A 111,513-nucleotide genomic window follows, 5' to 3' on the forward strand; every position below is an offset into this window, starting at 1 on the left:
TGCCAAGTCGTGCATATCCTAAAGTGGTTATGATGCACGAGGCTTTTAGAGGCCATGGGTTTCACCAACTGCGTGTCTACAAGAAGAATAAGCAAACAAACCTGAGACAGGGATGATTACTAAGCAGACATGCATCATGGGAGCGTCTCGTCTCAACCTCCCGTGGGATTGGAAATGTTTCGAAGAGCAAAGACGAGAGCGAAAATTCACTGGGATCCAAAATAGTGAAACACGCGGTTCATTTTCGTATAAATATTTATTGCAGAGGAGGTATCTTTTATGTACATGCTATCACAATATAACACAATATAAATCTACCAAATATTCCCATATAGTGATGCTATAGGCTTGTCATAGAGCAATATTTATAACAAGCACATAATACAGTGGGTTAGGGACAGTACCACTCACTATACAACTTGTAACAGTCCATAAAAGATCCTTTTTTTTCTTCTTTTTTGTTCTATCAAGGGCAGTGAAACATCGGTCCTACTAATTTCTTGAATTCATGCAGAAGCCACAAGAGCAAGATTTACAACGTTACAGCATTGAATAGTAGTAGTAGCAAGAGTAGTAGTTGTGTTTGCCATCGGGTGACGGACGGACTCGGTTTGGTCACAAGAGGAGACGGAAGTCGGGGTTTGAGATGAAAGCAGCAACAGCCGACAGAACGCACCATGGCAACGATCCGATCGCTGGACGAAGAGCTACGGGACACGGGTGTCGTCTACGTCGACGTGTTACAAGGACAAACTGTCTGGATTTGTGGACGTGAAATGGCGGAGATTCAAACTTTTACTGATTCATTGATGAGTACGGCTAAAGTACAATGATACTCTCCAGAGAGACGGACAGTAGGACGCTGGTTATGTTTACACAGACGCTATGGACTGACTCAACTGAGGGATGCTACGGCTAGCATGCTACCTACACAACAGAGCAGATCGAATGCTATGCAAAACTGTGACATTATTCCTAGTATAATGGTGGGATATTGCACCGTAAAGGCTCATTTATGCTCAACGTTAGCTACGGAAATGACAACAGAGCCAGAGTTTTTTGTCCGTTTCATATATGGACTCCGCCCTCTAATTATGCACTTGCACTCCCTGACTATCAACAACGTCGAATAACTAAATTGAACGAAATAGCTTTTTAGCTAATTCATTTTTATGCTAACTTCCGGTGGCTCAAAGCCAAAGAAATGAATAAACTTCCACTTGCACACGGAGACAGAGCGGTGTTGAAACAAGGCGGTACCCTGCACTCGTATCGTCTGTATTCGTGCACATCTTCTGAAAGCTTACGGACGAAACAGATGAAACGGTGCAGTACCACTGGAAATCGTGGGGGGGCAGTGTAGCCAGTGGTGAGTGAGACGAACATAGAACTCGATAAAGACATTTCAACGATGTCGGAACTTAAAAAAGAATCGATAAGATGTTACTTCGCCTGGGCACAGTCACAAACAGCTGCTTGTGTGCTGCCCTCTAGTGGATGTTTCGCTCAACAACAATGCCAACGCAGAGGACGCATGAAAGTATGTGGGCAGTGACCGGTACATCATCACTTTTCATATGTAACAGCAGCATAAATGAGCCTTTAGTGTTCCTTCCTCTGTGCTCCATGTATCACTGATCTGTAAATCTCACGGGCAAAACCTGCAAAAGCTAAAACAATCAACACAAACCGATAAAAATGTTTTTTTCGACGACTTCTTTGCTTGAAAATGTTATAAAATATTGCTTGTACTTGCGCTTTTTCTCCCAAAATAAAATATATTGAATTTTACCCAAATCACAGCGGCTTCAGAGCTCAGTGTGAGGTCATGTGGAACACGACGTGACTATCAAGAAATAAACACATCCCCTCTTTTAAAATAGCTTTCCTACGAGGACAGAAAATATATACGGCATATTATTCATCACCCAGGGCAGTAAAATCTAATGCGGCAGTGATTGCAAAGACTGAAGAGTCGGTTTTAAAAAACAGAGAGGGGCTTTTGAAATGTTGCTGCTGTCACACAGGAGGTCAGGTAATCTCACGTAATAGGATCCTGCAGCCGCGACCACAGGGCACATGATGGACGACACGGAACATCTGGTTCATAAATATCATATAGATCCATCAGAGCATCACAATCAATCCCGACGTGGTGACAGCTCCTCTCAGACCTTGTTCCTAAAGTAGCTCATAAAGCAGAGGTGATGACAAACCCTGCGCTGAAAGGCAAACACTCCACATTTTAAATATCTCAGACAAGCCCCCACCCCACCCCAGGTCAATGACAGAGGTAATTTCTCAGTCGGCGGAGGCAGATATAAGACCCGACGTCTAAATCATGTTCATGGGGTTGAGCTGTGGAGTCGCGTCGGATGAGAACGGCTACAAATATTTGTCACTGGACTGTTTTCCGTTGGGATGAGCTACAGAAATTTAGCAGTTTACGAACCGTGTTTAATCGAATGAGGACTTCAAAGTAAAATTCTCACTGACAAGCACAGATTTTTTTTTCCTATCTCACAGTTAGTAAGGACTCTTACAGAGGTCGTATATCATGTCGAGAGGAATTTTGACAGCAATTACAGATAATTACACTCAGTGACGACATTCAGTGATACCATGTAATTCTCACAAGATACCATAAAGTACTGTAGATGCTATATTGATACTCACATTACTGCAAATATTTTCTCAGGTGTTTATTTTGAATATAAGTGGGAAATTTCTATATTTTTTTTCCACTGTGATCCCAGGATGGAGAGTGATGAATATTTAGACATTTTGATGCAAAACGAGGAAACAAATCAAAACCTTCAAAAGGTTTAGTCAAATGAAAAATTGAAAAACCACGTTGCTAAGTCTAATCTAAAGTTATTAGCGTAATTAATCGGTTGGGTTTTAGCCTACTTTGCATTAAACAGGGAGGAACATGCAAATATGCTACTTGTGAACTTTCAACACTGAACAATCATAATTATCCTTCAGTATCATTGGTCAAACAAAAGACATGTTTTATTTGTGTAAATGGCCATTGTTTCTGTCAGTTATCGTAATATTATACTAACCAAAGGATTTACTCGGGTCTGGAAACAAAGCGACAGTAATAATAGCTCATATAAACCATTTTATTCAGAGGTAATTTAGAGTAAATAGTTGTGGTGCTGTGGTTTCCCTTCTCCCGAGGTGGGATTACGAGCAGGGCCATTGTCTTCTGGTGCCAGAGCCGTATAAATAGCTTCATCCACAGAAAGTGGCAACAGAACAATGGCCACAGAAATGGGTGAAAACAGGGATGAGATCGACGCGGCTGTAAATCAATTAACGACTCATTAAACATGACTCATAACCTGAATTTGTTAGTAGAATGTTACTGATACTGACAGAAATCATGGCCAAGAGCTAAAAATAAAAGTTATAAAAAACCAGAATTACTTTTAAAGCAGTGATTCCCATCAGCTGTTTGTAAACTGAGTTGTGGCAAATTCAACCTTTGAGGAAAAAACAGGAGCTGTTAGGACTTGATCATGAATCAGACTCCAGAGAACAGACTGTAAATAAAGATGGACTCAACTTCCCCTCGTACAAACCTGAAGCTAAATTATTCCGGGTATACACACGGCCATCTTGAACTTGCAAGATCACTTGGAACCAGAGTCCGTGCAGTACCGAGGTCGGCCTATCGCAAATCAATCTCTGTTTTTATAGCATCAAATAACTAATTAAAACCTTAAATAAAAACTTGAACATACAGTACATCCGTGTGATAACCACTACCCAACTACCTGAGAAAAATTACTTTTTAATTTGGTCCATGTCCCATCCACTAACATGGAGGAGGCTGGGTTTATGACATATACTGCAGCCAGCCACCAGGGGGCAATCCAAACGATTAGGCTTAAATTTTGGGGAGTTGGAATGTCGTCCATCTTTATGTACAGGCTGTGTCCGAAATCACCCACTCATTCACGAACCCCTACTTTGCTATTAAGGGTCTATATAGTGAGCTCATCCAAAAAAACGATCTTGAACACTACCTGTCGCCAGTTACGTCATTGTTGCAGGATTACGACGTACAACAACGTAATTTTACATTAAGTATTAATACGTAAGTAAAAAACATGTTGAATGACCATCATTTAATGTAGAAATAAACTTTTTCTCAGTTTGTGCTGTGATGCTCTGCTCGTATTTTACATTTGTACGACAGGTCGACCTGTTCCTGCTGCTCACGCTCGTCTCTGCCCCGCGAGCGCAATGCATGATGGTATATATTGCTCAGTCAGTGACCATCACACTTTTTTTCACAATGCATTGTGGGAAACAATGAGTGCACAATATAGGATATTAAAAAATCCCTAAACAATCGGACAGCACTAGAAAATGGCGAACTCACTATATAGTGGACTATGTAGTAATTAGCGAGTGATTTAGGACCCAGCTACAGTCTACGCTCCGCAGGTTACTCGTTAAGGAAAGTAGTTTAACTTTATTAACTCTCATACAAACTCAAACACACACACACACTTGTTACAAGCCGACCTAAAGACAACCCATGCTGGATTTATAAACAAAGCTGGTGCGAATAATTTTTCTCCAGTTTCACACTCATAATTTCTCTGGCCCTACTTTTTACAGCATACATATGAGTCATGTTAACACACATTCATGTTTAGTGCTGCTCTCATATAATCTTCACCGACCTGAACGAGCTTTTGGAAAATAAAACAACAACATTATACACTTGTCAAGACATTAATTGCCTTGGTCGACAAACTGGTAGCATCCGACTACCCTCGATACCTGGCTGTGCATGCTGTTTCTATAAAGTCAACGTCACAAGATGAACCCATTCGCTTTACTTCAGACTAATACAAGACAATGCTAGTTGGTTAGGCACATACAGTACATCCCAGCAGACCTGGAAGCATTTTAATCTGCCGAGAACTACAATTAAATAGGTCTAAACAAAATAAACATGTCTAATTTTGGTCGTTGTGTGTATCATGCCATGAGCTTGAAAATACAAAGTGTACAAGAAGAACAAGAGTCCGACCTCAGTTCTTAATTAATGGGGTTGGCTAAAGTGCTATAGATTGATTTTCTCACTGAGTCCTTCCCTCTCTGCCAAGGTTTTGGACACAAACTAATAAATTAACTTGACCGCCTAAAGACCGACGTCCCTCCTTGCAAAATGTTCCCATTTTCTTTGGCGTTCACTTCTGCAGTTTCTTATCATACTTCAAACCTTAATTCACGTTCAATATTCTTTCTCCAAAACCATTATTTCATGTCCTTGCCCAAGAAGTAATGAAGTCAATGCACTAAAAACAAAACTTGAGTACAGAACATGATAAATGCAGATTTTCAACATTGCTCATGAAGTGAAAAGGCTGAATCAAAAGTTGCATAATTTGTCTACAATTTAACTTCAGGATGTTCCTGTAATAATCTGGAATGCTCGTCACGACGTTGTTTTTTTGTACATTTTACTTATTTTCAAAATAGGTAAAACAGGAACAAAACCTCGGAAAGGAAGGCAACTTGTGGAGTTTGATCTACTTTTCTTCCAAGTCACCAGACTAATAGTAAAAGGTAATATTTAACGATTTTCAAAGTGAAAAAAAGTGTACATCAATAACTATAATTTCAGAAGTCCGTTAAGGTTTTAGTGTCATGCCTGCTTGCTTGATGCGCTTTCCTCAAAGTCCCAGGGACAAACATCTGCCTTTTTAGCAGCAGTTTCGACGCCGCCTTTAGGGTTTGGATTGCTCTGTTTGACCACAGAAGCACTTTTGTCTGTACCTTTATTAGCTGACGTATCCTCAAACTCCCATGGACAGACTTCAGCCGGTTTTGGTTTGGCTGCTCCAACATTTGCGCTTTTCCTTTTTTCCACCAGCGGTACCTCCTGCTGACTCTCTACATCCCAGGGACAAACCTCGGCCAGTTTTTGCGGGCTTGCGTGTCTCTCTGACGATTTACTCTTGTCCTTAGATTTTGTTCTACTTTTCTCATCAATGTCTTTTGATTTCTCTTTGTCAAGTGTTCTTGTGGAAGGGGTAGCCTTCTTTTTTGAAAGGTCTTCCTTGGTTTTGGCAACTTGAGAGGGACTAGGCGTCGTCTCAGAATTTGGAGATACTGCGGTACTGTCATAGTCCCAGGGACACACATCAACTTTAGTTGGTGGCTGGAGTGAGCCTCCTACTTTGGATGGATCTGAAAGGATACTTTTCCCTCTACAGTCCACTGGAGATGTGCTCTTTTTCTGCTTTGTCGTATCTGATGAGCAAGACACTTCTGTTGTCGTTTGAGGCTCGTCAAAGTCCCAAGGACAAATGTCTACCCGAGCTGTTTTGGAGCTTTCCACTGCAGAATGAGGCTGCTGGGTTTTAGCAAATTGACTAGTCTGACTAGATAATTGTTGCTTTGACCCTTCCCCTTGACTAACGTTACTCTCACCTCCGTCCTCCCATGGACAAACCTCTGCCCGAACAGCAGTCGTCTTCTGAATCTCCTTTGAATTCCTGCCACTCGAGTGATCAGACGCTTTCTGCTTCTGCTGCTGAGATTTGCCTCCCTTGGTGCTCCCTCCGTGAACTGTCGTGGTTTCCTTTGGTGCGATAGATACGTGCTTTATGACTTTGTTTTCAGATGGAGTTGGGACATCTTCCACTTCCCAGGGGCAAACCTCTGAGAGATCGTAGAGGTCCTTTCCCTTGACTGGATCGGAACAGATTGTTGGCTCGCTACCGCTAACCGGCTGTTTCATGATCGTACCTTTTGCCACAGTCTGTTTGTACTCAACCGACTGGCTGATAATCATCTTAGACGGGCCTTCGTTTTCTGGCTCTGCACTGGCCCTTGTCTCTTTGCTCTTTGACTGACTCTTCTTATTGCTGTCCTCTGCTATCTGGGCCTTTCCTGTCAAACCCAAAGTCTTCTCTTTGGCACTGGCGATGACACTGAGTGACTTCTGCAGCATTGAAGCCTTCGGATGAATTGGTTTCTTGTCTGCGGTGAGGTTATGGGCGCTGGCAGACTTGCAGACCAAAGGGACACATTCTGTAGATTCGCTGGGGACACATACATTCTCACTAGATTTCTTCTTGACCAGTTTCTTGCCCATAAGGGTATCCAGGAGGGATCCTTCAGCCGGGGTCACCTCCATCTTGTCTGTTGTCGAGCTGTTGGAGTCTTCGTTCTGGTCGCGGACGTGGTCGTAGCTACTGTGGGACTTCTTCAGGGAGAAAACCTTGTTCTTCAGCGTCTCCTCCTTGGCTGGTTTTCCTGGGTGAGGCGGATCGAAAGGGTTCTTTTTCAACATGCAAATGCTGTTACGATTGCTCCCATGCTCCCCCGACTCCTTGTCGTCCCGGCTGCATTGACGGTGCACAGATTCAGGGATTTCGGTGATGCGCCTCATCAGCGAGCGACCCAGCCCTTTCTTGGAGCTGCGTTTCTTCTGGAGATGAGGATTGTTCGCCAGCATCTTCTTCCTCTTGTAAATCTCCAACTGGGAGTAGAGCTTCTTCAACTCCTCCTAAACATGGATGCCGGAATGATTGGAAAGACAAAAGAGAAGTGGTCAGTCTCTTGCTACAAGCAAATATATCGGTGTTCTTACGATCAAAACACTGTTATGAAAAAGCAGACACACTATTGCACAGAGAACATGCCGTACAAATCCATGACACGTGACTAACAAACAGTTGTTAAGTGATGCACTACGGAATATCACATGCAAGCTGAAAGAAAAAGCAAAGACAGGACAGTCCTGAACAGCTTTAAATAAGGAAACGGAGTGTGAATTGATGTTAGGTCTGAAACAGCCTCTAAGCTCAGGTCTTGAATTAATCATATATCTGTCACCATCCCGTATAATGAATGCTTTTGTCATCATGGTAACACCCTCTCTGATAATTGGATTGAGGTGCCCAGATCTTTTGGTAGAGAGACTTCTTCAGCGCTAACAGACAAACAGAAATCTCTGCTCACGTTGGTACGTTTTTCCCAATGACTGTCACAAGGCCTTACGCCACAGCCATTAATAGAACTGAGAGGGCCCATTTCGTCTGGTGTCTGCAATAAAGAACTGCCATGGCTCAGTATTTTTGGTAGGATTTAAAAAAAAGTTATAACCAGGTTATACATCGGAGGTGGAAAGGTAAACGGAAGCCACGTCTTACCCGAATGTCCTCAGGGTCCAAACTGTGTTCGCTCCATGCAGAGGTTATGCTGCTGTTTAGGTACGACCCAGATCGACCCATGTCCAGCTCGTCCTCGTAGGCCTCAGAGGCTATATCGTCTCTCATGTGGGCGCCAGCAAACAGGAACTAGTGGAGTGGCATAAAAAAGTCTCATACACCAGATCATACATATATTGTAGCGTGATTCAAATTTCTAAATAAACAAGATGTTCTTATACCAATGTCAACATCTGTAATGCCTCAAGTACTGCTGATAGTAGATTCATTTAAATGCAGCGGTATTGGATCGATGCTCTGTATTGTCTGTCATCAGAGTCAGTATCAGGATAGTAGAAAAGTGGTGTCGGAACAAATGCAAAGTCTCAAAAATAACAGCAATATTCTCCTTTTCTTGGGCATGTGGAGTAAACTTGATCACAAGTTGTAAACTTTACCTTAGGAATGAGAAGCAGACCCAGTGTCACTGTGACAGTCAGGTGGGTGTGGGTGAAGAACAGCAGCAGCATCCAGTCTGGATGGAGCTCAGGGGCAAGAGTGAACCTGTCAGGATGCAAAAAGAAGAAAAGTATAAAAGTAAAAAGAGTAGATGGAGAGAAAAGAGAGAGAATAAAATACAAGAAATTGAATCTACATAGTACAGATGCCTCCAGATGCTCTCACAATGAAAGTGCTGTTCATTACGCGTGTTAAAAAGCCTTATGATAGCTGATTGTCAAATTGAAAATGCTCACACGGTAGCTGCAGTGAAGCACGACTAAATTATGTTGTGACGTCCACACACTTTGCTCCGTCTGCAGTAAACCTCTGAGATACAGATGGAGCCGGGGGAGACAGACGCCTGCAGACTTAATGAGTTTTCAGCCAAAGTAGATTTACCCACTGTCTGTCCAGGCGTCAAGTCCACCGCCTCGGATAATGCTCCACTTGATCCCTGCTTCCAGCAAGGACACCATATTTCTCCTCATTCTTTCAATTGGATTCACAACAAAAAGGGGGAGTGACCTTGATCTGCTCACAAGATGCAGCCTATTAATGCACCAGACAGCAAAACACTGGGCCCGCTGTGGCACAGCAGTTGGTGGAATATGAGATAATTACCGGCAGAAACAATAGTGCGTGCGAGGAGTAGCTCAAGTCTTTCATTTAAAGTGAACTAACAGGCTTTTCAGCACAGTGAGACCTTGAGCACGCCGAGGATATGAAGGCATGTCCTGTCAGATGCTAATTCAACCACCGGAGAGCCTCTATCCAAGCGAATGTCATCTAGCAGCCCCATTACATTGTTGAAGTTGGCAAATGGCTAATTAACGAACAGTTACTGTCGTAATGGCTCAGAGGCATGAATGACGGCAAAGGTCCAGCACATGAAATGCCCCAAAGCACTGAAGTCTTCCCTCCTTCCTGTTTTATGGCGAGTTTCTGTGCAGATGAGGATTTAATAACCTTGGCATGCGGTCTCCCCCGCCATCCCTCTACACTCATTTTCTCTCCACATCCCATTCGCACCTGGACCTTTTACCAAAACATCACGACCACCACGGCAAAGGAAGGAGCTGTAACTGGCCACCGTGGGATCAAATAGCCGGTTCTGCGAGTAACACAAATGGACGCCCGTAACTAGCTCCAGTGCACGCCGTGGTCTCTGGTGGCAGCCCGTCAGTCAGAATCAAACCCGCCACACCAGGCAACTGTCCAATTTATCAGGGGGTCTCGTCTGGTCATTTTCTGCAGAGAACAGACTCACGACAAAGCGGAGTCACGCAGAACCAGACGTTCAGATATGTCCAAAACTCTGATTTCTCCAAGAAGCTATCAGGCGATAAGTCGATGATACATTGATGTTGTTTTACAAGTGCCAATAATTGTAGTTGTTTGTGTTTATGCTCTGATATGGTTCATTGTTTAATAATGTGATGGAGCTGAGCTCTCGTTTGGAGGGGGGACACCAGCTCGGAACGGCAATGTCAGCTGAAAGGTCTCATTTACAAACTGCACGCTGCAGCTCTTTGACATGTACACAGGAGGGAGAGGAGTGATTTCACTACAATGGAGATTAAAAACAGAAACAGCTCCCACATGAACAGAAGGGTTGAGCCTCATTCAGCCTATATGTGATGCAAATGAGACAATCTAGTGGAGGACATAAACGTCAAAATGACACCAGCCAGCAAACGCCATGATATTAAATATGGAGCCGGTAAATGTGGAAACATGTTGTAAATGGACGTGACAGCATCTGTACATGTTGAGGATGATGCGTTTGTTGGTAATTATGTTTTATTGTCCCCGGAGCAGATGCACGGACGTGACTGCACCAGGAGCGGAGATTTATTACAGATCTTCCTGTGATCGTCGAAGTTTAAAGGCTGAATTCTCACAAATAACACAAATTTGCATCAATACAACTTCCCTGTAAAGGCTTCTAGAGACAAGCAGATCATTTAAACCTTCTATCGAATATTATATTTGTAAGTATAGAGTTTTTTGTGAAATGACGATATGTTGTATGTATGTGGTGGATTTTCTGACTCTGTTTTTTAAGACACACTTGATGTGATGATGCTTTTTCTTTTGCTAATAACCCAATTATACACTTACCAACTTTTACAATGCAAAAATTACTTTCAAACAAAACATTATACTATTATCTCAACAGATCAAGTTGCTGAAAGGAGCCTTTCTTTGCTCGATATTTCTTTGTGACTGACATTAATGAGGCTGCTTGCTGACTTAATGTCTCTTTTCCTACTGGTGCTTCTGTTGAACAGCGGTTTATTGGAGAATAGGACTGAATAAGACTGTTTATAATGAGTCGTTAATATGACTTTAATGGAAATGCATTGTTCTCTATTTATTTTTTGATACTGGCTAGATATGGACATTATTGTTATAATTATGCTGCTGTGCATCTTATTTTATTTGACTTATTTCATATGTCAGTACATGTATTTATACAGTTTATATTAACATGTCCATTTTTGCTATGAGACCCCTTGAAGATTAGTTGTAATGTAAGATTAGCATCCAAATGTGAATGTAAAAGTTAATTTGGGAGGCGTTACCTGATCACATGGAATATCGCTGAGAGGACGAGCTCGTTGTGAACGGCGATGGCCATGTAGCGAGGCTCGTGGAACGCCGACGGCACCGTCCTCACGGCGTAGCACAGGTACACTGCCCACAGCAGGAAGAGGAACTCGGCTGTGAAGAATGAGAAAAGAGGAACACAATGAAGACACGGGGCAAAGAAATCATTTATATGCAGAGCACAGGACCAAAAAATAACTGTTCAACTGTTGTACAACACAGGTTTACATAAAAATATCCTGCTCACAACAGCTGTGAAACTCAGTTATAACAGCTGTGGTTGTTTTCTCTGGAGAATAAATGGATCCTTGTGCACCAACATGGCCGCCGCATGTAATGTTTCATATACAGGGAGCTCCACAATTAACATGGTGTTTTTTACATGAGAAATGCATCAGAAAACAATTTGATTAACCATTAATAGAGTAATAATCTATGCTCTTTATAGAATCTCCACTGTAGAAGACATAAAATCCTGGTTTGTGTTGAACAAACACTAAAACAAATGCTGCTGGTTTCCGCAACAACACAAGAGAAATATGCTTAAATCTGATGTAATATACAAGATTAATTATCCAACACATAATTGCATTGCTGAAACTGCACTTTGTTGTGCGTTTGCATGTTGTTTTTTGACGTCAGAGCTGACCTGCACATTCCTGTTTTTACCCCCGATGAACAGAAAGGAAATCTGTCCTCGGTCTACAGTATCGCAGCGTGTCGTCCCTGCTGGGGGTCCATTCGTTTTACCCAGAAGTCAAATAGGACCGCGTTTTTTTGCTCCCTCGTGAAGCCTGAGTCAGCAGGCGTGAAAAAAACAGGATGCAGATCTGCGGATGCGGATCCTCAGTGCGAGATGCAGGCCCCCCGCCGAGCGCCGTCGATGCCTCATCTGTCTTTATCTGCTGCTGGTTGTTCCCTCTCCTCCGAGCGAAAAAACACAGGAAAACACCCAAATGTGCATCACCAGTGGGGAGGATTAATGTCTTTCTTTTAGGAAACAGGAGAGCGCTGCCAAATGTAGATGGAGGCAAACTGTCTCCCTCATCCCACTTCTCCTCATCACTCACTCTTCCCTCATCTCTCGTACACTCTTTGAACTCCTAATGTATCGTGCCAGACAAATTACTTCTGGATTTCCCTGCCATGAATACCTCAAATAACCCATGTTTTCTCTCTGTGGTGCCCAAAAACAGAATGAAGCGTGTATTCATCTATGTAAACCCCCGATGGACGCGGAGGGGCAGCTCACCGACAGCCATCATGTAGTCCCAGCGGTCCAGCAGACACATGCTGAACTGCAGCCCGTCGGGCGTGTAGCCCACGTCGATGAGAGTGGACTTCCTGTCCGGGTTCTGACACACGGCAGATGTCCACGCCACCAGGAACCAGCAGACGATGAGGAGGATGATGCCCAGCAGACGCAGCACTCGCCAGCTGGTCATGTAGGGGATCCTCTGGGCTGTCCGGGAGAGGAACACCTTCAGCACCCTGTGAGGAAGAGGAGGAGGAGGAGGAGAGACCCTCAGAACAACATGTAAATACACTGTAGATTAATATATGTCAAACTGAGCATCTACGATGGGATGGATTGTTGTAGATTAAGGCCCATAAGAGTTTTAAGGATTTAACTTTTTATCGTACCTACTGTCCATGTGCATGCAGCTTAGTACGACCACGGACTAAAGCAGAAGAACATTTCAGCTGTAAGAGGCATCACGGTTTCCAGCAGTGAATCTTTCCTCTTCCATGTTTAATACATGAAGCCGTAAATACACCGAAACACAAAGACGGCGCAACAGGAATTAAATTCAGCTGGAACACGTGATCAGCCGTCGCTATTCTTAGGCTCTGCCCTTCACGCACATTGATGAAGTGTCCACTGCGCTCGCCACTAATGAGCCCCCCATCAAAAATTGATCTGTGCAATATGTTGACTCGCAGCTCTGAGGGTTTACTCGGCTCGCATTAGCCACATCCTCTTAATCATCGTCTTCACCGGGCCTTTTTGACACATCCACCTGACAGAAAGACCCACAGAAGAACAATTTCAAGTGCGTTGCTTTAAATACGGCGGAGCTGCTGTCTCATTACGGGTTATTCAGTGCTGGATATCCTCCCCTGTTCTCTCAGCCCTCTGGCACTTCTTTCCCTTCCTCTGCTCCCTCACACATTTGTCTCTTGGTCCGTCTTTTTCCAAACGATATATATGGAGATCCTTTGGGACCAGAGCACACTGTGCGGTCCTAAACCTGAAGTTTATGCCTGACGTTATTAAAAAACACCGCTCACACACTTCGCTAATCACCTGATAAGTAAAGACACATAAGCACTAAAGTAGCTCATCCATCCATCATCTGTACCGCTTCGACTTCGAGGGCCGCAGGAGGAGCTGGAGTTAATCCCTGCTGACATGAGGAGAGGGCCTGTGTGTGTGTGTGTGTGTGTGTGTGTGTGTGTGTGTGTGTGTGTGTGTGTGTGTGTGTGTGTTACCTGTACAACTTCAGAGTCAGAGTCCCGTAGACGGTGGCAAAACCCAGCAGTCGGACCCATCGCAGCAGGATGCATCGGAAAACACTCGGCTGGAAGTAAAGAATCCCGACCTGCAACACAGAAAGAGTCTGAATAACAAGGACTGAGCCATTGAGACGACTAATCCCAGCACATTAACTCACTAATGAAAACCATTCAATCTGTTTGGAAGCTCAGGACAGGTTGTGGGCGAATGGTCATTGAGTTTCCAGGCCTGGAAATGAACTTGGATGCGTTTGAGAAAAAAAGTGCTGAGGATAAAATGTTGAAGCTTCACAGATCCATCACTGAGCAGATTCACTCTGTCGATGAAGACTGTGTGATGTGTTTGAAAGCTCCAGAGAGAGCTGGTAAGTTGACCTTGAGTTTGGATAGTTTCCAGTCTGAGTAAAATCAACAGCAAAACCAACCCAGTCGTATTTAAGATGGCAGCGTGTGGTGTTTAAACTGCTGTTAAATATATATATCAATATTATTCCAAATATAGTCGGATAAAGTCATGTTTAAAAATGCAGTGGAGTTGAAATTCACCTGAACCCCACAACCTCAGACCGCAATCATTACATGAAACAACGTTTAAGCATCAGAAACTAATTATAATAATTATAATGAAGCAAAAGATAATGATTTCTACATTTACATAATTCTTCCCACACTGCTTCTATTTACTATAATTTAAAACATATGGGTATGGGCATTACCAGCACGACTCTGACTCTACAGCTGATAAGGTTCACCTCTATTTCTCAAGAAACTGTAAATGAAAAGTCAAAGAGGAAATGTCATGAATCACATCGACTTTAATAGTTAAAACACGATGTGACAGAAGCGCAGTGACATTTTACATCCCTCCCTGGCATTACTCATAACACGGCTGCATCTGACGCTAACATCACAGAGGAACTGCCCTTGAGACAGAGAACGAGGATCCACCCGCGTTTGCTGTAAAGACCGAGAATCGCACAGACATGGCGCCCATACAAAAAAATAAACCACACACACACACACTCATGATCTTCCAAAAAGCATCAATCCAAAACACACAAAACTAGAGAAAGACACAAACATCTGAGGCAACACAATTATCTGTCCGTTGCAGATGTGCAGCGATTTCCCCTGTGGGATTGTTAATGGTAATCGGATTAGCCGAGCCATTAATACGTTCCCTCAGGCAGCGGAGAAGACGCAGGCATGTGGATTTCTTCGCTCACTATTGGTCTGAGTCAGTTAAGGGACACGGAGGACCCCACAGGAGAGAGGGTGGGCCACGCCCTCCTGTGACACATGGTCGACCAGAAAAACTTCTGACATGACTCAGCTGTCTTACATTTGCAGCATGGAGCAGCCCCTGAAACTCACATGAAGAGGTTAAAGAAAGTAATATTGCAAAAACTAAGTCCTCAGTGGATTCCTGACGAAACGCAGAGCGGAGGCACAGGAGCCGATAAAGAGATATCAGGCCTCTCAGCCTCTCAGCAACTTGCTGACGCACGTTTGGCTCCGCAGGGACAGAAGGAGGGCACAGGACGAGCAGTTAAAAAAAACAAAAAAAACACACACTGGGGGAAAACACGGCTTCCGACTCCGTTTTCGATAAACTGCAAAATAGCAGCTGGATCTCGGTCACGTGCCACTTCGGGCCTGGTGTTGTTTGTGGTGAGACAGAAACTCGCAGCTGTTCCCCGGAGGCTCGGCTTTAAATGATGCGAGCGGGTCTCAGGAAAAAGTTTTTATCACATTTAGTTTGTGTTTAAAAGGTGAGATCACATCATTTTCACCCGTTGAAAACCACAATGGAAAAGTTTTATATTTAGTCGCTCAAGATTCACAGTTGACAACAACAACAAAAGACAGAGACGAAGTCAAAGAAGTCTTTTTTCAAATTTTCATCAAGCAGAAGTTTATTAAGTTCAAGCAGCTTTGCTCATAATTCACAAGAGTGGACTTTTAAACTATTAAAGAATATGCTGAATGTGAAACTTTAGCTCCAGCGTAATAAAAACCAACCACGTGTTCCCTCTGGACTCTCAGCTCTCCCCCAGTTCATCTGATACAATACGGTCAATTCTCCAATCGCCTCATCGCCAATACTCTAATTTTACTCTGAAAATAACCTCAGTCATCGTCCTCAAACATTTCCGTGACCCCTCATGACCACATGCTGCAGGAGCGATATTCATTACGTAAGCAGCTCGCTCCGCCGCTGCACTTCCCATCAGGAGGGTTTCTGGGAAGAGTCTGGCTGTGACCCTCGGGCAGTTTTCTCTTCACGTCAGCGAGCATAAAGAGCAAGATCGGTTTCTAGCCTCCTCCTCCTCCCTCCGTCCTCTTCTCTTTTCAAACTTTCCATTAATAATCGATGCTGAGTGCTGGGAATGCTGGATTCGGCGCTGTGAGAAAGGAGAGGGATCGGGTGATGTTCTGCAGCGTGTGTGTGTGTGTGTGTGTGTTCACGTGCAGCATAAGTGCGTGTGAAGGGATTGAGAGGATCAGGGGGTGTATACCTGTCTAATGGACGTCAATATGAAGGAGACAATTATCAACACTCTTTCTGCTCCTCAGCTCGCCTCTCGCTTACAGCCTGAGTATCTGGAAGTGCTGAGTGCTGCCAAACATCTTGCAGACGCCATTTATATATCGTGATTATTCTAAACTCTAAGAATATATGTAGAAGGAGAAATTCAGTTTTTGTCACAATTTAATAAACATATGCTGCTTTTTTTGTTTTTCTTTGCTCTCGTGTGTTATAGAGGTTTTTTGTGAATGTAAAAGTTCTGCAAAGGTCGACGGTTCTGATACACGCTTGAAGCAGTTGACCAATCACAACAGAGCGGACCAGCTGGCCAATCAGAGCAGACTAGAGGGGGGTCTTAAAGAGACAGGAGCTAAATCCATGCTTTTCAGACAGAGGCTGAATAGTGGAGCTGCAGCAGTGGACAGTCTGTGGATAGTGATGTGGCTTCTGAACATTCAAGCATGTAAACATTTTCAAATAATAACACAAATTAAAATTATGAGCCCGAACATCCTTTTAAGTATCTCTCCCTCCAAAGAGGACAGATTTCATGGACATTTATAGGAAATATCAGGAAATATTTTCTCCTGGTTTCCGGCAGGTGTCCCTGCTGAATGTCTCCCATCTGCCGACCTCTCCGTCTCCAGACTCCCCAGACACCTGATTTAACACAACCTGCTTCTGCATCAACCCTCCGAAGCAAATGCTGTCAGGTTGGAAACTGCCAAACAGAACAAAGTGCTCCAGAGATCTGAGAGGAAGACACTTTTTGAAGTACTGGATGTCTAACTTACTGACAGAAACACCATATCTTGTTTTTCCTTCGCAGACTGGCATCAGTTTTTGGTTGAATTGATTTGAATGAATTGTCCCTCATGGACATTCACACCTCTCACTGAGAAGCTGATCTCTAATCCAGATGTTTGAAGGAAATACATCTTTGCTAAGTATTGAAGACGCTCAACCTTTTAAAGAAATATCATATTTTTGCAGAAATATACTTTGATTGATCGCAATCACATCTTCACATCTTGCATCGGTGCATTAACATGTCACAGCCTGTTTAGCTTAGGTGGAAACAGCTAACGTGGTTCTGCCCTGAGGAAACTGTCAGCAGCTCTAAAGCTAAAACTAATGTAATCTAATCCATCATTTGTGATGCATTATGGACGAGGCAGTTGAGTCAGCATCTCTCCTACCACTCGTGTCTCTAATTATGCATCAGTTATTTGTGTTGTTGTTGTTTTGTTAGCGGTGCACATGGCCTGTTGTGCACATATTAACCTGACAGCAGATGTTATAACACATAACAGGTCTTCGCTCGTGCTCTAATGAAGAGCGACTCGTGGGACGGTGACTAACAAGGGTTTTGTTCTCGGACAATGACGGGACGTGTCGTCTGCTGATGGGAAACATCAGCAGTTGTTGTTGGTTTAAACATGTGACTGTGTAGATGAAGCTCAGCCTCCAACCATCGACTAAACATAACATATTCAAGATGAGAGAAAGAAAGTCTTTGCAACAAACTGCATTTTCCACTGAGATGTTGTTTCTTTGCTCTAATATTTAAATACTTATTGCTCTTGATAATAAAGTCATTATAATGACCTATTAATACAGATTTTCTGTATGTTAAGTTTGTATAATCTAATTTTGTGAAACTTTTACATTATTTAAGTCGAAGCCTCAAATAAGCCTGATTGCTTTTGTGGTATTTATGTATCTAATATTTCCAGAAATCTTGAGAACTGTTTTACACGTATTATCTGTGTTGTTATGAGACCAACAAAATGCAGTCTCGCTTTTTCTGTGCAATTTGGACACGTGATAAGTTCAATATTAACAAGCTTTGAATACACAGGCAACCAGCGCTCTGCAGCAGCAGGGATGGTGCAGCTCCAGGGTTCAGCAGCAGGTTCTTTATTTGCTGCGGCTCAATCACTGCAGGTCACTTTTACAGTTTCGGAAAAGAAAAGCTGCAACCAGCATCACCACAGTACGAACAACGGCCCATTCAATTAAACCGGTTTACAAAGGGCACTGCTAGTTTTAAACAAAAATCTAGATAAAAAGAAGCCTGGTGAAAACAAATATAAAGAAACAAGACACAAAATGAACAAGGGGGATATGAGAGAAACAGATAAAGGAAATGGGAAATATATATATTTGAATCTGTCTTCAGTCGACACATAAATGGTGTAACATTTAACACAGAAATGACTGAAGGACTGAGAACAGGGTTTCAGTGGGTTTACATGATTAACATTCATGATAAATAGATTCATCTCTCTTCACGTATCCGTTGGAATATTCAACAACGAGAGTGACGGGAGGCGAAAAGCACAGAGAGCAGCGAGATTCACACGCTCACCCACTCACTCATTCAATCAACGCTCGCTCACTTAATTTGCAGTTATCTTTCATTCCCGATCGCTCCCCATCTCAGCACCCACCAGCTGGCTCCACACACAGAGACTCAGTGGGCTGGTTGGTTACCCACTCGAGAGTGTCCCTTTTGATGCGCCGCTGACGACAGCCAGCCAGCTGTGGTGCGAGCGGCGGTGGCTTTCCAGGGAGCTGATCTGATGTTGGCTAACCTCGCGCTCACCAACGCTGGGTTGTTAATTTTGCTTTTGAGGTGAGTCCATTTTGAAAAAGAGCATGGACAGTGTCCTGGTTTTGTTGGTGAGTTTCCACAGAGGCGACGGAGAAGAGCAGCAGCCTGTTGCACCAGCTGAACTGAGGATTGAGTGGGAAATCAGTGATTATATCAAAACTAGTTCATTTCACACTGAACTGAGCAGTTTGTTCTGTGTCCTGGTTTTACGACAGATGATCCAGGTGGTTGCACCAGAACAAGCTCCCCACAAGTGAAGCCAAAGCATCTGGATCGCCCCCTGGTGGCTGGCTGCAGCTTAAGTCATTAACCTTGCATCCTGGGTAACTATGGGTGTGCACATGTGATGCAACTCTCAGCAGACATGGAAACGTGTGGTCAAACCAATAAGCCTGGAAGCAGCCGGATGCAAGTCGGAAAATAAATAAAATGTTTGATGATTAAGTAAATACACAACACACCAAACGCCTTTGGTAGAGTAACACTGAACGTAAACATAACTTTTGTTTGTTTACAGAAAGACTCTCGAGGGAACCTCTAAAGTTTCTCGGAGAAGAAGAATTCCCATCTGAGAAAAAGCAGCATCGAATCAAACACGAGTCTTTTCCACACAACGGTCGACCAACTGTTTCGGCTTCATGAGTCTTAGTGTGTCTGTCAGCTGCCTCGTAATTCACCGTATTCTCTATTTCAGTGTTTATTTTTTGACAAAGGCACTGTGAAGGTGAAGCTGCTGCTCGGAGAAGAGGATGGTAGCTTTCTGTAAATTCAGTTTCCAGATTTATTCATCGCAGCAGAACAAAATGTTGAAGGAGCTTGGACGCACTTCTCACATTCAGATCCTCCGGGAATAGAAGTTCAGTGCATGTCTGAAAGCAGGTTCCTGACTTGTGTTGTGTCCATTCATCACCAGGTGTGAAGACTTTTGCCTTCGGCCATGTGGACAAAACGCTGTCCGACCTGAGTTGATTAAAGGAAACTGAGACTTTAAATGTGACCTTAACTGGAGTACGACTAAATGTAAACACAGCCGGTGTCGGTGCCGAACTTTAATGTGATAAAAACACAAACTCTGGCACTTTAAAGTCCCCAAAGGCTCCATGTGAGGATGAAAATACGCCCACAACCAAATTACGACTCCCAAATGGATGCACCATAGAGCATACACAAATCATTTTGTGCTAGACTGCTTTGGATAATTAGCTCTCGCTCTGGGGCAAACAGGAGATATTCAACCAATAACACTTAAAAAATAAAAAAAAAGTGGGTGGATTCTTTTATTAGAATAATGCAGTTAGCAGAAGTGCACCGAAAATCAGCAGTGTGTAATTAACTTGTAATGTGCAGACAATAAAAATGTAAATGTGGTCGATGAAGAGGGTGAAAGCTTTTGGGGATTGATCCTCGTCCCTGTGAAGGTCAGAGACGCACAAGTTATCGATCAGAGCGTCGGACTCGTCTCTCGGTGGCATGAAATGAGTTTAGTCGATTTAGCAGACGGGAAAAATGTTTACTGTATATTCTATTTGTTACTCCGTCACTCTCAACAACTGAGCTTGATGCAAGGCGTTCTTCACGAGTATAATTTAACATTTGTTATGTATATATAGTATTTCAGTCTGCAGTCATTGACCCTGTCTGCAAACAATAGGCTGCAACTTGGTTGTGTGTAAATATAATTTCTGGCAGACTGAGGACGGGATGTTTGGTGCCAGTCATGAGCGCTAAGATTAGAAAGAACAAGTAGCTGTGGCCGTAAAACAAAAACACTGAGCTGGAAGCAACAAAAATGTCAATAAAACACCAGAGTTGTGTGTGTTTGTCCATCTGTTTATCCACCGTTGGTATAAAAACATATTGGAGACTCCTTGAAAAATTTGAGTGTTCAGACTTACGTAGATGTTTTAGAACTACGTGCGTAGATCGTGCAAATTGTGCAAATATGTCCTGTTTTTCGTGTTTAAATGTATAAATGAATGTGGTCAGGATTCAGAAAAGTTAATACACTGACCAAATGGTTTCAATGCCTGGAAACTGTGCCTCTGTTAGACCTGCAAAAATTCTAAGTGATGGTTTGAATGCTGAGTTATTACCGGGGTTCACAGCTATGACGGGTAGAGGAGCAGCCTCATGCTAATAGAGCACTTAGGGAAATGAAAATGGCAAAAGAAAATATCATATATTAGTCATCTGTACGTGATCCAGTGCAAAACACGTCAGTTCTTTGATTTGAAAGCAACTAAAGCCCAGAGCTGGAAACCGTTGGCCAGCATTAGTCAAAGGAACAGACGGAGCTGAATTTCAGGTTTTTGTTTTCACAGTTTCCAAAGATTCAGCTAAAGAGGAGAAAAATGACTTTCAGCCATTTAGTGTGTCCGTCTCCGTCTGAGTGGAGAACGAGATGGCGCCGCCTCGGGAATCGATCTGTCACAACAAAGCTCTCGCGCTACTTTGAATGTTTTGACAGGAAATCGCGGCAGCCTTCCGGTCCGCCCATGCCCCGCTTTTTCTGGTCATCGTCTCCGGCTCGTTCCTCGTCTCTTTGTCTTATTTTCTTTTTTATATATAAATCCACGAAACACCTTCGGTATGAGAGAGTAGGAGGAGGGGGGGGGGCACTGGTGGGAGCAAGGGAGAGGTGGAGTGTTGTAATAGCAATGGATCCATTTTTATATGAAAGCTGACACTCACTGCCACGTGGGAAGGGCAGCTTTCTGGAGGGAGGTAATGGTTTCTTCTCCTGCCGCTGCTCCCTGAGGTGGGCCGAGTGTAAATTGCATCCAGCTCGGCCTCTGCACAGTCAAGGCCGGGGCTGGCTGGCGCTCGCCTTCCCTCCTCAACACCAGTTACATCCTCAGAGATATTCCCACCTCGCCGGGTCTCAAAGGGACGTATCAGAGAGGGAATAACACGCCTACATGCAACCGTGCTATCTTTCTTTTTCCGGTCTCTCACACCCTCCATCTCTCTGCTCGTATGGATAGAAAGAACACTCCAGGTGCAGTGTTCTGTGCATCTTCAGCACCGTGCAGATGGAGGAAAAGGAAGCGCGGGTATGAAGGGAGGGCTGGGGATGCACAGAAACCCTCCAGATCCACTTAAGTCAGATTGAAAGTGTCAGAACAGCTTGGATGGGAGGTAGAGCTGAGCAGGGGAGAGAGAGCGCTGGCAGACTGTGTGTCAAGGCCTGTCAGGTCAGGAGACATCATCCCCCGGCCACACGGCTTCTCATTAGCCCCCTGATGCGCTGGGAGGCCCGGCCCGCCTGCCATGCACAGCGACGCACAAGCCGGGGTGAAGTGGCACCTTGGCTTAAAAGTGAAAGTGGACAGGTGGAAAGACACTGAATCAGGGACGGAGGAGGATTAACGCTCCAGACCACTGGTTTGAAAACTGCAAAGGTTTTTCTCGAACAGGAAGCGACAGACGCCCCAAGTGGGCTGAAAAGATGCTGCACAAACGGTGGCAACTAAAATCTAAAAACACAAAACTCGCAGATACACGTTAACATCTATGAATGCATTCGAGGCAGAGCAGGAGGCGTGACACGTCTCGGAGGGGAGAGAAGAACAACCCCAGTCTCTGGGGCGGACTGCGCTGGTGCACGGCACAGATGGGCTGGGACACTGGGAGGGGAAGATCAGTCTCATATGGTCTGTTTACACGCATTTAAGCAGCCTGGTTGTTACTGGCTCACTGCAGCGCCTGGAGTTTTCAAACGTCAGGTAGATGACAGAGATGGTTTCCTTGACGAGGGGGAGAGAGCGACAGAGAACAGCTCATCAGACGAGCTTTCTTGGTCATGTTTATTCTTTCCTGTAGTTGTGTTTTTCTTGAACTAGAAACTGAAACCTGGCGGCTTCCGGCCCTAAAATCTTGTTCCTCGATTCTGTTCATAGAGAATAGCTAACCTCTAACCTTAATAATGATAAGAATTACTTTATTTATCGAGAACTTTTTTTTGTAATAACAATAATAATAGAGATAAAAGACCAAAATAGTGTTTCAGCACAAGTAAGTTCAGGAATATATATTTTAGCTGAGATTTAAGACCCAACACGAGGTAATAAAGAAGATCGTTGTCGCAGCTTTGTGTTTCCTACGGATAATCACTCCCTTAAATCCAAGCCCAAAATAAAGAGAGGAGGGGTGAGGAGTAAAAAAATTGTCGCCAGAACGCCGAGTGACAAAAAGCACAGAGTGACTGAGCTGTGGAAAGAGAGAAACTGTGATGAAAAGGCAAAGTGAATGTGGAAAAGAGGAAGATTTCATTGTTCTCTAAGTGGCGTTGTCTCCTCTGCAAGCTGTCGTGTGACACATGAGCTGCAGTGTGGACAATGCACCGCTAAGAATATTGTTATGACAAGTGAAATAATGTGTACTCCATCCCCCCCCCTTTTCTTTGCATTTTCCCGAGCACCTATCAGAGTCGTCGTTTGACAGGTTGATACCAGGTGGCAGCACGAGGCGACGCCTCCGATTCATTACTGAATGTTCCCCCGGCTCCACTGTGGGAGCTGGTGGCATCTGAGAAATAAAAACAAGTAGCGATGGCAATCCAAACTCTGTCACTGTACTCCCATCTAAGCCTCCCCAGCAGCGTCAATAAGAAGCTGCAAAGAGACAAACGCGAGGCTGGCAAGCTAATCCCGGGATCACATTGTGAATCACAAAGTCCGCTCTCCCTCTCTCATCTCCACAGCCAGACGGAAATAGCCGGCTTTGGCACTGCCATAATTTTGCCTCTTCTCCTCCTGCACTGCTTGTTCCTTCTTCCCTCCGCCTTTAATTTCAGAGCTGGGGAGGGAGGGAGCTGAAGTTATTGCATGTGACACGCTCGGCAGAGAAAAGCACAGGGGGGGGGAGAACATGGTTTTCCTCCACAGAGCAGGAGGAGATGCATCTCCTTCTGCCCTAATAACAGTGGAATTATTTAAAATAGAAGCAGCAGCGGCGGTGGAATATTTCTGAATCTATATTTAGATTGGGAGTGATGCGTCTCACCCTCGCAGCCTCGGCTCGTGTGGGACTCGCAGGGGAGACATGGAAATGCATCAGGGCGGGGATCAATCTAGCGTGCCGCCGTTTTCACATGATCGAGCCGAGATGTTTTATCAAAACAAGACGAGTCGTGGTTTCACTCTGACCGTTTCTGCATGACGGTACAGAACAGTCCGTTGATTTGTCTTCTCCAAACAAGGCTGGATTTACAGAGCAACCTACAAAGTGAAGTTCCCTTTGTACAGCCTGTTAACAAGCGGCCTATTTTTAGCATTCAGCAAGATACAGGAACATCATCTGCAATTCATTCACTCACTCACCGATAACCTGCCGCGCTGGTTTACTTTCACTCTGCAGATTTCAAAACATTATTACTTTTCAGGACCTTGTCGCAGCAAATTGCATTGATCAGCCGGCTCTGAATCAATTGGCTTTAATTACATTCCCCCTGCATTGCTTTGCTAAGCATATAGCTCCACATGATTGCAGCTAAATCGCAATTAGTCCGTGCCCCGGGCGCCCGGGAGGGAGAGGTAATGGTGGATTCATGTAAATCAATGTCGGTATCTTTTTTAACTGATGCTCGGGAATCACTCTGAATGATTTGTATTGATCACAGTTGCAGGTTACATGAGGTCACAACAATTAGTTATGGTTTCCACATGGTTGAACTCTATCACACTCAGTTATCATCCATTTCTGGTTCATGACAAGGAGCCATGTTCAGTTGTTGTTGGACTTAAATACTATTTTATTCCTTATTGGCAGAATTTAAAAGTCATATGGAAATTATAAAAAACAAGCACTTCCACTGTTATTCCTCCAGGACAATGTACAACTTCTACAATATATACAAATGAGTATGTGCAGTAATAGATTCTTTTTTGATAACTAATAAATTATAGTTTAGTGTAATAGTTCAAATTGATTTGTCGTCAATTAATCAATGATTTGTTCCAGCTCTGAATACAAATTTAAAGTTTTACTAGATCAACCATCACCATTTATAGGGTGGTTCGATTAAAATCTATTTCTATATAGTGTTTTTATTTACAATCAAACTTAATTTTAATATATTTCTTTCTGGATATTGTTGGAGTTGCACTTAATATTGATCCTTTTGTGTTTGCAGGACAGTCCCACATATCTTTGATATAAAGGGGTCCTTCATTCAAAGGACGTGGTCGACATGGTGAAAGTTACAACATCGTTTATCTACAAATAAATCTAAACCTAATTTCATTAAAGTGAAAGTCCCTTGAGGTTTGAGTTTTGGTTGAAAACACTTAATACTGAAAGGTGAAGGTCAGACGAATGTATTTCCCGTGCAGGTCTGAACGAGCGCAGAGTGTGTGAGGCAGCACGAGTGGCTGGTCAACAGATGGCGGAGCTGACGGGCTGCTGGGTTCATTGGCCGACGCTGTGTACAGTTAGCAGGGGGTCACCAACGAGCCCTGGGATGTTTGTCTCTGCCAGTCCCGTTTTATCTCACACACCTCGGCTGTGAAACCCTGCTTATCCACGCTACATGCAGCTGTCACACAGAACAACAAGATCCAAACAGGATGATTTATGAACCGAGGGGTTTCACGATCTGACACGTCCAACAATCCTGCTCCGCGCCGCCGCCGCCGCCGCCGCGGACACGAAACTTTGTTCTGAGCTCTGATACAGTTTCGGATGAATGAGACACAGAGTGAACTGAAGGTCAGACTGAATGCCAACCTTCAGTCAGGGAGAAGATTTCTGTGTTCGGCTCAATATACGAGCACGTCATGAGCAGTATCAGCACATACGTCAAAAACAAGCACATGAAAGGATGCACACACACGCACACACACACGCACTCACTCACCGGGAAGTAGAGAAGCAGGGCTCCACACAGGATGGCCTCCAGCAGGACGAGACCAGACGCTCTGATACTCTGACAGAAAAAACAAAGATGCAACAAGTATTAAACCTCTAATTTATCAATTAATGGGTTTTTATCGATAATTGTTGAGGCTGCAAACACAACGCTGACATAAAATCGCCTTAAAAAGTTGCTATTTACAAAACACCTGAAAACAGCTGAGGGGGGAAATGCAAAGTCGCCGTAAGTGAGCGAATCTAAAATGCTGTTTAAAGCCGCTTTAATTTTCATCTTCAGTTATGTATAAGATATCGTTACAAAATCTCCAGTGGAAAAAAGTATAAAAGAGTTTCATGGTCTTTTCTTGCACCAAAAATAAATTCCCAAAGTCTTTATATTATAAAAGAATAATGTTTGATTTCTGCTCAATGGATATAAATGTGTATATTGAATATATCTCCTAACATGCCCTTCATATTGCAGCAGGTTTAAACACATCTGAAACAAGAGGATGTCATTGTGGATATCTGACTTTCTTCTTCTCTGTTGGTTGAAAGAGAACAAAGTGCAATGGAAGCTCGTGTCTCGAGGACTTTTTATAGAAGTGTTGAACATTTCTGTTCGCTGAGATATTTAACGTATCATCCTCTAATTGACAAGATGCTTGAGGGGCGGTTTTCAGAGAGCAGCAGACAGCTGTGCAGCCCATTTAAAAATACACTCAAACCAGCAGCTATAGCCACGGAGACCAGATGTCTATCTCATTTAAAATATTTCAAAATATGTAAATCTGCAAGAAGAATTTATTGAAAATTTGTCTTGAAAAATGTTTTAAAATTGATCAGAGAGTCTGTGAAAGAGCTTTTAAACTGATCAGATGATCAGGGAGTTTAAGGTGAGAGCGCCTCTCTATGGACCAAACTCAGTTTTGGTTTTGTCGTGAGCGTGTTACCTTATTCCTGCGGAAGTAGTAGACGAGCACCATGCTAATGAAGACGATCAGCATGCAGAGGCACTGGAAGGAGACCACGGCCATGCGCAGGGCGCCGTCCTCTCGGGCCACGCAGGGGGTGTCGTCCTTGCAGAAGGCGCAGCCCTGCTGGCACGGCAGACAGTCGCTGGAGGACGCCTCGTCCGCGTTGGGACCGCTGTCTGCTGCTTTCCCCTTCTTCCCCGTCCCTGTCAAAGTCAAGATGAATGGAGTCAACGAGGTGTTTGATTTCAAATATTCATTTCTTTCAGGGGTATTGATCAAACAAGTTCATTTAGATTGAGATTTCTCGTATTTTTTGCAGTTGCCAGGGTAACAGGGACATAAAAACCTTGAGTTTAAACCATAGTTTGTATAGAAAGATGGACGACGTGACACCACCTCCTCCATGTTAGTATATGGGACACAAGATGGTTTCTGTTATTTTTGCTATAGTTCTAATAGAGAACTAATTTCTCTTGTATGTTTGGTTTTATTTAGTTATTTGCTATAAACTCAGACTCTAAATTACCTCAAAATAACAAGATGGCAGTGGCCGCATGCTTGATATTTTGGTTTAATTTCTGATGGAACTAGTTACAGGTGCGTCGTCCATCTTTCTTTACAGTATTCCTCATGTTTTCAGAGTTACGAAGCAGCTTGAGCAGCAACAAGTGTCACACTAAGGGCCCCTCGATGTTGACTTTGACTGTGGCCCTGCTGAGACCAGTATTAAAAGATAAAGGAGGAGATGGAAGTTCTTCTCTGGCCGACTGAAGCTTCCAGAATATAGTCTTGTACCTCGCTGACCTTACAAGGATTCATCGACTTTGTGTCAACACGAGGGAGATGGATCTATATGTGTGAACATGAAAAGTCAACACTGCTGCACCTTGTTCACTCACTGGCATAACATACAGGGCTGATGACTGCGGCTTCCCGGGGATAAAGTCCACAGAGTCCTGCCGGCACTTGGTTATTTTGCGCTGACAAGGACGGAGACATTTGTGTAACGAGCTGATTGAATGTGAAAATCATTAAAAATAGGGTTATGTTCTGGGTGGGGAAATATTGGTCCATGTGCAATTTCATGAATTTCATTTCAATTTGGGAGATTATTCATGCTGTTATTTTCAAAATGTCCATTATTCGACTCCGAGGCTTCTCTCATTGGTCAGCTGATTAGAGCATGGGTCACATGATTCCTGATCAGATGTAACCACTGCTGTAGCCATGGTAACGATGGCGCCAGACCTGTCTGACCAATTCAAGCCAAACTAGCATCTAACGTTTGCTAACGCGCAGACTGTGGCTACAAATTTGAGAGATAGCGGCGTTCATATCCGGTGTGTTTTGGCTTGATTTCTGGATAGCAGGAGGAAGTGAAGACATGTCCATCTTTATAAGCGGTCTATGGCTCGCAAGTGGGAATGTGACATGGTGTTTAGTGTTGCAGACACTTCACGTAAAAAAAAGATCGGAAGTTCAAACGAGGCATTTCAGGCTCTGAAGGAAAGACGGACCTAAAAACCTAAAACACTGGCACATATTTAAGTGCTAAACCGAACCCTAAACTACTTATTGCAAAGTTACAGTTAAACTTCTCGTGAAAATATGCCGCTGGTTATTAAGGACAAGCCTCCTGGGCCATTAAAAAGAAAAACCCTGCCTCCGTAAATTAAGGTAAAAACCAAACAGACCCAGGGGACAGCGGGTGCTGTTGTTATTGGTTTGTGCAGAAATCCCCTGAGAGATGGCCATATGGTTGGACAGATAAAGAATGGGCGAAGCTATATAGAGCTTTTATGGAGGCTTTATTGGAAACAGCCATTGTCTCAGAGATTTGCAGGGATTTTTCCTTTAAAAAGGAACTGGCCTATTTTTCAAAGCTATGACTCTGCACATCATTGATCCCTTCAAAGGGACTACTTATCTCCGTCGCTGTGAGTCACATCCTTCAGCTCCTTCTCGTCGGTTTGTTGCACCAACAGCTGAGTGGCAGACGGAGCGAGCTCAGCCACACTAACTTCTTTGTCCCACATTTATGTGCGAGATCCACAGTGGAAGATCACTGGGAGACAAAGGGAAGTGAGTTGTACTGGCTTTTCTCTGCAAAGGAGTGTCAAGGATGTCCCCTTGTGGATTAACAGGCTTGTTATTGGCCCCATGGTGGGCCAGACTGCAGCAGTACGCCTCGTTAACGGGCTTGCCTCTCCTCTCTATTATTGTGTTCTCTCACACGCACACACACACACACACACATACGCACACACACGAAACACGAGAGCTGGTGTAGAAACAGCACAGCCATCAACTCGTTTCAAAATAAACTGCAGCCTCTCTGCACATGAAGGGGAATATCTGAGGGTGAAAAAATGGGCGCAATATTAAATGATGCAAAAAGTGAGGGAGGGGAGGGGGGTGCACGAGGGAACATTGGGAGACGGGAGGTAAAGTGGATTTAAATGAAAGTGCGGCAGAGAGAAGTGATGCCGGCCAGGTGAAAACCACCGGGACTCTGTGTCTGCAGAAGCACTTTTTTAATTAACTCACACACAGAGTCAACTGGCAGAAGTAACCACCATTAAAAACAGATTTCCCATCCCGACCCTGATTAGCCTCCCCCAGGTAACGGAGGCTACTTCAGCTTCCAGGAAGCAGCAGTAACACGTGTCACTCTCATCAGCGTGGTTATAAAATGAGGATGTTATATAATGTGATACAAGAGATCGTGGTCATGGATGATTAAATGAATCGTAACGGTGCAACTTCGAATCAACTTTGAGTCGGAAGCAGTAAAAGGGACGACACACGTGAAAAGACCGAACATTTTCCTTCTGAAAAAACAGAATATACAGTTAGCATGTTGTAATCTGTTGTAATCTACACACAGAAACCAATGATTCTCCTTATGACAGTAATAAAATATGATTTATTATGTATTAGTCTCTTACGTGTGAAGCCATTGACAGCGACTCTGTTGGGATGATAGAATCCTTTCTTGCAGTGACACTTGTATTTGTCCAAGACGAATCCTTGACCACGAATCGGCAAACACTGTGGAGAGAAACAAAAAAAAATGTTTCATACGTCGATGACGAATGTATTTCCTTGATTAAATCCGCTGAAAGAATTTTAAATACCCTGAAATTCAGACTGATAACAAACCAATACAAAAGCAATTAAAATACGTCAATACTGAACCCAAAGTTCGGCCTGTGAGTGAAATGTGGGTTCAAATGTCCTGCGAGAGCGACGAGGGTCTAATTATTTAAGTCGTGCGATTCCCCCTCTCCGCCTCCTTCCTGCGCCTCCTCGCCACTCGATATTAAATTAGCGAAAACCTCTTCCATTTGATTGGAAGTCTGATAGGAAACAGACTGAGGGCTGCGGAGAAAAACAGGAGGGTTGTCAGGGGGCATCCTTGGCAGACTTTGTGTGCTGTTTGCCAAATTACAAGATATAATTAATGTCTAAATTAAGAACAGACTTTATTTGCATGATTAAAGGAGAAGCATTAATTCTCTATCTTGAGGGAATGAGATTACATCTTCTCTCCTGCGTGAACACACTCGGCCTCAAATCTTCTCTCTTTAAATCTACATGAGTCTACATGTTTACCTAAGCCGAAGATGATAATGGTTTATGAGTCCGGAGAAAGGGGCCCAGAATAGCAGCGGTGCTTCAAATGACTCTTGACACGCTGTGAAGTGTTTGTGACCTGACGGAGATCTGGAGGCACGGCCGGTGGCAGCGTCTAAATGAAGCACCGGTCGCCGCCGTGCTCTTCACAGCAGAATGGACCGTGCACGTCTTAAGAGGCAGCTATTTCTCACCGTCTCTCAAGGTCCTCGCTGAGGTCTGAACGCAGGTTTTTTTTATTCGTTCAATCTGAGAGGCCCCTCGGTGGAAGCACAAGGTAATTACCACATTACTATTCAACGGACACGTTCCTCAAACTAATTCCACAGAAGAGGCCGGAGCATTAGGAGAGACGCTACAGGAATCTGTAGGAGACGGCTCCTCGTCTCGATGAGTGACGCCCTCGACAAGTTGGATTTTAAAAACCTCGAACCTGTCACTCACCACATACTCTGACTTTATCACAGAATACACTTCAGTCACACCCACACGACTTAGAGAGAAGTTTTCAATGTGTCGCCATCATATCAACTCAACTCGTTAGATTTATTGATGCAGCACACGAGTTGTAGCCAAAGTGCTTTAGAATCAATTTAAATTTAAAACAAGTATTGATTAAAAGAAAGACAAGAACTTGGATGATATAATCAAAATGTATGCAAGGAAAATAAATAAATAATAATGATGAGCATTCCCAGAATCATTAGTCAAAATGCATCTGAAATAAAAGATAAATAAAAAGGTATAGGATAAAACTGAAATTATCAATAGTAGGATGATCCATCACTTCTGATCCGTGATGACGAGACACAGAGTGAAGGTCACAGGATGATTCCTTTAAAACTATTTCAATACAATTATAAATAGCATGTTTTAGCCATAATTGTTGCAGATGTTGTTAGATTCACAATAAAATGATGCAACATGTCACCAGCCTGTGATTTTCTTTTCCTGTACAACACCTGAGGTTATCCTGACAGATTACAGACAGAAACAGTTGCAGACCTGAACAACAGAATATTCTTTGTTTCTTACTTTGCTTCTTGTAAGAATTGTTCTCTCATGTGCATCGAGACAACAAGAGCGGTAACACTTGAACTGACGTGAAGCTTTAAAGCTGCTCTTATCAATAATTTCATACCAAAAATGGGGCAATGGAAAACACACACAGAGACACGTAAGAAACAGAACAGCAGAATCTATTCCCCGTGAATGAGTGTCACTCCGATGTCTTAGGAAGTCGTTTACAACACTTAGCTTTAATGCAGCACATCCTGAGTGTACGTTTTATTTGTTCAAATAAAACTTGGATCCGCAGAATAGACGGTTTGATTTAAGTTCCTGAGATGTTTATATCACCTCATTAAAATCGTCCTGCTGAGGCTTTAAATCAAGGCTGTGGTGCAACGTGAGTCAGGTGAGTCAGGTGAGTGGTTTCATGTTCGAACTCCCAACAGCTGTGTCCTCAGGACAGGTGGAGCACGCTGCAGCCACTGGCTGCCACTGTTAATATGCAAACAGGCACAGATAGGTGTGTGTCTGTGTGTGTGTGCATGTGACTATTTGTCATATGTGTGTGACATGATGAGCCAAGAATAACCGTGGCAGTGCGTCCCGCTCACGCCTGCTGCAGTGATTGATGCAGGGACTCGGACGTGGAGTTTGTTGAACAGAACGACGCAGCCTGGCTCCAGCTTCCTGTCGTCAGTCGCTTGTGATCTCAACGGCAAGGGAAATATTTTTTTATCAAGTAAAAGTAGTTAACTTAAAGGTACCCAGTGGAATTTACATACACACACAAACGCAACACATTCATACTGCAATTCACATTCCTGCCAATGGGGTCCACAGATCAACAAGTGAAAACTAGCAGTTTGCAGGTATAATTGCAGGTTTTGAAACGTGTTGAAAAATGTCCATCCTAGTTTCCTGGAGCCCATTAAATACATTGTTTGACTAAATATATAATATTTCATGTGAAACAAGGAAAAGCAGCTGATTGAATTCGGTATATTTGCATGAAAATGATTTGAAATGAAACAATAAGCCAATAATCTAATTAGTCATCTCAACTAATCAATTGATCATTGTACTTCCAATGTATATATGTAGGTCTCTATATTATATCATGTTATATTATGTTATATTACATTATATTACATTTTATTATATTATATTATATTATGGTCAAATACATGTGTTGTGATTATAAAACAACAAAGTGTTCTGAACACAGCTGCTACCGTCACTGACCTACTTCTATCTGCCTGACATATGCTATTAATTATGTTTGATGATGTTCTGTTGATAGCGGCTCAGGCAGCCATGTTGTTTTTTTATCTTTCCATAATGAGCTGAAGGCCTCGACTGTGCTGAGAGAGAAATCACATCACATTAACTGCTCATTAATTCTATATGATGGAGAGCAACGTGTGTGTGTGTGTGTGTGTGTGTGTGTGTGTGTGTGTGTGTGTGTGTGTGTGTGTGTGTGTGTGTGTGTGTGTGTGTGTGTGTGTGTGTGTGTGTGTGTGTGTGGCTGCACAGAACCTCTCCCTGGGACTGTTGACGGTTACAATCCATCTGTGTCATAAAAAATAAACTGTCACCTGCATCATGTGAGTAAATATGATGCAGCTCATTTATTCTTTATGGCTCAGTCACATGTTGGAGAGACACCCAGAGCTGCAACTGTGTGTTTCTGCAGCACCACAGGCTCCCCCCACCAGCAGCCGCTCGTTGTTGTTTACGTCCCAGCTGTGGCAGCTGTCAATCACACACACACACACATGCTAACACACACGCACACACATGCACACACTGACATGCTAATTGCCATGGTGACGTGTGTGACCGCAAGCGAGAGCCTTTTTATCGGAGTGCGTCACGCTGTCAGAGCAGCATGGTCTGCCTGCAACAGAGCACTTATAAGAGGCCCAGGACTCGAAATAGACACACCGCACACACGCACACACACACACACACACACACACACACACACACACACACACACACACACACACACACACACACAGCACACACTCTCTCCCTCTCTCTCTGGCTTGTGTGCAATTTCTTACACCAGCTCTGTTTTTAAGATTTTAATCATCACTGTTTTTGAATAACACTTTAATTAAAGCACTTCGATTCAGCCTGAATACTGATACTATATCATATAAGAATATATGTGGTCGTCTCACTTTGTCATGCGGGGGGGTCACAAGTGTCATAATTAGCAGGAGAGAAAAGTGTCACGTGTTATAAGTTGCAGCTGGCATGTTACAGATTTGGTGAAACAGACCCTGGGCTTTAACACGCGACATAGCATCATTAGTATTATTATAAGTGCCATGGTGTCCACATACTTATGACCATAAAGTGAATGTGAATCCAGTGGAATCTAAATTTCTTCCATAAATTATTTTTCTTTCGTCATATCCATTTTTATGGGTCTAATTTATTTCCTAGAATGCAGTAGTTTGACTGTGACAGTGGAAAAGTGAAAGCCACCAAATGAACAGTTATTATTGCAGCTATATTCAAAGTATATGAACTAGTGTGGGAGCCATTCTGTTGACCCTGACCCTAGACTGGAAGAACACCTGACACCGTGGTTGACCTCTGACCTTCACATTGACCGTGAATGGAAATATGTGAAAGACCACTACAGACTTCCACAGGCCTTGAACATCTCTACAGCCTGAAACCATCTATATTATGATAATAAACTGTGCACATGGGTCAAACCGAGCTATATTTAAAGTGAGGCTTGTGCACAGTATTACGTAATGATGTAAAAAATAAAACTGAATACTACAAAAGGAGAAAATCCTGCAAATATATCTTTCAACTACACCACTGTGTAAATACCAGTATTAACAAGCCAGTGTAGACCTGAATAACTCTAAACTATAAATTCACTTCACATGCACCATTGGTTTATTCTACAGCTTGAACCTCTGAATACAAGTGTGCACGAGCTCCACATCTTCCTGACATCAAACAGCAGTTCTCCTCCGTCACCTTTCCGTGACATGAAGCAGGGGAGTTAAAAAACACAACTCTAAAAGTCGCACTAATTGATGCGGAGGCCAGGCATCTTCCACTTGACCAGGAAACCGGGAACTAGCCGGATTCTTCGGGCTAATTAGGGCCTGCCGAGGGCTCTGCCTCTCTCTGAAAGGAGCCCACGCGCTTCCGGTCCAGCACGGTGCCTCATCAACCACTAATAGGCCTCTGTAGGTATTTGTAATGATCCTACAGAGTGCAACACAGACCCTGAGGAAAGCTTATCTTCCAGTAATTACAGATTGAACTATAGAATTTGCAGAAAGCAGGTTAGAAGGGGAGGACTTGGCTGGAGGGCAAATCACTCGGCACATGTTGTGCAGTTGTGTCTGTTCCAGCTCGACATGTGTGTATGAAGGCACCAGGGAAATTATACAATGCACTGTTGTTTGAAACAGAAAGAAAGAAAATACAGGAGTTGTGCCGTACTCCCAGTGAAATTTGAAAAATAAAATAAATAGCTTATCCAGGATATTTACAAGTTTAAACATAAACCAGAATATTTGAAAAACCTGATAAAAACCACGATATTATTGCGTAAACAAACACGTCATTGAGATGAAATCGTTCCGAATGTTGTGCACTTTCCCACAAGTTAATAATCCTGAATATTAATAAACCTTCAATCAGAAAGACTGTTCCTGTCATGTCTAGGCTCCTCAAGTTCATTTAGTCTTTTCATCTAATCTCAGCATCATGCCCGTGCATGAAACTTCACAGGTGAGTTGTTGAGATATAAAAATAAAGGCCGAGTTCGTGTGCGTGCGTGTGTCTTGACGTCAGAGTTCTTCTTTTAGCTGTCGGGCAGTGACTGGGCTCAATAAATTGGTCCTGACTCTGTTTTCGAGCGGTGCTGCAGCCCTGTGCATTGCTCTAACTCCGTCATACAGACGAACAGGGAGGCACAGAGACAGAGCAGGGACGGGGACGGTGCAGGGAGCTGGACGGCTGTGGGCCTGCGCTCACAGCGACAGCTCGACAGCCAGGCCTTTAAACGAGGTCAACCAGCAGGAGTTAGCCCGAGCGGAGCTGCCCGGACAGTCGGGCCTCGCTTTGGGCTGCCGTCCAAAGAGCAAAGCCTAAACACCAGTGAGATAAACACTCGGGCCTAGTGGGAGCTTAGCGCTGCCATCGAGCTGGGACACAAGTAAACACAGGCAGCTCCTTAGCGCGCACACAACACACACGGCTGGGATACTGCTCTCCTAATCACTTTCACAGCTTATGTCAGCGTCAAAGTAAACTGGACAAGCACATATCTATTCCCTGCTCGCACACTAAAATGCACAGTGGAGCTGACACTTGCAACTTGCAGCGGTAGATACACAACACACCCCCATCATGCACGAGCGAGAACTGTAAGCTCTGGAAAAGAGGGTCGGAGGGAGGACAGCGTTTCGTGACCTCCTCGGAGAAGCCTGCAGGGGAACTAAATGTCATGAAGGACAGGGAACACTGCCACCGTCGTCCAATGGCCCTTCACTTCAACTCCGCTCATACACAGTGACTGTTAAACTCTTATTTTCCTACTTTAAATCCTCTTTACTCTATTTGCAGCAAGCCACCAGGGGGCGATCTAAATGCTTTGGCTTCACTTTTGTGGGAGCTGTCATGTCGTCCATCATCTGCCTTGAAACTTATTCAAATAGCGAGATTTCTGTTTGTTTTTGAGTTGATAATAGAGACTCACTTTTTGAGTGTAAGGTGCACGTAAACAGCTTCTGTGGAAGTGAACACTGCTGCCTCTACTCTGTCTTTCTGTCTCACTCCTTCACTGCCTCCTTTGAGCACGCTGCTGCACTCGTTTCACATCCACTCTCATGGGTCCCAAGACAAATGTTACCTCTACATTTCACTCTTATCCCGTCCTCGCTGCACCCAGTGTTTGCTTTCTGCCTCGGTTTTTAACGGTGCGCTGCGAAAGGCTGGGCGAAGCAGATGTAAGACTCGGCCCCGGGGGCGAGTGTATTCATGTCTTCAAAGTGTTTCCATGTAAACTCAAGAGTTCCACCTTTTATCCACAGAGCCAATTAGCCAGACAGTGGTGAAGGGCTGGGGGCCACAGTGAAGACCAGAGGTGTCCTGTGATGTGTCGTCCCTCTGCTTATAGCCGACGGCCCTCAGCCTTGATGTCTCCATCCTGAGGAGACGGGACAACTTAGCTGCGTCCACTATGAGGGAATTAGTGGTTTTATTTACCTGGTGTAAAATGAAGTATCCTTTGTTGACGGTATGAAACTCTTATATCTCTTTAACACCAAGATTAGAGGGTAAACTCAGGTTTTTAAAGGCGGATGTTAGGATCCATTAGGAGTTTTCTCTATTTATTTTTAGGTTTAGGTGTAGTGTTATGTATAGAGCGAGGTGGAGAACAGGACAAGCATTTAATAATAGTGAGTCACTTCGCCTCTTAACACGGGTAAACTAAAGACAAAAATTCACTCGTTTCCCAGAAGAGGACTTCAACTTTCTGCTGTTTCAAACTCAATTCTTCTTTCTGAATCCACATTTACTGCAGTTTTCTCTGCTTCCTGCTCTTGAGTATGGGGCTTCCTCCACAATGCTGCGTAATTCTCCTGGCACAAAAGGATTTGCTGAAATTGAGGGGTGAATTTAAATCTGCTGGTGCACAGCAGTATTCTGCTTCCTTCTTATCAAGCACCCTTATCAGCTCTGAAGCATAATCACAGCTTTTCTGCGATGACTCTAGATAATTAGCAATTACCCTATTTATAGGCTCCTGAACACACTCTAATAGGCAACATAGCCGGGGACGTAGTTAATTAGGACGCTTCGAGCTCTTTCTCTTGCCGAAACGAGATCAGCAGGTTGAAAGGGTCACGGTCCTGGTGTGAAACCACTGCTGACATGGGTGTGGGAATCCCTGCCTCACTATGATGCCATGTTTCAAACGGCAGGGGGAATTTCCCAACATCCTAAAACGACCTGCTATTTTTATCAGCCTGCAGAAGAAGGGGTGAGCGTTTTTTTTGTCGAAGGAGTGTAGAGGGAACGCTTGGACGGGGGTGGGGGAGCTGTCAGAGAAACGAGAAGATAAACGTTACTCACCGTTGCTCAGCTAATGCTTCACGTTCGAAGAGGGGCCCGGGGAGTTTTCTGAGCGAGCGGCACGTCGAGTGAGAAATGGAGTCCTACTGAAGGATGACATATTTGGATGTGACATAAAACTGGGAAAAATTTGTGCATGACACCGAGGAGCAACATTTAACTTAAAACGGAGCATTAAACAAACCCAAAGCACTGATCGTTTGAGGTTCGCAGGGGGGAGCTGGAGCCAATCCCAGCTGACATTGGGGCGAGGGGCGGGGCAGATCACTGGCCTATCACAGAGCCGATCGCGAGCATGACAGACGACTCATTATGGAGCAGAACGAGGCCTCGAACCTTCGCATGCAAATCAAGCAACATCCCTGATTCTGAGATCAATCACTTTTTGGTGACACACTGATTAATGAATTTCAGCCGGCAATCAGTTTTTCAAAATGAATCCCATCAATTCAGAACGTCACGAACGTCTTTCTCAGGTTAAACGAATGAACCTGAATAAGGACATCGGCTCGTTTAAGAAGAGACGGCGCTGGCAGGTGTAGCGGAGAACACTCGTGTGACAGCATCCATGAAACGCATGCTCCTGCACAGCCGCCGTCGTGTAGATAAAGGATTTGTTATCATGGCTGCCAATAGCGTACATGGCCTTCGTGTGATGTTTCTAAATTAAAGGCAGCTGCAGGTAAAGATTGCCGGATAAAAGACAATGACGTGTAAATCACAGAAACAATGCATGATGGGAACGGCTCGGGTTCTAAGTCACCACAGGGGGTCAAGGCCAATCAGCTGTTTGTCTTTCTGTCGTATTTGATACAACAACTGACTCAGTGTGAATAATTACTTCATCTTTAATGGATGGTGAGGTTGTTTTTAAGATGTTGAGTGTGTGTGACAGTCTGGTCGTGCCGCTGTTACACAATCGGCCTGTGTCAGTGTGGGTGGAGCAGTGTGCCTTCAGCCTGAGGACAGACTTCGACATGTCTTCCTCTACGTCCTCGGATGAACCACAGCAGTGCATGGCCGATAATTGGGTCAAATCGAGGGGTGGAAATTGCCGTCGGATCAAACGAAGCCTCCGATGGATTGAGACACAGCTGCAGTCATAGAGACGGGACACTATTCACTGTGGGGACAGAAATCTGTTCAGACATAAATGGGACACAAATGTTCGCACAGTCACGTGTTGGGGACAAATATTTAATAACTACCAGATCAATTACAAATACAATCTGAGGACAAGGTTTTTATTCAGACTTGCAAAAGCAAATCACTGCATTCAGATACTGTGAGGACGGAAATCTAGATCTGTGAACACATTAGCCTCAAGAGGAACAAAATGTGATCATGCAGAAAAAAAAACTGGAGAAAAGAATCTAATAACTGTGACATGATGGAGACAAGAATCTATAAAACTCTAAGGACAAATATAACCTGAGGACAAAAGCTGGTCCCCACAAGATAGAGAGTTTTTCAAGAATCTGATTGTCGACATCTGGGAGGACAAAACTGTTCCCACAGTCTCATGAGAATAAAAACAATCAAAGATCCGGTTTCCTCCAGGTTAATTATTTATCGCAGGACCAGGACCGGGAGGAGTGTTGGGGATAGTGGTGAGAACGAAGCCTCCAGGGAAGGAGAGTAAGTCAAAATGACGTGTGGAGCACGGCAAGTGTGTTCAGTGCACACAGAGGGCGAGAGAGTGGAAACCAGAGCGAGGCCGAGGGTGAGAGCAGACGGAGGAGGCAGCGCCGGTTGTTTAACACCGGCGGCGTTATTAATTCAGCAGGTACACGGGCGGAGAAAACAGCGTGTGATTGAGATGGTGGCGGGACGGGGCCGGGGCCACCTCGTGAACCAAGGTCAGGATGTGACAGTGGTTCAACCCACAGAGCTGGAATATCCACTTCAGATTTTCAACAGCAGGAGAGAGAGTGACACAGTGAAGCAAACATCAGTCGTCGCCCTGACATGCAGCCGTCTGGCATCTGCGCGTCCGTATTTGTCTTTTAACTCAAAAGATGCATTTTCAATTATCCTCCTTCAACTGAGGCAGGAGTTTGATTCCAGATAAGCTTTTTCTAAATTGATTCTTCCACAAATGCTTTGTGCCTCATTGTCTCTGGAGTGAATTTGTGAATAGAAATAGATGGAGAAGGGAAAACAAAAATAAAGAAGATAGATGAAGACAGAGCCACCGTCTGGTTCTTCAGCCACAATGTTAATTCAATATCTATCTGATCCTCCTCCGTGTTAGTGGATGGGACATGGACCACAGTAAAAGTCCAAGTTTCTCCAGTAAGTTTCTTTTTAATTCCTTGATTTGATTCTATAAAAACAGGGTGAAACGTCATGATTGACAGCTTAGAAAACTGACTCGTGATTGGCTGAGTGTGTAAATCGCTCCTGGGGGGGGGGTCGGAAAAGACATCAGGGTTCATCCTCGCAACAAATTTAACATCACTCCATCAAACAGTAGTTTAGATATTTCAGTCGGGACCAAAGAGGTGGACGGAGATCCATCCCTGGAGCCTGAACACTGGTGTGGAACCAGACGTTGTCGGGTTTAGAGATTAAATCCAGGTGGTGCGACACCACCTGGACACATTTTCAAATCGGATGTTTTCATTTTCAGATTCTAAATGGTCATGTCCATCCAGTGGAGCCTCTCTCTTCTCACTCGGCAGCGTCCGGAGTCCTCGTGGTGCGGGCTGGAGTAATCATTCAGGTTCTGTGTCACCGCCTTTCACGGGCTACAGTCCCCCAGGGCCCCACCACTTGTTCTGAGCAATAAGCTAATTGATTGAAACATTCATCATCATCCACAGCCACATTCTCCTGTGAAAGGTGCCCCCGGGGCGGCGAAGTCCTAGACTTTTGAAGAACGGTGAAACACACTAATTGAAGTGCCATTAGTGAGAGATGAGAGGAAAAAGACGGGGAACCGTCAACCTCAGACGCCATGTATACAGCGTTTCAGCAGGAAATGAAGTGGAGATTGTGGTTGATAATCTTTCGGCTACATGCTTGGTTATGTAAAGATTAATCTGGTTTCAGTGGGATCGAAGTCAGAGCTACTTAGTCAATGAAATGCAGTGTTTGCCTCTGGTCCGGAGTCAGAGTTGATATAAACACATATATTATCCCTGACAGCAGCGTGGGTTGGTTCATTCTCTCCATTGTTTGAATGTTCCTGTAATTTCATGGCATTACACACGGTGCCTACTTGCAAAAACAACTGATTTACTATAATATATATGCACTGCATAAAAATTACAGAATTAAATTTACCTCAATTCCCAAAAATCATTGTATTGTATGCAGAAAATAAGTTTTCTGCTACAGATCTGGAATTCTACAGGGTTTCGATCAGACTTTTGTATCTTAGGTCACCTGAAGTTATACGTTATTAATTCTGCAAACTATCCGTCTGTCTGTATTTAAAATACATATCTAGGGAACTGGTATGTATTGTCATGCAATGAAGTAAAGAGGCCAAATCCACCTGGGTCTCAGTGGAATCTCTCTGTAGATCACCTGTGGCACCATAACAGAAAAAAGAAATGAAAATAAAAACCAATAATTGGGAAAGAATGATAAGAAATCGTTGGATTTAAAAAATCGCTCTGCCACTCGTCAAACAACCCGGTGGCTGGAGCTGTTGGGTTATTGTATTTCTCTTCTCAACAGTCCGAGCCTCATTTTGTTTTGCCTTCCTCCTCTCGCCTGGTGAGTCAGTCATCCATAGCATCTGCCTCCATCTGAGTTTGGGCTCGCCGGCATGCTTGGCTGGGCAAACAGCAGCTTGAGAGGCAGGATGCAAGGCCAGGCCAGGCAGCCGGCTCTGCAGGGCCCTGCTGGCTGGAGCCACTGCGTTTTGTCAAATTCAATTGGTGGAATGGTGGCACTTAAAAAAAAAAAACCTGCAGCTAAGACGAAGAAAAAAGGAAGAAGAACAACAACAGTGGATGTGCAATGAAAGGAATTCATCCCGTGCATGTAAAACACAACGTGGAGAATGTTGTGCCTCGTTTGAGGGGGGAATGGAAATGTGAATACGTCATAGATACACTCCAGTAAATAAACTGCTCCGACCCCTTATGAAAACACAAATGCTTTAGTAACACGAAGAAAATAGTCGCTATAACTCGCATCTGCAGCAGCTTGAAATTATCGTCTGCTTCATCTAAATGGACCCAAAGAAACCCATTAAACTACAAATTGCTGCACATGCAGAGGGGAATACCTGCCCGGGAAAAAAAATACAGCAATAACACAGAATGAATCCCCGGCTGCAAAGGCAGGGCAGCCCTCCCTGTGCTGTTTTTATCACATTACCCCACACACACGCACACACACACACACACACACACACACACACACACACACACACACACACACACACACACACACACACACACACACACACACAGCTCGACAAGACTTGATTACACTGCTGTTGGGGCTTTCTATTCATAGCTGGAGAAACATCAGCCCCCCCCTCGTCACCTGTGATTTACCTCATCGTGCACTTTAATTAAGGCCCAGGAAAGTAGGTTGTTGGCTGTAACTGACACAACAATGCTGTAATTCCAATTTATGTGAGAGGGATCGTGTGTAATTTATGAATTATGAATATTCACAAGAGAAAACAACTTGGGTGGAATCAGCGCGGCTCTTGTTCGACGTACCTCCACACACACACACACACACACACACACACGTATACACACTCCCTCCTCGACTCCTCTCCCCATCTGTGTTGTTGATCCAGCAGATATGACGATAACGAGCCCTCCTGCATGATAAAGCTGTCATGCAACACGAGACGGATCCTGTAACAAGCCTCGACCACGGCAGCTTTCATCATTCAGCTGTAAGCAAGCGCACCCCCAACACACTCCTGCACTGTAAGCGCATGGAGATCATTATTTTGCAAACCAAGCTAAAAATCTATACCAGTAACAATGTATTTGTCTCCTTGCAGCCACACACACTCTGTCTATGTCTCTCACACACACACACACACACACACACACACACACACACACACACACACACACACACACACACACACACACACACACACACACACACACACACACACACACACACACACACACACACACTCACACACACTATGTCAAATGTCCCTGACATCGACTGTCCGTGGAGAGGTGGAAGTACTCAGACAAAGAGAGTTATTAATTATTCAGGGAGGTTCACTGCAATCCATTACATCACATGCATTATGAATCAGTCTGATCTACAGCACATCTTCAAAATCTATCAGTTCTAACGACGGCACCGGAGCAGCAGGTAAGAGGCGTCGGGGGGGAACGAGCCGGCAGCCGGCTGCGACCTGCAGCTGCTGCCGTCGCTGGACAGCATGACGACGTCTCAGGATGAGAGCGGCTATTTTTGTTTTTAATAGAAGGAGAAAAAGTTTACTGCCAACTCACATATAGCACATAAGCAGAATGGATTAGCTTTACTCTCCAAATTGTTTTGAGGGGATACATCTGTAAAAGCAGCTCTGAGGCTATTAAATCGTAGTTTTTACCATCCATGCAGACAGTTGTGTTCAATGCAGTTCTCCCACATGCACCCTTCCCACATGTCAGTCTTTAAGGCACGGTCATACACACAGGAATGCAAAACTCCACGTGAAGCCACACGGCGGATTTGCTGCACCACAGGACAGGAAGTAAACATGTTGTACTCCTCGGTCACACATTCAGTTTGAGTCCCGGTCACTCGGGCTCTGCTGCACATGCAGGTGCCGCAGAAAGAATCAACTATCGAAACACAATTTCACTGTACGTTACATGTTTTGTTTATTATTCCGCCCTGATCCATTGTTGTTGACATGGAAGGAGTGTACGTTCCTCGAGGGAGACGTGTGATGTCATCAGTCTGTGCACAGATACGTCCTTCAGAGAAAAGTCTCCATGATAATAAAGAGTCGTTAAGAGTGAAACATGGGTTGATTAACATCTGTTAGCTAATGGTTTGGTTTCATTTCACCTTTAAGTTCCCCCATTCCATATGAAAATGATCAGGATTATTTTCTCCTGCAGGTGCTGAACAAATGTTTTAAATTAATTTCTTGACCCTGTAAACAAACCCTTAAGATTTGACCCTCTGTATCTGTGACCATAATAATAACTCGTACAAAAACTATAAATGAATTGGCCCAGTTGGACCCATCTGTCCACTTAGTTCCACACGACGCAGACCATCAACTTCCATCATATTTCATGACAACATGACCTTGATGGAGGTAATAACTGAGACGGCGGCGGAGACGAAGCTTCATATTTTTCCAGAGGATCACACTGTCCTTGACACACTGAAGGATCCATTTATGAGGATAGATATCAAGTTATTTACACAGTTACTGTCATGTCGGATTTATTTTTTGATGTAAACACAAAAAGGAAAGATATTGTTTTATGTATTTCGATTTTCAAGATATTTAAACGGTAATTTTCAGCTGATAAAACAGTCTCATAAAAGAAGAATCCGATCTTGAAACCTACAGATTTAGTGCTTTTCCATTCAGCCCCTTGTTGAAATGTGGCCGAGAGCGTGAACGTTACAGTTGAGTTTCCCACACAGAATCAATCCTCTGCCGAATCGGCACGTTCAGCAGGTTTGACACTCACCTCCATGGTGGTCAGGTTGCATCGATGGGTTCCAGCAAACCAGCCGTCAGTGGAGCACTGGTCGATATCAACATCCTGAAGATTAATGTCCACTCGCACCACGCCCCTGCAAAGACAGGAGGACGGCATTAAGACGGCTGCTGGGGAATTAAGGATGTTAGTGCAAAGTGAGGGATGATGGACTTTTACAGGTTGTACTCTTTTTTTTTAATAAATCTGATATTTACATGATTTGAGATCAATATTTTGGTAGAAAGACGAGGACGACGTTTGAAAACAATATTGGTATTTGCTCAAAAACAATAAAACTAATTACCAGTGACACCCCAGACATGTGGGTGATTTTTGCAGATTAAAAGAACTGTATAAAAACACATCAACAATAACATCCCCATTTTGCAATCTCTAACAGCAGCAGACATGCAGAATGTATTAAATCAGTTTGCACAACATAAATGTATCTTAATTATTATTTAAGTTGATTGTACTTATTATATTTCAGCAATTTAGAATGTATTTGAAAATATGAAATATATGTTGGGTTCAATAGCACATTGGAATCAGTTAAATGAGGCAGATTGAAGCATGGACCATTCACACGGGGTCAGAATCCATATTTTCAGTTAACTAATAGCTGGAGTGAGGAAACAGTGAAATGAGGTCAGATACGATGAACGGCTCAGTGTCTCGTTTCGTTTGAGTACCGACAAAAATAGAAACCTCATGTTTCTATTTGCGTACTTATTATTTCATCAGCTGCATTGTGCGGTATATGGTGTCTTCTGATGAGGGAGGATATGAGGCAAAGAGGCTGGTGTATGGAAAACAATGTGAGGTTATTGTGGTGATTCTCATTTACCAACGTACAAGTGCAGTGGACGTGACACAGCTTCGGCAGGAAACTGAGATACAGAAAGTGGAAAACAAATTTGTGCATCTGCCCCCTGATCTGGATCCAAAACCAAAGTTTAATGGGTTCTTCTCTGACATGTTGCTGCAGTACAACAGCTAAATACAAGTATATATATATTTTATTTTTTTTTTGTTAAGTATAAAATCTATATTTATTCTGCCTGGTTGGACAATGCTCTTCAGTTCAGCGAGGCCCCGTGCACCGTCTCCTCTCCCGTGACCTCAGCCCTCGTTCAGGCAGGAAGACTGAAAAGTGGAGGACGGCTCGAGGCAGCAAGTTGGAAAATCTATACTCGCTAAGTTCTCTAACAACGCTAAACTTAGAGGAGACGTGATGAACGACTCTCCAGAGTTATAGCTCAGCAGGACGAGAGACGTGACACCGGAAAAAAGACACGTGTCTGATCCAGCATTTCATGTACAAGTTTTGCTATGTTTTAATGTAGTTTTTAAAATCCCATTAAATTACACAACTCTCCCCCAAAGGGAACAACTGAATCGATGCTGTAATGTGTTAAATTCAGGCAAAAACCTGCAGATTCTTCCCTGAAAATAAATGGCTGGCTGACTTTGTAACGACCTTGTGACTCTTGTTGGAACATTGACATTTTAATCACCTGGCTCACCTGGCTTTTAATTTTGCTTTCGGGATTAACAGCGAAGAGCGAAGCAGAGCGGAGTCACTGATATCTGTGGTCGTCCAATTTCCAGGATTTGTGTCCTGGACAGAAGCAGCGGGAGAGACTTGTTTAGACCTGGACTCTGAAGTCTAATCAGGATGACTCCCCCCCCCCTCCTTCAGCTCCACTAGTTTCTACCGGAGGCTTCAATTACAGTTTAGTGATTTGTATTATTATATTATTAATGCATTTAGCCTCAGCGCTGCTTTGTTAAAAAGCCCCTGGTGGTCTCTGCAAAATATTAATGGAGAAGATTATTACCTGGGAAATGAATGAACGGCGCTCTTCACACCTCATTCTATTCCTCCTGCAGTTTTGATGATTTTACACTCCAGATAAATGTACCATGCAGCCAGTGTAGCACATGTAATGAGGTAATGTCAAATCTCACAAGCAGCCAGTAGGTTAAAGTTTTGAAGTCAGTTTCCTGCTGCATTCAAGATCAGATCAGATATTTCTAACCAGAACAATATCTCACACTTGGTGATAAAAACAACAGAAAGTCAAAATAAGATATTTTTCTGGATGGTCCATGTCCCATCCACCATCATGGAGCAGGACCTATACTGCAGCCAGCCTCTGGGGGGCGATCAAGAGGCTTCACTTTTATGGTTTTCATCTTTTATACACGACAGCAGCCCTTTCGTCACCACGTGCTCCGACAAACGCCGCTGGTGTGTGTCCAGGTGAGCAGGAGCTGCTTCACTGTACCTGCTCCCTCCGGATATCAGGCGAGTGCAGCGCTCGCTCTGCCCGTACGTCTGTTATTAATAACTGCTGCTCGGGTCCCGCCTCGGGGCAGACTGACCCCGCTGTTCTCCACCTCGCTGCTGAGAAATTACCTCCGTTTCATTTCTCCGTTATGTAATAAGGGCATTGAAACACACGGCACAGGAATATGGCCATTTGCTCTGAGGATTCATCAAAATGTCTGTTACAAAAGCGGCTCAGGCTTTTACCTTTGCTTCGGGTTTTGCTTGCAAAAGCCTGCACAAAGAGAAAATAGCCCGTCTACTTTCCTCTCTTTTCCCACAATCGCCTCCTCTTTTAACGTCCGCTTCCAACTCTGCAGGCGATCAGCATCGCAGCCAGAGTGGACATATGGCATGAAAAATAGCTTGTGGGGAAAAAAAGGGAGAGAAAAGAGAGCAAGTGCGCCGGGTTTCAAACGGGGGTGGCGTCTGAATACGGGCGGCGCACAAAGACTGGACCGTAATGTGAGAGCGGCAAACAAGGAGCATGGGCAGAGGCATCGTGGTGGCCATCAAGGCCACAAAGACGGGATTATCACAGAGAGCAGGAGATAGTGGTGCCCCGGGAAACGAGTGCTCTCTCCTTTCATCCTCCATTCTCTATGGGTCTAAAGGCCAGGGCGGCAAAGAGAGGAGCGTCCCACCAGCACCGGCTCTGCTCTCTGTGACATAAACTGTGCTACCGCTGGCCGCAGCCTTAAGAAGCCGACTGAATCTGGCTAATTGTTCGCAGGCTACAAAAGCATATTCATGAAAACATGCTGGCAGCGAAGGCCTCTTTGTTGCAAGTCAGTCTTGGATGTATACATGAATGAAAAGTGAATGTCGGGTCTATAAGCTTTGAGCCGTACGTCTCTATTCAGGCCTAGAAAATGGACTCTGAGATTGATTAGCCCATTTAGCCTCTGTGCACAGCGCAGGGAGCCGCGCTCAAGTCTCAACCTCAACCAGCAGCGGCACCAAAGAGACTCGTCTGCAAAGCTACGCTCAGATCTCATGTGTGCTGGACACTTTTGCATGTGTTAATGTGCATATTTGCACGACAACAAAGAGCATCTGGCAGTTTCTTCTGGAGCAAAAGGAATTAGCTCTGACATTTCCACCGTGCACATAAACCGAGGATAATGTAAAGACAGAGGTGAACATGAGAGACTGGCACAAGCTTAGACATTATCCTTGAGCTCATCCATGTAGCCAGAAGACTTGCACGCTCAGGATGCACGTCTCTGCTGCCCCGGTGTCCCGACAGGAACACTCTGCTGTCCTTTCTGAAGGGCACAGTTCGTGCATTATGTCACGGAACAATCACAATGCAAGAACCGTGCAGCCCTCCCGAGGAAAATGTCTCTTATGTGATGGAAATGCATTAAGCTGACAGGACGAGCAGAAGCTAATGTGAGTCTCGCCGCCGGGCAGGATGCTGCTTGTCTCCCAGTGTCTCAGTGCAACCTGGGTCATTGTATTGAGTTCTGTCGCCGGTCATCAGAAGCGTCTGTCACAGAAAACGAATAAGGACTTTTTTTTAGAGAGTGGGAACATCCTGTCATAGTTCTGGACTCCTGAGACTCTTTTCAATAAAAGCTCTGCTCTGGCGACCGAACACGGAGCTGCAGGAGAACTCATTGATTCGAGCTGCTGACAAAGGAAACCTGACAGTTTTGTGGAAAACATTAACTGATTGATATATATTTTACTTGGTCTGTAATGTCCCTTAATCTGAAAAATTTACAATAGCTTAATTCCTTTTACAAATCATTTAGCAGCTCTATATTCCCCATTCTGCGGCCGCCTCTATTGTACTGCAGCTCTATTCTCACATCAGATTAGAGTAGGATGAACCTCCAGTAATGATATTACAGATGTTCTAATCCTTTAAGAGGTTACTGGTGTATAATACTGCTAAAATCACCGAGATTATTTCCATCATTAGCTGCATCATCATGAATACATATAACTTAGCCTGGGTTGTTGGATTCTGAGCAGTGGAGTCCCAGTGACGTCAGCCGAGAAGAAGAAGCACCTCGGGGATCTTTAACCTTTGCTTGCTTCAGGTTACACTCACTGGAAAACCAATTGCTTCCAAACTTCCACACTTCTTTTCCTCGACTGAAATCAACACGCTCGCCGTTTCAGCTCTGAATCTCCCCCCCCCTTGCTCCCTCTCATCTCAGTTTAGCATCATGCATTATCGCTCCCAGCCTCAGGAGTTGTGGGGTTTCCTCCCTGTTTATTTTCTGGATGGTGTGCATCTGAGCAATGCTGCTGGTTCCTCGTGGAGCTCCAGGCCTCCCACTCCGTGAGACGGCCGGTGCGTCCCACAGCAGGAAGGGGGAAACCAGAGCCAAGCGTAAAAAGGAAAGAAGGTGCAGGTATCTAATTAGAAACCTGTGTGGCCTTTGGAGAAATACGCTGAAAAATACCTGTATTCCTTTACAGTTTGCTTGCCCTTTTTTAAAATGAGTTTGCCTTGTTATTCTGCCGCCGCTGCTTGAGTTTCAGCCTGGAAGCAATTAAGATGTGTGTTGTGAGAGGTGAATTTGAAGTGCAGTGTGTGTTCACCTCACAAAAACAGCACCTCCACTCTCGCATTCATCTCCTTCTTCTGTGTATTTTTTTTGCTGTGTGTGTACGAGTCACGAGTTTGTGTCTGAAGTTAGAGTGATCTGCCAATTAGGACGGTACAGTATCATCCTGAAGAATGTCTCAGCCTCCAACAATAGCACACACACACACACACACACACACACACACACACACACACACACACACACACACACACACACACACACACACACACACACACACACACACACACACACACACACACACACACACACACACAACACACACAACACACAGAAACAGCCAGTCCTCTGTGTGTGGTCTAAGCTGCCTCCCCTGTGCCTGGAGTGCAGCTGAAGAGACAGACGGGAAGAGAAGAGATGAAGTGTGAGAGGTGCGATTTCTTACACCTTCACACAAACAACAGGTCGATCTATCACAAACACACGTCCCCACACTCCTGCTCTAACAAGACTCACTCGTTGTTTAGCACCTGCGTGTTCGACGAGCGAAAAAAAAAAGAAAAAAGGAGCGAAACAAGACTCATAATTTCCATATGCATGATGCATGGAAAATCAACACCAGTCCCCCCAGCGTCTTCCTGCAGCATCACGCCAAACAGGAAGTGGCTGGAGCAGTGAAGGACCGGAATCAAAATGGCCCATGCAGGGTTGTTGTTCTACATCATTCATTATTAATTCATCGTTGTATTGATTGTGTATTCATCAGGAAGGGAAGCGGAGGAGAGCTGATGTCTGAGGCAGCGTTTCCCCTCTTCTCCTGTTTCTCTATCTGGCTGCTGGGGCACAGGGAGGCTGCAGGGGGCGTTGTTCTGAGCGTCTGAAACACGGCAAACAGCGAGAGAGGCACGACAACAGGTGTATTTCAAATCAACCCCCTGTATGTGCATTAATCAATTTGACAATGCTAACTCTGCAAAATGTGCAGAGATCAATACGACAGAGAGAAATAGCAGAGTCAGGTTTGAAAGGGGTTTCTTTCATTTTTAAAAGGATGGTGTCACATTTCAGTTTTTTCCCTGTCTTCCTCTGAGTTATATGAGAAACCAGTCAAGAGGCTGGTTCTGTCCAAAAAGTCAGTCGAGGTCAACATCGGCCTCACGCCTCCTCTAACGCTTAGGTTGGTTTAAGTCTGAAGAGTCGACGTGTAGCCCGGCTGTTTCCCTGCTAAACGGTGTGTGTGCTAAGCTGATAACTGCTTCATATTCAACCACGAGGACACGAGAGTCGTCGGCAAACAGTCGACTCCTCCGACTCTTATGAGACAGGGAAGAACATGCAAACAGGAAAACCCACTTTTATTTCACCGCCATGCTACGGATTGAGTTTACTAACATGTTTGAGAATAGTAGGTTCTCAACTTTATGGTTTATCCAACGACTTTGAGGATTTCCTGGTTTGCTCCTGTATTAATTCATCCATATGCTCTTGCAGCATTAATACTGACTAAAAGTTTTATCGGTAGAGTTTTGACGATTTGTGAGATGTGCTCATACTGACATATTTAATTTGTTGCTGATAATTACCTGGGAAGATTCCACATTCATGTTTGCTTAGCTTAGCTTAGCATAACATCAAAAACAGGGAAAGCAGCGAGCCTCGCTCTGTCTAAATAATAACATTTGCCAATACCAGCGACTCTAAAGCTCTTTAACTATATTAACGCCTTAATTTTGTTTCCAGTCTTTGTGCTACACAATGCTAACTATGCTAAAGCTGAGGGTAACTTCACATTTACATGAGATTAATCGTCATGTGACTCTGCATGAAAGCAAATGAGCACATTTCCTTCATTAAAGTTCTCTGAGCATTAAACTTGTGTCAGTGTACTGATTCTTCATTTCCCCATAATACATCAGCGCATTAGAGATACTGTGTAATTAACAGTAAGCTTATTGAAATGGCCGACATGATAATGTGAATACATGTGACCCTCCTGCTCCTTTAAGCACAGAGTTGTGGTTCTTTTATGGCCGCTGAACAGGCCACTCTCCGGGGACACTAAACAACACAAAACACCCACGCGTGTCACACGTTCGATCTTTTGGAGGAGGCCCCGGTTGAAAGGGGGGAATATAAATGGACGGTGAAGCTGCTCCTTTTGGCAAAGAAAGGTTTCTCTGTCGCAATTCTTCGACCAAATCGTGAATCTGGCTTCATGAATAAACTCTACACGACATCAGTTTGGAGTCTGTGGGCTAATTTCCCATCAGATTGCTTCACAGAGTGTGTGTGTAGCTGCTCTGAGAGGCTTCAGTCGGGGATAACACCACGTAGCTGATCGCCTGTTACAGTATTATCACTGCAGGTTTGGACTCATTTGCAATCCCTGCTTGCCTGAGAGCGACTTCAGTGTATCAATTAAAGATTCATCGAAGCCAGTACACACACAACTACCGATCTGGATTAAATATTCATTGGGAAGATGTTGGTCAGGATCCTATGGAGCCTTAACACTCGACTATTCCGGTGCATATCAGGGCCGCTGGCATAAACATGGCACATTACACCAGCGGGCTGCAGCAGGGGTGGCTTTAGGACACGGCTTCTACAAGGCACCAGAACATCAGACGCATTTCGGCATTTCTTCATCCGCTGACGCCGGCTGCCTTGCTTCCGCGAGCTTCTGACTCATTGCTGATTTTGCAGCCTCCCTTTTTGAAAGAGGGGAAAAGGAAAAGAGAAAGGTCTGCACTGCATTTCCCCGAGCGGTAAATCAAGAAACCGAGCGAGTTTGAAAAATGAATTAGGGCCTGTAGCCAGAGGTTTCCACCACTGCTACATCAAGTAACATCCAAGGGTTATTTTTAGCATCTCGCCGCCTCATCAGACTGGAGGAGAGAAGAAAACCCCCCTCGTTTGAGAAGAGGAGGCCGGTGGGAGGGTGTAGTGTGTTTGGGGGGTAGAGGGAGGAAGGTCTGATCACCGCACTGACTGTGATGGGTGAGGATTGGGGTGTAGCGGTGGTTGAAGCCACCTGGACTCACCTTTAGACTGACATGACCCTTTCTCACATGCATCTGTAGTTTCTATATTATCATGTGTGTGTGTGTGTCCTGCTGGATGATGAGAAGTTATGATTTCTTGAGTTTTGCTTCATATCAGCCTATAAATCACTGCTCACATTTCAAACACCCATCATGTGCCTACCTGAACTCAGGAGCCAGGTTGTTCCTGAGGCCGTAGAAAGCAGCCGATAGGGTCAAAAGCCACCGAGGAGCAAAATTCCCATTCTCACACTCCAGGTAGGGAGCAGACCATTTCACGTGCGTCTTGTCGGGGATGAAACTCTCTCCTCTGCTCAAAGAACTGTCAACTGATTTAAAGTCTTGGCTCAGCACCCTCTTATGGAAAGTGGGCTTCTTCCTGTCTTTGACCTCGTGGTACCACTCTGTGTCCGCTGTGCGGTTGTGCAGATGGTGGTGGGCCACGCTGGAGAGGTCCTGCAGGACGATCTCTCCACCGGCCCTGGTGGCTTGGAGGAGCATCGAGGGCCCTGCCACGGCTGAATCCGCGCTGAAAGTGACCACAGCCCGGTGGATCTTGGCGTCTCCCTCCAGTATACTCCTCACCAGGGCATGGTACCACTCAATGTCTCGCCGGAGACTCTGCTCCCTGGACCTGTTGGTTTGCAGGACCACGTTGAGGAAGTTGGTGGCGTGCAGCACCGTGTCCAGCACGCTGCCCATGGAGTGATGCGGGGCGGCGTGTGACCTTCCCCGCAGGGAGGCGAGCTCGTACCTCCGCGAGCAGTTGGCGTGTTTCAAGGTGGTCGAGTCCCCCGTGTGCAGGAAAGCCGTGACCACCCGGGGGAGACTCTCCTCGATTTGCTGCGCCAGCTCCGCCGTCTCCCCGGCAGCAGGAGGAGGATGAGGCGCGCGGAGATGCGCCAGCTGCCGACGGTGCGTCTGAGCGCCGTAAACCTCCGCCCGTGCTCCGGTATCTTCCCCGTGCGCGGACCATTCCGCGTATTTATGGTTTGATCCGATCACAAATCCCACTTGCAGCAGCAGCGACAGCCGGAAAACAGCCATCTCCCTTCCAGAAAGCGCCCGCAGATGTTTGGGAGATTGCTGCTGCTCGGAATTACAGAGTCGTCTGGCTGCAGAGCTGAGCTGGAGAGTAGGATAGAAAATAAAATATATAAAAATCACCAAATGGCTCAGCTAAAGCATCGCTCCGCCACTTGTAGGATATTCATGCGAGGCTGCACGTTGTGTGTTGTGGGGATGAAGAAGCCAAGGAGGAGGAAAAAACGACAGGAACTCCCTTCCTCTCCTCTCCTCGTCAAATCCCTTCTTCTTTACTGATGCCTCATACAGCTTGTTGATGTTGAGTATCCGCTTGCAGCTGTTTCCCCCCCCTCTCTCTCTCTCTCTCTCTCTCTCTCTCTCTCTCTCTCTCTCTCTCTCTCTCTCTCTCTCTCCCTGTGTATAAGACTGTCTCGGTTTCTTTGCTGCAGATTCGATCCTATGCAGCAGGTATTGGTTGCACAGCCTGAATCACACGAGGAAGCAGGTAGTAGGTAATTGTGTTATGATGTTTTTATATGTATTGTTATTTCTCATGGAGCTTCTCACTTGGCCGACAGACGCACTCCGCCCTCTTCCGACCACAGGCAGCATGAAGGAGCCTGTAACAGCCACACACACACACACACACACACACACACACACACACACACACACACACACACACACACAGATCCGCGTTTGGACAAATCAGCTGTCAATCAGGAGCTGTGTTTGGTGGAGCTGTCCGGTGCTGAAACACACGAAGGAGCTGTCAGGTGCTGAAACTGAAGACGCCAGCCTTCCACTGATTGATCCGAATGAAGCACTTGATTTAGATCAATGTGTCGAAGAGTCATTTGAGAGTCAGGTGATCAATTGGTGGGAATTAATTGGTTTTCTTTTGTGGTTACAGCTGAAGTTTTGGGCTAAAGCAGATGTCTTGTGTGATTTAACATAACATAAGATCAGATATAACTTTATTGATCCACACACCAGTGAAATTAAGTCACTACACCAGCAGGCAGGTCAGAATGAGAGAGAATTAATTGTTGTCCTGCTACCTGTTACATATATAAATATACATGAACATATAAACACACACACACACAAACATATATATACTGTATAACCTACATGGCCTGATGGCGAGCTGATATATTTCTTATTTGTCACCAAGCTATCAGGCGTCAGGTTGCTCTCTCTATCTCTCTCTCTATATATATCTCCCTATCTCACTCTCTCCCTCTCTCTCTCTCCCTCTCTCTCTCTCTCTCCCTCTCCATGTCACGTCTCGCTGTGTGGGCTGCAGGCATCTCGTCCTGGAAGCAGGGTGAATGAAGACAGGCGTGACGAGGGGTGACAGAGCTGGGAGTCGGCCTGCGCAGTGCACGGGCCATCGGGGGATGCTGGAAGTTGAGACTTGAAGACGTCCTGGATTTCTTGACCAACCTACACACATGCAGCTGCATCTGAGGCTGCTTTCTTTCTAAATATCTGCAGGCACACAGCCAGAGACAGGGAACCAAACAGTTGCTATACTTGCACCACCGTGACATCGACATCGCCCTCCTGTCACTGTCTGTCTGGTGGCATTCATAAGTCAGATTACTCATGGGGCTCAGAGTGGGCTGCATTTTCCCTCTGTTGGGAAAAACTGGCTGCTTTTAATTTTGGTTTGCTTTTAAAAACAAGCACAGAGCTCCTTGTCAGCAGATTTCAAAGGCATGCAACTCAAATGTGTCTCTTTGTAGTCATTTGAAATCTGAGCTTATTAATAACCACATATGCTTGTTTGAATTTAGCTGTTTTTGCTGCTATTTTTCTGCAATACCACTGCATTCTTGTATTCCTTATATCGTATTAGTCTTGTGCCTATAACTGTTAACAGTGTCAACTCAAATTAAACCTGTGGGAAATCCTAAATCTGTCAGGATGATGATGATGATGATGATGAAGGTGGACATAGCTTCATCTTTTTGAAGTATCTCACACACCAACGTCTGTCTCTGGCCTCGTGACTCTGGAGGGTTTCAAAGCAGGTGACTGTGTGAATGTAATAAAATGTGATGGAAGTGCTGGTGTGACGGCAGAACAATGGTCCTGATGGGAAGTCAGACATGAAGCCTCTAAAGAACATGAGGACATTGGTCAGAGCTGTGATGGTGACAGACATTATAGCTTCCTTCTTGCTTGTTGTGAGCAATCTCTCATGTTGGCTCCTGGAAAAAACATGTTGGTAATGTAAGACTAACTTTTGAGCTACTGGGCTTCTATGTGAGTCTTTTTTATGTAAGTTACTTGATGGGTGATGTGCTCAAAATTACGATCTACAGTATGAAACAAAAAGGACCAGCTTTTCTTATCAAGTATTAGGAAAGAAGAGTTTCCAAATCTAAAACGGCAACAAGTCCAAGTAGTCGTCCGTTCTGTCAGGGAGGTGCAGGCATGTTCATAAACACGAGCAAACACATGCACATAATAAACGCAACAGTAAGCATTTTTAAGAGCTTACCGTGCTTTGGACACGCCAATGCTGACGTTGTAATTATCACAACATGTAACACGCATGTGGCTTCCCCTGTATCCTTCACATTGATAAACAGCAGCTCCCTGTGTCCCAGGCTCCGCGGAGGAGAATCACTCAGTGTGTGACAGTCACTGATCACTTCTTACCTCAGGCGGAATACCAGCGAGAAGGTGATCGCACGGGTGCAAGTGACGAGGACTAAAGCGAAGCCATCTGCGATGTGACTGTCAATCTCTTGGTGCTTGGATTCTGAGGTGTAGTACGACGCCCAACGTAGAGTACAGGCCGGCGTGAAGTCGGAAAACTGGACATCGTGACCACAATGAAACCTGTGTGACAGTTTGTGACAGCCTCAGCAAATTGTCATTTATATCTTGGGAATTTAGCAATAATGGCTATCTCTTCCCAGAACATGTAGCATTTTGACCTTTAGTTCCACAACACATTTGGTGTGAGGGTCCGAGATGGTCAAATTTACACGTCTGAGCCCGTCGGCCTTCCCTGGCACTTAACCCCTGTCAGTCAGCTGTCAATCTGAGCCCCGCCGAGTCCTCGGAGACAAAGCTCATATCTCATTTCACGCATATCCATCTCAGGGTCATTGATTTTTCATTCGCCGAGAGAGAAATGGATTCTCTTTCCTTCATCACAGACGGGAGAAGATCCCGGCAGACGGTCGCCACAAGCCTGATGAGGGCATCAGTTAAATGTAATCTGTTCCACGGCCCATCACTTATTTTGTTCCCCTTAGATCGAACCATCGCCTTTTGTCTGTGAGCTGTTCAAAGACTCTGAACGGCAGAAAGGTACAGATGCATTTTTGCTCTGCATCAAAATGTAAATGAGCTCAATCTGTGCTCCGGCAACAATCGTGTTGTGGTGGCGAGCTCCTGTTGGCAACTTCATCAGCTCTTCTCCCCTCCTCTTCCTCAGGTATGTTGGGGTGCAAATCAATGTCTCAGGTAATTAGCTGGGAAGCCTCCGGTGAACACGATGTTGAGATGTGTTGGTGCGTTTGCTTCCAGAAAGAAACCATTGATCATGGAGAAAAGAGACTTCACTTTGCAATAATACTCGTGTTAAGACTACGGTTTTACTACACAGAAACCTGCATAGACAATAAAGACATGCACACACTGTTTTCACTGAGGTGTCAGATCAGATTACTTGTTTTGGTGGAGAAGAGCCAGCTTCCTCCAGTCACCCTCATTTCTTCATTAAAATGCAGCAGGTCATAACCCAGTGATCAGACTCCTGATCCTACACAAGGTAGCATTAGTGTCGGCTACATTAATCTGACAGAGATTAGAATGGATTATTAGATTATTATATAAAATCATTCAAAAGTTGTCTCAGGGAAATCTTCCTTCTGGTATGAAGTAAGGCATTTATGAAGTTTATGATTATAAATATTAAATCTGTACATCTGTGGTGATAAAACTAATCTAATTTCAAATGAGTAAATAAAGTTTATTTGAATAGAAAAGTGAAATGTAAAAATGTGAAATTTGAGCTAAACCTCGTTGGATTTTCACTACAGTTCAGTTTATGTTTTACTTTCACGTTAAATTGTATTTCTACCTTGACCTGTGTCATGCAATCAATATATTATCCATTTTTTGGTGTGTTTATTAGTAAAAGGCTTTTAAATTAAACAAAACTCTCCTCTGATTCTTCTAATCTTTATATCTGCTTGACATCAGGATGTTTATGTTCAACACGTTCAAGCTCTTCCTGCATACGTTAATGCCAGTTCCCCAGTGGGCCACAGTCCCTGCCACGTCTAACCCCTCAGTGACCTTGTGGGGGTGCAGTAGTGTGAGCTAATCCCTCACTGGCTTCCCCCCCGAACACTGGCAAGCTGTCTTTGTCGAAGCACCAAGCCAAGACAGAGGTGCTGCTGCCAACACTTTAAACTTGGGTCTTTGCTGTGATGGAGGGTGTTTTACCTCCACTTCAGAACCAACGCTCAGCACCAGGTTTTCGTGCCAGCGTTTTTAACATTTCTAAATGTGACTGTTTCTTTGTAGCAGGATGGACAAGGATTGTGTGTTCGCGTTGTGGGTTTACTCCTGGCACGGTGGACAAGCCTCTGAATTAGCATTTGCTTGAACCATCAAGGAAAAGGAAAATTATACTGAAACCAGTGAATTACAGTTTACAAATGCAATAAATGTCACTGCAGGTTTTATACTCTGTTCAATGTAACTTCAATAAAGGACAGATCAGTCATATCAGCACAGGATGGTATAATATGTGTCTTTAAACATAATCAGAGTTACATTAAATATAATGTAACAGCACTGAGATCTTGTCCTTTCTATTTATTCTATCTATTTTCAAACAATTCACAGTTCCACTTCACCACACCAGTGAAACTTCTAAATGCTTCCAGAGTGGGAGTTGAGCCAAAAGGCAAAGCTTTCGATTTATTGATTTATGTTCCATCCATCATCTGTGGTCATGACTTCTGGGTTGTGCCTGAAAGAATGAGATAAGGGCCAAAATATGGGTCCTCCATTGGATGTGTCTTACTTGGAGGAAGGGGGCTCTCTGCTTCCTTTAGGTTTTCCAACCGAAATCCAGAGTCTGTGTTCTTGTGAGCAGAAGCTCGAATCAACCCAGTTCACTGGATCTTCTCTCCAAACTCCTCTGATGCGTTAATCTCCTCCTCTCACTTCTCCATTTCCCTCCTGTGTTATAGAGCAGTTTCCATTATGCCACAGGTTCACATTAAAGAGGTGGGAACAGCCTGGTACCTGCAATTATCCTTGCTCACCCAGCCGTGGTGCCACGCAACAGCTGGATCTCTCTCTCTCTTCCTCACACACACACACACATGCACCTCTTCCATCTTCAGACACTTACCCACCCGTTCCTCACATTCACCTGCCAAGCAGCTTGATTAATAAGGCCGACGCTCACAGAGAAGCAAACCCCACACGCAGGGGGAGGCAGAGAAGGAGAGAACAAGCACAGAGTTGCTTCGTAGAAACCTACGACATGTGACCATGTACTATGTAATATATTCATGCATAGCAAAAAAGTGATCGGTCATCCCGCCGGCGTGTAAGAAAAAGTGCACAAACGATTTAAAGCACGGTGAGACGGGTGATTGTAAAAGTCACAATTTATCTTGATGTCCCTCAGCACCTTTCTCTTTCTCTCTATCTGTTTGCCACAGGCCCAGAGCTCAGGTCTTTGATTCTGTCAGGAGACGATGGATCGCTGCAAACCGTGGAGACTGTTTCTCCCTCGTTTCAGCAGGTCAAATCAACCACAGACTCACAAATACATGTTCCTTCGTTTGGCACTTTGATCGTCTGCTGTGTGTTTTTGGTCCAGATTTTAATGGTTGATATTTTAAAAATACCATTTTAAATTTTGTAAATAATCTGGCAACCTGTCAGAATCATGGACTGTTTATAAAGATGGATGTTGTTAAAAGGTAAATATACACATGCTCGACCAACAGCGACTAAATCTCAGCTGTCAATCCCAGACGAGCCTTATTGCTGCATATTAAAGCCCATGAGTGTAGAATGTGAAGATAAAGACACTTTCCTCTTGGGTTTTGTCAGAGGCTCGGAGAGAGACGGAGATCCCGATCAGAGGGCATGCTGGCAAAGTGCTTTGTCAAATCTGCCCTGACTTTCCATCCGTTTTCACAACTGCAGTCATAAGCAATCCTGGAGATCTATGAAACTTATCTTCCCGCCCTCGTCTCATCGCGGCTGCTGAGGCAGCACCTGGATTTAAATGACTCCACTGACAGAGACAGGATTCATTTCTGGACCCTCCTGTTGTGTGCAGGGTGACAAATTACCCCCCCTCACCGCCCCCTACTCTGTATTACTGTGTGAGATGTACAAAGAAGAAGTGTTTCAGACAGAGGCTGAAAAGAGGAGCTGCAGCAATGGACAGTCTGAGGAAAGTGATGTTTTCTGAACATTAGAGCAGGTAAACCTTTTCAAATAATAACACTAATCAAGATTAACAACCTGAATATGATCAGGATATGTCTCCTTTAAACGATTGATTTAGGGGTTTGCTATACGTCAAATAAAGTATGTGTTTACTACGATTTTCATTTTCAGTCTGTAAACATGAAGAAAAATACACCACAGAGACGCTCTTCAAATCAGTAAAATATATATTTGTAGTATAAAGCAATGACAAAATATAGAATCTGTTTCTGTGACAATATGAAGGTTCATGTCCTTGCAGATGTAACAGCAGACGCATGGTTCCTCGTGTGTGTCGTCTGAAATCTATCAGTTTCCAGTCTCGGGTGTTTCTGGGGTCACGGTGCCCTTCCTGGTTGATAAGGTCAGGAGGAAACACAGGCTGAAATATCAGCCACTTCCTCTGCAGAGTGTTCCCCACCAACATGCATTTAAATCACATTCAGCTTCAGTCCAGAATACAGTGACATTAAAATGACAAGAATCAGAGGAATCGATGAAAAGACAAAATCCTAACACTGTCATTCACACTGACATTTACACTGGGTGGATATTTCTGGCCGGACAGCAGGTTTCTGTCGAGCTACATGTTGAACATAAAGACTTGTGGTGGAATCAATTCTCTCGTCTCACTCACAGTGAGAAACTCAAGTGTTTTTCCTGAAATGTCAAACTACCGATTTTATTCTGTAATTATCCAGAGAATAAAAAGAGACAGGAATTAAGTCTTATTTTGAAAGAGTCATACCAAAGGGTTTTCACCCCCTCTACACTAAGAGGTTTATTAAATAAATGTCTTTTAAAATTCACATTTTATAAGTGGGTTTTTTAACAGTTTGCTATGGTTTACTTTCAGTTTTTCATTTTTAATAAAACAAAAAAATTGGCACATTTTGATAAATAAAAACATGATATGGTTTTATGTATTTTTCCAATCAGTACCTATAACTGTAAAATATGCGACACAGGAGTTAGATACAATTAAACTACACAACGACACGATCAATCCTTAAGATTTAACTTAAAGAAAATGATTATCTCAGTAGATTTTGATTTAAAATGTGTCTAATGGTCTCTGACTTAGCCAGGAATTCCCCTTTAAGTAATATTTAGGTATATGGATCCTGCAGCAGGCACCAGTGTTCCCACCCTGCAGTGGCTAAGCAGACACCCCCCTCTAGTGGGCCAGGATCCTAGATAATGATGTTTAGAGATGTTGTGTAATCAATAGGCTTTCAATTCAGCCCGAAAACACATTAGAGATCTGACAGTAGAATGAAAAGATGCTGCAGGCTCGAGCAGAAGGTGGCCTTTTGATGATGTTTGTAAAAACAAATTATCATCATACCTTGTATTTATTTATTCTTTCTGTTTTATTATACATTTATATATGAAATGTATATATTTTTTATTTTATTAGTAAGCTTGATTTTATTCTTATGTCTGACTTTTATCTTTTGTGTTCAATGTCTGTGCCATTGAACGGCTGACACATGCACATGATGACAATAAAGAATTTAGAATCGTATTCATTCTGATTTAATTAATATTAATTAAAGTTGTAAATTGAAAAGACTAGAAGACTGGAGTTCATACCTCCGCTAAGTTAAGGCCCAACATTCAATCAAGCTGCACCAAATTACACACACTCATAGATATCAGTCCCCTAAACATACCGAATTGTTTTATTTATTTTACGAGATCTTTCCCGACGTTTCGGGTAATTCTGTTCAGTAATTTCATCGTAATCCTGCCGACAAACAAACCAACCAACCAGCAAACAGGGGTGAAAACGTGATTTCCTTGGAGGAGGTCAAATAAACCTACATAACTTTGAGGAAGGAGTCGTGTATCATGTTCTCCACCTCCTCCACCAGCACACCGTACTCCGCCTGACAAACAGCGTGCCCCCCCCTGCTGCGTTCCTTCAGGCATTTCATCATCTCTCTGTGCATTTCAGGTCTGGACGCAGTCGACCCGAGCTTCTTCAGCTGCTCGACGGGATCCTCTGGAATATTTGGGATTCGTAAAGCTTTGAACACAGCGGGGGCAAATTTCCCGTAGTGCGCGGTGGAACAAAGCACCACGGGGCACGAACCGTCCTGCAGCCTATCTGCCACGACTTTAGCCACGGCGGTGTGTGTGTCCAGGACGTAGCCCGTTTGTGTGTGAACCCTCTGGATGGCGGCCAGGCAGTCGTCTTCAGAGCACCAGCCAGCCAGCACCTCCTGCTGTATCCTGCCAAGAAGAGGCTCAGGAACCTGAAAGTGCTGCTGCCTGTCCAAGCGTGTGAACAGGTCCTTGACGAGACGACTGTCTCCGTCTGAGACGTGGTAGATAAACCTCTCCAGGTTGGAGGATTTCAGGATATCTATAGCCGGGGAGTGGGAGAGCATCAGTGGCCGTCCCCGGAGGTCATACTGGCCCGTGGTGATAAAGTCCGTGACGATGCGGTTGTGGTTGGACGCACAGATGACTTTCCTTATCGGGACGCCCATGCACTTGGCGTACAGAGCTGACATGGCGTTGCCAAAGTTGCCGGTCGGGATGCAAACATCAACGGGCTCCCCGAACGTGATAACACCGTCCCTGCACAGATCCAGATAGGCTGAGGAATGGTACACCAGCTGCAAGAGGAGCAAAGTTGGTCAATATGAAAACAGTGTAGAAACGTATTTCATTTTCAGTCTTCATTTATTTACCTGTTGCTACTGCAGGTACATGATTGCCTCATTATATTTTGCTTTAACTAAAAAAAGAAATACAACGACATCTTCCCTTAAACAAAGGAAACTGTCGAGGACATAAGAATAAATGTATTTACCTGTTTGTTTATCATTGTAAATTAATTATGTTTGTGTTTTTTGACTATTGGAAACCATAATGTGCTTTTTCCTTCTTTCTGACATTAACTGCTGACACTTTTTCAGCCATCAAATGAAACTGTCTGCTGAGACAAAGAGACCCGTCCCCCGACCTGTGGCAGCAGCCGGGCCCAGTTGATGGAGTTGGCGGTGCTGAGGACGGTCCCGTACTCCACGGCGAGGTGCCCCGTCAGCCCGCTCTCTCCAAACATCCTCTTGATGCTCCTCTGACAGAAGTCAAAGTCGGACAGGACGCTGACGGCCCTGGCGTTGCCCTCCCTGTAGCTCATCATCTGCAGCTTCTGGATCTCACTGACTCCTTCCTCCGGGAAAAACACCAGCACGCCGGTCTTTTGTCGGTCGACCCCGGCCAGGCTTCTGAAACCGCTGAGCACCGCGCTCCCGGTGTCTCCAGACGTGGCCACCAGGATGAGGTAGTTGCACATGGGAGGGAGGCAGTAGGCGAAGAGCTGGGGCATCAGTTGCAAGGCGAGGTCTTTGAATGAGGCCGTGGGGCCGTGGAAAAGCTCCTGGACGTACTGGTTGTGGTGGAGATGTTTGACGGGTGCAACCGCCTCACTGGAGAAGTTCGACCCATAGGCCTCGAACACCATCGTCCTGAGGTCCAAAGCGCTGACGTCCAATGGGTGGATGCACTTTTCAAGTAAAACCAGCGCTCTCTCTGGGTAGGACATGTCCACCAGTCTCAGCCACTCTCCAGCATCGAGCTTTGGCATTCCACCTTTGGGGACGTAGAGACCTCCATCTGTGGCCAGACCCTCCACAACCACATCACTGAAGTGGGTCGACCCCTCGCTGTCACCCCTGGTGGACACGTAGGTCTCTGCAGCGTGACCTTCATATCTCTCCACAGCCTTCAGCACCTTCTCGGCCACGTCCTCCACCGTGTCTCCTGTCCCGCACAGCACACGCACGTCCAACCACTTCTCATAGAACTGCTTCCTGTAGAGCAGAATGTCCCTCATGGACGCCCCCGCCTCCTGACCCACTATCCTGTCCACCTTCATCCTGGTGAGTCTCCGCATGATGTCCTCGAGGTCCACGTCCAGGTAGACGACCACACCGCCCCGCCTCACGTGCTGCATTGCCTCAGCATGGAGTGGGTTCGAGCCCGAGAGGGACACCACACACCCGGAGGCGGAGAGGCTGCACAGGGCCTGACCTTCCTCCTCGAGGAACCGCTGCCCCCCCACCGACGCCAGCTTTGCAGCCACGGGCATCTTCCACGTGGTCTCCAAGACGTCGTCATCCACGTCGATGACAGGGAGTCCCAGCGTGCGGGCCACGGTCCTCCCCACCGAGGTCTTCCCTGCCCCGGGGGGACCCATGAGGAGGAGGTTCCTGCGCCCCGGAGGACTGACCCTGGTGGAGAACCATCTGTGGACGGGGCTCCGGTGGAGGCTGGCGGCTCTTAGCAACAGCCCACGTGCCCTCAGTGAAGCCATCGTGGAGTCACATGTCGCAGCTGTCCCCCCCCCCAGAGAAGAAGAAAACAACAAACCCGACTGGAAACTTGAACTTCCGACAACACGTGTTTCACTGCAACGTCACATCCAAAACAACTACGGTCAGCCAGATGGGACAAAACGTATATTCCTCCCAATAAACGTATTGTGAGCGCTGGTTTTCGCTGTAAAAACGTCATATACACGTTTTCTAACGTATTTATTAACCCTCCGTGGATCATTTGCTACATTTGAATTTTTAATATTGAAATAATAAAACGTATAAATACTTTTTCTTTCGCGAAACCTACAAGTACGGCTGATGCTATGGTGCATTCAAGTGCGCATCAGAACCTCGTAAATCAGTGTTTCATACTTCATTCATTCTTCAACTAATTTTGGATGGCTGTAAAAAGCTGGATGTGATTTGAAATTGATGACGAGCAAAATCTGTTTCTCTCATATATTTTACCTTGTGGACAATTTAAGTTCATCGATTTCCGACATGATTAATATATTTCTTGTGATGGGTGAATACCATCTTCATTGTGGAGAAATGTGAAACCAACTGTGGGGCTACGCTGTCAAGAAAGATCACAATATGACATTCATTGATACATTCATGGCTAATATATTTTCACAAATTAGATCAATTAATTCATAGCAAAAAAAAGATTATAGAGTTTATTCATAAACTTGTTTTTTTCAAGTCCATGTGAAATCTGCCATGAGTGAGACGGAGGTCGGAGGAAGAAACAGAACAGAACCAAATAGGGAAAAATGAAATAAATAAAGTGGCCAACAAAGTCTCCAATTAACTACAGCAGCATGGACTGTGGGGGGGGGGACCAAAGCACAGGCAGACACGGGACGGCCATGCAAACTCCACCATGCTGCCCCAGATCAAGTAAGGGAACTTGTCAATGTCATTCATCATCACGTGGGAGGAAGATTGGATTGGATTGATCCTCAAAGATGGCAATGGCCGACTCCATATGGGTCATCTCTTCCTCCAGTCGCTCTTTCCTGGCAAGCATTGAATGAGTGACCATGACGAGCGGTAACAACTGGTAATCAGTGTTCGCCTGATTCCAGTTCTTCCTCAGGCCCTAGAGAGAGTGCAACCAGAGAGGGACACCAGTCAGTGTGAACATTAATATGCTTGATAATGCATATACAGTATTGTCTACTGATTTAGGGAAGAAATTGCAAGTGCAGCAATGTGTTCACATACCTGCAGGATGGATTGTCTCTCTGCGTCTGACATCTTTTTCTTGGCCTCCTTATCGATCATTTCTTTCAACTTGGAATACTCCTCCTCAGCCCTCAGCAGGTTTTCCTCGTAGCGCTTGAGTAAGTACTCAGGAATTTGTCCATAATCCTGCAGATAGAAAACAGCAAACTTCATTAAAATACACCGTGGGGCAATTGAAATATCAATCATCAAATGTCCTCAATCGGAGAGGAACTTACCTTTTGTTTTTTGTATGTAACTACGTATAATATTAGTTGGAATTAAAGGCTAGACAAACTTTTCTTTTGTGAGGGGAAATACCTTTTTCTCGGTGTAGACGGGGACAAACCCAGATGTTCTAAGTATCTCCCTGTGCCCCTTGATGTCCACAAAGGCTGGCTCAGGCTTCACCGTTTTCAGACTGTCCATCGTTTTTAAGAAGTCCCTCTTTGGTCTCGTTTCTATCGGCGTGCGCTCTGCTTGCAGGGGAACGGCTGGTTTCTTCACCAAGTAGACCGGAGGAACCTCTGAGAGGATATGAAGAAGAAATTCAGATGACTACAATACACAATCGTTGCTCAAATATGCACCCGTGTCATCGGCAGAAAAACTCACTCTCAAGTGTTTGGGGATTATTTGTTGGCTTCCTGAGGAATTTGACATGTCCCACCTCCACTTTTGCTGGTCCCATCGTTCGCATTGCCATCTTGTTTGCTTTGCTCTCCTCAATAACTGTTTGTCGAAACTTGGAGACATACCTTAAAGGGAGCAGAGGAGGATGATCAATTTATTAAAAAGATATCATTTGTAAATATCATTTCCAATTTTAATGAATGGAATAAAACGTTCCTGTCTTAGCCACGTACACAAGTTGCAACATCTTCCACCATAAGTTGGATTAATGTACATTTCACTACTTATGGTCTAACTAACTAACTAGTTTCTGCTTCCTAATTAACTAAACTGACAAGATGAACTTATATACATATATTTGACTTATATTAAAGGTTTTTTTTTCTTCTTTACAGCTGTAGACATACCTCTGCGGTTTTTCTGTAATATCAACCACTGGCTTTGGTAAATGGTTGTACATAGACTCTGGATGCACAGTGGGTAACTTGGCTTCAGTCATTTTGATGATATTACTGTGGTGTTGAGGCAAGTCCATAACATAGTTATTGCCTCTACACGGCTTGCGTTTATACACAGGTGGAAACTTTTTTTTAGGCACGGCGGCTTCCGGCTTGTTGTCTGTAGACATGTTGACTTTAGGACGTGGTGGCTTTAGAAGCGGTGAATGAATTGACCAACTTTTTGAAATTGAAATTTTCCAGCTGTTGGCTTTGTAAGAAATTCAGGAACAGAGTAGAATTTATTTTTATGTAAAGACTCATGCAATCAAAGGGAACAGGGGCAAATCCTCCTATGTTATGTATGAGGATTTTAGCCTCACATCAAAGGCAATTGGATGGTACCTTGGACGCCGCATTTAAACCGAACAAAGAAGAAGAAGATCATAGGCAGTCAATGGATTTTTAGGATTTTATTACGATGACAAGTAGCCAATATGAAGGCTACATGAAAGTTACTTGTTGCCTGGTAACGTGATCACTGCCTGTAACGTGGCTTTACATTTGACCCAAGACTGACTCACGATTGGTCAAGCATGTGTGTTGGCGGGCACTCGACATCCCAGCGCCACTCGGTGATTGCTGAAGAACAGACTCCGGTTTCAAATGCACAAAATGGCAGCGTTCGAATCTGGGATATTTTGGCTTCGTTTCTGGATGTTGAGGACAAGTGGAGACGTGTCATCACTTTTTTTAGATATACAGTCGATGGTTTAGTGAGGAAACATCGGGCAGGACACCTCAAGGTTGATTGACTGCAGAGCTCAGGTCATGAAAACACCAGGCTCCTAATTTAAAATATAAAAGCAGCTATGGCACTGTCTAACACCTGGAATGAATAAAGTGAGGAATTGACTTCAGGTTTTTCGCATGACTCTTTAATAACAGTGACTTGTTAGACGATGTATTTTGGCACAGAAACATCCAAAAGGATCTGATTTATATTTCTCTGTATGTGGTCACATTCCTGTTCTCCTCTGGCAGCTCGGGATTCACCACTTCTTCTTTTTAGAATTTGCTTTCACGTGTAGCTAGAAGAACAGCATGAATTTAATTATAGAGATTTTCTTTTTTTGTTTGTTGTTGTTGAAATGACCAAAACATACCCAAAGGACGTCGACAGAGCTCCATGAGAGTCATTCAAATAACTTTATTAATCTGAGTAAGAGAAATTGCATACAGCAGCTCACCACCCAGATCAACGGATACAAATACAAAACAGTAATGGGGACGGCTGCTTTGCTGCCATGTTGTTTATGAACATCAAAATGTAACAAAAGGAGCACAGGATACATTTTTGTTATTTGTGCATGTATTTAAAGAGTAATGGAGAATATGCACTGCACAGATGTGAATGAATATAAAAACCTTGAATCCTGACATACGCATTATTAAGCTGAGTTTATTTTGAGTTCACTATCGAGGGTCTGAAGAAGAGGAAGAGGGCAAATGCTGCAACATGAGCACCAGGTCTGCTTGTTCGTCACCAACACAACATCGACAATCAGAAGAAAATCCTCAATTAACGAATGAAAGCAGCGACGACACAGCCGGAGGAAGACATGGACCTCTGTGAGAAACTCAAACCATCTACATCCCGACCGCTCGGTCTTCTGTCTGTCGTTCTGTGCAGAGTTTGAAACTCCAGTTGCCTCCCACAGTCCAAAGTGTGACGAAAAGCTAGAAAATAGAAATGTTCAAATAAGACATGTTGTCCAAACTGTTTTAATAAATTGAATATTATCTGGATGAAAATCAAACTAAACCAAATTTGTTTGCTGCCACCAACTTTTCAAGGAGCCAAGTACTTGTCATCGATTTGTTTCGTCCTCCCCCGCTGGCTTGTGATGCAGCCACATGCCAGCATCACATGAATCTGATTATCCTTGTAATTCTGCACCGCTCAAGCAGAGCTGTCCTTTTCACCACTCCAGTGAGATCAGGGCCCATGTGGCTGCCCTGGACTTCTCCTCTGAACTTTCCAGCTTCTTTTTCTCCCCCTCTGTTGTGGATGGTCGCTGAAAAGGAGGAAAACAAAACAGTAAGAAATGCTTTGGCTGTAACAGTAGAAATGTCAGGCACCAGGTTGTTGTATCTAGAGATTTCTAGTGAATCATTTGTGTTCCTGAGCTCCAGGACATGCTCCTCCCTGAGGGAATATGACGCTTTGACCCAATGTCGTCTTACTTCTTGTTCTGCCCTTTTTCTTCACAGGAGAAAATGGAGAAGCCTCAACTTTAGGTCCAGTTTATGTTGTGTATTCTACTGAAGATCACCACAACCTGAATAATCCCAAACCCAGGTCACTTCCATTGCTTTCCCTGTGTCAACGCAGCTGCAGGAATGGAAAGAGGAATTGTGGTACGTTCAACACAAAGCCCAAATTCATCAAAAATGTTGTTTATCTACAAATATTCTTCAGCCATTATACAAGTAGCTGTTATAAGAGGAAAACGTACTAGCTGTTGTCTCATATCCTTATTTCTACAAACAATGAAAGTGTTGTAATGTTCTGTTAATGACTTAATTCAATTTAAGTCAAACTAGAGCAACAAGTTGCCGATTTAGTTTACATGTTCTTAAGGTTTGAGGAAATTAGGGTTCATCAATAAGTATTAAAACAAAAAATTCCCAAACTAAAGCTTGCACTTGGAAAAGCGTGACTCTACTTGGTAACACACAAAAGAATAAAGTTTGTTCAACTGAAAGATAAGTTATATTAACACAATTGCTAACTTCATTATGAGAAAACTTAGTTTATTTTTGTATTACCAGTTAAAGTATTTTAACAACTTTTTTTTCCCTGTGAAATTCCAGACCATAGAAATCCTCGAGCCCTTTCCGTGTTTAAAAAAAAACTTTATTGTATTTGTCTGTTCCCTGTGAAATGTTTAACATCACCGACCTCACATGTAGATAAAAGACGACTGGTCCGGGCACAGTCTGGACCTGTTCACCTACCCACAGCACTACCACGAGGACATAGAGAGCATTTATATCCCACACGGGGTCATCATGAACAGGTAAAAACACACATTCTAGGAAAGGGAGAGTTCTTCATCATTTCCCCAGTCATTGATGTAACGTCTCCCGCAGGGTCGAGCGTCTGGCCCACTACATCAAGGACGACTTCGGGGACGGCAACATAATGGTGCTGTGCGTCCTGAAGGGAGGATACAAGTTCTGTGTCGACCTGGTGGAGTTCCTCAAAATTCTTGGCCGCAACTCGAACAAGTACCTGGAGACCCGGGTGGAGTTTATTCGTCTGAAGAGCTACCTGGTAGGAGAAGTGCATGATGCATGAAAACAAGTCACAGCAGAAGTCACATATTTTCCTCAAGTGGCTTCAGAATCTCTGCAAACAACTGCCTCATATCCTCAAACCCTTAAAGATAAGATACAATAAGATAAGACTTTAATAATCCCTTAAACTAATTCCTGTGCCAGCTTGTTCCAAGACAACAATATATAACAGAGTGTTAAGGATATGGTCTTGCTTGTAAAAGAGATATAAATAAACCAGCAAAGAAAAATGACAGATTTATTTTATCCCCAAAAACATTTCAATATTTATTTAGCTGTTTTCTGTCTATGAGAAAATCGTGTAGTGTTGTAATGACAAGTCGATATCACTTTAACAACAACTTTTAAAATGGATTTGTTGCTTTTTGAGTTGGAATACATTCACATATACAAATAATGTAAAAATATATGAATTACAGCTTAATCAATAATCAAAACACTCCTGTAGTTACAGTCCTACATTTGTGCACCAAAGTAAATTTGACGATCTCTTATGTATCTCAGGGATGTATGTTACTCTAGGCCCGGCCACCAGAGGTCACTGTTGTTCATGTTTAGTGAGGACACGCCACACTCAGGCAGGACACTTCAAGCTCAGGTCAAGAAAACAGCTTCTGACACCGTCTAACACCTGGAATGTGTGAACTGAGGAGTTGACTGCAGGGATGATGTTTACCATCATATAATTCTGCATCACTCTTCCACACCGTCACTTGTTAGACGGTGTGTTTTGGCTCAGACACGTCCAACGGGATCTGATTTATATTTCTCTGCATGTGGTCACATTCCTGCTCTGCTCATGCAGCTCAGGGGAACAGTCACCATTTCTATTTTTTTTATAATTGAGTTTAAGTAGCTGCAAGAGAGTTTTTTTTTTTAATTACATAACAATTTATTAAAAAAATACAGTCGCAAAGAATAAAAACACTAAACATGTAATTTGAGAAATGTACGAATGACCACCCATAAAAATAATAAAACCTAGAATTAGTGATGACGCAGTCAGTCTCATGGGTCACGATGGAGTCATGTGACCTGCCCCCAGGACGGGGATCTTGTCCATGTCACAGTTTGTCTTGTGTCTGTTGTTGTGTATTTTCTGAAGAAAGTGTGGTGGGATTGCTGCTTTCGACAAACTTTGAACATTATTATAATTTCAATATTGTTTTTATTATTATATATTACGCTTGCACAACAATTCCATCACATTATACATTCACAGTCATTGCAAAACCAGTGTCCCTTTGTGCATTTGTTTTGCATTAATGCAGAGTAAAGCCAAGTTATTGAGAAACACTACAGTCGGATACAGTTTGTCCTTAAGAAAACATATGTTCCTCCGTTTCCCAACCAGCAACCTGGCAGACGCTGTTATTGTCGATTACAGTGGCTGAAAAACAACCGTGCAGTAAAGAGTTACAACATCTCTATATGATGTTGTTGTTGCTTAAGACGACATTCTTCTTCTTCTTCTTCTTTTTCTTCCCAGAATGACCAATCCACAGAGGACCTGCACATCATAGGAAGCAGAGATCTGTCGTTCCTGCGTGGAAAGGTGTGTGTAAATTAGAGTTAAACACGTCAACACAGGTGGACAATAGAGAATGTTACAGTGATCCTGAGAGCTCGACGCTCTACAACTTGAGAAAACCCATGTGAATATACACAACTTACACAACACAACCAAATACTCACAATCAAATACTCACAACACATCCTACTACTCTCAACGCAACCAAATAATCACAACACAACCAATTCCCACATCAGAATCAAATATTCACAACAAAACCAATACTCACAACCAAATACTGTCAACCAAATACCACAAAACAATCAAATACTTGCAACCAAATACTCACAACAGGAGTATTCGGTGAGTATTGATTATTTGATTGTGTTGTGAGTCTTTGATTATGAGTTTTGATTGTATTTGACTGTTGACCCCTCAGGACCACAGCAGAATATACCTTATCTGAGTTTTCCTCTGAGAATATTGAATTTACAACTAAAACAAGGACAGGAAATTACTTTTATCTGTTCGTATAACTCTCTTTAATACGTTTTTACAGCCCAACACTTGCCCTTAAAGCAACACACACATTCCTATATCTCATCATTTAGAGCAGTTTTGCTCCATCCTCGTCTCTGTGTGCATCTCACAGGAGTGTGACTTTGTTAAAGTGGTTTGCCCTTCGCCAGCGTCGCCATGAATCAGAAACATCAGGCAAACAAATGTTCCCACGAGGCAGATTTACTGACTGTTCATCCCTGTTCCGCTCTGGAGGGGAGGACACAGGCATCGTGAGGAATCATCCCTCCTCCCGACATCCTCCTCTGAGATAGTAAAAGAACTTCACTTTACTCGGCTGATTTAATGCCCACACGCACTCGCTTTAAAAACAGGCTAATGTGGAATTCTCTTAAGTGAAAAGGTTGGAGGGGAAAAAGCTGAGGCTGGAACAGAAAACATGAATCACTGCAGTTTGTCTGCGTCAGTCAGGTCAACGCTCTTGTCACAATCCCTCACTCCGATGGAAATATTGAACACGAACCTCCCACTTAGTCTCTTATAATATCACAGAACTCTTTATTAGTCACCTGAGCTTTGTGGGGCCTGATGAGGTTGAGTCATACGAGCGCAGAACAACAATGGAGAAGCAGCGACGGCAAAGAAAAAGTAAATGTTAACTTGAAGCTGACATGAGCTCCTGTAGTTTCCACGATGTTGAATCCAACAGCTCCAGTGGCTTAAGCCCGAGGTTTATTGTGAAAATCGGACAAGTTTGGTTTAAAATCTCGTTCAAACAGAGTGTGAGTGACCTGAAGACACAATCAGAGGCTTTGGCACGTGGATAAAATATTGGTTCCTAAACCATTTGTCTTATCATTTCACTCTAAACGTCTTAGGGTCCAACAGCTCGTCGACATATAGCTGTGAAATGTTGTAGAGGCATTCATGGTACCCAGAGGATGTCTCCCATCTTTTAAATGTAGCGCCACCATGAGGTTAACATTTTTGCTTTTGAGTGATTTATCTAAGATGTAAAAGATAGCGCTAATAAGCAAATGTTAGCATGCTAGGATGTTTTTAATGTATTTTTGTCTTTTATCTATTTATCTAGCTAATAGATAGATAGATAGATAGACAGGAATTTGAATTTGTGAATTTAAATGTGGTTTCGTAACTGTTGGGCCTTGGCAGAAGTACAAACACTCTTTGACTATGAGGTACAGAAAAGACACAAAAGTCATAATCTAATAATCCCATGAGAGCTAAAAACAATGATGCAGAGCAGAATCAAATATTTGCCAAGGTACAGTTGTGGTCCAGCTGGCTCCAGATTGTGTTTACACTTTGAAGCACGCACCATGACAGGTTAGTTACGTTTGAGTTTCCATCTTGTCTTACACGTCCCCGTCTAGTTTCTCCGAGTGTTATGTAACAGGGTTCAGGTGTAGCTCGGGAACACTGGCCGGCCGCCTGCATTCTCTCCAATCGCTCCCCCCAAACCATAGATACTCTCCACTGGTCGAACAAAGAGCCGCTCGCACTCGGCCAAAAGGAACAAGGAGTCACTTGAAACCTGGAGGGAAAGTGTGCAACACCCGGACACTCAAAGTGACTTTATACTCACTTCAGGCACAGATGTCCATTACAGCGGAGGACAGAATGAGTCTGTGTTTTTGTAAAGGCGTTTGAGATACTGCTAACATTGTCGCCATAGATACCGTCTCTAACAAATGTAAAATTCACCGAAACAACCAGCCTTTATTTTGACTTTGCTGGAACCGTGTTAAAACTCAAAGGCCCCGATGTACTAATGTCTGCCTGTTTTTCTTTTCGCATGTTACCAAGTGTGTGCTGATTGTTGAGGTGAGTGTCCGATACTTTTGTCTTACAACTTCTCAGAGACTTTAAATAAAGATGGACGACACGACAGTTTCCCAAAAAGTGAAGCCAAATCATCTGAATGGTCCCCTGATGGCTGGTTGCAGTCTATGGTCATAAACCATGTGTCCTCCATGTTAGCAGATGGGATATGGATAAAACTAAAAAGTCCTAATATATTTTTCCCATAGATGTTTTTTAAATCACTTATTTAGTTCTTATCAAACTGATGTAACCCTTGAATTAAAACACATCTCTGTAAGTGAGAGAAAATTGTTTTGTTTATAGAAAATCAACATATATGAAATAAAAGTAAAGTAAATAAGAATAATACTCGAGAAAAAGATCCAAACATCTCTGTATCACTTTTCCCCTCTCTGAAAGCATCCGGCCCTCAAACGTCCCTCCTCATCTCTCCTCCCTTCCTTTGCTCTTCCCTTCCCTCAGGCCATAGTTGACACAGGAAAGACCATGAAGGCCCTTCTGAAGCATGTGGAGACCTTTGAACCCAAGATGGTCAAGGTCGCAGGGTGAGCCCGTCATTCGATCGTCTGTGTTTTCCCCCCCCCCACACACCAGTGGAAATGCCAAGCGTGTGACGAGCACGAGAAGAAGATATCACTCGTCCACATTCGCTATCTGGTGTGCATGGGCAGTTCCCTTTGTGTTCCGAAGATCACACACACAAGATAAACATCTTTCCTCCCTGATGGCTTGTGTTGAAAGTTATTTCCTTTTTTTTAAAACTCCGCGTAAAGCTGTTTGAGTGTTGGCATGTTACATCTATGTAAGTTTCCTCTTTGGAATGGGGCGTGTATTTGTTAAAGTGATGATAATTAAAAACAGTACTCGATACAAGTAGTTATTCATCATAATACTTTGTTGTGCTGTAACTTTTCATGTAACGTGTGTTTTAGTTTGCTGGTGAAGAGGGTCCCCAACATGGCTGAACATCTGACCGACTGTAAGTACTCGTGGTTTCTACACGATTGTTGGTTTGTTTCGTCTGCTAAGAAAGATATATTTTCATTTCTGTCTGTTTGTCTGACTCATAGTCTGTATACTGGTCCGACTGCCAGCAGGATTATGCAAAAACTACTCAACTGGAGCGGATTCGATTAAGGGGGCAGATCTTGGAATGGTTATTTGGATCTGCACCAAATTTCACAGAGTTATCAGTCCCCAAAAGATGCCGGATTTGTTTAATCAAGATCCATGAATTGTTCTCTGATAAAGCAACAAAGATATTGAAAACGCCCTATCTCGAAAGATAGGAGTGAGAAAAACAATTCCTTCATCTGCCCCATGATCCAGATCTGCACCAAAACGTTATGGGCTTCTTCCCTGACCCATACAGCATCCATCCACCAAGTTTTTTTGTAATGTGTCCTGTAGTTTTTGCATAATCCTGCTTACTTATTAACATTCCTGTCTGCATTTGCTCTGATAGATGTTGGATTTGAAATCCCCAACCGCTTTGTTGTCGGTTATGCGCTGGACTACAATGAATACTTCCGTGACCTGAATGTAAGTGAGTGGGCCGAGTGACACGGCCGCACGCCGCACACGACCTTTAGAGAGGCTGAGAGAAAGAGATGAAAGAGATGGGATGGGAGAGTAAACTGCTGCAAATCAAAGAGACGTCCGCTGCCCTTGAAATCTAGACTCACCCAGAGAATCCTCCCTGTCTGAGGAGACTTTAGATGTCACTTATACCTGAGTGTATGCACGACTCCACCCCCCGCTCTTCCAAATATGGTAACTTTTGGTAGATGGCGCTGGAAAAAATGCTAAACTTGAGGCTTCAAAATGACAGCTCACAAACAACTAAAACGTCATATACTCATTTTTTTATTAAACAAGTTGTTGGATTGTGAAGTCTCGTCCACACATTTGGATGAATTCAAATTTTAAAACTTGAATTTGTCCAATATTGTGTTTTCCTGATCACGTCTCTCATTTCTTTTCTTTTTCTTGGTCATTTCTACATTTTTACCCTCGTGCAAAGAAACCATCCTTTTTCATCTGAACTATTTTATTTTGTTCTACTTCACTAGGCTCGTAAACCCTTTTACTCTTTCTACACTCCTCGGGTCAGGAGTGCAATCATTCCTGTTATCCTTGTCGCCCCCCCACCCCCCTGACAGTTTATTTCACGCCCGATTTCTCATTCCCTGAAATTAGTGAGAGCAAATCCATGTGAGCTTCGTCATTTTTATTTCTGCTAAGACGTGGCCTCAAATTTACCTCTGACTCATGTGAAACACTAACCCCACACTGACTCCCCTAGCTTTGGGTGAGTGTGTGTGTGTGTGGTGCTGCATGTACTGTATGTGCTGTATTATTTTGTGTGTGTGTGTCCTGTGCATGTTTGAGGGGGGTGGTATTCATTACGAAGGTTTGAAACAGGGTGACGTGTGGAATGCAGAGGTTAGGATCTCATTATCAGGCAGAGTTGAAGCTTCCCCCTCTTATCTGTCCTTATCCTGCAGGAGAAATATGAGTTAAACCCCCGGGACGCCCAAAGTTAGATTTATGAACGTGTCATATCTTTGTAGATTACCTTCAAATCACTGCAAACTTCTCTGCATGGCACATTATGCTGGAATGTCCCATATGGGGCGGTGATCTTAAACACACATTGTGCCATCATCAGATTCAATATTCATGGACAAGATTAAAACTGTTAATTTAAGCTAATTCCTCTTTCTCCCACTTCTTTCTTTTTCAGCACATCTGTGTTATCAGCAAGACTGGAAAGATGAAGTACAAGATTTGAGAGGAATTAAAACCACGAAATATGCCCAGTTTTTACACAGCGGCACAAAACTACATGTTAGGGCTTTTTGCAGCTGGAAGCTTTTTGCATTTAAATGTGTATTTGTATGTAACTTGTATTTTTTTTTTAAGTTGCTCATCCAAATTTGTGGAAGGACTTCATGACATAGCTTTAAATTAAAAACGATATGTTCCACGTGATGTTGTGTTGCCTCGTCCACCCTTTTGGATAAATGAGAGAAAGAAGCGCCGCCCACCAGGAGAGGACGTTGGTGACAGATGGAGCGAGCTTATGGACGCTGGCATCGCTGTGCCCGGACGACGCCCACCTCTGACTCATGGAAAACACACAGTGGGCGCAGCAGACAGGCCGACCGGCGTCTCCACACTGACATTTGTTTCCAACTTTAACCGGGCTCTGCTGCAGATGGGAAACAAAAACATAACAATTCACCAGGCAAAACCAAAATTGGTGATGTGTAAGTACTTGTGTACCGAATTCCACTCTCATAGTTTGTCAGTAAAACTCTCTTTATGTATTTTATACCACATGTTGAGTAGATTTCCCCCCCCCCACATTTACTGAGCTGCCCCAAGTGACTTCAACTTTTTTCAGACACAAAATTCTGAAAAATGTCAGGAGCAACTGACCCAGACTCAAACTTGTTCTCACATACAGGCCCTCTGGAAAATTTCAGGAAATAACCAGAGTTGATGAATGGCAGAGACACTAGGAAGCTGTTTTTTAAATTCATACTGATGGCGGAAAGCTTCTCTGTGATCAACTGGTTTGGAAACAGTAATGGTCCACAATGCAATTACACATGTCTGATGTGGAAATATGGAGCCTCCAGTGCACAAACACTGAGAACGGTCTTTTAAGAGATGTTGAAGAAATCTTTGGGGGGGGGGGGTGAAGCTTTAATGGCAGCAAAACCTTTGAAATGTCAAATTAATTAATTGTTCTTTCATCATAAATTCCTCAATTACTGTTAAGGAAAACAATCTCTTTATTCCACTGGTTCGTAAATAAACAAACATTAAGGCCTGTTGTGTTTTCATAAGGTTTTTACTGCGACAATTAAGCTCTTAGTGCTTGATCTCTGGGGGAGAGTGCTGCAGTGTGAAGGCTAGAAATCAAAATACCTGCAGACTGCAGCACAAACATACACATTTGACACACACACACACACACACACACACACACACACACACACACACACACACACACACACACACACACACACACACACACTCTGAGGTATTTTCTGTGTTCTGTTGCCATCATCCGTGTGACTGAGAGAGTCAATTGTGCATGTCGACAAACAGAGCCGAACAAGCTCCACTTCACCCAGCGTGCACTCGGGGAGTGTTATCATGTGGCTACGCGCTCTTTATTCTAAACCACCTGAAACTCCAAACACATAACATGACGGGCAACCGTGAGCACATGGAGGAGTTATTATGATTATTCTGATTTGTCATCATCAGGGGATATAACATCTCGACGGAAAGATGGTGAAGTAATTAGGGTTTAATCTGGGTTGAGCACTTAACCTGTGCACTCGGCACCGCTCCATGTAAACAAACGTCTACAGATTCAAAAGTCTAAACCGTAGGATCATATATTATCATTTTGGTTGTTCCAGACATTTTTATTTCCAAACCTGAGACTATAGCTACCGCATGTTTTTTCCCACCTGACTTTTTACAAGCATGTTTCCAAAGGTAATGGTCCAGCACCGGCGACAAGGCCTCTCCAAGTGAAATGACCTGGTAAATGAGTTGCTATGTGGACAATACAAGTGGCTGGAAACAAAAGAGAGATCTGGGAGGTTTGGAGCGTTGCGTTTCCATGTTGTGCTTTCAAAACGCTCTCAGGTTTCACATCTGTGGCGGTAAACAACACCTCCGCTAACACGTTCAGAGGAACCCTGCGCTCAGTCGGGTTTTATCGCTTGTCCTTGACCCTTAAGGTGCAGAGCAATGAGATAAGGAAGACGAAAAAGACGCTCAACAAATTACGCAGCGTTTTAGTTGTGTGCTATCTGTTCATCTGGAGCCACAAAGACCCCCGTTGTTCCTGCGGCTGCAGCCCCATGTGTCCTTATCATAAAACATCAGCACTTGGCGGTAGTGGTTAACTTATCCCAGCGCTAATGCCACCCGCATGGCCCTGGGAACCCGGGGGCCATTGTCTTTCACCTTGAGGCAGGGTTTGTTGAAAGCAAGATGGGACAAAAAGCCTTGCGGTTTTCACATGCTGCGGCTTTGTAGTGTTCCGTCAAGGGAACAGAGGAAGGGGCCAGTCCAGGAAAGTAGGCTACAGGTAAACTGCGCCCAGCACAAAAGGAACAAAACGGGAATTGTACATTTGAATGGCCACACATCCATGCGTTTGACACATGAAGCCAGTGGCTGGAGACGGGGGCAATAGGATTAGATGTCACATCACCAGCTCAACAGAAAGAGAGCGTGTTTCTCAAAACCAGCTGTTTTCTTGTTTTACCTGTAGATTCAAACATTTCTTATGGGTTTAGTGTTAAAGATGTAGGTTGTAATTGGTGGAGTTTTGTATTTAACAGCCAGCCATGAGCAATAAAGCAAATATGTAATTTTCCCAAAATGTCAAACTATTTGTGTTTGTGCTTCTGCTGAATTTTAATCTGAATTTAGCTACCGGTCTCGAAAAGATTACACTTCATTCCCAGTTTGGAACTGGATGAAAACTGCTTTACTGACGCATCTTCGGTCACAAATAGAAAGAACATCCTCTCTGGCATTCATTGTGTTCCAGTTATAGACCGGCTGGCCAGAGGGTTTGATGGATTGACTGCTGCTGGGTTTCATCCAGTCATCAAACTCTGTGCCAGGTCCACTTACACAACCTGGAGCGGGTCGTGATCCTCATCCTCTTAAACTCTCAAGCTCAACTACGGCTTAAAGAAGAACCTGATGAATAAAGCTGTATGTAGGTGGTGTTTGATGGATGTCGTCTTGTCTGTGTGGATGAAGGAACCAGTTTCACTCACTTTACATTCTTTGCTGCAGAGTCATTTCCACCTGTCCTAATCCTGACGCTGCCGGGCTTTGAACTTGGGCTTCATGTGACGTCCTAATCCAGCCAAACATTTTGCTGCCACGAGACGGTTTGTAATCTCTCTCCTGAATGTTTGAGTCGATCTGATTCTGCAGTCACATATTTGGTGTAAAGGAATCAGCAGTCGAAGTTCATACAAATGCTTTTGCAGAGCGTTCTGCAGAGGCGACTGAAATAAGGTCGGAAAAAGTGAAATTAAAGATAAAAGTGTGCTGTTGTTACTCACCATCCATTCATCTAAACCCCTCTGTCCTCACTTTGCCATTCATAAAAACAACAAAGTGCTTTCTTGGGAAAACTTTTTAATAGTTCCCTTGTGGGTTTTTATACACATATACAGATAATGGGCTGTAGGTGGGAGGAAACAAGCAGAAACTTCATTCCTCTCCGGAGTTTAGTCTCTGATGCACTCGCTGTCAAATCAATACATTCCTCTTGCTGCATTATTAATGTAGTATGAGTTTAATAAACACATTTCATCCGATGAATAAGAACCCGGTGTTTACCGTCACATAGCGCAGAGTCCCACTTACATCAGTTTAAGTTGGCCTTTGTCTGGGTGAGGGTGCACCAGTTCTTTAGACAATAGCGCCTCTCTGAAACCAGGGAAACCTCGCCACAGTGTGGGTCAGAGGAGTCCCATTGTCCTATCTTCTATTGTGCCGCTGGAGGAGCCTGCAAACAGAAAACTGTCAGCCTTTGTCTTTCTGCACATCAGCTGTGTGGCCCTTTTTTTTTTCATGCGAGTCCCATGTGGCCGCCATGCCCTACATGTCCCACGTAATAAAGTTAAGGACAGTTGATAATGGCTGGGCAAATATGTTCCACCGGTTGAGCGTTAGGAAACTGGAGAGCTCAGCATATGTGTGTGGGCCTCGGGCTTCTGCCCCGTCAGTTAATGATGTTCCTGGGATTTCAGTTGCTCACTTTAAAAAGGACTGAAAGGCTTAATGACAGAGTGGGAGAGCAAAGTGTTTATGAGCCGATGGCTGTTTATTCAAATGTGTTGAGAGAGAGGGCACGTTTCACTCCAGTAAACAAGTTAGATAATCGGAAAAATATAACTTATGTGGAGACGTATCAAAACTTTTATAGTATCAACAGTACAAATTGTACAGAATGGTTACTTATACGCATTTATATCTAGATAGATAGATATCTTATCTTATCTCTCTCTCTATATATGTATCTTCTCTCTCTCTCTCGATCTATCTATCTTATCTCTCTCTCTCTATCTATCTATCTCTCTCTCTATATATGTATCTTCTCTCTCTATCTCTCTCTCTCACTCTCTCTCTCTCTCTGTCTCTATCTCTCTCTCTCTCTCTCTCTCTCTCTATATATATATATATCTCTCTCTCTTTCTCTATCACTCTCTCTCTGTCTCTCTATCTCTATCAATCTATCTATCTATCTATCTATCTATCTATCTATCTATCTATCTATCTATCTATCTATCTATCTATCTATCTATCTATCTCTCTCTCTATCACTCTCTCTCTCTGTCTCTATCTCTCTGTCTCTATCTATCTATCGACCAGCTTCCACTCTATTGGAATTGTTATGTAACAACACCTCCGATTGGCCCGCTTCGAAATTCCAAATTTAAACCGACCGCCCGATTGGACGCCGCCCTGCGAAGTGGGTGGAGTCTGTGGGCGTGGCCGGGGCAGGGAGTCCGGGAGACTGTCCCCAGACCGTCGCGCCGCCAACAGGAGAACACGCACGACTGCACGTTACTTTCTGCGCGTCCGCTCGCACTTCGCACTGGTTTTGGCGTCGAGCCGCGGCTCCGGGATGAAGGGGAATGAATGAAGGCGGGAGGCTGGACCATCGTCGGCGCTCCCCGGCGGAGGAACGCGCGCTGGAGGGCGGTTACCAGGGTTTTTTTTTCCTTCGTCCTACTAACAGGTAGCGAGCTCCGCAGCCCCGGGAGCGAGGAGCCCGAGCGTCCCGCTTTCTAAGCTCCCTTGACAGCCTGCGTGTTCCCCACCCAGCTCCGGGAGGATTCGAACCCACACACACACACACACCAGCTCTTCACCTCAGAACATGGACGACGTGTTGGCTTTGTCCGGGTTTCTAACAGGTAGGTTTCTTCTTCTTCTTCTTGTGTTTCCTCTCGCAGCAGCAACCTGTCGTGGATCTGTCAACAGCAGCCGAGGCTCCGTAGTAACGGACTCGAGGGGATTTTCCCTCTTAAAGCCGCTGGAGGAATAAACCTCATGACGGCGGGTGTGTGCACCGCAGTCCTTTCTCCCTCCTCACATGCACACGAGTAACAGCCGGTGTTTACATGCATGTGTGCAAATACCAGTATGAAGGTGCCTCTGTGCAGGAGGACACCCTCAACTAGCAGCTATCCACCTGCTGGGCCAGCTCCCTCTCATCCACACACACCAGCAACTGCTCTGGGATATATACAGGAAGCTGAAACTCGTGCTGCATTGGAAAAGAACTACAATATGTAATATATAAAAGTTATAATAGACCCTTGTGTGTGTGTGTGTGTGTTACAGAAACGAGCAATAAGACTCATACACAAGGTCAATGCAAGAGAACAAACCCAACAGACTGGTTATCGAGTCCTATGTGTTGGAACTTTTTATTATAAATATATTTGGTTATGTGTAAAGATACCTGGAAACATACAGAAGCTGTTAATTGATATCAAATGACCCCGAAACGTAGAAAGTCCATTAAAGTACATTATGTGTTTTTATGTATATGGAGTGAAACTGTGGAATCGATTCAAAATCTATTGTTGATCAATTTTTGTTATGGGATCTGTGAAAAGAAATGAAATCAGAAAGGATCTACGTGTGCATGTTATTAAGATGAAATATGTAACGTAAAATATTTTTCTTCTGCCTGCTCTTATTTGTAACTATCGTTTAGTAGTACACTTGTTATTGCATTAGTGACTCAAATATTTCAATGTTCTCTCAATATTGACCTCAGTTTGATTGATTTTTATTGCCCCTTCCACTAAATTTCAAAATGTAAAAGGACTTTTATTCAGACATGTAGATTTTCAGTATAATCTTCATTCAGAAGTAGTTAAGATGTTCTCGTGTCCTTGAGTGACCAGGTTCATCATAAATTTATAAACCTGCAGCTTTGATGTGACATTTATTGTTGCTGTAGTTTCAGTCATTTTCAAAAGTTCATTTCAGGGCGTAATGTCCTTGCTTGAGTTTGGGTCTGAGAAGCGCATGATTGTGTATCTATCTTTTGTACAAACGTTTCTTTATTTGACCAACTTGTCCATTTTGTGTCCAGATTTCAACGGCTGACGGACATGAAGAAAGAGGACGGTGTGGATTAGGATTTTTCATCTTTTTTCTTTTGTTTTTTTTCTGGATTCATCCTCCTCACCTCAATGTGGGCTCTAAAGGACTTCTTCCTCCTCTGCGGTTTGAAATGAAATGATGGCAGCACGTTGGAGTGATTCACTACCGGCCAATGAGGAGAGTAAACAACACAAAGCCGTAACTCCGATTTGCGAGGTAAGACTTTGGATGCAGATGTGTCTCGACCCCTGGATGTCAAAGCAGGCTCCAGTGTGGTTTACTGATTCTTTAGCTAATTTGCTTCAATTTGAGGAACGAGGGATGTTTGATAAGTTTGTTCCTTGAGGAATAAATACACAGCTCTCGTCGCATGTCCGTGCAGGAAGTGAGAAGTTGATAACTTTTCTGGTACTTCTCCTTTGGGTAATTGAAAGTTGAACTTCAGCATAATCGGAGAAAATGGACAACGTTGGCCTTTGTGCAGTCGTCCACAATCCTCTGTCTCAAGGGCTTATCACTCATGGTGGCGACATAAGGGGAGGATGTTCTTTTATAGTGTAGAAGTAAGCTGCTGGATTCAAATATGGCCGTGAGAGGCTGGAACATGACCCTCGTCCCCGAAGGTCGATCACTGTCATTGACTAGATCAGACTTCTGCTCATCAGGGATTGGTTTGCTCCACAGTCGCTGGACCAAAGGCTCATTAATGGTTTTTCTTTCCGACGCACACAAAGAGATACGATCTGATGTAACGGTCACTGTCAACACGTCCTTTTACGTTGGCATGGTTGTTTATACATCCACTAGAGGGCAGTGCAGAGTCCAGACTCTCTGACAACAGCCACAATAGATGTTTGCAGTTTCTTGTCTCGTTGTCTCGCACAAACTTTTGGCTACACTACCCCCCCACGATATCCTGTGGTACTGCTCCGTTCCATCTGCTACGTGCCTATCCCTAAGCTTTCAGAAGGCTCAATCCCTTTCTCAATCTAATGTTCAGCATAAATGAGCCTTAAGTGTATAAATGCTAGATTTTCTACTTTTGACTCCTTGTACTTTAGGTCCATGAACCTTCCAATCAACAGTTGTATCTTGTTGACACATTATGTGCATTTCTTTTTACCAGATTAGAACATCTATTTTTGACACAGTGTGAGCTTTGTGCTACTTCCCTGCTGTGCCTGATGCTCGCATGTGGATTTACTGGTAATAACTGTCACCTGTACAGATGAGAAGGATCCACGAATCCTACTTATCGACTGTAACTTCATCAGCGCTAGTTCAAAGGTGTTCTCACTTTTAAGGAAATCCTTGACATGCACTCGGAGAGCGAGAGGACCAGAGCGAGTGTGAGCTAAGTGTTGCAGCGAGCTGCCAGTGTTCGGGGTGATAGGGTTCATTTTTTCCCCACTCTGACAAACTGGTTAAGTGCACAAAGAGAGTTTTGTGCTAGCAGTGTTAATCTTACTGGGTCTTTTGCAGGTCTGCATGCCAAACACTGATAAATGGCACATTGTAGAGCTCATCCTTTGCCTCTTACGCACGGTGGCTTCAGCTGTTACATCATCATCATCATCATCATCATCAGAGATTCCGGCTTGGCTAGGTACATGTCATAACAGCACTGCAGCGGTTGGCGTGTTTTGGATTAATCCATCATCAGAAAATGGCAACAGGGCTGTCTGTGCGCTGTAATCCTCTTACTATGTCAGAACTAGCCGCGGATGGACGACATAAATCTTTGGGAATAGGGTGAGGCGGTGTGCGAACGGTGCCAGAGTTTATGAAAGGTTGATGGGTGCTCAGAGCGGAGGTGTCTGCAGAGGTTGTGTGTTAGAAATACATCACAAGTAGAAGTTTGTCAGAGCTAATGAGAAGAGCATTCGGTTGTTTCTGTCCTGACTCCTGATTGAGCAGATTAGAGAGAATCAATGAGATAAAAGAGTTATCATGAATCGATAAGACGTTTTTTTCTTCTCCTCACTCTGGCAGCAGTGAGTGTCGGCGCGGTGCGGTTTTCCTCGCATCTGTTTCTTTCCCAATCAATGTTTCCCATAACATCACCTGACTTTCCATCACTGACACTAAAACTACAAACACCAAAGACTGAAGAACTGCCAGATGTTGAGCGGAAGCATCAAACATACATCAGCTCCGTCTCCACTAACTTCTCCGACCCCGACACTCTCCAGCTTCAGAGCTAAACCCACAGATTACGTTTTACTGGTTTTAAATAGTCCCCGTCACTCTAAGGATGCTTTTTGCAGCTTAATGCCCCGATGAGAGATTTGAATTTGCTTGTCTCTTGATAAATCAGAGTACCACATCTGTATATCTCTGCAGAATACACGAGTCACCTGTGAGTCAGTGTGCCAATATTTATCCTGAGATTTTTGCAGCCTGAGGCTCGACAGAGGAGGGAAGCAGGTGTTTTTATCTACCTGATGCCTCCTACAACACAAACACGAACTTTGCCAACTTTCAAGCTTCGCTGCACGTGAACTGCTGATGGGAGCTGAGACCGCAGGCGGGATGGGGCTCCCCTCTCCTCCTCCCACTCCCCCTGCATCATTCTGGCTTGCTAATGAGGGATACTGCAAGCAGTGAGCTCTCAAATATTACCCCCCCCCTCCCCAGACACACATGCTACTACTGTCAAAGCGACGTTAGCAACGCGGGGGTAATTTAGGCACAGCTGCCCCAGTCGTTAAAGAGAAAAACACCCCACGTGTATAACGTCTGCCTCCCTCTCTCCTGGCCTCATTCACACTGTCACACTGACACTAGCAGGGCAGTTATGGAGCAGCTGAGGCCTTCAGTTCTGCCCATATTAGGGAAACACTATTGACAAAAGATTGACGGACAAAGTGACTTTCTTGTTAGAATAAAGGCAGCGACTAACGGTTATTTTCAGTGTTTATTAAACTGTAAATTATTAGATATTTTATTATCTTACATATCAAATGCATGATATCTGCAAATCTGCACAACTGATAAACTGAAATTGTAGAATTTTGGGCATTTTTGATTGAAAGACTTACTGAAATTATGAATGGATTATCTAAATAATTGCCAAATACATTGACTTATCATTTAAATTTCAATCAACATAGTGGTTTCCTATGAGAATGAAACATATGAGAATGGGATTTTATCTTTTTCTACCATCCTGTGAAATACTTAGTAAACAATTAAATCAAAATCGCACTTCTCTTTTTCTGGGTCTCTTCCTCGTTTCATTTTTAAATCTTTACTTTCAAATCGATATTTGGCACAACCTGAGAGAACAAATCTGAAAGATGAAAGAAAGGGGAAGCGGTAAAGACTGAACCCAGTTGTGGATCTCTCTCTCCAGAAGGTATTGATCAGTACCATCATTCATGTAGTGGAGCACGACATCAATGGCGGTGCTCTGGCTGCTGGTGATGCTCTCAGCTTTGCTCTAAATATAGCCCCTCCCAGCACCATAACACCCCCCCACACACACACTAAGCAACATGCTTGTCTTTCACCCGTCCTCTATTCCCGCGTGTTTTTAGCAGGGCTATATTTATCCCATGGAAAGATGAATGCTCTGTGTGTGTGTGGAGAGAGAGAGAGAGAGAGAGAGGGAAAAAATGATCACTGTCCTGGAATTGCTGTTCGCTCTCTCCAGAAATCCCCGGATGTGTGAATGTTGGTCAGGACAGTATCATTATGCCAGGCTGGGAATGCGACAGTGGCCAGTTTGAGCCATGCAAGAGTTTAAAAAAAAAAGGGAGATTAAATCTTTCCACATACGTGTGCAGCTGCACACATTTAGCGTCAAAAGAAAAAGTGAAATTTCCAGTGTTGCCACAGAGCTCTAATTAAACTTATGATGTCACTTCTTCTGTCGGTGTATTTTAGTCCTTGCAAGGAAAAAAAATCTCAACAAAAACACATAACAGCGTCTGCAGAACCAAATCTCAAAGTCATTTATCAGTGTTTAGAATCGTTCATCAGTCACAGCAGAGACAAAAACGAGTTTGATTTGCATACATTTGCAAATCTAATGCGTCTCGTGCAGCATGTCGTGGTTCTTTCATATTCAGCAAACAAAACATTGACCTGGACGTGAACTGACGGCTGTTTTAGAACAAACACTCAGAGAGAGAGAGAGAGAGAGAGAGAGAGAGAGAGAGAGAGAGAGAGAGAGAGAGAGAGAGAGAGAGAGAGAGAGAGAGAGAGAGAGAGAGAGAGAGAGAGAGAGAGAGAGAGAGAATACGAGTGGTCTCTCTCTTTCCTCTCTCTCCCTCTCTGAGGGGTTTCCCCAAGTTTGGAAACACCAGATCTGCCTCACAGTTTATCGTCAATCTGAAAGTGTACTGTGTGTTTTGGCATCTCTTATCGGAATCAAACTTCCCGGTGGCTGTAGCTATTTTCTCCTGGAAAAGACAAAAAGGGAAACCGGTACACGTGCTGCGTCTGACTCAAGGTCACCCAAAATGTATGTGTGCGTATTACATGTGTCGGGCGGCCCCCTTTATCTTTTCCTCTTCTGGAGGGCTGACGTTCATGCTCGGCATGGCTCCGGCATGTTATCCGTCAGTCGGCTTAAAGTCCAGGCCGGCCGCAGTCGGGTTACTACATTATTCCACCGGCCACAAGCATGGATGGGTGATGGATGGATGCGCCGAGGGAGGGGAGGAAGGGAGGAAGGGAGAAAGCAAGAAGAGGACAGGGGGTGAGAGTTTAACATTTTGGGGCAATATGCCACACCTTTTCTGTTTCTTCTCCACCTTTTTGTTTGTTTGCTGTTCTACCAATCGCCTCAATGTCACAGCCTCTTCTGCCTGGATGCCCCCTCCCTCTTGTACAATAGGGGGGGGGCAGAAAGAAGATGGTGAGCAGTAGGAGTTTGAGGGGGGGGTTGCAGATGCAGGCAGACAGGCAGAACAGAACCAGTCTAATGCTCAGTGAGGCTGAGACGCTATCTATTACACATGCCCAAGGCATCTCTGTCAACACTTGCCCCCATCACTGCTCTATCTTTGGCTCCTAGACATGACATACACGAATCAGTCTGGGGCGTGTTGTGTGTGTGTGTGTGTGTGTGTGTGTGTGTGTGTGTGTGTGTGTGTGTGTGTGTGTGTGTGTGTGTGTGTGGAGTGCATCAACAGCTCGGTTTGTCTGAATATTCACACTCCTCTTCCATCCTGTCATAATTTACACCCTGCAGGCTCCATAAGCCACAGATTATGTAATGTGATGATGAATATATAGACTGCAGCTATGTAGAAGTTTCACACGGCGCTGAAGAAGACACAGGGCAAAGTTTGTCATATGACTGTATGTAAAGCTGCATTAAACCACATGTGCAAGAGCATTATTTGTTTTTAGGCGTTCTTTGTGTAACAGGGTGTTATCAGGACATATCTTAACCCGCCGTGTTAGCGTGGGCGTTCGAGGTCTTGGCAGGAAACCACATTATTTCCTCTCGGTGTCAGTCGTGGAAATGAACAAGGGAACACTGACTGAATGAAAGAGGGCCTGCTGATGAAGGAGCGGTTTCATGAATGGATGGCAGAGATGCCACCGAACGACGTCCACGCTGTTGTGACAGCTCCTGTCGTCTCTGGCACACCGTGGAACTCAAACTTTAGCCCGAGCTCAAAGCAAGTCGTCTCTGACAGTAAATATAATCTCCCTAAATTGACCGCAACCACTTAATTACGATCTTGCAGTTGTCGCTAGAACCGCAGGGTGTATGTCATTTATTGAAAACGCCAACGTGCTGTCAACTGGGTGAATTCAGGCTTATTGGGATCAAAGCGCTCTAAAACATGGTTTAACATGGATTTCAGATTGTAGGTGTTTAACTGATTTTCAGAGCTAAAAAGAGCATTGAGACATTAGAGTGTAAAAAAAGTTATCACAGAAACAACAGCAAAAATGTTTCACTCCTAAAATGTTGAAATGCTTGCTGGTTACTTACTGTTTTGTTAATTCATTCTCAAATCAGATTCCAAACAACAACTGAGGGCTACTTATCAAACTCTAATGGTTGTCGACTACAATGTGTAATAACTTCTTCCCTGAATTTAATAACCATTAACTCCTCTCAGTAAACTTCACATGACTTCCACAGTGTGTTATATTTCTCTGCCTGACTTCCTCATGCATTTTCAATGAGTGATATGATGTAACCTTAACATCCATTAAAACACGCCTGTGCACTCTGTTACACCCTGTACTGAATACTTTAAGATGGTGTGTGTCACTGACTGACTGACTGTGTGTGTGTGTGTGTCCAGAGAGCACCATTAGATCCATAACTCAGAATTGATTTGATTGTTTTAGCTTCAGCGTGGGGGTGGGGCGCTGGTTTTACTCTTTACTGGTCTGTTCCTGGCCTGTGGTGGAGGGAGTGTTTGTACACGTGATGCCACAGTGGTTCACTGTTTATTTAGACATTTGTTATCTTATTAATTCAAGATTTTATTCTTAAGTTATTCCAACGTGAGGCAATTTGGACCTGCATGATGCTTGTAATTGTCCAAATAGCTCCAGAAGTATTGTTTGTAAGCAAGATTACGCAAAAACTACTGGACGGATTACCACGAGACTTGGTGGAAGGATGTGGTATGGATCAGGGAAAGAACCCTTTAGGTGCGTAGGACAGTCACCGTGTATTTTCTGATATATTACATTTTCCTGACCTAGATATAAGTGTAACTGATCTTGGTACAAGATTAGCTCTTGTTATATCTTACATGTCATTATTTCTTTTATGTGCGACCAAAGTTTTCTGGTTTCTGGTTGTCTCGCAGAAACCCTGTAGTTTGAGAGGAACCACATTCTCCAGTAAACCTTAGCCACTGGAGTTCTGGCCTCGAGGTTACGGAAAGCACAGAGGCTGTGTGTTGATAATGGTCAACACTAGGTGGTTTTAAGAGTTATGAGGGGCAAGCAGAGGAAAGCACTGAGATCACCTCCCCGGCTGGTCTTTTGATAGTGTGTCATGGGGCCCGGGGTCGTCATGTCTGATCACTGACAGTGGCCTGTGGGACTTGGCTGACCTTTCTGACCAGACTGTGAGTGTAGCCTCCTGACCTAATGCAGAGTCTTGTGTCTGAATGATCACTCAAGTTGTCTTTACCCTTCTCTTTGTGATATGTGTAACTCTCATGTCTCCTTCCAAACTGTTTAAATGTAAGATAGACGCAGTGTATCCCACTAATTATCTAAACTGTGGCGGCCCACCAAATTCTAATTTGTCCTGAGCCCAAATATTGTTTTTGCACTCCTCATAATTTCACGAGAGATCTCTAACTTGGCGTTTAGCTCTGTTGCTGCCTTCTGTAGCTGTGCCGCTCTACTTGTGCCACGGTATCTGCATATTCACGCTACCATCCATAAAGTTTTTACTAGCCACGCAGGCAGTCAGACCTCAGCTGTGTGTGTACCCACAAGTGGCATGCAGCTCTCTCTCACTTGAGAACGTCTCTTTCTCAGGAACTTCCGCTACCACCATCGATTAACACAGCTACTTTGTCTTTGTGGTTACATCCTGTGGATCCCTGTAAGACGGGAGTGTCATGTAGTACTTAGGGGTTATTATTAAATATTTATGAAAATTTTAAACCCCACCTCAGGCTTATCCTCGCTGCTAATTGGTTATGGTGTTTCTTGTATGAGCATCTCACTGATGAAGCCGCCTTACAGCTAATGTCACAATCACAACCATCTGGACGTCATGCAGCATCAAAGGGTGGAAGGAACATAAACAATCCCAGACAACAATTTACTGGCATCCAGTAGTTTCCTAATTATCTCCTCGTGCATTTCCGGCATATTTTCCTCCCTCAAAAGTTTGATTTCTTTGACATCCCGTAGCGAGAGGAAGTCTTTAAGCGCACGTTCATTTACTTAAAGAGAGCTGACTTCCGATATGGGATTTTGCTCCGTGGTGGTGGGGGCTGCGGCACTCTTCCTGCCTTTAGTCAGCGAGTCTTCCACCTGCAAAGCAGACTGAAGATTTTTTTGCAGAGTAATGAAATAAGTTGCACTGCACAGGATTCTGTCTTAAATTGCACGATTGGTCTTGTTTGGACCTTGCACAGTCCTCTTCTCTGTAGCTCTGCGCAGGACACCATTGACAACTCGAAGCCTCTTGAGGTGTTACAAGCTGTAAGTGAGCTTTAACTTTAATGTGAGACGGCGGATGAAGGTGCGCATTGAGTCAGTGACGGGACACCTTCGGCTGCTCTCGGCTGTGTCCTGAATAGTTAACAGAAAGAAGAAGGACATCACTCTCTCCCTGGCTATCTCCTGCATTGCGGCCAGATGCAAGTTGATTTAGTGTGAGTATGTGTGGTTCTGGTGTTCAGGCTGCCTCTGCCTGGTACTGCTGCAGAGACAAGCACAGGGAGGCACAGACAGTCGGGACGAGACGCCATCACGAGAAGAGACAAAAATAGGGATCTGTCCCAAACTGCAGAGGCAGATGACAAGAAAAAGCCTGTTTCGTCGTCTTTTAAGATTCTCTTCCACCGGCCGGTCTGCATTTTGCTGCATAACCATGGAGACACCTCTGCTGCACGTCGATACCTAGGTGGACTTATTTGCACCGGACTCTTTTCTGCTGCTCTCTCTCTTCTCCAGGGACAGTATTTTTAAATGCTATGTATGGGATAATTCCCATGTTTTTGTGTGCAGCATAGATCATTAACATACTGTTAATGAAGCGTGACTGGGGGTGATGGCCATGGCTGACAGGATACCCGCTGGGCTCACAGATGGACGCAGAGAGGCACCCTTAGCCTTCTGCTGATCCATCTTGCCTCCCTGTGCCCTCCTCTCTGTCAAGGTGGCATCGGTGCCAGCAGGGTGCCGCCGGGCACAGCCGGGTTTAGCACACACAGCTGAGGGGCAGGTGGCTTGGATTTCTTAAGTCAAATGTAACATGGCTCATCTCAAAGTTCTCGACTGTATGATTAACAACAACTGGAGCCTGATCTGCAATCTGTACTGCGCTTGGAATGATCAGGTCAGTTTTTCCTCTATTTTTAACTTGTGATTTTTGGTATTATTTTTGGGGGATTTAGCATTTATTGATGGTAATAGCAAGACTTGACAGGAAGCCTTGGCAGAGAGATTAATGGGGGGCATGCAACAAAGGCCCCTGATTCTCCGAACACCAAGAGTCCTTCTTTCAGGCTGGATGTGCAGCATAATCTTCTCCACCTCTTCATCTCCTCACCTTGCTCATTTTATGGGTTAGCCTTCAGTCTCTGTCCCCTGTTGCTCCCTGGCGTTCTCCAGGCATCCCTGACATGCCGAGTATTAATAGCCAGAATTCATTCAGTTGTGCAGCGTGGAAATGGAGACCGTGGAGTGCTCGGCATGCTGACCTCCGAGTGTTCCTGCTTTTGCACACCGAGTTCCTCCTGCAGCTGTAGGTGGCTCGACTCTAAACTTGTAGGAAACAAGACTTATCAAGTGATTTAACGAGTGATTCTTGGACTGAAAACTCTTTCTCTTGGCTCCAGTACAAGTAAACTCTCTTGAAGTTACTGAGATATTGTCTGTAAATATAACTGTATCTGAACCAATTGAAAAAATATTTATCCACATCATATTCATATCGGTTTCAGACTTAAATCAAAGGCTGCTTGGTTAAATACAGTGGAAAATGTGCACTTGTAATGGGATGACATGTTAAGTTCAAGGGTGCAAAGGTCAAGGCCTTTCCATGTTGACGTATGTGCACTTGCATCCGAGCATATGAATTTGTTCCCTCTATCATACAGTCCTCTTTGTGGGGCCATCTTGTATGTATCCATTGTCTCTATAGGCACAGAAGTCAACTTGGCACCCTCACTAACACTTCATATCTCCGACATGCCTTTTCGGCTTTTTCACTGGATGCTCGCACAGACACATCATTGTTTCGTGCACCACCAGTACCCCCTCCCCTTTTTTTTCATTTTGGCATGGAATGTCTGATGTGAGGAGTAAAGAAGTCTTGCCGTGTTGAGCAATGTGGCAGCGCTGCTCTCTGGCCTGCCCCTTCCCCTAATTTAATTTTAGCAGTGCCGAAAATTGTTTGTGTCCCAAGCCGAACTGATAGGCCTCTGTTTCCAGAGAGCCTCTGCTGTCCTGGACGCTCAAAACGGCCTTTGTGCACCAGTGGCACAGCACTGAGGCTTCATGAAATATTTACAGCCCAACACCTGGTATGAGACACAGGGAGACGAGCCAGGGAGTCAACATGACTGCCACCAATAACTACAAGGCCGCACCTCTATTAATGTGTTCATTGTTGGATCATTAGCGTTGTCATGAGCAACTGTGATCATTCAAGTCTCACAAGTTAAATAATGGATTCGTAGAGTGATGCAAAAATAATTGTCTGGTGATTGTTTGGAGTAACTGACTCGGACATTCGCGTTCTCACATACAGTCCCTGACATGCACTGAAGTTCAGCGCATGTCTGAAGGCAGCTTTACTGCCGCAGCCTTAAAGTTACGATTACCAGGAAAAAAAGCTTTTATCTTTCTTTAAAAAAAAAAAATGAATATCTCATCCAGATATTTGACCAGTTCATCCCTTGCTGCCAATTCCAGCAAATGGAATTCTATTTCTGCATATCTTACTTGATAAACCACTGGATTATGCTTTCAAATTACACATCCTTGCATCATCCGGCCTCTGTCAATTTTACAAGCTGCCGAGCTTTTAAGGAGTAGCATTTTCAAGCTACATCATTTCAAAGAACCTGATACAGAGATTGTTCTTTTAAACTAAAACAATCATAGATGGCACCACCCCTTGTTTGTGTGAGCTCTCAGATACAACTCTCTCTACCTTGCTCTGAAGAGTTGTTTTAACATGACACTTGGGAGGGGGGGTTAAACTGGAGAGTCTGAGTGTCAGAGGGCGCACTGTCTCAACCCTCCTCTGTCAAAAACCTCAAAGAGCAACCGGGATTAATAATTCATACATGAGGAAACCAATTATAGCGAGGGTCTTGCTCGCATCTGGGACGGGGGACCCTGGGGACTCTAATTGGCCCACCTGCTCTCTGTCTCTGAAGGGAGGGGTTAGTTTAGGTGGCTGGATGGACAGAAAAGTGGTGTGTGTGTCCTCTCTCTTTGTCTTTAGGCCTCTGGATCTGGGAATTTAATGTGGGGGGGTGGCTTCCTCGCTCGTGCACTGGTAGACACCTCCACTGACGTCCCTGTAGTGACGGACCACACCCAACACCGCAGAAAGAGCTTCACATGTCCCCTTCTAAGAATTATTGGACATGGGGATTTTTCTACTTGCAATTTTTGCTTGAAAAGTTGATCAATTATTTGATTGATTGTCTATTTGTTTCAGGTCTAGACTGAACACTTACCAGCTGATGTTGCTTGATTTCAAATTCCAAAAGTAGGTTTTTAAATGATCAGGCAGTTCCTCCCCCAGTCAAAGCTGAAAATGGATCTGCAACGATTGTGAGAATCTGCTCATCATTTAAGCAAGTTTAAGCAAAAATGTTAAAGACTAACTGGTTCAGATATACTAACAAATACAAAAAAAAGTAATCTTCAAGATATTGTGGACTCCTGATTGGCTGTACAAAGCCACACTAGCATCTAGCACACACCATAACCACGCTTGGGCTTTCTGTGCTTTCATTGCAAACATCCTCTGATCAGCACACCCTCGTCTGGTCTCTCTCTCTCTGTCTCTCTGTCCCCTTTCACTCCTCTGTCTTTCCCTCTCCATTTCTCCTTTGTGGGGAGGAATTCCAGGCTGTTGGCCCGCACAATTGCCCCGCTATTAGCATATGAAAGCAGCCGAGGGGCAGCAACTGAGGCGGGAAAAAGGGAGGGAAGGAGAGAGTCATAAAACTTCCAAATCAGTCCCAAGCAGAGATCAGAACTTTAATCAGCCTCATGCGAGCACATGTGCCCATGTGGCACACAATTCCCTCAGGGAGGAACAGAGTTAGTCTGCTCCTTTCTCTCCGTTTCATCCCTCTGGTTTTATTCATGGTCTCTGTAATGAGCTGAGCTGTTGGGCCTGACAATTTAAGCATGTGGGTGGAAATTGACAAGTTTATCATGTCATTCACGGGTTGTCTTCAAGTCAAGATTTCAGTTGGTGTTATCGCTTGCTCTCTCAGGTGGAAAATCGATCAATCTAAAGGATTTGCTTCACTGTGTTGAGAACTTAATGTGGTCCTGACTGAAAACGGCTTATATGGGTGGGATTGACCTGGTTATCAGCAGTTTAAACCTCCGGACTGTCCTCCTTCTCTGCATTGTACATCACTGGAGCAGAATACACAACCGGAAAGTCATGATTAAGATGCATTTGTCCTTTTCCAAAGTTAGTTATTTGATCCTGAGACCTAAGAAAAGAATGAAAGATGGGGTTTTGAAATGATTTCATCTTGGACAAAGTGTGAAGCACATGTAGTCTCGGTGATCTAAGATGTGCTGAGGCAGTAGACCCTGACGCGAAGCCTCCCACTGAGACAGGTTAATGTTTATACTCAGAGGGCGGTTTTAAGCTCCGTGACCTGAGATACATGAACCTCTAACTTGCACCTAGAAGCATTTTGACAGGATCTTGTTACAAGCAGCACTCAGCACTTATTAGAAGCATACGTTTCGGTCCAGTTAATTTATACTGTTTAATGATTTATAGGCGCTGAGCTCGGACGACTGTTAAAACTGTGAATGTGTGACAACCAAGCACCGAGGGGGTTTATGAAAACATGTTGATCTGGAAAGAAAACTAAATGAATGTTGAATTTTTCTTGTAGAAAAACAGCAAAAAAACGTTGTCAGGAAGCCAAAGATTTCACACAGGACCTGCTCGTAGTTTTGTCTCGCTCAAGAAAACAGAGAAATATTAAGCATATCCCTCCTGTGGCGACTATTTGCTGTGTCACTGTCGCTGCATGCAGCTGCAGACTGTGGGCTTTTTTCCCTCATTGCAGACTCGGGACACGTTTGCCTGTGGCCGTAAATTTGAGCCGTACTGTTGTCCTCAGCAGTTCAGCTGATTCTTGTAGTGGAAAGCGGCGTGAACAGAATGCTGATTCACCTCACACTGCCACAGTAACCCCCCCACCCCCTCCTCACCACCCCTCCCCAGCCCTCCACACAGAGACTTAATCCCTGCGACGTGTGTGCACAGCGCTGCGGTAAACATGCAGCGATGTCACTCGGTGTGTGTGTTGCAGAACTGCAGAAAACAACTTATGGAGGCTGTGTCCCCGGAGGCTTGGCTCAACAAACCCAGAGGGAAACACCTTGTCCTTGGACTGTCACCTTGGTAACACAGAAAAGAAAAGCACATAAAGATGCCTTCTTTCATCTATGGTTTCTTAAAGTACGCTGTTCTTGTGAACTGTAGAAAAGGGAAAGGGAGAGGGGGCAGAGGAGGATGTGAGCAAGAAGGAGCTGGATGCTGCCGAGTCTCCTCGACGCAGGTTGTTGAAAAAGCGGCTCGGAAAAGATGCAGCTCTCTTTGGTGCAATGCAGACCGGGCTGGGCGGAGCCTCGCCTGTGGGTGGAGTTGTGCGTGCGTGCGTGCATGTGTGCGTTAGGTGTTGTTGTGTAGTGTTCACACGCTGGGTCTCTCGAGGTGAGGTTGTATATATTGCTTGTACAGCGAAGGAGAAAAGGGTGATTTTTTGATCATGCATTTGCTTTCTCATCATGTGAATGGCAGGACTGCCACTGTGGCGTGCGGCGCTACATCTAAACTCGATCACTCTACTGAGAGCAGTTACATCATGCAAGACGGTCAGAGGGTGGAGCGGGGGGAGGGAGAATCCCTCTGCAGAGCCATGACAGAGAATCCATAGATCACTGGAGTGTGTCGGTCACCCCCCCCCCATTATAGTCTTACCCATCACAATAAAACACTTCTTTCCTTCACCGTGTCATTTCTCATTTACTGTACCTGATGTATGGATCAGTGTGTGTGGGAGAATATTTGCTTGTCGTGATGTTTTAAAAATCTCGAATCACCATCATGTCCTTCTCCTGCCCTTCCAGCTCTTTCATAACATTGGTCGACCAGTCACGTTTTCCTGTTTTCCCCTCATATCCACCAGGCAACACAGCAAAGGGAGCGTTAATTGGCTGCCTGTTCAGTGCCAGAGCATGTGATTGGTTAGGCGATACAGGGTGTGTGGCGATACAGACATTGATAACGATTCTCTCTGTCCCGTATGAGTCTCTGTGTGTGTTTGTGCGTGTGTGTGTGTGTGCAGCTTTGCTCTGATGCTGATGAAATGACATTAGCATTCAGAGCACCAGTGGTCCTCCCACAGTGTGACAGGAGATAGGCTTAGCCCTCGTTTACTAATCAACAGTGATGAATTTGCAAGAAAAAACAACGCGACAGTGTCACAGGAGAGGTCAGGGTGCCCTTTTGCTATTTTTACAAAAACTGTATACCTCTCCACCCGCCCCTGGAAATCTAATTCACTACCATCGTCTGTCCGTAAAACACAAACAACATCCATCTGTTTCTCCCTTGCTGTTTTTCCTTTTGGCGTTTAGTTTTTAAAAGGGCCCGTGCATGCATGCCAGAGAGAGTGGCTCACCAGTCGACTGACTGTTTACTGTGGTGATGGAGAATGCAGTGGACACTCCCTCTAAGTTATATGGGGCCCAGGGATGATTAGAAAACAGTCTTGACGGAGGCAGAAAAAGGGAGGACGGTGCGTGAAAGGAATAACTGAAGAAGAGATAGTGAGACCAAAAGAGACGGACCCTGTCGGAGTTGGAGAGCCTGTGAGGTGCAGTGAGAGGAGGCAACAGAAAGGGACAGGAGATGGAGGGGAAGAGGAAGAGATGAGGAGTATGAGGTTTTTTATTGTTTCCAGCTGGGCCGGGCGTGGTCATCATGGCCTGGAGACCCGCTGTGTTCAGTTCGGCTCTGAGTCCACCCTCACAGCCTCTGACCTGTCTGCCAAATGGCTAAGTGTATGTTGTTTTGGTTTCCGCATATGTTTCTGCACGTGTCTGCCTTAATGGGGATTTAATTGAGTTGTTTTTTGACATTACTATTTCATGATGAAATATTTATCTTTCGGGACTCGGCTGCTGTGAGCAGGTAGTGTGGCTGCGGCGTCTGGCTGCAGGATATGCATCTGCTGCTGCTGCGGAAATCAAACCGGGGCCATTTCCACTACAGGATGATCTATTGAAATACTAGAAAATCCAGAAAGTGGAATATGTGTTTCCAGGCTGTAAATCGAATCGGACACTTCCTCTGTTTTATTTTTTTTATTTTTTTTTTATTGTTTGCTGTGACTACCAGCAGTTTTTGACATGTTTTATTGTCGGTTGAAGTTCAGCTGAGGTAGAGCCACGGGGTAATAACTTTGTCAGCACTTTCTATCCAGGCGACCATAAATCCATCCACATTGCCAGCAGGCTTGTCTCTTTCTATAGCTGTTTTCAGACATGAACATCCCACACGGGCTCATTCGAACATTATCCAGAGTTTTTACTAGGGGGATGGCAGGAGAATGTCTGCAGACTCACATTCAACCAGATAATCTGCAATTATCCAGAGTTTGGTGCATGTCTGTACTCTATTAAGACTAATCTGTCACTTCCATATAAAAGTTTCCTTAAATGAAAATATAAAATTTTACGATTTTTAAGAATAATTCCACATAGTGAACAAATCAGATGGAGAAAGAACAAATATGTCAGAAGCAGCCAAACATCCAAACAGTTGCGGGACGAAAGCAGGAAGCCACATGGACTGCGAATAGGCTCCATTAGTGAAAATGCAAGTTAACATGCGGCTGGAATAGGCTTAGCCAAACTAAATTAGAAAGCATGGGTTCAATTACATAACATGATGCAACACTTAAAACACTTGCTTGGAGTCTGACAAAAGGAGGCGGGGCGGTCATTTTTTTTTTTAAAGATGATGAAAACGTCCTTGACATGCATGTAGCCACAGCGTTTCTAAAAATGCAGCTTTAAAACCCAAGTATGCAGCCCTCGCCGCACAATCCTCCTCTGGCAGCCTTTTGGTGCAGTCCTCGGTCATGTGGTTTTTCCTCCTCTCTCATCGCTTCATTATTCAATTAAGTAGTAAAACACATGTTGAGCTCAACGTTAACCGCATTGGAGGATCCCCTACCGGGGCAAGAGCAGTAAAGATGAACCTGAGGCTCTTGTATCATGAATTGTGTCATCCGCCTGGAGAGATGAGATTCTCAGTTGGCTGGTTGCCACTTAGACCTCTGGTGGATGAGAGTGATGCCACTCGACGGGTGCGCCTAGTAAATTACTTTTTGTTTGGATGGTGTTACTGCGGAGGTCCAGGTTGCCAGGTCTGGGGTGGATGAGGTGCAAATGGGTAGAAAAGGAAACAGAGCAAGGATGAGAAATTCTACCCTAAGTGGAGGAGACATTTGTTTCTTTTACTGGTTGCGGTTACGGTTAAAGCTGATGGCTGTAATCCTTAGCATGAGAGCTGTATTAGTTTGTATTTGTTTGCGTTGAGGCTAATATGGGGTCATGAAACAGGAGGATCCAAAGCTGTGACTCAGGTGCAGAGATGCTTCCATCGAGCCATCCCATCAGTCCCAGTGGGGCCATCCATCAACTCAGCTCTGGGGGTTTTTCCCATCCCATTTGATTGATCGCTGATGACTGCCACTAATGGACGTGTGGCTGCATGCACACATGTGATACAACACAAATAGAGCACACATCAGCATGCGTGGTATCACATACACATTGCATAAATTCACAACCCTCTTAGACACACTTATTCCGGGCCTTTCCACAGTCCCAACATTCCATTGGCCACATCTCACCGAAGGCTACAACTGCTTTTAATCAGCTGGGTCACGAGGCGCTCCAGATGGGCCTCAGTGTTGGGTGGGACTGCCGCGGACGTGGTTGAGGAGGAGGGGGCTTGAGCTTGTAATAGTCAACATATTTGTGCCCCCTCTCCTCTGCATCCCCTCCCGTCCTGTATTGCGTCACCCTCCTCAGAGATCCGTGCTGGACGCATGCATTTCTGAGGCTCCCACTTTTCCAGCATTTTACTAGCTAACATTTTCCGTCATCAGCCTGCATACTCGGAGTGTCATGAAAAGAGCACTGTGTGCTTTTGGAGAGCGTTGTTGCAGGATATGTTTTTACAGTGTGAGGAGAGATGTAGGTGTACATTGCAGTTTAGCATTTTTTCCCCCCAAAGTTCACCGAGTACAGAATGTCATGATCTAGACATGCAGGGTATATAACAGAAAAGTATGTGCAGAATGTGCATGGAATCTCTTAGCTCATTATGTGTCTAAGCAGGATAGGAATGAGATCTCATGGATGTACCAGCATCATTTTGAGGAGCATCCCACATGTCCTGTCTAGTATAAAAAACAGTGTGAGAGAGGAAGAAGAGGGAGATATTTTCAAGGAGTCTTGGCTGTGAAAGTGCAACCAGTTCAGAGGAGCAACAGTCCAAAGCTACACCAAGATGGCAAGGATTATTTTGGCAGGTGTAATATTGACGTTCTTTCTTGCTGAGCAGCCAAAACAGCGCGCAGCGTGCTCATGAACACGTAGAGTAATTTCATCCCTCCACTTGTTAAACTACCTCGATAGCTGGTATATGTCAGCGTGTCATTATACCATTTTCTGCTTTGATTCGCTCCTTGTTCAGACTTGCTTTGACAGTATTTACGGCCGTTACCTGGATACCGTACTACTAATCTCCCCTTTCCTCCCCGCCCTGGTCACCTCTCCTCTCCTCACTGCCGAGGTCTCGCATTACAGGGGCTGACGTCGCCTCATTCTCGGCACAGTCCAGTTGGGTTTATACTTGCACGGTGCATGCTGGAGGGTGAAGGTCACAACACATCCGTGCTATAGGAAACGTCTGGGATAGTCTCACATGTTTTGGACAGAATGGGATCTATTGTAGTCGTTGGTTGTTCCTCAAAGCTCATCCGCAGCAGAGTGGTTCCCGTCCTCACACCAGGAATGGGGTTTAGATTTCCAGAATTTGGCAAAAACCTAGAGCCCAGCAGCTGCATCACGATGCCCACTTGAGGTTCACGTAAATGTGAAAGAAGTGCATGCAAGAACAAGGGAACAAGTTTAACATGCAAGAAGCAAATATTGAGTAAGATTTTTGTAGATTTCTTTCATTCACTCAACTCAACAAATGTTCCAAAACAAGATTTGTTTACGTTGAAGTAACAAAACCCTTTAACAGATTAATTCATTATGACAGGAGCCAAGGAGGAAATCAGGTAATGTTATTATCGTGTGAGGAGGTTTTTGCATGGATTGCTCAACAAAACTCTAAATCAGACTTTCCAACCACGAGTCAACACTTTTTAAACCATGAGCACAATCCTTCCTTTACGTTTCCTCAAAGTAACATGATCATCTGCTTCCTCCAAACCTAACCAAGTCATTTTTGTGCCCAAACCAAACCGTAATCACAGTGTTGTGACCAGAGGGTATTTTGCGTTTTCCTTTTTGCATGCTTATTACTGACATGAGATTCAGCAGCCAGTTAACTGCAGTGAAGGCCTCGGGCGGCAGAGCAGGGTTACAGTGTGGCCGTGGTGGAACATTTCTGTCAATGGGATTGACTGAGTGAGGTTTGCTCAGTTTAGCAGCTGATCTCAGCTCTCCTAAAAGGATTAGAGTGGTTGAGCCTATAGGGTGGACAGTAGGCATCCATTGACGATTGCTAGCTGTTTTGGTAAGCTGTGCTGCATTATCTGCACCCTTACTGTCCGCATACTCGATTTGTACCTGCAAATTTAGACTAGCAAGCCAAACAAATTAGCTCTGGATTTAGCTAACCCCCTACTGCGTTTACTGTCTCCTTACACTTTCTCTTTGCCTGCCAGTTAATCGTGACCTGTGGCCCTGTCACCAATCCCCAGTCCTCTGACCGGTGCCACTTGGCAAGCTGCTGGTCCACATACCGTTGATAAGACATGAACAACTTGTTTGATGTATCCTCTCTGCTGCCACTGCCTTTTTTCCTCAACTCAAGAGTCAGGCAGGTTAAAGGCAGGAAGCTCTTTACTTTGACTTAACACTGCTTTTTATGGGAGGATACATTTATAGCTGCAGCGAATAAAAACAATGTCTGTGTGATGTTCAGGAGAGACCTGATGAGTCTTGACAGTTGCAGAAAGTGAGGGAAAATATCAAAAACACATTTTGCGGTTTGAATCTGTTGTAGATTTATGAGACGCAGTTATTTTTTTTCCCGAGTTGAAGCAGGTTTTTTTTGTGTTCGCACACACGGAAACCTGGTGTGAGTCAGTGCAACATTACACGTAGAGGCAGTGGGTTCATCTGTCCAAGTCTCCGTTAAGGCCAAGTGTCTTGTCTGGTGCTAACCCTCGACCTTTAGCCTTCACCCTGTAACCCTAATTTCATTTTACTTGCCAGTGAAAGCTCAGAGTGTTTGTGTTTACCAGCACTATTTTCTGTTTAGCATTATTATGTGGTTGTCCTACCAGAGTCCTCACTTTCCCCAGTAGAAATCATCCAAATCTTTCGCCAACAGATTAGGAACCGATTTAATGCTCAATCGGTTGCTCTAGCTCAGTCCTACATCACACACACACACACACACACACACACACACACACACACACACACACACACACACACACACACACACACACACACACACACACACACACACACACACACACACTCCTGCCCCTCCTCCCACCCACATGAGCAAGTGACAGTCTGTGGCGTTTGCTGGTGAAGCCATCTGGTCCTCAATCTGGGCAAGCTGCACCACCAGCAGCCTTTTTCTTTCCGTTCTGTACACATCGGATCCCACATGTGCCACATCCAAGCACTAACAACGGGCGCTGAGACGCAGCTGTTGAAGTTCAACCTGTACATATAATCCAGTCTGTATTTTCTGTTACCTCCGACCAAGGAGTTTATGTTTTCATCTGTGTTTGTTTGTTTGTTTGTTTGTTTGTCTGATATTTAACAGCATTACACGAAAACAACTGAGCGGATTATCATGAAACTTGGTGGAAGGATGTAGTACTGGTCAGGGAAGAACCCATTACAATTTGGATGCGGATCCAGGATTGGTATTTTTTTCTTTCTTTAAGATTGCAAGATAGATTGTTTTTGACATTTTCACCAATTTCCCAGTTAATAATTCATATCGACTATGAGTATGTACAATTTGGTGCAGCTTGATTTAATCTAAGGTGACTGTTGAGTGCTATAGTTAGATATAATACTTATTTCATTGTCTTGTTGTGTCAAGTGAATTTTCTCATTCTACGTCAGCTTGTTTTTGTTTGATAGCAGCTGATTCTTTAGGGGACGTAGTTTATGTCTATTTGTCTATTTGTACACATTTATTTATCTATGTACTACATTTGTACTGTTGTATTTTTAATGGATGCTGTGAGGCAAGTTTCCCTTCAGGGTACGAGCAAATCAAGTGGAATAGTTAATAACCATTGAGAATTCCTAATTCGGGCCGGGAGTGATTGAAAATATTCATTATCTTTTCATAAGGGGTTTTCTTCCAAAACACTACAGTGATAATAACGCTCTTGTCTGTTCTGATAGAGGTTTTTTGTCAGCGTGTTTTTTGGTAAACATCTGGCTGCCTTCTCCAGACAAACAAGGGAGTATGTTCCCTTGATGTTTGCTTTGACCCTCGTGGAGATCATTGAAGGTGGTGTGTGACAGGAAAATTTACAACGCACATTGTTTTAAATGTTTCCTCTAAATGGTTACTCATAAAGTCAACTTGAGTCAACTAATTTCCTCCAGACTTATAAAGTACAGACGGACGGATACACACACAGAGCAGTGAGTCGTCAGCCCTGCGGCCTCGGGGTCTCATCCCCCCCTGGACAAACACGGGAGGAAAACATTCCAGTTTAGAGCTGCTCCACGCTGCGAGACATGGAGAGCTAAATAGTCTTTTATTCAGCTCATCTGGCCAAGGTCCTCTTTATATAACCTGGTTTTGTTGGACAGAATGGAACAGGCCTAAGAAAAGCAGGGACTGTTGTAGCTTTAAAGAGCCTCTGATGTCAGCCATTAAAAGTGATGCAGCCTCGGTAAACAGTCTGGAAGAATGCTTTAATCCAACTTGATAATAGTGTGTTGGGACTCAATACATCACGTGAACCTGGCGACTTGCTGACACACATACGTACATCAAACAGCATCAGTTTCAGAACTATTTCCCACCAAGTGACGTTAGTGCTCCGCTCAAAGAAAACATTCTTCTCTCCTCTGCTAATACAGGACTTTACTGTTCGGTCACACCTGCCCCGCCCTGCATAAATCCCATGTCTGTCTGTATGTCTGCAGCAGGTCACGTGAACTCTCTTGAACCCCCGCCCTGAACAGCAGCACCGACTGACGTTAGCGACAACTACGTACTGTCCAAACCGTTTTTCAGTCCAGCATCTCCTGGGGCATGTGCATTCCCTTATTTTACCCTTAATTCATGGGTCTCACTTCTCCCTCATGACGCCTATCGAACAATTTCCCGCCTGTGTTCCGAGCTGCTCACATCACCTTCTTATCCCAGTTGACTCAAGCCTGTGACCTCAAGCTCCAGCCCTGCGGTGGCTCGGGTGAGAAGCACCAGCTGACATCAGACAGCAGCTCAGACGAGATGTTGAAAGAACTCTCTCTCTGATTACAGCCCGAGCCGAGCTGCAGAATTTACTCGTGGCCGTAAATCAGACCTGCATCCTCTCCGAGACGAAGCCAATTACACTCAGGAGGAACGCCTTTCTCTCCAGTTAAGCTGTGTGATGTGGGGAATCTTGTTGCATTTTCTTGAATGTTGTAATCATCACATCACAGACAGTTTTGGTCACTTATCTCCATGTCTGTGGCTACGCAGAGGTTTTTGAGTCATTGCATCCAAACACCAGCGTGGTCGTTTTAATGAGATGCAACATGATGTCACTGACTCTGGACTCTGGACTTGTCTGTGCTTGTCAGCGTCTTAATTGATGAAGCCGCAGAGGTTAAACTCGAAAGGTCTGATGAAATGCTGCCAGGGGCGCCGTGGAAGAAAAGAAGGGGGGAGTTCAGAAGACGCATCCTTAAGCAGAAAAGCGAGGGATGAAAGGAAATGGATGGAGGCAGATCTACAGTACTGTATGTGCTCCAACTCAGGCCATGTTTACGCATTGGGGAAAGCACCATGGTGTTTTCCATGGACCATCATGCATCTGTCAATCACTACAGGCATCCACAGCGAGCCAGGGAGAACATTTTCTTCAACTCTTCCTCCCTCTGTTTCTCTCATTTTCTCTCTCGCCGTTCTCCCTCACTCTCACTCCCCTGCTGGATCATAATAGCGGTGTAATTTACAGCTCTTGGTCAGCCCGGGGCTGTGTGTGTGTGTGTGTGTGTGTGTGTGTGTGTGTGTGTGTGTGTGTGTGTGTGTGTGTGTGTGTGTGTGTGTGTGTGTGTGTGTGTGTGTGTGTGTGTGTGTGTGTGTGTGTGTGTGTGTGTGTGTGTGTGTGTGTGTGTGTGTGTGTGTGTGTGTGTGTGTGTGTTGTTTAAAGGGCGTGTCCCACAGCCCTCATCAGTGTTGGCTCCAGTGCAGAGCGCCTCTATTCATAACCAATACCAGATCTGTCCCATACCAAATCTGTTACAGTCCACTGAATGCCTTCACAATAACGCAATGGCAGTGGTATTGTATATTAAAATGTCTTCTAGAATGAATGTTTACCTTTCCATAAAATGTAATTATAACTCCAACATCAATATGTACGAGAATAAATAAAAAAAAAAGGATCTTCAAATGTTTTGAAACTGCAGCTGTTGTCATGGCAATCAATATCCAGATGAATATTTGAATGCTTTGTGTATTTTCTTTAAAATGTTATTGTACATTCATGTTTTAAAAGAGAGAAAAGAAACAAATGTGAGAAACTGATTCCATACGTGGTTTGCCCTGGAAGTTATGGCAGAGACGGGCAGAGACACAGTAAAGTGGATATGTCACGTTACCTTGAATAAAAGTGGGGATTTCTCTGGGTTTGAACATTGTTGAAAACATTACGGATAATATAAGGACACAAGTCAACAAAATAAATAAAGAACCAAAGGTCTAAAACGTAAGTACAAGTTTATTCATGAGGATAAACCCCTTGAGATTGATTTTTTCCAAGGGGTTCCAAACACAGTGAGACAGTTCTGAACGCAGACCCGTCCGTCCTCTGCAGAGCTGTGGGTTAAAACTTCTTCACCTGGGACGACTATAATAAATACAATAAAGAGAAGTGCAGCTGCTGTTTTGGCTGCAGCCGTCAGGAGCTTATACTGCAGCTAAAACACATGGTCACCGCCGCTGCACATGACAGAGGTAAACACGAGATTAACACACGTGGCAACAGAGTTCATATCAACTTGAATATTTCATATGCCATTACGCGATAAAGACTATTTTTAGAGGTTTGGAGCATCTCCTGCAGCCGCTTATGAATTTTAAATGGCAGTTCTGAATATTTCACCAGTCGACCAGAATAGCCGGGTTGGATGCATGAGATGTGTGGTATTTCCTGGCTGGATGCGGGAGGAGGTTATTGTGTACTCTTTGCTTTATCTTTTGCACGTGTGAAGGACTCGTGGCTTTAATGATTTAGCCAAATAAAATGTTATAATAGTTAAAGAATGTCCTTTTTTATGAGAATCGTATCAGTTCCAAATTTGTGGTTTTATCTGTCCAAGACCCAGATTTATTCAATTTTCAAACCTAGATTTTTGTTATACATGTTTTCATTAATTTTCCTAACTCTTGCTCCAGCAGTTACTCACGACCTGGTTTGTTTTTTCCTCATTTCACCGGATTGACATCATGATGAATGAGGTTTCATTATGCCGAGCACCACAGAGCTGCGTGTGTGTTCACCTGACTGGGCCCTGCTCTCTCTCCATGTGTGTTGTCACCCATTACACTGTAAATATGCATCCGTCAGGCGTGTGTCTGGAATGAGGGGAGCCTCCACCCTCGGCCTTTCCTCTTGAGTCTGCAGCCTTCCGACCTCAAACCTCAGCCAAGGGAATTCCAAGATCAGTTTACACTGCAGCTATATGGGCCCTTTATGAAGCTCGGGGGCAGTGCACTAACGGCAGTGTCATAGTCCGTTAAAGGAACCTTTCAGACGGCTGGAAAAGGCCGAGTGACTTAGTTTACATTCGGGGTGGATAGGATGGTCTATGTCCCATTCTCAAGCCGTAGCAGCCTCGCCGAGTGAATCGGCTGTTTGTCCATGTGTCTGATTAATGCTGCCCATGTGGAGTTTCCAGACGTGGTGTTGGTGTAGGGTGTTGGGTGAGATGTGGATAGAATAGCGGTGTTTCATATAGGGTGAATCCTGCGTCACTGAACAGACCCTATGGAGCCATCGAAGCTCAGATCCCATGTTTGACGTCTTAAATCAGAACTGAAAATGACCGATTTATCTGTTGTTCGACAATATGGACGATTAAGAGCCTTTCATAGTCATATCAGTATCGGCGTTTATGTTGCCAATAGGCTCTGATATATAACTGTGTGGAAAAGTTAATTCAGGTTCTATAGATTTTGTAAAATTTGTGTTTTCTTTTTATTTATAATACATTTATTGGTTAATATGTAAAATATCCAGCCTCATTAACATAAAACGATGAGGAATCAAATCATTGGTTGTTGGAAGCAGAGCCTGGTCAGATGTGACATGTTGACCTGCGTCAGTCTGACGGGACTGTGTCTTCATTAGCTCGTTCTCGTCTCACCTCGCCTTCACTGTGTGGATTCTCCCTGAGGGGGAAACTGTCCGAGCGATGCAATAATCAAACGTCCACAGAAAATGCATGTTTTTTTTAATTTTGTTTTATTTGACAGGGTGGGGTCGGGCTGTCATCAGAAACACATTTGTTTCTTTTTCTGCGTTTTCCGCGAGCAGCTGCCGAGGAGTGAATGAGTCTCCGGCTGAATGCTTGATTGGCAGAGGCATTTGTCTGTAGGTGTCCAGGGACTTCTGGAGACAATTGTCCAAATCAAGCCCGAGCTCCTTCACTGGGGGAGTTTGCTAATACACCCGGCTCATGCAAACCACCCACCCCTCCACCCTCTGGGCTCAGGGCTTTGTCTTCCTCTGTGATTTTGGGAGAGTGTCCAGCCTGTAAACTCTCCCTGCAGGAAAGCCCCTGTGTTTTTTTTATTTCTTCTCTCCTGGACATTTGAGGCAGTTGTGTGCTTCTCTCTACTGCGTCTCCATAGCAAACTGTGAATTTTGACGGTTGTTTTTGCCAGTGGAACAGAAGTGATGCACTGGCTCATAAATATGTCGTGGGCATGACTCACGGGGAGTTAAAGTGGTAGCTTATGGAGTTGCATCATGACTGTGTGTGATTTGGACTCGTCTTATAAATGAAAAGAAAGCTGGTGCCAGCGTCTTTCTCACAACCAAAGCATGTGCGAGAGCAGGCAGGGATTTTATTGTTTTGGGATTTTAACCTTGAGGACATTTAAATGGCAGCTTAGGCGTTTATTGTAACACGACTTTTATTTAATAAGGAACATTGTACAGGAATAATGTGTCTCATCATAAAAGTCCTATATCTTCGATGGATGGTGAACATTGGCTGTAAGAGGAACTGGAAATAGTTTAAAGTGCTATTTTATACCATTTTGGGTGTTTTCTTTCATTTCAGTGCTACATAAAAACAAACCCTCTTCATCGGGATGTGACTCCTCCAAGCAGCTGCAATTTTATTTTCCCTTTAACCTGCCCAAAATCAGAAGCTTCCCATGCAGCCTGTTGTTTTTTTAAATAAATTTAAACAAACTGTTTTATTCCCAAATGAGCTTCTCTCACTCACTTCGTTGTTCTTTTTTTTATTCTGCCTCAGTTTCTGCTCGTCCCTCCAGGAAAGAAAGTCTGTCTTTGCCTCACAAACACCCTCCCTCCCTCCTCCCCTCCCCTCCTTCCCTCCCTCCCTCCTCCCAGCATATTGGCAGAGTGCTGTAAAATTATATTATGGCTCCTACCTGACTCCACTATTACCGTCTACACCCCGATTATCGGCCCGCAACAAGATCTCTCTGCTTGAATATCTGCCTGATCAGCTCTTTTGCAGTGTGCTACCTCTACAGAGTAGTCGGTTGTAGGGTTTATACCCCTCAAACCCCCAGGGGGCGTTATGAAGAAGGGCTTTATGGATGTGCAGTGGTGTGGGCGCTGAGTCGGAGCAGTCTGTTCCCTGGCCCTCATTAGCCGCTCCTTTGTTACAGTAAGCCATACCTCGCGGAGCCCAGATGCAGCATGTCCAGATTAGATCTCACACCCACCGGGAGTCCTGAAAAGCCACCCCTGAATCGAGCCTAATCCGCCTGCAATACTTTCTCCTTTCTTCTGTCTCTCTCCGCCGCACACAAGCGCACACATTCACGGCTGCAGAAACACAAACTTGGGACCATTTGGAGACTTAAAACTTACTTCTTGTAGTTTTCAGAGTCCTGCCCGGTGCCCTGTGTCTTTAATCCTCGTCCAGAGATCCTGTCAGCTGCTTGCCGACCGCACGCCCCTTTTTCTTTTTTTTTTCTCCTTTGTTACACAAATCAGAGCGGCAGATTATCATCTAATAAATCCTACACTCCCAGATTTGAGTGGATTAAAAAAATAAAGGCATCTCATGAAACAACCTGGTTTTCATTGTGCCGTGTTCTCAACAAATGTAAACATCTGAAACAAGTTTGGAGGAAACACAGGTTTTGGTTGTTTTAATGTCAAAAGCTGAACTTTTCCTCCGACCAGTTTTTGCTTCTTTAGTCTTTCCCAATCTACAAACTGGACTTGTGTTTTTTTGGTGTATCAGCACACCAGTAATGTGATACCAGTAAAAAAGACTCACAAGTGGTCTTAAAGGCCCCACACAAGCCCCTAAATAGCTTGTCAGTTTCTCCATCCCTGTCTTTTATTTCACCACAGCCGCAGTCTGGATGTTGTCTTTGGCCCTGGCCTGTGATGCTGCTTGAAGCCACAAAGCCATTTGTGGAATTATCAGCAGGGGGACTCCGAGACCATATTGCACTGCGTTGGGTCCAGCAGCGAGTGGTAACGGTGCAACAACAACAAGGGGCAGCGACAAAGACCTCCTCAATGTTACAACACATCCATCGGTTGTTCACAGCGCCACCTTCTACACCCGCTAGTAGAATTTCACAAGCGTCTGTGGCCACGCTTAAATTGATTTTATCAACTGGACCACACGGGTATTATTAGTTTTTGCGGCTTTGCTTGGACCGACGGCAAAGTTCACAATTTGCACCTCTGTGTAATCTCATAAAGTTCTTCAAAGCTTTTTCCTCGGCGGGTGTTAAAGAGCTGTTGACAGTTTATTGTATGTTTGAACACGGACATCGTCCCAATTAACCTGTTGCCGCTGCTTTTTATCTGTGTTGCATCAAAGTACAGTTGAAAGATTTGTCCTGTATCACCACAGTTAACAGTTTGTGCAGGTTTATCTTCATTTTAATGCCAAACAAATCAGTTTGTCTAAAAAATCATCACCAGATTAGTCATTTCTAGAAAAATCCAATAGTTTCATGAGCTTTATTTACATTTCGCAACTTCTAAGTGACTTTGTTTAACTTTTTTCAACAAATGCAAACCACACACCGCTGGATCGGTTGCATGGTCTACGAGCGTTGCACAAGTTGTTATCTTACCCATTCAAATCACTGCCCTCTTACTTACACATACCGTATCAATCAGTTGTCATGGAATCAGATAAACGCTTCTGTATCAGCGTCGGTGTTTAAACTCCTGGAAGCTGCTGCAGCAGCAGATTATTTCAGTGTAACTTTCTGCTGCTGTTATCACAGGGACAGACCCTGCAAGTTTGTGTTTCTCAATCATATTATTGTTCAGCCAACATTTTATCTCAGCTGACGAGAGACATCTGAGGGCAGGCAGGTTCAAAACCCAAAACCGTTAGGCTGTGAAGTGACAGTACCAACCACTCTACCACTATGTCGCCCCAGTTTAAAATACAGCTGAATCAACAGAAACTGAACATTTCAACCATCATGCAGGAGGATATTTAGTTTGCACACAGCCAAACCCAGAACACACACATACAAGTCTTTCCTTTCAGTTTTGCTCTGTGCATAAACATCAAACTATGCACATCCATCTGCACGTCCACGGGATCTCTGTCGACTCTGGTGTTCGTCCGCGTCAGAGGAAGTCGGAGGATGTGAGCTGGAAGCCCCAAATCACCTAGATACTGTTTGCTTTGCTTCATGACACACTGATCTACACATAAACACATCGACAGAAACATTTAAATCACATGGGCGCCCATGGAGAACAACACCCGAGTCCGGTGGCCGACATTGTTGTGGTCTGGTTCGTTTCCACGGCAACGGCATAATATTTCTCGGGGCGGCATGTCTCGTTTTTTGTGTCTGCATGGCACCAAATCCACGTCTTAGCCAACAGGAATTCCTTTCAGGGATCTTTTTTTCTTATCATGTGTTTTAGATTTAGAGGAGTGTAGGGACACTTATATGATGTGGTGTGAAACCTTGTGAGAGTCAGATGTGCATTAGTGCAGGTATGAAGTCTTGTTCGACTGTAATGCCTTTGTGAAAATGGAAACATGTGACACGTATGACATTGTTTCTGATTCCCTGATCGTTGCAGTTCGACTAGTTCTCAAATATGACGATTCTTGTCAGACTCGAATCCTTGTTTTGGCTTCTACAGGTCACATGTCTCCACTGGACGTGTTTGTCGACATCTA

General features: G+C 44.2%; 4 protein-coding genes across 4 annotated transcripts; 1 reads left to right on the forward strand and 3 right to left on the reverse strand.

Annotated features, from left to right (window-relative positions):
• Positions 1-241: 241 nt before the first annotated feature.
• gpr158a (G protein-coupled receptor 158a) lies at positions 242-53,508 on the reverse strand. Its single transcript, XM_035141863.2, has 12 exons — positions 52,302-53,508; positions 44,226-44,331; positions 29,739-29,841; positions 26,767-26,993; positions 25,818-25,886; positions 13,791-13,900; positions 12,550-12,788; positions 11,273-11,411; positions 8,645-8,750; positions 8,190-8,336; positions 7,999-8,082; positions 242-7,543 (listed from the first exon to the last, which is right to left on the reverse strand). Exons 1-12 carry the CDS (start codon positions 53,183-53,185, stop codon positions 5,675-5,677), a joined length of 4,083 nt encoding a protein of 1,360 aa, XP_034997754.2. The 5' UTR covers positions 53,186-53,508; the 3' UTR covers positions 242-5,674.
• A 6,318-nt stretch (positions 53,509-59,826) lies between these two features.
• On the reverse strand, positions 59,827-64,081 carry LOC118098616 (threonine synthase-like 1). Its single transcript, XM_035142625.2, has 2 exons — positions 62,634-64,081; positions 59,827-62,283 (listed from the first exon to the last, which is right to left on the reverse strand). The coding sequence occupies exons 1-2, from the start codon at positions 63,984-63,986 to the stop codon at positions 61,480-61,482; spliced, it is 2,157 nt and encodes a 718-aa protein (XP_034998516.1). The 5' UTR covers positions 63,987-64,081; the 3' UTR covers positions 59,827-61,479.
• An 831-nt stretch (positions 64,082-64,912) lies between these two features.
• LOC118098617 (enkurin) lies at positions 64,913-66,541 on the reverse strand. Its single transcript, XM_035142626.2, has 5 exons — positions 66,261-66,541; positions 65,836-65,978; positions 65,542-65,747; positions 65,221-65,367; positions 64,913-65,095 (listed from the first exon to the last, which is right to left on the reverse strand). Exons 1-5 carry the CDS (start codon positions 66,479-66,481, stop codon positions 64,913-64,915), a joined length of 900 nt encoding a protein of 299 aa, XP_034998517.2. The 5' UTR covers positions 66,482-66,541.
• Positions 66,542-68,229: 1,688 nt separating this feature from the next.
• Positions 68,230-77,371, forward strand: prtfdc1a (phosphoribosyl transferase domain containing 1a). Its single transcript, XM_035142627.2, has 10 exons — positions 68,230-68,391; positions 68,565-68,711; positions 69,267-69,373; positions 69,447-69,630; positions 71,143-71,208; positions 73,513-73,530; positions 73,993-74,075; positions 74,463-74,509; positions 74,996-75,072; positions 76,277-77,371. The coding sequence occupies exons 2-10, from the start codon at positions 68,694-68,696 to the stop codon at positions 76,322-76,324; spliced, it is 648 nt and encodes a 215-aa protein (XP_034998518.1). The 5' UTR covers positions 68,230-68,391; positions 68,565-68,693; the 3' UTR covers positions 76,325-77,371.
• The last annotated feature ends 34,142 nt before the right edge of the window (positions 77,372-111,513 follow it).

The sequence above is a fragment of the Hippoglossus stenolepis genome, chromosome 19, assembly GCF_022539355.2.
Source record: "Hippoglossus stenolepis isolate QCI-W04-F060 chromosome 19, HSTE1.2, whole genome shotgun sequence".
Classification (NCBI taxonomy): domain Eukaryota; kingdom Metazoa; phylum Chordata; class Actinopteri; order Pleuronectiformes; family Pleuronectidae; genus Hippoglossus; species Hippoglossus stenolepis.

Bases quoted from the DNA above. Each gene is read 5' to 3' on its own strand.
- LOC118098616 (XM_035142625.2), bottom strand. From the start codon at position 63,986: ATGGCTTCACTGAGGGCACGTGGGCTGTTGCTAAGAGCCGCCAGCCTC. The intron at 62,284-62,633 runs GTCGGGGGACGG...CTCCTCTTGCAG, and splicing joins GGGCCCGGCTGCTGCCACAG to CTGGTGTACCATTCCTCAGC.
- prtfdc1a (XM_035142627.2), top strand. The intron at 74,076-74,462 runs GTGAGCCCGTCA...CGTGTGTTTTAG, and splicing joins AAGATGGTCAAGGTCGCAGG to TTTGCTGGTGAAGAGGGTCC. The intron at 75,073-76,276 runs GTAAGTGAGTGG...TTTCTTTTTCAG, and splicing joins AATACTTCCGTGACCTGAAT to CACATCTGTGTTATCAGCAA.
- gpr158a (XM_035141863.2), bottom strand. From the start codon at position 53,185: ATGGCTGTTTTCCGGCTGTCGCTGCTGCTGCAAGTGGGATTTGTGATC. The intron at 44,332-52,301 runs GTAGGCACATGA...CTGTCTTTGCAG, and splicing joins AACCTGGCTCCTGAGTTCAG to GGGCGTGGTGCGAGTGGACA. The intron at 13,901-25,817 runs GTGAGTGAGTGC...TCTGTGTTGCAG, and splicing joins CCCTGCTTCTCTACTTCCCG to GTCGGGATTCTTTACTTCCA.
- LOC118098617 (XM_035142626.2), bottom strand. From the start codon at position 66,481: ATGTCTACAGACAACAAGCCGGAAGCCGCCGTGCCTAAAAAAAAGTTT. The intron at 65,368-65,541 runs GTATTTCCCCTC...TTCTATCTGCAG, and splicing joins CCGTCTACACCGAGAAAAAG to GATTATGGACAAATTCCTGA. The intron at 65,096-65,220 runs GTATGTGAACAC...CACTCTCTCTAG, and splicing joins AGAGACAATCCATCCTGCAG to GGCCTGAGGAAGAACTGGAA.